Source organism: Muntiacus reevesi, chromosome 2 (assembly GCF_963930625.1).
Source record: "Muntiacus reevesi chromosome 2, mMunRee1.1, whole genome shotgun sequence".
Classification (NCBI taxonomy): domain Eukaryota; kingdom Metazoa; phylum Chordata; class Mammalia; order Artiodactyla; family Cervidae; genus Muntiacus; species Muntiacus reevesi.
Genome location: NC_089250.1, coordinates 59,701,516 through 59,841,958, shown reverse-complemented (window position 1 = coordinate 59,841,958; position 140,443 = coordinate 59,701,516). Strand labels below are relative to the sequence as shown.

The 140,443-nt window shown below is 49.0% G+C and overlaps 6 protein-coding genes and 1 pseudogene across 11 annotated transcripts; 4 read left to right on the top strand and 3 right to left on the bottom strand.

The window, feature by feature from the left end:
- Positions 1-7,758: 7,758 nt before the first annotated feature.
- On the bottom strand, positions 7,759-31,927 carry XKR7 (XK related 7). The gene is made up of 3 exons (XM_065919993.1): positions 31,344-31,927; positions 10,182-10,384; positions 7,759-8,714 (listed from the first exon to the last, which is right to left on the bottom strand). The coding sequence occupies exons 1-3, from the start codon at positions 31,925-31,927 to the stop codon at positions 7,759-7,761; spliced, it is 1,743 nt and encodes a 580-aa protein (XP_065776065.1).
- Positions 31,928-46,939: 15,012 nt separating this feature from the next.
- Positions 46,940-54,200, top strand: PDRG1 (p53 and DNA damage regulated 1). The gene is made up of 5 exons (XM_065921807.1): positions 46,940-47,111; positions 48,630-48,705; positions 49,776-49,850; positions 51,900-51,980; positions 52,572-54,200. Exons 1-5 carry the CDS (start codon positions 47,025-47,027, stop codon positions 52,652-52,654), a joined length of 402 nt encoding a protein of 133 aa, XP_065777879.1. The 5' UTR covers positions 46,940-47,024; the 3' UTR covers positions 52,655-54,200.
- A 1,259-nt stretch (positions 54,201-55,459) lies between these two features.
- TTLL9 (tubulin tyrosine ligase like 9) lies at positions 55,460-101,849 on the bottom strand. The gene is made up of 15 exons (XM_065919177.1): positions 101,835-101,849; positions 98,159-98,202; positions 88,397-88,489; positions 86,514-86,625; positions 84,236-84,421; positions 76,581-76,649; positions 75,851-75,925; positions 74,626-74,716; positions 73,542-73,582; positions 72,610-72,697; positions 63,816-63,874; positions 62,862-63,058; positions 60,880-60,993; positions 59,590-59,714; positions 55,460-55,536 (listed from the first exon to the last, which is right to left on the bottom strand). The coding sequence occupies exons 1-15, from the start codon at positions 101,847-101,849 to the stop codon at positions 55,460-55,462; spliced, it is 1,386 nt and encodes a 461-aa protein (XP_065775249.1).
- Positions 101,850-107,005: 5,156 nt separating this feature from the next.
- On the bottom strand, positions 107,006-107,368 carry LOC136157958 (cytochrome c oxidase subunit 7C, mitochondrial pseudogene; annotated as a pseudogene).
- Positions 107,369-109,600: 2,232 nt separating this feature from the next.
- Positions 109,601-118,887, top strand: DUSP15 (dual specificity phosphatase 15). 5 transcript variants are annotated; one of them, XM_065921805.1, is made up of 8 exons: positions 109,632-109,861; positions 110,579-110,612; positions 111,268-111,326; positions 112,199-112,281; positions 114,414-114,463; positions 115,435-115,509; positions 116,553-116,724; positions 117,751-118,885. In XM_065921805.1, exons 3-8 carry the CDS (start codon positions 111,320-111,322, stop codon positions 118,021-118,023), a joined length of 660 nt encoding a protein of 219 aa, XP_065777877.1. In that variant the 5' UTR covers positions 109,632-109,861; positions 110,579-110,612; positions 111,268-111,319; the 3' UTR covers positions 118,024-118,885. The 5 variants fall into 5 exon arrangements, with proteins under 5 accessions (XP_065777875.1, XP_065777874.1, XP_065777877.1 ...); XM_065921804.1 differs by having other exon boundaries at positions 109,632-109,872; XM_065921803.1 differs by lacking the exon at positions 111,268-111,326 and having other exon boundaries at positions 109,601-109,861; positions 117,751-118,887.
- Positions 118,888-121,602: 2,715 nt separating this feature from the next.
- LOC136159498 (interferon regulatory factor 4-like) lies at positions 121,603-131,375 on the top strand. Of its 2 annotated transcripts, none has more exons than XM_065921800.1 (8): positions 121,603-121,961; positions 127,607-127,796; positions 128,092-128,192; positions 129,006-129,102; positions 129,222-129,287; positions 130,057-130,428; positions 130,891-131,009; positions 131,240-131,375. In XM_065921800.1, the coding sequence occupies exons 1-8, from the start codon at positions 121,758-121,760 to the stop codon at positions 131,345-131,347; spliced, it is 1,257 nt and encodes a 418-aa protein (XP_065777872.1). In that variant the 5' UTR covers positions 121,603-121,757; the 3' UTR covers positions 131,348-131,375. The 2 variants fall into 2 exon arrangements, with proteins under 2 accessions (XP_065777872.1, XP_065777871.1); XM_065921799.1 differs by having other exon boundaries at positions 121,603-121,988.
- A 16-nt stretch (positions 131,376-131,391) lies between these two features.
- FOXS1 (forkhead box S1) lies at positions 131,392-135,367 on the top strand. Its single transcript, XM_065921801.1, has one exon. The coding sequence runs from the start codon at positions 134,113-134,115 to the stop codon at positions 135,103-135,105; it is 993 nt and encodes a 330-aa protein (XP_065777873.1). The 5' UTR covers positions 131,392-134,112; the 3' UTR covers positions 135,106-135,367.
- Positions 135,368-140,443: the final 5,076 nt, after the last annotated feature.

Below are 140,443 nucleotides of genomic sequence, written 5' to 3'. Positions count from 1 at the left end.
TTAAGATAGTTAGATATTTTCAGGCGAAATTTTTATGAACTTGGATTCTTGCATCTTCTCATACTTAGGAAACCACTAAGACCATTAACTAAGATATCTGTTCCTTAAGTCTAGCAGCAACATTCTACGGAGTTGTGTATTTGGTTGCATGTATCCTCCCTATGCCAAAATCACATATATACTAACAGTTTCTCAGAGCTAGCTAAGGGGCTGTCTCCTGGGCTATAGTCCTCAAAAAGATGCTGAATAAACTTGACTCACAGCTTTTGCCTTGTGCATTTTTTCAAAGTTGGCAATCTTTATCCTGAAGGCCCTGGGGAGTCACAGGAGATCCAAAAGTCAGGAAATGTCATGATCAGATTGGAGGGAGGAGGCATTAAAGCAGTGTCTTCAAAGAGAGGTTCTCAGATCCCCTTGCACCAGATCCGCTGGAGAGCCTTTAAAATTCATATTCCCAGGCATGCTCTATCCATCCTCCAATCATGGAGATGGAACTCTGCATTTTATTTATTTTTATAATAATTTTAATTGCAAACTTCCCCCCATGTTCATTTTTATTTATTTATTTTTGGCTGCACTGGGTCATCATTGCTCTGCCTGGGCTTTCTCTGGAAGCGGTTTGTGGGCTTCTCACTGAGGTGGATTCTCCTCTTGTGGAGCACAGGCTCTAGAGCTTGGATTCAGTAGTTGTGGTGTACTGGATTAGTTGCCCCGCAGCATGTGGGATCTTTCTGGACCAGGAATCAAACCTGTGTCCTGGAGCACCAGAGAAGTCCGGAAATCTGCATTTTAAATAATCCCCCTCTACCCCAAACATTTTAAGGTTTGAGAACCACTGGATTAGAGGGTGGAAACTCTGGAGGTAAGCAGATCATTTAAGGGCAATACCTTCTAGAATGTAAGCTCCTTGAGGGGAGCGATCATGACTGTTTTATATTTTTCTTATTCACTGTGTCCAGAAGAGTGTCTGGCACATAGAAGGTACACAACAAACATTTATTTTAGTGGCATCAGGAACTTCAGTCTAGGTCCTGACTTTGTCCATGGACTCATCCTGTTGCCTCTAGCAAGTCTGTCCCCAATCTCTTTTCCCCTTTATCTGTAAAATGAGGAATTTGGAGAAAATCCCTAAATTTTTGGTCCCACCCACCATTCTGGATGTATGGATGTGAGAGTTGGACTATAAAGAAAACTGAGTGCCAAAGAATTGATGCTTTTGAACTGTGGTGTTGGAGAAGACTCTTGAGAGTCCCTTGGACTACAAGGAGATCCAACCAGTCCATCTTAAAGGAAACCAGTCCTGAATATTCATTGGAGGGACTGATGCTGAAGCTGAAACTGCAGTACTTTGGCCACCTGATGCGAAGAACTGACTCATTTGAAAAGACCCTGATGTTGGGAAAGATTGAAGGCAGGAGAAGGGACGACAGAGGATGAGATGGTTGGGTGGTGTCACCGATTCAGTGGACATGAGTTTGAATAAACTCCGGGAGTTGGCGATGGACAGGGACGCCTGGTGTCCTGCAGTCCATGGGGTCACAAAGAGTCAAACTGAGCAACTGAACTAAACTGACCTGAGCCATTCTGGTTGAGTGATTGAGGCTTTGTCCGATCAACAGGGAACTTTGTGGACTGCCACCAAGTGCCTCTGTTTCTTAACAGAGCACCGGAGCCACAGGGGATATGGCAGAGGGTACCTTTCCTCCCCGCACCCTTCTTCCTCATCTCCTTTCTCTGGCCCAGAATAGCCAAAACAATAGGACACAAACAGCACGTACTGAAATGACTTTTAATATCTCATGTCGCAGCAAAATTAAAAATATACAAAAAGTTTGTGGTGTACAAAAGAGTCTCAGTACAGAAGTCCCAGCTTGGGGTCCCCTCCCCCTCCCGGGGGAAGGGCAGAGGGTGAGTGGGGTCCAGGACTGAGGATGGCACAGATGTAGTAAATACCAGGAGGTGGGACCGGAATGGGAAGCACAATGGGTAAGGTTTGGGGGCCGATTAGGAGGGGCAGAGAGAACTTGGAGGGGAGAATCACCCGGAATTGTGCTGAAGGAGGGAACTCAGCCCCTCAGGCATGGCTAGTGGTTCCTGGAGTTGGCGGAGAAATGGGAGGGGAGGCATCAGGGCTGGGGTGTTCGAATGGGACCTCGAAGAACCTGGGCTCTGGTCCTACCCTGCTACAAACTCACTGTCTGACCTTTCCTCTGGCGGTGTCTTCCGGGCCTTCTCCTTTGGTAAAACAGATGCTGCATGAACAAGCCACTAGTTCCTAACTTGGGGTCCCAGAGGCAGAAATGAGGGCCCACAAGTGCTCTTGAAAATTATGTATTAAGCATGCCAACAGAAGGCAGATATTCCTCCCACCTTTAAACCCTAAAAGCTAACTCAAGGCTGTGGAAGCATTTATCTGCATTCAGAAGCTCAGCTTGAGTTCATTTAACATGGGAAAATTATTCTTCAGGAAGTGAGGCTCAACTGGGGAGGAGGGGAATCTCCCAAACTATGGGATCCTCAGGGGTGAAAATAATGAGGTCTCTGGGAATCATTCGAGTCCCTTCCAGCTAGTTTATGACTGATTTTAAAAAAACCAGTGGATTTGGGGGGCTGTTCAGATAGGTTCCCTCCAAGTTTGATTGTTTAACCCAGTGGAGACAGGCCTGTTTTGGATTCTTGGATTGGGGGGAAAGGGAGATGGAAGAACATCCTTTGCCATTCTCACTCTTTGTCTCAAGCTACCCTCCACTCTGGAATTATTGCAGGTGCTCCAGGGCCCCCATCCCTTCAGCCTGGCCTCGGGGTTCCCTTACAATGTGCATAGAATAAAGGCCAGGATTGCTGGGAAGAAGGCAGCCCCCTTCTTGCTGGGAGAGGGGAAGGCTAAAGGAGGCAGGGCACAGTGGGACTCTGCCCCTCTCCTCTGCACTCCCTGCGGGGGGGTGGGGGGGGGGTGGGAGGAGGTTTCTACTTCCAGGAACTAGGCCATCCCTAGATTAGGACTTCCTTTCCCACTTCCACAACTTCCTGTCTTCCTCCCCTCCCCTCAATCTGTAGCAACTAAGAACTGGGAATGTCCTAGCCCCTCCCCAAACAGAAGGGCACATTAGCCCCGCCCCAGGGTCTCAGAAGTCCCTCCGTCTGGGAAGTGGTATCACCAGCCCCATCTCCACTGCTGCCCATGTGGCTTGGCACTCGCTTGTAATCTTTCATTGAAACATCACAAAGCACAGAAGTACAGAAACTGATAGCTCCTCCACCTGCAGGCCTTACCTGGGAGGGGGCTATCCTGAGGGTGCCTGCCGAAGAGTGGCATGGCCCAGCCCAGGATGGGGGCAGTTGGCTCCTGGCCTTCAGTCCTCTCTGGCTATACCCCAACTCTCTCTCATCCCAAAACAGTTTCTTCCTAACTGGGGGCCCCAAACTGGAGAAGACCCCGGGTTTTACACTGCCCCTCTCAGGCTCTGGAGGGTCCTGTAGCCCTTACTGGTGGATAGTTCCCAAACCAGGGACCTTACAGATGCCCAGACTTCCCTGGCCTTTTCAGCTGAGAGGGCACGGGGCCTGCTCTCACGTGGCTAAGCTGTGGGGGTTTAGGGTTGGACTAGAAAAGTCTCAAAGGAGTTTCCAGACTCTTCAGGGCTTCCCAGAACCATACCAACATTTTGAACCAGGTTTCTAACTGCTGGCCCATGGGTCAAATAAACGTGTTCAGTTTGGCCAGGATTGGATTTTTCAAAATTCTGAATTTTAGTTGCTATAGGCAGGGCCTGCACTCTGGTTTCCCAGAGTCCTCGGCATGCTTTACTGTCCAGCATCTCTAGTTCTCTTCTTTTCATTAATGGGAGGGACTTGAATTTGCATCCCATGCACTCCTGCCCCAGAAATCTCCCCACTGCCCGAGGTTCCTATGAATTCTCAGCCCAGATGATCTCCAAGGGAAGGGACTTGTGGAACTTTAGCCCTTAGGAGGGCACTGGGGCTGCCAGGCAAGACCTTCCCTGGATACTCCTAGTCCTGCTGGCCCTGAGCCTGAGACCTGGACCAGGGCTTGCCCTCCCTGCCCTCTGCTTTCTTTAACTCTCAAGGGTGATATGTCTCTGCAGGACACAGGTGTAGCAGGGAGCTAGCTGGGGGTAAAGGAGATTTGGGAGAGACAGGAGGATGAGACAGATGAAAGGAGAGGACCAAGGAAGACTTCCTTGTTGGGGAGCCCCCTGCAGGGGAGGGATGGAGGTCTCTGTGCTGTCCAACCAGGGTGATATTCACAAGGCACGTGGTACATCAGTGCGTGGGGGTGTGATGAGGGGGTGTGCTGCCTGGAGAGGTTTGGGGAGCACAGTCAGCAGCCTGGGACATCAATTCCAAACACCTGGGAGCCAGAAGTCTGCCCTGGGGACATGGTCTCCTAGGGGTTGAGATACTGATGGCAAGGCAGGGCCCAGCATATTTGATACCTAGAGCATCCTGTTCTCTTCTATCCCTGACAAAATTAAGATGGGCCCAACTTAGTTGGATAGCATCACTGACTCAATGGACATGAATTTTAGCAAACTCTGGGAGACAGTGAAGGACAAGGAAGCCTAGGGTGCTGCAGTCCACGGGGTCACAAGGAGTCAGACATGATGTAGCGACTAAATGACTACCTCTCATCCCCAGGAAAAACCTAACTCTACCATGGACTTCCTGTGTGGTCTTGGGCAAGTCCCTGGTGCTCTCTGGGCTTCCGTTTCTTCTTTCTAGTAGATGTGGAGGATAGGTGGCTTAGGGGACTCTGAAGTCCCCTCTGGGCTGTGGTTCTCACTGCAAGCACCCTCTAGAGATTCTGGGAAGGATTGAATCAGGCTAGGGTGGAGGACAGGGAATGGGGAGCGGGAGGCAAGGACCCAGGGTGTCCACTTCTGGCAAGGAAGAAAGACTGGCTGAGGTAGACTGTGTCACAGAAAGGAAAATAAAATAGCTCGAATGAGATGGTGACCCTTCTGCACCGACTCCTCCAACCCAATGAAACCAGCAGGGATGAGATGAAGGAGACAACAGGTCAGTAGAGAGGGACCCCAGGCCTGGGAGGGATGGAGTGCTGAGCTCCTAGGTATGGAGGGAGGGGGGAGTCCAAAAGAGGCCTTTCCAAGGATGAGAAGCAAAAGGTGCCTGCAACCCCCTCCTTGGGGCCCTTTGACCAAGACGGCTTCTGATGCTCAGACGTCCTTGCAAGCAAAGGCCTTTAAGGGCAGGTTTTGTAGGACTGAGATGATGTGGGCCTAGGGGTGGAGGAAGATCCAAAAATGAGAGCCCGCAGCCACATGTCGGCACTGCCTGCTTGTCTCTACTCTGGTTCTCTGGGCAGCCCCTGGAGCTGTGACCTCCCAGGGAGGGTCGTCTAAACTTTTCTTTCTAGGATGCTGGGTAATGGGGTAGCCAGATGGACCTCTCTGAGGGGACATGTTTCTTCCTCTGTAAGATTCATCACCTCTGTTGTCAGGATGTTGCCAGCAGGGGGGAGTCAAAGTGAAACAGTCCAGGGTGAAAACTCCTGGTGCAGACAACCCAAGAGAAGCAATAGATCAGATCTGGGTCCACACCCTCAATGTGCCCATCTCACAAAGGGCCATGGAATTTGATCTCTGAAAACAGATGGACAGAGGACAAGGAGGATGACGGAATCCATCAGAAAGAGTCTGGGTCAACCTTGGGCTTCCCCCAACCCCCGTCACCTTGAGGCCTGGCTCCTGAGGCATCTTAGGGATCAAGGAAGTAGAAGGAAGAGAGAAGGGACAATCTGTATGTAGATGGGAAGGAGGTATACCCCATCCTGGGCTGGAGGGGGACCACGGGGGGAAGCTGAGGTGATGTGTTACGGGGGTGCCATGTGCTTCTGTGTGTGTGTGTGTATGTGCGTGCAGTCCTGTCTTCTCGGCCTTTGGAGTTAGCCTGCACACCCTGAGTGTGGCCCTCTTCCAGCACCTTCAGCAAGTTCACTGTCACCCGTCACTATCTGATGGGACAGCCAGGAGTCTAGGACCTTGTGAGACTAGCTGCCACTCTGGTCCTCACTTCCCATCTTTAACCCAAGGGAGGCTGAACTCTGAAGGGCTAATTTGCCCCTCTAATTTGCATAGTCTAGGATTCTTAAATCCACCTCGTCCCAGCCCAGGTCTGTATGTGTCCTTAATATTGCCTGTTGAGCCCTTGCGGTGACCGTGCCTTAGTAGGCATGAGGGAGGAGGTTTTGAGAGGAGGGGTTCCAAGCTTCACCTAGAGGCTCTGGCCCTTCACCCCACAAAACCTCCTTTGTCTCAGCTCCTGTACCCCCGACACTATCCAGGACTGGCTGTCCCAGGTGGAGAGTGGTCACAAGGATGCCCAGGGGTGTTTGGGCCCTGGGTCCTGGAGGGTCGTCAGATCTGAGGCAAAACAAGTCAGTTTTACAGCTGCCGCTCCAGGGAGCCTCATCTGCAAGGTGGCTAAAAGCCAAGATTCATGTCATGTCCTCATAGCTAATTTTTCCCAGCTGGAAACCAGCTGGGAAATTGAAATGTCTCAGAGGTTCTGAGGACAGTTTCTTCTTGGGAAGATGGCTATGGACCAAGGCTCACAGGGGCATAGAACTCATATAAACCCTAGCAGTCTAGAACTGGGGTACCTATTCCTAGAATATTCCACTCACACAGGGGTCTGGAGCCCCCACTCCCCTAGAGTCCCTGCCACAGCGCGGGGGAAGGGTGCCAGTGTCTGCACCCTTTATAACAGAATACAGGTCAGAGTGACTCCCTAGGATATTATATCAGCTACGTGTCCTAGAACTTAGTCTAGAACAAAGAATGTCTCTCTAGATGTTCCTCTGCTGAATGTGCCAGCAGCTCATCTACAATCGAACCTGGACAGAGTATCTTCCCAGGCAGTTTATCTGTTGTGTTCAAAACCTTTATCTAGACGAAATGTTCCAGAGGCTCACCTAGAACAAAGAATGGTTCCTTGAAACATTTCACCTGAGGTGTCTGGAACCTCATCCATAACAGCGCCCACAACAAAGGGGGTCTCCTGAGGAACATTCTCTACTCTCCGGGTCAAGTTCCTCTCCCCCAAATCTGCCACCCCTTCATGCTTCTGCCAGTCTGGACCCCTCGGATGTCTTAGGGTGCTTCCTCCTGTCCACCTCCAGCACTGTCAGCCCAGCCCACCCCAACTTCCCAGCCCACCCCAACTCCCTCCTTCAATTCCCCTCTTGCCCAGGCTCCAGGCTTCGACCCCCAAGGGCTGTACCAACCTTGTTCACCAGACGCTCCCACCTCACCCCACATCTTCAGTGGCCTCTTCCATCCTTCTCAGAGGCAGCCCACCCCCACACCCCCTGAGGAGCACAGGGTCTAGGTCATGAACTCCCTCCTCTGGCGGATCTGCCAGGGCTGCCAGGTGGCCAACTCCAGGCAGGGAGAGGTGTGGGGCCCCTGGCACCAGCCTTGATACAGAGGCCTCCATGAACGTGGGGCAGCTCACGAGGAGTGTAGCACCAGTTGGTGCCCTGGGCCCTGGTTCCAAAGAGTTTAGGAAATGGGCCGCAGGGTTGAAAACAGGGCCAAGGGCTGGGGCTCCACAAGGCTGTCCCCTCCCAAGAAAGAACCCAACGATGGGGGCCACTCTACCCTTGGACCAACAGATCCACTCGCCCTCAGCCTGGTGGCCCTGCAATTCTGGGCTCAACACTGTGGTCGATGTGGGATCAGCCAAAGTTCATCCCTTTTCGCGGGGAACTCTGGCCTACACTGTGGTCTCGTACTCCAGCAGCTCCTGGGAGGTCCCGATGCTCCGGTACTGCAGGCGGGGTGTTGTGGGTGAGGAGTACTCCAGCGCCAGGATGGTCTTCCGGAGCCGGCGGTCAATAAAATGAGCATCCCAGGCGGGGTACTTCTTCCGAGGCAGGTCAATCCGAATGACAGGCCCCTCTGTCCGCAAGGTGCGGGCCACTGGTGTGGGAGGCAAGCCAGGCCGCACCTGGAAGACAGGTGGCGTGGGGGTCCCCGCACGCTCGCCTCCCACGGAGGCCCCATCCCGCTCAGGGCCTGTAGTCCTGGGCAGGGACCTTGGGGGACTTGTGACAGCGTCGGCTGGTGGGCCACAGGGCCCTGGGGCCTTAGGGAAGATGCAGCCGGGGGCCTGGGGACTCAGCATGGGCCCGTTGGGGTGCAGGAGGCAATAGTAGACACACATGAAGAATACGCCCAGCGCGAAGCTGGAGGCCACTACACAGACCAGAATGAGTGAGTGGAAGTCGGTGGAGAAGTTGCGGCTGGAGTACCAGAAGCCGGTGAGCGCGGCGTTCTCCAGCAGAACGATGCAGTAGTAGAGGGTCACGCGGCGGCGGCTGCGGCCCTCCTTGACATTGAACCAGCAGAAGATGTAGATGATGCCCACTACCATGTTGTAGATGATCTCTTCCCACTTGGACATGCAGAAGTCCGTCTCCCCCTGGATGACCCAGAAGGTCATGACGCACCAGTGGGCCACGATGAAAATGCCAAAGTAGAGCTTGTAGACACTGGCGAAAAGCGCAAAGGCCAGACTGCGGGCCGCGATGGCGAACAGGTGCCACAGCACCTGGGCCACGGCGCCCTTGTAGGACAGCGGCCGCTTGTCGTCCCGAGAGTCCCGCAGCACCTTCTGGTAGGAGGCCAGCGTCCAGGCCAGGGACACGAGCGAGGCGGAGATGGACAGGGCTGTGGAGACAGGGTGGGGGTGGGGGGGGCCGGGTTAGGGACGGGTCTGGGTCGGGGTCTGGGGAAAGGGGGAGGGGTCTGGGTCAGGAGCAGGGTTCTGAGGAGTGTGGGGGGCAGGGTCTCTAAATCAATAGGGGGGTGAGGAGGGTCTGGGTAGGTGGTCTTCCAGAACACAGATATAGGGCTGAGAGTGGCAGGGTTAGGTGCTTCCACAGGGGTGGGGACATCAAGGGAGAGGGGAGGAGGGTGATTTTGATCTCTGTAAGGGTCAGGTGCAGGGCTCTAGTTAGGGTTCAGGGGTCTTGGCGGGGGGGTGGGAAAATAGGGTCCAGGACTCTGGGAGTGAAAAGGAGGTGAAGAAGTAGGGTCATGATTAGGGAATGGAGAGCCAGAGGGGACTGTTAGAAGTCATAGGCCACCAAGATGAGGCTGGGGCATGGAAAGGAATATTCAAGCTGAGCACAGCTGAGGGCATGGGAAGAAAATGCCGGGTGGGAAGTTTCGATAGGGGCCCGGGACCCTGGGCAAGGGATGTCCGGGGCACCTGAGAGATGATGACAGAGTCTTTTGAAACACTGAGGGTGTGTCAGGCAAAGTCTGGGTGGGAGGAGAGTGGGAGCCCCAGGGAGATAGGGAATGTGGTTTTTTCCCTCTGACACAGGTGACGCGGTGGTAAAGAATCTGCCTGCTAATGCAGGAGACTTGGGAGATACCAGTTCAAGCCCTGGGTCGGGAAGATCCCCTGGCGAAGGAAATGGCAACCCACTCCAGTATTCTCGCCTGGAAAATTCCATGGACAGAGGAGCCTGACGGGCTACAGTCCATGAAGTTGCAAAGGGTCGGACATGACTGAGCATAGCACAGCACGGTGGCTGCGTGGGGAGACTGCATGGGGACCAGGACAAACCCTGGGCGGAGTCTCCAGGGGGCTGAAGAGCAGCCAGGGGCGGGATGGAAAGGCTCTCTGGAAACGGGTGGTGACTGAGAAGGTCTGATGCAGAGCGGTCCCCAGGAGAGGCAGGCTGGGATGGGGACAGTTTAGGGAAAGAAACGGACAGGGAACTTCCCTGAGAGCCTGCAGTGTGGTGATGGGGTCAGGGGCCTCTCTGGACTTGGGAGAAGTGGGGTCTCGTCTGCCCTGGCAATGGGGAAGGGAGGGTGGGAGAGGGCCTGAGAGGAGGCAAGGGGGTGGGGTGGAGGGGCGTAGGTGTCGCCTAACATTGAGAGTAAGTGAGCCATTGGCGGGGACGTGGGGGGTCTCCAGAGGCCTGGAAGATGGGGAGAGGAGAAGGGGAGGGGCCTCTAAAACCCGGACAGTGAGTGGCCCAAGGATGCGGGAGTGGACGGGGCCTCCCCAAGGGGCCTTAAGCCTGGGCAGCAGACCGGTGGCGCTGTCCTCTGAATCCTGGAGACAGGTGAGCCCCGGGGGCGGGGCTCGGGGGCGCGCAGGCGCGGGGCGGGGCTCACCGGGCAGCAGTTTGGGCGCGCCGCCTTCGTGCACCACCAGGCTGAGCTGCAGCACGAGCTGCGGCGCGCTGCGCAGGAAGGTCTCCAGCAGGCGCAGCATGCTCACGTCGGCGCTCTCGAACAGCATCCGCCAGTAGAAGTGGCGCCGCAGCCGCTCCCCGCGCCAGCGGCTCTGCAGCCCCAGGTACATGGTGCGCAGGTACCTGCGGGAGGACGCGGTGCTCAGGGCCTCGGGGTCGCGCGCGCTGGGCCCCCCCCGCCCTCTCCCAACCAGCCTCTCGCCCCCGCCAGCAAGTGCAAAGGGCCGGGGCGTAGTGTAGCCCCGAGCAAGGCACTTCCTGCTCTCCGCTTGTTTCCTAGGCGGTGAAACGGACATAGCAAAAGGATCACCTCACAGAGCTGTTCCCAATGGGTTCACCAGCTTGAAGCATGGCACACAACAAGCCTTTCATACGGCACTATCAACATCACATTATTGCTGTGACGAGTTAGGTCCTGCTTTCTTTGCAGGATTCCTGATACGCTACCCTGAGCTTACACTAGCCCTATTATTATCCCCATTTTATAGATGAGGAAACTGAGACCCAGAGAGTTATGTCCCTTGTCCGAGGTCACACAACTAGGATGTAGTGGAACCAGGATTCAAATCTAACCATTAGACAACACTGCCTCTCACTGTAAGCCATAAAGAGTTGCCCACATACAGGTTCAGGCACCATTCAGGTACCAGCCTTCAGTTCTGTTGCCAGCTTCCTGGCCTTTTCCCCAACCCCACCTCTGAGTGCCCAGTTCTCCCCATAGGAAAGCTGCTCAGAGATCCCCTGGCATTTGAAACTTGGCTGCTTCCTCTGGTACCAACTGCTCACAACAAACTTGACAGCTCCACCTGCTTTGCACTCATCACAGATGTTCACGATGCTCACGTTCATTTTCATGGAACACCTTGCCTTGCCCTTCAATCCCCATCCTAGCCCTAAACCTGGACAAGTCTTGCTTTTCATCCAAGGCTAAGCTATTAGACATGACTTCTTGCAGGCAGCCTCTGCTGACCACCCCCATCTGAGGTAAGGGGCTCTCTCTAGCATTCCTCCAACATTGCACTTGTCACAGTGAGTTGTAAGTGCCTGGTTAAGCATCCATCTCCCCCAGACTGAACTCCATAAGGATGACTGGTTGGCTTGCTAACTGCTACATCCTCAATTCTTTGCACATGGTAGGTGCCAATCCATGTTGGCTGCAGGACTGCAAACTTGTTTAACTGAATGGAACTCTGGTGACCCTGTAGAAGGTATGGAAGGGAGCCTGCAGACTTGACTTCAATTCCTAACTTTGTTTCTAATTTGCAGTGTGATTTTGAAGAAGACCTTCTCTGAATCCTAGCTGATCCCATCTAAAGTGGCTGTTAGGATTAAATGGATGAGATAGTTTGCAACTATAAAGTGCAATGCCCATTAGAGTGACAAAGGACCTGTCCACACAGATCCTGGCCCTGGTTCCTTGCCCAGCAGCTTCACTCCTGGCAAACTCAACTCCCAAATTCTGAAGCACAGGACAGGTGTGCCCTCTGCTGAAACCAGAGACGGCTCCCTTAGGAGTCATATTTCTCCAGATCAGGGGAGAAAGTCCCACCAGATTCAATGGCTATATCACCTGAATCTAGAATCAGGGAGCCAGGGATCTGGGGTCTGTTCCCACATGTGAAGTGCTGGCATTTCCAGGATGTTCTGTAGTCAACTGTGTCTCACCAGCCCAAGGGAGGAAGCACAGTGCTTCCTGGAATTTGTGCTCAGCTAAAACCCAGAGTCTCCCCAGATAAGTATCCCAGTCTGAGCAATGGCGTAGCCCTCTCTGGGCCTCAGCATTGCCAAGTGCCGACAAGAGGGATGGGGTTGATGACGCTGAAGATCCTTTCAGAACTCATATTCTGGGACCCAAAGTGTCCCCCCAAAACATGGCCAGAAACACCCATTTAGGGCACTCCTTCCCATCCCTGGGTCTTCCCAGGACCAGTGGATGGGGTAGATGCACCCTCAGTGTGACACACGATGGGATGGCGGTGAGGACAGGGAAGAGGACTGATCCCTCAGAAGCTGACTCAAGACATGCAAAGGCCCCACAGTCTAACTCTCCCATCCAGCGCTGGAGTCCCTCTGGCAGTTCCCGGCCTGTGCATCTACCCCTCTGCTCACACACTTCTCAGAACAGGGATACTCTACCTCCTGAGGCAGAGCCTTCAGTTCTGAGCAGCTCAAGAGCCAAATTGTGTTTCTTCTGATTGAGCAGAAATTTGCCTCCCTCTGGCTACTATTCTTTGGACCCCTGCCTACCATCACCCGTCCCCCACAAAGATCTCTGCAACTAGAACATTCACTTACATAGTGAGGGTATCTTCACCTCTTGCTATGTGCTAGGCCCTGTACCCTCAAGTATCTCATAGTCACATGGGAAAGAGAGATAAGCTAAGAGCTGAACTAGATGCTCTAAGATGCTGTGGAACTCAGAGAGGAGATGGATAACTTTAGCTGGGGAAGGGGATCAGGAAAGATGTCCTGGAGGAAGAAACATTTGATCTGTTTTAAAGCAAGCATGGAAACATATACAGGAAGCACAGAAGGGCATTCCATGTGGAAGATCCAACTGAAGTGAAGGTATAGAGGCACAAGAGAACATGGCTTTTTAGGGGAATGGCCAGTGTTTTGCCAGGCCTGGAAATGAGGGTTTTCCTGGGCCTTTGGAAGACTAGAATTGTGAAGGGCATTGAATTTTTGGAATGAAGAGTTCATACTTCATTCTAAATCTGAATTCGGTCCCAGAATCAGGGGTGATATGATCAGCTCGGTGGCTTAGAAAGCTCACTCTGGAAGGTTGGCTTGGAGGAAGGCCAGGTGAAGGCTGGGGTTTGGTCCAGGCATGAGATGACAGGGCTGAGTTAAGGCAGGGCACAGAGGAAGGGGCCGAGCACAGAGCTGGAGATGCCAGAAGTGGGGACAACTAAGAGAGAGACCAAGATGACCCCCAGAGCATCTGAGGGCCCCAAATGCACACCAGGCATCCCAGCCTGTCTCCCTGCTCCCCATTCCCTCTCCCGGTCCTGTGGCTCTGGCTTTGGACAGGAAGGAGATACCAGCTGGTCCAATGTGAAGGGGCCTGGGGAGTTGGGGGAGGGCAACACCCTGGAAGTTTCCCTCAGGCTGGAAGACCATCTGTTTCCTGGCCTAGGTCAGCATGAGGGAGGCCCCGGCCCGGCCAGCATCCATCACCAGCTGACAGGCTGCCTGCCCAATTCCCTGCCCACTCCTGCCCCCTCCCGTGCCAGCTCCCAACACCCATGCCCCAGCAAACTGCAGACAAAGGGCTCACCCAGCCCAGGCCTGCTGTGGGCTGGAGCAAGGAAGCGGGAGGGGAAGAGAAAGACTTCTGAGACTCAAGAACGCTGGGTCAGCGGGGAGCATGGAAAGATCATGCTACAGTCTGGGGATAAAAGGGTCTCCGTTTAGCCTCATTCTGCCCCTTTTGGCAACAGGACCAAAAATCGTGGCTGTCCCTTCCAGTCTGCACTAAACACTCATCGCCAAAGGCCTGCAAGGTTTTCATGGGCCTGGGAAAACATCTGAAGCCAGGGGGAAAAATTGGCTCTAAAACATGGGGAAAAATTGGCTCTAAATCATAGGGAAAAACTGTAGAATCAAAATTAATAAATGTTTAATTAAATGTCTGCAAAACAGAACATCATATCCGCCAGTCAACTGCAATTTGGCTTTCATCTGATTATATATAATTTACGCTCGACGTTTGATATGGCTGCATTTTAATATGCTTGATAGATAGATGTAGGGCCCATAAAGGTCTTAAAACAGCCCAGGACACATAACCTAATTTTCCTGGGCCTCAGTTTTACCTTCTCTAGAAAGGGGCCAGCACTTGCCCTTCTGTCTATATCACAGCCACTGGGGCGAGGATCAGGAGGCAAGGTGGATATGCTGGGTTTGTGGGTTTACCCTTGCCCTGGGTGCTGTGTGGCCTTGGATATTCTATCTCTCTAAGCCTCATTTCACCCCTTGTTGTGAGCATTTGTGAACTGTAGGGGGATGTGCACATAGAGAGGGGGAGCATATGCTAGGTGGAGGCCTCTGGCTCCTCCTGATCACCAAGCAGTCTCTCTTTTCATTGAAATGTGGTTGATGTACTAGCAGCCTCCCTTAACGCCTTCTCCAGGTAGCCCACCCAGTTCCATTCTATGTAGAAGAAATTGATTTTCACCACAAATGGGACTGATGCCATCCACACAGGACATCCTGTCTCAGGGAAAGGAATCCAGCCTTGGGGGCAGTGCCTCTGCTCTCCTGCAAAACATATCCTCAGTCTGTCCATTCGCTGCCACTACACTGATCCAGGCCATCATTATCCTCTGCTTTCTCAGACCTACATTCACTCCTGCCCCCTACCTCCACCTCCTGCCCCAACCCTATTGCTGTAATCCATTATCCACATGGCAACCAATGGAATATTTTAAAAACTAATCATGTCAGATCATGTTATTCCCCATCTCAAACCCTTCCAAGGGCCTCCCTCCCACTTGAAGTAAAATCCAAGCATCTCCCCTTGGCTTGCAGGCCCTAAACCATCTGGTCCTGCCTGTTTCTCTTACCTCATCTCAAACCACTGTTTCATTTGTGCCCTAGAGGTTCCTGGAACCCAGCCTAACTTGTTCCTGACTTCCGACCTTTGCACTTGCTGCCTCCTCTGCCTGGAGCCCCCTTTCCCCAGATCCTCCTGTGACTCCAGGGTCTCTTCCTCAGCTCCCAGGTCACCTTCTCAGAGAGGCGCCTCAGACCACCCATCCCATGTCAGCCCCTCCACTTTTGCTGAACCCTCTCGTCTCTCATATCACTCTGTCATTTTCTTCTTAATATACCTTATAAAGCAATCCTATTTAGTAATTTACACTACTGTGGTTCACTGAGGGTTGGGACCTCATCCATCTTGGTCCCCACTGTATCCTCAGCATCAGTAAGTGTAGTAGGCACTCGATAAATATTTGTTGAATGAATACATGTGCATGAGTGTTTGTAAGTGTCTCATTCCTGACCTTGGTGACCCTGGGGCTTCTTTGTCTGAGTCAGCATAGAGCTGGAATATCTGTCCTTCCTCTTCCAGGAAGCCTTCCCTGATGTTCCTCGCTAACTCTGACATCCCCCTTTCCCCGCAGCCTTAAACCGCCTGAGGCTGGTGTGCGCCAAACCTAACAGACAGTTTCTACCACCCCCATTTTACCGGTGAGGAAACAGGTGCTCAGAAGTCTTATTTTGGATCTAATTTGCTGACTCCCAGTCTTGGGCTCAGAGAAGAAGACTGTCTGGGAGGAAATTGGAACAGTAAGTGTTTATAGTTAAGGCTGGAGTTGGGAGCAAAACAAGCAAGCCTGGAGAAAAGAGAAACCAGGAATGGAGGTGTGACATCCTCCCACTCAAGGATCCAAAAGGCTGTCTCCTCAAGACCGTCCCCCGCCATGAGCAGGCAGCTGGGCAGGAGATGGACAGAGCTCGTTCCCTTCTCCCCAGGCCCAGCATCCCCCAGCACTGAGGGCTCCTCTCTAAGAGGCAGAAGGGAGAAAGATGAGGGATCCCACATCCCTGAGAAGCCCGGAAGCTTCTGGGCCCAGTGTCAGGGTCACCCTGTCTGTCTCCTGCGCTCCTGGGTTACCCTGAGTCTCTGGCACTAGTCAGGGTTGCTGGCCTTGGCCTCAGTCTCCGTGCAGATGGTCAGCCTGGACCCGTCTCTCTGTGGTCCTCAGTCCCACTTCTTTGTGGGTCATTATCTCCGTCTTTGGCTCAGATCAGCCTGTTGTTGTGTCTGTCCTGTGAATGCAGGGTCAACCTATTTATGTGTCTGTCCTTCCATTACTGTCAATCAACCTACTTGTCTGTCAGTCAGTGTTACCCTGGGACCTTGGGTCAGTCCTGTTGTCTGTCCTTGGACTATAGGTCATGTAGTCTTTCAGATACTATGTCCATCTATTAGTCAGCTTGACCCTGGGGTCCCAAGTCAACCTATCTGTCTCTCTGTCCCTTGGATGTCAGGATAGGCTGTCTGTCCCGTTGGATACCAGGTCTGCTCTTCTGTCTGTCTTTCTGTCTGTCTTGTGGATACTGCCTGTTGGTCTGTCTGTCTTTCGGTCTCTCCGTGGCTTGGTCCATCTGCTGATCTGCTGCTCAGCTCGTGGCTCGCGTGACTGCCAGTTTTCCGGCCGCCCTCCCTTGCCTGCTCCCCCTCTCCCGACTCCAGGGCTCTCTCTGTCTGTCTGCGTCTCTCACATCCTCGGCGCCTCCATCTGTCGATCTCCGCGTTTCCGAGTGTGTGTTCTCGTCCCTCTCCACGCCCCCTCACAGCTCTGGGCCAAAAAACACAGCAGCTTCCAGCGGCTCCCCCGCTCCTGCTCCATCCAGGAACAGCCCTGCACCACAGCCAGCTCTCTGGTCTCCAGTGTGGGCCCGGCTTGCAGGCTCTGGAGGGCGACCAGGCAAGGCTGATGGGAAGGAACAGGAACACGGGACCAAGTGAGCCCACTGCCGCTCTGGCAGTCTGTATGGGGATAGTGTGCAGACACTAATAACAATAACTGCTCGCACTTATTGAGCGCCAACTGTATGACAGGCTGTGCTTTTTATACATAGTGTCCATTCCTTACAGCAAATCTCTAGAGTGGACACTATTACTATCCTTATTTGATAGTATCCCTATTACTATCCTTATGAAGAAGCTGAGACCCAGAAAGGGGTGGCGACTTGTATAAAGTCACCCAGCAAGTTCGTGCCAGACCTAGGACTCAGACTTGGCTCTCCATGGGCCCCTGCTCCAGGGAAGGTGCTTCGGTTGCCCAGAGGGCGTGCAGAGTGCTGTCCATGAGGACCCATGTTGGATGGGGCTGGACCTTAAAGCTTTGTATGGAATTACATGGGTTTAGAGAAACCTGGGGACAGTGGGGTGGGGAGGAGAAACAATTTTGGATGGAGAGTCAGGAGACCCAGGCTTAAGGTTGAGTCTTTCTGGGAAAGTCCAGCCCTTCTGTGGGCTTTATAGTCTTCCTATAAAATAGGTCCCGGTAACCTGATTCTTGCTTGCCCCAAGGAGTTTTCATTAGGTTCATCTCCCCACCAATCTAGTTCTGATAACTTTAAAACCCTACTGCTGTGTCCTGAACCCAAGCATTTCTCTCCATTTCTGTGTTATTTCTCTGGTCCAAGCCACCCAATCCCAAGCAGCAGCAGCCTGTGTCCACCTTGATTTCCTTCCCTTCATCCTTCCCCTCTTAGACCATATATTTCACACAGCAGCCTGAGGAGTTCTGTAAAATCCTCCATCAGGTCATGTCACTCCCTATTCCCCTTAGAATAAAATCCTCACCATAACCTTTGGGGCCCAGTGTGATCCAGCCCCTGCCTACCTCTAGGACCTCATCTCCCTCCACCCTCCCCATCTCCCCCATCGCCAGCTACACTGGTCTCGCTTCTTCTTGAACACCCCAAGCTCTTTCCAGCCTCAGGGCCTCTACCTCAAAAGGGCTTTAACAACACCTGGCAAATTCTCATTCTTTCCATCTCAGCTCAGTGTCACCTCCTCAGAGAGCCCTTCCCAGATCCCCCTTGCCCCGCCTTCCAAAGCACTTCTGCCCCTCCAGCCACTTTCTATCAAGTTACCCTATTTTCTTAATAATATACATCACAACCAGAGATGATCTAATTTACTTGCTTACATATTTCTTGTCTGTCTCTCCATGAGTGTGGGGACCATGCTTGTCCTCTTCTCTGCTATGCCACTAGTGCCTGGCATATTGTTAATGTTCAGTATATATTTGTTGAATTCTTGAATAGGTGAATAAGGAGTGCTGCTGCTGCTGCTGCTAAGTCGCTTCAGTCGTGTCCAACTCTGTGCAACCCAATAGACGGCAGCCCACCAGGCTCCTCCATCCCTGGGATTCTCCAGGCAAGAACACTGAAGTGGGTTGCCATTTCCTTCTCCAATGCATGAAAGTGAAAAGTGAAAGTGAAGTTGCTCAGTCGTGTGGGACTGTTCGAGACTCCATGGACTGTAGCCTACCAGGCTCCTCCGTCCATGGGATTTTCCAGGCAAGAGTACTGGAGTGGGTGAATAAGGAGTATGAATATATTTTATAAGCCCCCAATTGAAGGCTGTCAAGTGCAGAGGGAAAGAGTCAATCTTGAGAGTCAGGGAGCCCTGGGTTCAGATCCTGATGCCGTCATTTATTGTCTGTGTAGTTTTCGGCAAGTTGTGTCCCTCTCTGAACCCCTCCGCTCAATGCTCAGCTTTTCTGGGTAGCTATGAAATCAGAAAGTGGTGGGACTTCCCTGGTGGCACAGTGGCTAGGAGTCTGCTTGCCAATGCAGGGGACATGGGTTCGGTCCCTGGTCCGGGAAGACCCCATATGCCTTGGAGAAATTAAGCCCATGTGCCACAACTACTGAAGCCTGTGTGGCCAGAGCCTGTGCTCTGCAACAAGAGAAGCCACCGCAATGAGAAGCCTGCACATCACAATGAAGGAGTAGCCCCTGCTTGCCACAACTAGAGAAAGCCTGCACATAGCAATGAAGACTCAGGGCAACCAAAAATAACATAAATGAAAAACATTTAAAAAAAAAAAGAAAGAAAGTGGTGATTTGTATAAAATGCCCAGCCCAGTACGGAGCACTCAACCAATAAGAAGTTTTAAGAAGCTGACAGACTCAGAGGCTCCAGCAAGAAGAGGAAGTCTTAAGTTTCTGGTGGGGCTGAGACCTATTCCTTGCTGACTTTCCTGGGTGCTGACTGAATCTGTCCTCAGAAGACAGAGGTCCAGGGAATTTTCTTCAGGACAAGATATTCTTCGGGGTGTTTGCCCACCTCCAGAAAATAACAACCACTCTCTGAAGACCTTCTGTAGGTACTTTGCTAACATTCTCAGTGCAGCTTATGGCATTTTGTGGGCATGATCCCCATTTTCCAGCTGAGGAAACTGAGTCTCAGAAAAGAGGAGGCTCACTGGCATTTATTCACCCACCATTTTTGAGTACCTACTGTATGCCAGGAGCTGTTCTAAGCACTCTCAGGAGCAAGACAGACCTGATCCATTGGGTGCTGTCTAGTGGGGGACCTGGACATTAATGAAATCGTCATGTAAACCTGAAACAACAGACATTCTGTGGCTTCTGCACATGCTCCAACCAGCTTCTGTGCTCCAGCGCAGAGGGAGGCAGTGCTATTGGAGAAGGGCCCAGCTGGGGAAGAGTGTGGCAGTCAGGGAAGGCTTTCTGAAGGAGGTGGCTACTGAGCCATGATCTGAAGCAGGCACAGAAGTTAACCAGGTAAAGGGAAGAAAGGGGGTTTCTGGCAGAAGAACAATATGGGCAGAGGTCCTGAGTTGGGAGGGAGAAGTAAGTAGTCAGAACGGCTATAGCTCCTGAAAAGGAGACGAGGAAACAAGGGATGAAGGGTCCATGGTGAAGCATTTAGTCTTTATCTGAAGTCAAAGAGAGGTTTTAAACAAGAGGATGAAGAACATGTGAGATAGGACTTCTGCATTTTAGAGGGAGTACCTTGGCTGTAGGGAACAGATTGGAGGAAGGCAAGGGTGGAAGGTGGGAGACCAGGTACCAGGTGAGAGGTGAGGATGGCCCAGACAGAAGGGATGAACCTCAGAGATGTTTAGCAGGCACTTGGAGAAGTGATTTGCCCAAGGTCAATAACCAGAAGCATCCAAACTGCACCTCAGGTTAGGGATGGATAACTCCCCATTTCACCGCAGGACACGGATCAAGCTGAGGACCTAGATGTGATCTGTATGTTCCCTGGGAAACACTGGGCCTCCAATTATACAGCTACCTCACCTGCACTGTGGCCAAGTATGCTCTTGGGGGAATGGCCTTGCGGCTCCCTCCCATCTGTCCACCCGTCAATGCTGTGTGCTCCTGCAAGGATGCAAAATGGGACCTTCCTGGAGTTGGCAGCCAAATGAGTCATAAATGTCAGTAAAGGATGCGATCTTACACGTTTGGCTCCCGTTTCGTATGGTGCTGGGAGCTAGGCTGTCTTCTTCCTCCTTAGCAGCCCCCTACAGAGACACAGCACTTTTTTTTGCTGGGCTAAGGCCAAACATCTCCCTGCCACTAATTTTAGGCTCTGGCTGAAAAGCTGAGACCCTCTCTTAACCCACCCACTGCAGTCAGCTCCTAACCAGTGCCTCTCTTTGCCTGGCAGAAAAGCAGGTGGCTCTTCTCCAGCAAAGTGTTTGGGACCAGGTTCCTGCCTCATGTCCTTCACTGTTTGAGCACAGCCAGATCTTTCTTCTCGGGCCTCACATTCCCCATCTGTGAAATGGGTGCACAGCAGAGACTAAAACCCAGAACTCCATATTCTAGCCCAAGGCTCTTTGTTCCCCTTTTCCTGAAATTCTTGTGTGACATTGGGATAATGTGAGCCTGTGAGGGAGAGGGAGTTAGATCATGGTCTCCTGGTGACATCTAAAGGTGCTTGAAGATCAAGGCAGGGGAAAAAGGACCACTTCATTTGTCTCTGGTCTGAGGGATCCTAGATGGTAGAGGGGCCTAGCTGATATTATTAGGGACTCTGGGGAATGATAGAGCGACGTCCTGTCTAAAAAGGCAGCTGTCCCTCAGCTCTAACTGGTTGCTGCCATGGGAGGGAGATTGTGAGCCCAGTATGGCTGGAATTTCAGTTTTTCAGGAAGAGCTGGAAATTAGGATACTTATGCAAAAAAACAAAAAATGAAACAAAATTCAATTTGGAAATGTTGGCAACTAATTTTAAAACTACCATATGAATTTAAAAGAAATTATTATTTCTTTTTTAGGTATGGTGACAGTATTACATACTTTAGTTAAATTTTTTAAAAGTCTATTTTTTAGATGTACTGAAATATTTATGGATGCAATGATAACACACACACACACACACACACACACACATGAAATTTATATCACTGCAGAAAGTTCTTTCAGATGGTGCTGGCCAGGAGTTGATCATTCTTGGAACAGGATGGTGGTACATGGAGGAATCATTATCCTGTTCCCTCTGCTTTTATATATTTAAATTATCTCCATAATGAAGTTTCATTAAACAGGAGGGGAAAAAATACCATGTGGGCCAAATGAACACACTCTTAGGCTGGACTTGCTGTTGGGCCACTGATTTGCAACCTGTGGTCTGGCAGGTAAGTGTCACAAAGCCCTCAAGTCAGATCCACAGACTCAGAACTGTGAGGGGCTTTACAGATGACTGGTTTATCCTCCAAACTGAAGGCAGGAGGCCTTGCTCAGCTCCCCTGCCAAAGGCAGCCGCTTTTGTCTGCATCCATGTCTGGTGACGTGGAGTTCAACCCTTGGGGCAACCCGCTTTCTTAGGGGCAGCTTGATTGTCAAGGTGATCTTCCTTCTTATCAAACAGCTTCTGCCTCCCTTTAACCTATTGTCACCTATCCTCACACTGTCTCTGAGTCACAGATAAGCCTCCTTTCTTGAAAGGGGGGTCCGGGGATGAGAGGTTGTGAGCATCAGTCCCTTGATGCCCTTCTCCCAACCCCTGTCTTGTTACTAAACAAGTAGGATGGGCTGCTACTTGGGCCAATAATAATTGGTGGTAAATATTTTCTGAGAATATAGTTTGTGAACTATATATAGTTCACAATTTCAGAAAAACTGAAATTCCATTTATATATATAAATGCCCATGCATTTATATTATTTCAAGACATCTTTTTTAAAAATAAGTGAATATGGTCATTTAAGGTAACGATGGTTCCTTAAAAAAAAAAAAATTATTTATTTATTTGGATGCACAGCATGTGAGATCTTAGTTCCCTGACCAGGCATCAAACCTATGTCTTCTGCTTTGGAAGCGTGGAGTTTTAACCACTGGACCACCAGGGAAGTCCCTCAAAACATCTTCACGAGAACCTTAAGGGGTGGGTTCTATCACCCCATTTCACAATGCAACTAAAGCTCCAGCTGGTGGGGCAACTTGCCCAAGGTTACCTAGCGAGGAAGCCATGGTGCCATGGGCTGTACCACTGCTCCAAGCTCTCAGCTACTTTGCTCTCTTGTCTGAGTCCTGGGAAAACTCATCCAGAATTCCCAAGGCCCCAGCTGAACTTTACAGATGGGTAGCTGAATCCCAGGCAGTGAAATGTCTTGCTCAAGATTCTGATTTTAGAAACAGACTCACAGACTTAGAGAGTGAACTTTTGGTTACCAGGGGGTAAAGATGAGGGGAGGGATAGATTGGGAGTGTGAAATTAACATGTACACACTGATATATTTAAACTAGATCATCAACAAGGACCTACTGTATAAGTCAGGTACCTCTCCTCAATATTCTGTAATACCCTAAATGGGAGAAGAACTTGAAAAAGAATAGATACACATATATGTATAACTGAATCACTTTGCTATACTCCTGAAACTAACACAACATTGTTAATCAGCTATACTCCAATGTAAAATAAATCTTTTTTAAAGTCACATTACTAATAGTAACTTTTAGTCAGAGAGGAAGAACCCAGAATATTAACAGTGGGGGAAAAGTTCTGATTTTAAAGATTCTATCCAGTTCATGTGAAAATTTATTGAGCGCTTACTGCATACAAGGAATTTTACTTCCTCTGTCTTCTAAGTCAGCCCCTCGTGCATCCTCCTGGGAACTCAGCCTACTCATCCTACTACATCTTGCACTAATACATATGTATTGCCCTGAGCCTGCATTTCTTCACTGACAGTTTGGAAGGCTGCAGCTGCAAACGAAGGCCTAGGCAGACCCCAGTGTCATGTCTACACAGTGAAGTGCTTCCACATTGCCTTAGCGCTCCCCACTTCAGCCACAGATGCAAACCCTGCTTCAACAGAGTTCATGTTCTGAGAATCTCCAATGCAGGCTCCGTTGTTTCAGTCGTGTCCGACTCTTTGTGGCCCCATGGACCATAGCCTGCCAGGCTCCTCTCTCCACGGGATTTTCCCAGTAAGAATACTGGAGTGGGATGCCACGCCCTCTTCCAGGGGATCTTCCTGACCCAGGGATTGAACTCGCTTCTCCTGCATTGCAGGAGGATTCTGTACCACTGAGCCACCAGGGAAGCCCCAAGAATCTCCTATGGACCTCATCAAAGCTGGCTGGGTAAAAGGCCAGCAAGAGCAACAGAGGGTCTGCTTGGAGTCATTCACCATGGGGGATAGAGAGAAGAATGAACGAGGCTTCAACTCCCCAGGGGCTTGTAATCTGGTAAGAAAACCAGGTGGGCAAGGATCACAACAGAATCTGATCAGGACAGTGGGGCTAAGAGGAATGAATAATTGTGCCTGGGGGGAAAGTCTAAGAGGGAGAACCCAGAATGTGTTAACAGTAGGTATTTTATACTAAAATTTAAAAAAATACCTTTCTGATTCTTTCCAAATCAACACATGATTATTTGTTTTCTAAGAATACACTTAGCTAGTAGAAGGCAGTATGTCTTGGTGGTTACACACGTGGGCTTGGGAGCCCGACTGCATGGCTTCCTTTGCACGGGCTTTGCTACTTATATATCGGGAGGCTGTTACCTCTGTGTCTCAGTTTCCACATCTGTAACAATAAGCCAATAACTCTAGCTAACACTAATCAAGAACGTATGATGTTTTGAGTACTGTGCAAAGGGAATTCCATATATTAATTCAATAGCCCTCACAAGGGCCATTTGTATAGACATGTTATTATTCCATTTCACAGATAAGGAAACAGGCCCAGAGAGGTTAAGTGACTTGCTCAAGGTCACACAGCTCATAAGTGGCAGAGTCAGAGTTTGGGCTCAACAGTCCTTATTCTACATTATCACACTCCCAACCTGACAGGATTGAAGAGGAACAATCTAAGTCTCTAAAATTATAGTTATAATTTTTAATACATCTGATTTTTTACAAACAGGTTTTTTTTTTTTACAGACATGTTTTTAAAATGTGTATGGGTAAAATGTATACATGTATTTCTTGGTTAATTAAAAACCAGAGTAAAATCTTCATGTGATATAAGAAATACCTAGTTAATAAGGGAAAAGTCTCTCCTAACCCTACCTCTCAGCCCCCAGAGATCATGAGCGAGGACAGTCTTCTTGGGACCTCTCATGTGCTGCCTGAGGTTTCAACGAGCGCATACAGTTCCTTTTTAAACAAACAAAACAAGCAAGTAATTTCCATTTTAGATGAAAGAACAAACAACAGTCTGTCTGATTGAGGGGGTGGGAGTTGGGGTCTGAGGGGTAGAAGGTGGCACGTGTTGGTTTGTTCAGGGAAAGTTACTCTGAAGAGGTGACTCTTTTTTTTTTTTTGGTTGCACCTTGGCAAATGCAGAATCTTCGTTCCCCAAATAGGGATGGAAACTCTGCCCTCTGCAGTAGAAGTATAGGGCCCTAACCACTGGGCTGCCAGGGAATTCCCAGAGGTAGCATTTGAGCTTGGCCTTGAAGGGAGTGCAGAGTTTCACTGGGTGGAAGATGCAGGCGAGGGAGGTGTTGCTGAAGGAAGGGCTGCAGGCAGCTGCTCAGAGGCATGAAGGAAAAGAGCGTGTGGCTTATGGGCAGGGTGGGGTGCGTCGGGGGTGGGCAGAGTGGTGAAGAGAAGAAAGGGCAGGAGGTAAAGGGCTTGACACCAGGCTACAGCTGTAAGACTCACTCGACGGACAGAGGGGAGCCAGGGCTGGCCCTCTGGCTACAGAATGGCAGGGTCAGCTCTGAGCTTTAGAACTGCAGGTGGAGGCAGGATGGGGAGGGGTAGGTTGGGGAGGGGAGGGACTGGAGGCTGATAGGATTTCCCAAGGGAAGAATTCCGAGGCCCTTACAAAGGCTGAGTGGTGAATGGAGAGGCCAGAGTAATCCCAGCCCATCTTCCTTCCTCTCCCTAGGGACCTTCGCCCCAGCTGCCGGGGGTTCAAAGCCATTTCCTGGCAGCCCTCCCTCCACCCCCAGGGCTTCTCCTGTGTGGTCTTTATGGATCAAACAGGGGACACTGGGCCCAACTGCCGCCGCTGTCTGTTAGGGGCTGCTCTAATGGCCTGTTGCTGCCAGCTGGGCAGAGAGGGGAGGACGGTGGGGTGGAGAGCATCCTGGAGAGGGGTCTCCCAGGAGGTGGGTGGTGAGGCTGGACTGCAACAACCCTGCAAGGTCAGAGCAGGGAGGGACCTTGCGGATAGTCACGGAGTTCAAGGGGTTGTAAAACATGTTTCAGTTGTAGGGCTGTCAAAACAAAATCTTAGAAATGCAGTCATCATATCAAGAAAAGAGAAACTTGAGATGCTCAGGCTGAAATGATGGTAAGAGGTGAAACGCAGTTTGAAAACCACTGTGGAATCCAACTCCTGACCTGTTTTATAAGTAATAATACAAATAGCAATGGTTACTGAGAATTGAGCACTTCCTGTGTTCCAGGTCCTGTGATACCTATACATTCTTTAATTCACTACTCCTCCAGATCACACATGACATATTGTTAGGAAGAATGCCCAGTTTGCAGATGAAGAAGTTAAGGCACAGACAAGTTATACCATTTGCCCAAAATCACAGAAAGCGACCGACGCAGGTAATAAGGCTGATTCCAGAGTATGAGTTCTCAACTGTTAACTGGCCTCAGTGGGGTAACTGACCAAAGAAGAAAAACTGCCCTGTCTGCCATGCTTGAAACAGGTCCCTCTCTGCTTTGCTACTGCCCTGGTCCAGCCCCCATCTTCTCTCACCTGAATCATTAAGCAGCCTCTCTGTGGGTCTCCAGACTTACCCTGGCCTCCCTCCAGTCCATTTTGCATCCAGCCACCAGAGTAATCGTTGTAAAACCTAAGTCCAGATCCTGTTCCTCCTCTGTTCAAATCCTCTTGGGCTCCCCACTTTGTGCAGAGTGAAAACCCCAAACTTCCCCTGGGCCCTGCATTGTCCAACCCCAGCCAACCTGTCCACAATCATTTCTTGTACTCTCCCCTCAGCTCTCTCCTCTGCCCCAGAGACTTCTTCTTGCTCTGCTCCTTTCCTGTGCCTGGAACACCCATCCCAAGATGTCCACACAGCTCCCCCTCACCCTGTTCAGCCCTCTGCCCATGTGCCCACCCCTCACAGAGGCTGCCCTGACTACCTTATCTTGAAGGACTGCACTCTAACCCATTTTACTTTTTCCCTAGGGCTTACCACTTTCTTGACCCATTATATTTTATATTCGACCCATTATATTTTATATTCTGTGTTATATTTTTTATTAAATATTATGTTTATGTTAGGTAATTTATATTCTATTATGTTTGTTTATTGGTTTCTCCCACTGGAGTTTTGAGCTCCAAGACTTTGTCTTGTTCACCACTCTATTTCCAGCGCTCAGAGCAGTGCCTGGTAAGACAGCTGGTGCTCCACGTATTTGTGGAATGAATGATTACAGATTAAATGCTCAGCTGCCATGTCCCTATGGCTTCAGGGGCCTTCTAGGCCCTCTTACCTTCCTGCCCACTCCCAGACCACTTATTCAGTGAACAAACCTCTTTCCACAGGGAATAAAGCTCAGGCTGATGGTATGAACCACTGCCAGCGGTTCTGAATACTTAATGATGGGCTGGTTCTTTGCTAAACCCTTGGTATATTATCTCGTGAGACCTTGAAACAACCTAAGAGGTGACACCATTATGGTCTCACTTATAAAGGATGAAACAGGCACAGAGAGATTATGTGTCTTGTCAGGATTAAATATATAATGTGGTACAGTCATGATTTGAATCGAGCACATTTGAATCCAGAGTTCATGCTCTTAGCCATTGAGTGAAGAATAGAGTTTCCCAGAGAGGAAACCCAGAGCCTGGTTTTTACACCAGGGAGGTTACTAATTCATTTCCAAACTTTTCTTGCGTGCAGAGCTTGTGAGGAGGCAGAGGGAGCAATACTGGGGCCTAAACATAGAGGGGGTGTTAGAGGGAGGGCCTTCAATGTCCAGTTTGCCTCCTTCCTTCTTCTCCCTCCTGTTTGGGGTCCCCAGATCCCGACGGCCTGGGAGGAATACCATGCCAGATAGTCTCCCACTAATTGGCTTAACAAACCATGCTTATCTGGGCAAAGCTGAGGCCCAGTGAGTTTAAGATTAGGGAAAGAAGGATTCATGGCTTACTGCTCTGCTGCCCATGGGGTCAGAGGGGACAGGGTTAGGACTTTAATTGGCTTAACAGCGCTGAGTGGCTTAACAACTCAGAGGGTTGTGTGGGGCGGGGAGGAGTGCTGGGCAGAAAGGGGTGAATACACAGGTTGGTGTCCAGCCCACAGCCAGCTTCGTGTCTGACCAGAGGATCTGTGTGTTCTCTTGGGGATCAATCTGTTTCTGTGCTGGGCCATTGCTCTGGAATCTTCTAATGTAGCCAGCATGATGGTACCAGGGATAGAGCTTGGGCTTGGGAACTGGACAAAAGTAGGTGGACATCTCACCTCTCCCCTACTACCTTGATGGGTAACCTTGGGCAAGTTACTTGACTTCTCCAAGTCTTACTTTCTTGGCTTATAAATGGGTAAATCAACTGCCACCAGAGGGAAAGTTTCAGGGCAAAAAAAAGATCATATTCCTCGAGCACCTCACATGGGGCCTGCTGAGGCATGGAGGGTAAACAGTGTCTGTGAATTCCTTACCTTCCTCTCCCACCTTAGAGCCCCATTTTGCATTTAAAATAATAATACCCATTGTTTGAGAACAGAAAAACAAAGGACTTCAATCAACTGTGAGGAACTGGCCAGAAGTTACAAGGGGGATAAGGCCCACATTTATTTCATGTAGTTGACATTATTTTTAAAACCTTAATTAGTAGTTAAATACTGGCAGAATTCACCCCCACCTCCCCCCCCCAAAAAAAAAATCCCAATTTCTGATTTCTCAAGAGAAATCAAGACAACACCTGGTCCATGATTTCACATGGCACCATCAGCTGGAGCTGGGTAGTAGCTTCAGCTTCTCTAGGCTTGCCTCATACTGTCCCCTTGACTGAAACCCATGTACTGACGCAGGTCTATGTTATCTAGCTCCTTAAAGTATTCAAATTTTGATTCAGCATTGTATCAGTACAAGCATGAGGAGTTGAAAAATGTCTTTAGGTTTCAAATTAATTTATTTGGATTAATTTATTCAAAATTTCAGGAAGTAAATGACTGGCCAATCCCCCAGCTTTGATTCTACAGGTCACACACACACATCTTCCTCATTACCCCAGGTTCCACCCATGAGAACATCTGCACCAAGTCCCACTGAACAATGAAGCTGTTCTTTGTGGGAACCTTTCACATGGTAAGCAAACACGTGCCCACATTGCCTAGTTTCTAGGAATACCAACCCTGGTGGCCTCTCGTCTGAATTTGCCTTCATTTAGCCATATCCTCAGTCATTTTAGAATCCAAAGCTTTGGGGACAGGAGCCCAGAGGCTTCAGCCCTGATAACTAGACCCAGAGTCAGAATTCCAGAAAAGGGAAGGCTCTTAAGGTCATTAAATCTATTATTCTCATTTTATGTAACAGAGAAACTGAGACCCAGAGGTGGGAAGAGCCCTTGCCCAAGGTCACCTAGCAAGCTAGTTACAAACCTGCATAAAGTCTCCTGATCCCCACACTACCCCCAATCCAGCACTTCTCTGACAATATGCACTGTCTCCCCATCCTTAGCCACATAGTTCAACTCCCTCCCCCTCCTTTCTCATTCTTATCTCAGTCTAGCAGAAACCCTGACTTTCTATCATCCTGGAATCTTGGGATCTCAGACTCATAATTCTTCGAGCTTGGGGGACACTTTAGTGGTAGAATTGCAGGGTAAATAAATTGAACTTGGGCTTTGAAGGCAAAGAGTCTTGAGTCCCAACGCTTCTACTCTCTAGTCGTGTGACCTTGGGCAAGGATGTCCCCTTTCTGAGCCTCCATTCCCTCATCTGTTAAGTAGGAATGATAATACAACCATGTTACAGGATTCCTAGGAGGGATACAGGAGATGAAGCAGGTAAAAAGGCAACCAATAGGCTGGTGCAAAGTGAGTGCTTAATAAAACAATTGTTACAGAACTGTAAATTAGGGGTCTCATGTCCAGATGTGATCAAAGAGAATGCAACTGGACAAACTGAAGCACGAATATCCTGTCTAAATTGTTCCAGGCCTGGAACTGCTAGATGCCTTTTTTTCCAAGGGAGAGTGAGGACTCTAAATTTTTGAAATATTATACAAGCTAGACAAAACACTACTGTAGGCCACGTTCAATCCAAGAGCTATTACTTTGTCATCTCTGCAAAATCACCTCATCCCAACCCCCTCACTTTACAAATAGGGTTGAGTAGAAATTGCTAGCCCTTTTATCTAAGAAACCATGGAGTTCAATGAACTCTCAGCCATCTGCGGCCACTCTCCTGAGACCCCACCCCCACCCCGTTGCCATTTTTTGCTCTGTTTGAGGGAAATTCAGTTTTATGTTTAAGAAAAAAAGTATTCATTCCTTGTAAGTAGATTCTGAGCATGGGGAGAAGGAGGTTTTGAGGTAGCCAGTGAGTCAAGGGGCAGTTGGCCCACTTTGGGCTGAAGGGAAAGGGGGATGAAGCTTTGGCTACCAAGAATAGGAAGTTACCATTTCAGAATCTAAAAATATCTTTCACCATCTGTCCACTCGGGCACAGAATGATAAATGCAGATTAGTTCCTGGATGTAGACATGAATATTTTTATGTGTCAAGCTAATAATAATAACACCACCTTTTGTGGCTAGAGTTCCACCCACCTCGTCCCCCAGGGCAAACTAAATGGAATACACAGAACATCTAATCTAGGCAAAGCATAGATGGGGAAACCAAGGCAGAGAGAGATTTGGCAACATAACAAGGGTGACACAGCAAGTGAGCAGCTGGGACAAACCCTGGGAGTCCTGTTTCCAACCCTCAGCCCAGAACTGAATCTACTGAGTTAAGCAGAACATGTTAACAAGTAGCAGAATAAACTTAACAACAGCAATAATCACCCTTTACTCTGCAGTAACATTGACGTTTTCCATATTTTCCCCACATCTGTGATAATCATGATAATCTATTGTATTCCTAAAATATGTTATAGTCTGCAGGGCTTTTACAAAGACCTTCCTTCACCTGACCAACCCACAAAGGTAACAAAATGTGGTGGTAAGTCAATGAGATGAAAAAAAGAGGGAATCTCCCTCATTTCACAGGTAAGGAAACTGAGGCTTGGAGGGAGGAGGGGTTTGCCTAAGTTCAAATAGTAGGCAAGTTCATTCTGTCAGTACACAGTAGAGCCCAACTTACTAGAGAAATACAGACTCAAGGGAAACCCTAGGTTCAGAATTGCCCCTGTCTCCAATTAATTCAGCTCCACTCAGCATGCACCCTCAGTCCTGGCAGAGGAAAAAGCCTAGAATTAGGCTGCTGTACAAAGCCTCAGTTTTGTCTTACTGTCCTGAGATGAAAGAACGGCTAGTGGCTATCTAACCTCAGATTCAAGATCCCATATCCCCATAGCCCTGTTTCTTTTGAGGGTAAGGGTAGAGACACTGAAGAAATCTTAGGAAGCAGAAAGAGCTAGACACCTCTCAGCTGGGTCCAGTACACCCTTTCCCAAAAGTCCAAAAAGTTTGGGGAGGATATTCATTTAGTTGCCTCAAATTCTGTTTCTCCTGGGAGGTTGGGAATGGACTGCAATTCCAAACTGAAAATCTTTGAGAGCAGGGAAGGACTTCTGATATCTTTCCTAAGCCCATGTTCAAACTCAGCACTCAGGCAAAGTGGAGTAGGACAGGGCTGGATGGAGCCCTGGGGCCCTGTTCCAAGCTTCATATTCATCTCCGTTGGCCCTGGGCCCTCCTCATTCACACACCCCTGATGATCTCTTTCTCTTTCTCTTTCTTCTTGCCCCATTCCCTATCTTCAGCAGCCAGATCAGAGAGAATGGAACTGAAGCTGGTCAGAGTTAGAGGGCAGAGGTCAGTAAAGAGCCGGCAGAGAAGGAATCAGAACTGTAATAGGGTGGGGCGGGGCGGAGGTCAGGACACAAGGGGGCGTGGAGGGTCATAGAAGGACTGGGGCGGTGGGCAGCCCCTTACCACCCCCACTCCTCCAACTCGGTTCTCTCCACCTGAGTTTCTCCTACCTCCAGACCTGGCCGAGCTGCAGGAGGTGGACGAGGGTCTGCAGCAGCCAGACGCAGAAGCGGCAGCAACGGCGGCGGTAGGTGCTGGCCGAGGAGGGCGCGGGTCGGGAGCCCAGCTCAGGACTGCCTTCTTTGGTCCGGAAGGCGACGGCGCTGTCCTTGGTGCTGATGACCGGCCCGCCGGCACCGCTGTCCTTGGTGCTGACGGCGGGTCCCGGGGCCCCCGCGGGCTCCGTATAGTCGTAGACGAACCAGCGGAAGCTGAGCAGTTGCACGACAAGCGAGGGCAGGAGCACAAACAGCAACGTGAGGCCGAAGTAGGTGTGCTGACCCTCCAGGTAATAGGAGGCCGCCAGCCACAGGTCCGTGGCGCCGTCGGAGAAGAACACGAGCAGCGCGCACAGCACCCAGCAGCAGTCCCGCAGCTCATAGCGCGGCCCCGGGCCCCCCGCCCCCGTCACCCCGGGCCCCCCGGCTGACTCTGTCGCCTCCCCGCGCCCTCCTGCACTGCCCCGGGGTCCTCCGGCCGCCCCCTCCGGCCCCGGGCCGGCCGCGGCCACCGCTCCATCCGACTTCGCGGCCATGTTGGCGGAGCAGGAGGCGGGGAGCGACTTCCGGGCGGCGGAGGGGGGTGGGGTGCGGAGTGGGGAGGACCCTGTGCAGGCGGCTCCCGCCTCCTCTTCTTCTTCCTCTTCTTCTTCCTCCTCCCTAATACTTCAATTATTCATTCCCCTCGGCGCCGCCCCTGCCCTTCCCCCACCCCGCCTGGGCTGTGGCTGGATGGGGGCAGACCTCCGGGGAATGAAGAGGGGGAGGGGTGGGGAGAGCATCCCAGGTCACCCTCTCCTTCCTTCCTCAGAGGCGTGGGGCTCCAGCCACATGCTTTCTGCCTCTCCGCCCCCCTCCCCACTCCACTTCCTTCTTTCCTCTTTTCTTCACCGGTCCTTTCTCCATCCTTTCCTCTTCATCTCCTCTGTTTACCTTTGGTGGTCTGGGTCTGAAGAGGGTAGGGGACCAGGGACTTTGAAAACAAGGGGCTTTTTAGGCGGGCACCCTAATAACCCATTAGTAATCACTCCGTGCTCACACATCACTTCCTAGTTTCCAAAGTGTTCACATATTGTTCCATCCCTTTCTTTGATCTTGAGACGTCTCTTTTCTTATTGTCTTTTTCTTACTGCTTTGAAGCTGAGTAAACTGCAGCTCTGAGAGTTGCTGTCTCTTCCCACTCTCCCCTGTCCCTCCCTCAGGGACTGCCTTCATCTGGCCACAGCCCTAGTTGAATAGAGGCTGGGAAGGGGGCAAAATCAGAGGGAAAGGGATGGGAGGAAACGCCAGGTGGAGAAAAGAGCAAATGCAAAGGCTTAGAGGCATGAGACTGGAGGGCATGTTTTCAAGGAAGTCTGGATCACAGATCCAAGGAGGTGGAAAGCTAAGAAAGATGGGACTCGAGAACTCCAAGGGATGCAATCCTAAAAGGCCAGAAGCAATGGGCGACCATTGCAGAATTTGAGCAGGGAAGTAATATGATCAAATCAGTATTTGGAAAAAAACATTTTGCAGCCAGAGGAGAGAACTGCTTAGAGGGAAGCAGCCTGGGGTTGGAGCGACCAGAGACAGAGAGAGAGAGAGAGGTATCAGAGAGGTAACAGTAATCCAGGAGAGAAGTAGGGTCCTCCATATGTCCTGGGTATCCCAAGCTCACCACCCCATCTCACCCTGCTTTGCTCAGATTGGATGTACCAGGGTATCTATGATACAAAGACTCATGTAGCAGTTTCTCTTTGCTCAGGACCATTCCAAACACTGTACATATACTAACTCTTTAACCTTACAATTTGTGAGGTAGTGCTTGTTTTCCTCCCACTTTACAGATGAAGAAACTGACTCACAGAGAAGGTTGTTTGTGTGTGTGGAACCACACAAAGTGCTTACAGTTAGTAAACACTAAGTCAAATTCAAAGCCATCATCCAGTTCCAGAATAAGAACCTTTCTACCTTCCAAGGGGAGGATAAGCATTAGGTGAGAAGGGGAGGAGAGAGGAGGGGAGGAAAGGAGGTTTGAGGATCGCCCTGCCTCAGAGTGGCAAGAAAAGGAAGATGAAAGGAGACAGCTGCCTTGGGCTGGAAGCAGCAGCCATCTGCAGCCCTTCAGCCCAGCATCCCTTTCTTGTCCAGGAACTGTTTTGGTCCCAGAGATGTTCAGGAGGTTGGAGTGGCAGCTGTTGTCCAGGGTTGAATGTGGAGGAGGAAGAGTTAGGGATTAAGGGAGTTTTCCAAACTGGATAGAAAGCTGACAATCTCCCCATGGGCCTGTGTAGACTGGTGGGAGTTTTGATGGGTTGGGCTGGAGGGGAGTCAGAATCCCAATGTGATTAAACAAGAGCAGTGTTCCTTCCTTTCTCCTCTACAGCCCTAGGTAGGGAGATTCATGGGGTGCACAGAACCAAGAGCAGAGGGAAGAGCTGACCCCAGACCCACCTGTGGCCCTGGGCCAGTTCTACATGTGTCTGATAGGGCCTGACAGAGTCAGGTTCTTGGCCCCACCCAATGAAGACAGCCCCTCTACCTCCCATGCTTCTCCACATCCCAGGATCAGCCTGTTAAAACAGGCAGTAGAAGACACACTTTTGCATCTGAGACTCTAGAGTCAGGAAACCTTGGTTCCAAACCTTCTCACTCCTTCCTGGTTCTGTGACCTTGGGCAAGTCACTCAATTTCTCTTAGCTTCAGGAAAGAAAGTAACATGATAGGCATGGGGATAACCAATGCCTTCCTCCTAGGGCTGTGGTGAAGATAATTAATGCTAATCATTAGCTGGGGTGTTGCCTCCCTCTGGAAGCCCTCCTGGATCTCCCACCCAGTTGTGCCCTGGTCCCTATCTCTCACAGAAATAGCCCTGATCCCTCTTGTTATGAGCTTCCATGACACTTTAGTCTTTTCCTTCTTAACATCAGTACACAGACATTTGTCTTTTTATGTCTGCCTGTTTGGAATTGCCTGGGAGTCCCACCAGAGTTGGAATAATTCATCTATTTTCTTCACTAACAAATCACTGTTCCTGGCATTCAACAGATATTCTGTAAAAATCATTGAATGAAAGAATGAATGATCAGCCCTATGAAATAGGTTCTGCTATTCTATTTTATAAACAAAGTAACTCAGGAAAGGGCAGTGACCTATGTGACTATAAACCCTTCTGTATGTCAGAAGCTGTGTTAAGAAATCTACCGAAATTACCACGTGTTATCTTCAGACCATCCATTTTGGAGGGGGTGAGGAAACTGGGACTCAGGGGGGTCCTGTCATTTACCCAAGACCATTAATTAGGAAGTCGCAGAGTTGGCATTCACGAACTCTAGTTCAGGCACCGGGTGGCATAGGGGAAGGAGCAGGTGGCGTGCCTAGAGCGTGGGTCAGATGGGAGAGGCTCACCTGTCGGTGGCACTATAGTGGGGACTCGGCCCTGAACGAGTTTGGACCGGTGTGTTCTGAGTGGCCTGAGGTCAGAGATCAGGGATTCAGACTGAGACCAATAAGGAAGTACAGGGGTGGTGTTCCACTGGGGGCTGAGGCAGAACAGCTTAGGCAAAGGCTCTGCAATGGGACTGAGCCAGGCTCATTCAAGGGCTACAGTGAGGCTGGGTCTGGCTGATGTGGAGGCAGAAGGTGGACCAGAGCTGGTCAGAAGTGGGTAGGTCCTTTGACATCGCGTCCAGTTCCCTAAGTTCTTTCATTTTACAGGGACACTGTAAACACAGACAAAAGTACATATAACAAGTGGCAGAAGCAAATTTGAGAACTTTTCCTTTGTGCCCAAGGACATGGATTCTGGGTTTTGTTGGGAATCACTCTTGGGAACAGCTTTTATCACATTTTCTCAATTAGCCAAGAGCTCAGTTTGTGCCAACCACACCCTCTGCTTGGACCAGTTTCTAATACCATTCCTTAGTTCCTGTGCAAATTATGCATGAGATAATTGACACAGCATTGTTTATAACAAGAAAAATTGGGAATGACCCACTTACCCATTAGTAGGTGACTGACTAAATAAATCGTGGACTTCCTGACAACAGAATGGCATATGGCAGTAAAGGGGCTTTTGAAGCACTCTGTCTCCTAATATAGAGAGGTGTTCATAAGGAAAAGCAATGGACAGAAGAGGTGAAAAGTGGGACTAATAATTTATATTTGTAATTGTTTGCATATGCATAAGGAAACCTTGGAAGTCTAGGTAAGGAAATGAGATTACTGGGGAGCGTTGGGCAGAAGGGAAACAAGGATGGGAGGGAGACTTTATTATATAACTATTTATAATTTCTTGAATCATGTGAATGTATTTACCTATTAATAAAATGAAATAATAATGGGGACAGCTGCTAATCAGCTACTGCTGAGTGCTGTCATATGGGAACAGGTGCTCAGTATGGTCACATTTTCCAATTATTCAAGAGAAGTCAGAAATCCAGATTTTATTGTGAAATCTCTTGATTTTTAAACCTTGGCTCCATTTTTTTCTCAAACACTTTTCAGGCCAAATAAATAGGTCAGTGGGTCAGACACGGCCTGAGAGCCACCAGTTTTCAGCCTCAGCTCTAATGGCTTCCAGCTCCCAGAGCTGGGAGTTCTCAGCACACGAGGTCCCTGCCCCCGCGTGGGTAACTACAGACGAAACAGAAAAGCGTCTTGTCCTTCCCCTTTTCTGGCACCCTCCAACCTTTGTCCCTTGGGGCTGTGACATTTGGGGCTTTTAACTCAAGATCTGGAAGGCACAGAGGGGTTATGAACGCTCAGATAAATCCCTCCCCTGGGGCCCTGCAGGCATCGAGGCCCAGCTGCCTCCTGCTGCCCACCCATCTGTCCCTGGGAGGTGGGGACAGGAGTGGGGCTGGCAGTGATGGGGGCGGGCAGAAGTCTCTGCTCTGAGCCTCAGATCACCGGGCTGTCTAGACTCAGCATCCAAGAGATTGCAAGAAAAGAAAAACAAGGGCTTTCCTGCACCTAGTCAGTGTGTGCTGAGGTAATTTGACCAAATTACAAAATGTCAGTGCTGGAAAGGCCCTAAGGGGACCATCTCATCCAACCCCGCTTGTGCAGCTGCAAAGACTGCAAAGACTGCTCCCCAACACCCCACCCCAGACCATAGCCTTGTCACCTCTCTCCTGGACACCTGGACCACACCAGCCTTCACTGGGTACCCCACAGCCCTTCTTCCTCCACCTATTGATCAATTTTCACCATTAGCCAGAGGGGCCTTTTTGTTTTAACAGATGTATACATACATATATATATTATTTTTATATATCATATAATATATATATATATTTAATTTATTTATTTGTGCCAGATCTTAGTTGTGGCAAGTAGGATCTAGTTCCCTGACCAGGGATCAAACTCTAGCCCCTTGCATTGAGAGGGTGGAATCCTAACCACTTGACCATCAGGAAAGTCTCCGGTGGGGGGGAAGGGGGCTTTAGAAAAAGGAAATTTCACCAGACCCCATTCTGCTTAGAACTTTCTGACTACTTCCTATCTCACTTTGAGTCTCAGTCCTCAGCCCTGCCTATAGTCTTTCTCAGGCTTTCCTCCCCGACCTTACCTCTTTCCATGTTTCCCTCTCACATTCCATTCCAGCCACACTCTGCTATTCCTTTAACATCCATCCTCTCGTTCCCATCCAGCTTTTGTTCCTGCTGTTCCCCTACGTGTTCACAAGTCTCTATCTCTCTCTTTTCTAAAATGCTGCCTCTTCAGAGGGGTTTTCCTCATCATTTCCCCCAACACTCTGTCCCCTCGCCTGCCTTATTTTTCACTCACAGCATTTATCACTACACAACACTATTTGTTTCTTGTCTAGAGTATAAGACCTGTGGAGGCAGCAGTCACACCCATATTGTTCACCTCTATATCCTCAGCACTTAGCAGAGTATGGCACATAGATGCTCTGTGATCCTGAACCAGCTGTGACATGAAAAGGCACAGTCTAACAATTCAGGTGATAGCCCATCCTGGTTCTGCCATTACCTGCTTCGTGACCTTAAGCAACTCACCGCGCTTCTCTGGGCCTCAGTTTCCTCATTCAGTCACTAAAAGACACCATCAATTCAACTATCTGTCCCAACATCACTTTCTCCTCCAAAGGAATCTGGAAGTCCTTTAAACAAATGTAATTTGTTTAAATTTATTTATCAACTAGTTAATACATTCACATGACTCAACATCCAAAGGTACAAAAGAACACATGTCTCTCTCCTATATTGTGCTCCAAGGTTCTTCTTGGATGTACACAAGTTTCCCCTTCCTTCCTTCCTTCCTTATTTCACCCCCACCTCCCACTTTGTTTATCTTTATATTGTCCTTCACCATTTTGAAGCAAATCATAGCTTAATTATACACAGTTCTGTATTGTGCCTTTTTCCCACATGACAGTAATTTGGGAGGCTGGTCTATTTCACTGCATAGAGAGCACTCCTGTTCTTTTTTGTGGCATCCCAGTGTTCCATTGCTTTGATGTACCGTAATCCACTTCACCAATCCCCTACGTGGTGGGCAATCAGGTTGTCACCAGCTTGTAGCAATATGTCAGTGAATGACTTTGTGGACACACCATTTTGGATATCTGTAGAATAAATGGCCTTGCTGACTGAGTGGTAGGTGTGTTTGTAGTTTTGATAGATGCCCCCTGTAGGGACTATACCAATTTATATCCCACACACATCAGCATTGAGTAAAAGTGCTCATAAAAGGCCTTTTAAAATGGACTTCAATAAGTTCTCAAGACTCCTTGTAGATGGATAAATTGTTCAGACTTGCTAAGCCTGATTCCTCATCGATAAAATGTGGTGGTGAAGATCAGTGAGGTAGGGCAGGGAAAGTCCTTAGCACAGTTCTTGGCACATAGTAGGGCCTCTCTGAAGATTAGCATTCCTCCTCTGCTGGATGCTGCCTGCCCCTAGTCTGTGAGCTCTGTGGGAACAAGGGCCTTGTCTGTTTCGTTTGCTGTTATGGCACAGCCCTGGAAAATGGAAGCTGTCCAAATAATTATTAAGTGAATAAGTCCAATTTCCAACTTTGCTTTGCCCACTAGGCCCTGTATTATGACCTAGCTCCTGCCTATCTATTCAGACTCATCCCCCATCCCTTTCTCCCCTTATCCTTGGGATCCATCCACTTGCCTCCTCCAGGTTCCCTCCTGCCACAGTGCCTTTGCACTTGCTGTTTCCCCTGCTTCAATTTATCAACTCCCCCCCAAGTCTCTCCATTTGCTTAGTTTATTTCTACTCATCCTTAGACCCAGGTCAAAGGTCACTTTCTTAAGAAACCTTCCTCTACCTCTATTCCCTGATTTAGGTTGAGAGACTCTCTCTATACAATCTCACTGGACTCTGAGCTATTCATTTGAGTCTCATCACAATTAGGAATGGTACCTGCATGAATGTCAATCTTATCCTTGTGACTGAAAGTCCATGAGACTCAGGACTAGGCCGGTCCTCTTAAGAGTCGGGTCCATATGGCCTTGCACAGTGTAGGCACTCAAAAACCAGGGACTTGAGGGAAAGAGTGCGTGCCAACACCCATTTTACAGAGGGGTTGAGCCACGCATCCCCATGCAAGATGAGGGAAGTCTGGATTCCAAGTTCCACTCTCTTTCCAGTGAAAAGAGCAACTTTCATAAGGTTCTGGTTGGTAAAGAAGAGAAAAACTAGACCCTTAATTAACCCCAAAGCATGATGAAATCATGGTCTCACACATTCAGCAGACCTCTCCTGAGGCATCCTCTGAGGATCCTGGGGAGGGAAAGCCCACAGAACCCCTAACCTCAGTGAGAAGAGGAGGACCAGAGTCCTTCTAGAAGACCTGAGGGAGAGCCACCCTCCTGAGGGATCAGGTCAGGGATGGGATGGGGTCTTCTAGAAAGAGGGGCCTCAACAAGCGGAGAAGGAAAGCAAAGGATATTCCAGGCAGAAAGCACAGCCTGAGCAAAGGCTGTGGGCAAGTCAGGGAGTATTTGGGAACTTGGGTTCAAGGAGAGTACAGGAAGATGAGACAGAAATTGAACTCACAGACAAGTACCAGGAGATGTGTCTCCGAAGGCTCATTGCAGCACTTTTCCTTTTTTTCATTTGAAAATGTCTTTAGTTTTTATGGTTTTTTCTAGTTTCTTTTTTTCAATTGAAGGTTAATTGCTCTACAGTATTGTGTTGGCTCCTGCCATACAACATGAATCAGCCTTAAGTACACATGTGTCCCCTGCCTCTTGAGCCTCCCTCCCACCTCCAACCCTCTCCCACCCCTCTAGGTTGTCAGAGAGTACCACGGTCAGCTTCCTGTGTTACACAGCAACTTCCCATTTTACATATGGTAATGTACATGTTTCAACGCTGCTCTCTCGGTTTGGCCCACCCTCTCCTTCACCCACTGTGTCCAAAGTCTGTTCTCTATGTCTGTGTCTCTATTCCTGCCCTGCAAATAGATTCATCAGTACCATTTTTCTAGATTCCACATATGTGTGTTAATATACGGTGTTTTGTTTTTCTCACTCTGTATAACAAGCTCTAGGTTCATCCACCCCACTAGAAGTGACTCAAATGTGTTCCTTTTTATGGCTAATGTTCTACTGTATATATGTACCACATTTCTTTATCCATTCATTTGTTGGTGAATGGTTCCATATCCTAGCTATTGTAAAATAGTGCTGCGGTGAATATTGGGGGTGCGTGCATGTGCTAAGTCACTTCAATCATGTCCAACTCTTTGTGACATGGACTATAGCCCACCAGATTCCTCTGTCCACGGGATTCTCCAGGCAAGAATACTGGAGTGGGTTGCCATGCCCTCCTCCAGAGGATCTTCCCAACCCAGGGATCGAACCAGTGTCTCCTGTGTCTCCTGCATTGCAGGCAGATTCTTTACTGCTGAGCCACCAGGGAAACCTGAATAGTGAGTTACATGTGTCTTTGCCAGTTACGGTTTCCTCAGGGTATATGCCCAGTAGTAGGATTGCTGGGCCGTGTGGTAGTTTTATTCCTAGTTTTTTTTTTTTTAAGGAGTCTCCATACTGTTCTCCACAGTGGCTGCATCAATTTACATTTCCACCAACAGTGCAGCACGTCTTCTAAAACCCAAAGATGGAAAACAACTAAGTGTTTATCCAGAAAGGAAAGGGTCAGTAAACGTGATACCTACAACCGCCACACTAGCAAGCCTTGGGAAGTTATTTAGTCCCTAATGTTGGGAAGGGTGTGCATCACTGGTAAGAGTGTAAATGGGCACAGCCATTCTGGAAGAGAATGTGGCATTGTTTAGGAAAAAGAAGTATGTGCACGCTCTCTGTCAAGGCAACAGCACACTAGGGTGTTTGTTGTGGCACTGTGTGGCTGGTGCAGAGAAAAAGGGAACTCAAGCACCCACAGCCAAGGGAGAGGAATATGAAATGTCATGGAAGAAGTCTGGTGTTCTTAGGAACAAGAGATACACAGAGGAGGTGGACAGATGGAAGGAACATTGAGATGAGAAAAAAAAAGTGGAAAATTAACACAACAGCACAATAATATCATGTGAATTATCTGTATCAACTATCTACTGAAACTAAATATACCTAGCAACCCAATCCTCAGTATTCATGCCACAGGAATGATACATATGTGTATGTACCCAAAGGCACACACACGACTGTTCATATCTGCACTCTTTGTAACAGCCCCACACTGCAAACCACCGCAGGTCCAAAAGCAGAATAGTTTAATTGCTATGTAGTCCTCTGATGGAATATGCTACAGAATTGCATGTACACCATACACAACTACACCCAGCGACAGAGATAAATCCATGAACAAAATGTCGAGTGAAAGAAGTCAGACACAAAAGAGCACACCCAGTGTGATTCCATTTGTATAAAGTCCACAACCCAGCAAAACCAATGTCCAGTGTTAAAGTCAAGGTGGCGGTTACCTTTGGTGGTGGATGGGAGGGTTTGGAGGATCTCCCTGGGAAGGGGCTGCTGATGTTCTGTGGTTTGATCTGAATGCTGGGTACAAGGGTGTGTTCAGTTTTTGAACATTCATAAACTATAAAATACTTAAGATTTGTGTGCTCTTGTATGTGTTATACCTTAATAAGAGTTTTTAAAACACATAAACATTTAACAAAACTACTGCGTATTTTTCAAGAAATCACAAATATTTTAGGCCATATATCAAACACAGTAGAGAGGGTGGGCTCAGAATTGAGTGGGGGCGGGGAGGAAAAGAGAAAATCATATAAACAAGAGAGGGTCTTTGAAGGCTAACTCATGACAGTGTGCTAAGAGCTGAGTGGTGAGATTAAGTCAACCATCTGTGCTTTAGTGCATGAAAAGTAAATGTAGAATGTAATTTAGACAACCAGATAAACAAATGAACTCTGGTGCTTATACACTGTAGAATAGTCTGCAGCTGTCAGGGAAGAGGAGAGAGATCTAAATATACCCATCAAAGATGTCCAAGAGCACACGGGCTGCAGAGTGATCATTTGTGTGCGACGCCCTCCTTCCCACCTTCCTACCCTGCCACGCATGTGATAGTCTTACATATGTTCTCCTAACCATGTCTTTAAATGAACATCATCACACACCCAAACTGGGACTCCAGAGGGAACTGAGATGGTGGGGCTGGGGGGGATGTCAAAATTAAACTTTAGTCTTCTCTGTCATGTTTTCATTTTCAATAAAAAGAATCTATTCATGGAATTTTATTTTATTTTTTTTTTATTAATGGAATTTTAAATGAATGGATTTCGTATTAAAGGTAGTAGTAAAGACCAGCTCAGGGAGGCCTGGAATGTTCCGGGCTTGTATTCTCTTTGAGGTCATTTAAGAATTTTCAAGTCAAGCCTTGGGACCATCTGTTGCCTGATGAAATCAGGGCGTGTGGATTTAGGACACAGGTCCCCACCTGGCGTCCCCATCTGGCTGCATGACCTTGGGAGGGTCCCATGCCCTTTTTGGGCCTCAGTGTCCTCAACTGCCCAATGGGAGTCAGATTTCTTCATTCCCTGGGGACATGGGAGGATGGAGTGAGGGCAGGAGGAGAATCACATGAATATAAGGGATTATTCTCTGGGTCAGAGGAGAGGGAGTGGGCCTCCCCTCCACCTGCCAAGCCCATAAGGCACAAAGGAAGTGGAGGGAGGAGCTGGGGACCACCCCGAAGAGCAAACAACGCATCTGTGGGACAGGGGTACGTTGTCAGCAGCTGGGAGGCTGGGCCTGGACAACTCACAGACCAGAGCCTGTGGGCCAGCCACCCAGGCTGCCTGAAAAATTGGGATATTGAGCCAGCTTCCTGCTGCTCCTAACACTAGTACAGTCACAGCCCTGTCACCTCTCCAAGCCCCATCATTATCCTCCCATCCCCAAGACACACACACAGGACTGCACCATACTCACCATTTTAATCCCATCCTATCACTACAGCCAGAGAGGTTTCACAAAGGAAACCCAATCATGTCCCATGCTTGGTCAAAATCTTCCAGTAGTTTCATATTGATCTGAGAACAAAAGCCAATCCCCTTGCCTTAGTGACAGGCCTGGCGTGACCTGCCTCTCCCATTCCACCACCTCCAGCATAGGGGTTAAGAGCCTGGCCTCAGTGAGAATCTGCCTTGCTTAGAATTCTGGCTCTTTTCTTCATTCATTCATTCAGAAATGTTTTTTGAGCACCTACTGTGGGCCAGGTGATATTCTAGATATTGGGGATCCACCAGTAGCAAATGAGACAAAGATTCCTGCCCTCACAGAACTTCCTTTCTAACAGAGAGAGATTAACAATAAATATAAGTACATTCAATAGCATGCTGGAAAGTGACAAGTGCCATGGAAAAAATAGAGCAGAGGAAGTTGATCGAGAGTACTGGGGGAGGGGGCATTTTTAAATAGAATGTTCAGGATAGGCCTTGTTGAGAAGGTGAAATTTAAGCAAAGACTTATAGGAGCTGAGGGAAAGAGACAAGAGGACTCGGAGGAAAAGTGCAGGCAAAGGGGGCAGCCAGTCCAAAGGCCCTGAGGTGGGACTGCACCTGGCTGGTTTCAGGAGCAGCAAGGAGGTGGGGAGAGAGATGGGAGATGCTCAGAGGGGTAAGGCAGGTCAGGGAGGGTCTGGCGGGCCTCAGGGAGAAGTTTAGCTTTTACTGGTGAGACAGGAGTGCTGAAGGGTTCTGACCATAAAGCAGTGGGGGCAGGGAAGGCAGGACAGAGAAGGGGAGGAAGCCTAGCAGGGCTTATGGACGTCCTGTGGGTGACTGCTTCAGCCTGATCCTAAGGGAGAACTCCGGAGCATTAAGCTATACCTCAGAGTTATCCACACCCACTCCTGTCAGCATTCCATGCAAGGAAGGTGGGTTTTCATATTCCTGAAATGATGAGCCACAGCTTAAAGGGAAGGTAAGACCCCACCTGGAGGCCCCAGCAGCCTGAGAGTGGTCCTCCCTTAGGAGTGAAGTGGGTGCTGGTCACTGAACTCTTAACCAAGAAGGGCGCACAGAAACAGTAACGGGTCTCCAAGGGGAAGGGGTGTAGCATCATATTATTGCCTCCAAACACCAAAGCCCCAGTTGTCTCAGTCCTTTTGGCCTGGAAGGGAGGGCTTGCTAAAGATGAAGCACACTCCAGTGTGACCAAGTAGACTTTTCTGGTTAGGAAAGCCTTAGGGATATCACCCCCACCTGAATTGCAGAGGGATTCGTGATCTGTAATATCCTGCCTATATGGCAGCCCAGCCTTCTGGCATGGGAAGCTAGTTACAGTTGGGTTGGTTCTGTTCACCTTTGGATACTTTGGGTTGGGTTTTAGAAAGTTCTGCCTCAAGTTGAGCCTAAGACTGCCTACTGTATGCCAGGAAATATCCTAGGTTCTGGGACCCAGCAGTAAACAAGAGAGACAAGATCCCTGCCACAAGGAGCTCTCAGCTGGAGAGGGAGATAATTAGAGAGAAAGAGAGTGTGGTAAGTAGAGAGAGGGGTACCCCAGGAAGCTCTGGGGGCTCAGGGAGGACTCTTGATCTCTGGGAGGAGTCGCCAAGCTGGTAAGTGGGGGTTGTGTAGTACTTATAGGTTTAGAGGCGTGGGAGAAAATGAATCCAGGTTGAGGGGAGGGTGTGTGCAAAGGCCCTGAGGATCCCACCAGTGCTATCACTGTGGCCACCCTCTGTCTAGGAACTATCCTTTCCTACATGGATGACTGTAATGGCCTCTTTATGGGCCTCCTACAGAAAGGCAAAGAAGCTGGGGTACGCAGCCACTAGCTCTTTCCTCTTCTTGGCTGAGGGCCACTCCTATGTGCATTAACTCACCCACATTCCACGCTCAATCTGTATCCATGAATAGAGAGAAGCTGGTAGCCACAGGCCCCTGCTGCAGTACCTGCCAGCTACCTCAAGGGAAGGCCTTGCCGTGTGAGCAGGGCACCTATAGCCCCTCCTATAGCTCCACAGTTTCAATACTTCCTTCCCCTTATCAACCTCACTTCCTGTTTTTCCCTCCTTGCTCATTCTGTTCCATCTACACTGGCCTTGCAACTTGCCAAAATGAAGGCTCATCTCTGGGCCTTTGTTCCCCCTGGGTAGAATGCTTCTCCCCTAGATAGCCACATGGCTCAGCCTTTCACCTCCTCCACATCTCTGCATAAATACCACCTCCTCAGAAAAGCTACCCCCTGCCCCCAGCCACCTTATCTCAGATAGCCCCTCAATTGTTCCCTCTCTACCTTGACAATGGACATGAGTATGAGCAAACTCCAGGAGATAGTGAAGGACAGGCAGTCTGTTGTACTGCCCGTGGCACGGGGTTGCAAAGAGTTAGACACAACTTAGCAACTATAAAACAACCTTGCCCTGTTCTTTTCTCCATAGGGCTTACCACCCGCCACCTGACATAAAATGTATTTTATTGTTCATGCATTTATTATCTGTCTCTCCCATCAGACTGAAAGCTTTGGGCAAGGACCAAATCTGGTTTTGCTCATGGTGGAATTCTTATAACAGGGTCAAGGCAGTCAACAAATATTTGTGAAATTGATGGTTTTGAAACATAAGTGATTCTAAAATAGCAGTCCTCCCAGGTATGACTCTCTCAAAGGCTTGTGTCCCTCCCCTACACTGCCAGTGGCCAGGGGTGCCCTCTGAGGGCCAGTCACAGCCAAGAAGCAGACAATTTGGGGGCCTCCTTCAACCTTTTCCCATCCAGGCCCATATGGCAGGGGTCAGGGGTCAGCCTGGCCCAGGCACCTTTAAGCCCCAAGGTGGAGGGGAGATAATCCGAGGGTCCAGGCCTCAGGGATGCCTGGTGAGCCCTGTTTCTCCTTTGGCAAATGTTCCCCCCTCCTTCACAGGGCCTGTGTCTGCGTTTCTGAACCAGAAGGTATTTACACAAAACATCCTGGGTTTGGCGACAAATTCACCCTTAATGAGGAATCCTTAATGAATCTCCTTCTTTCCCCATGCCAGGTGGCTGCAGGGAAAACTAACTGCCTCATCAGTTGAAAGAAACCAAAGGCCAGGCAAAGACAGGGTGCTTCGAGGACTTTTGGGGCCACAACTTGGTGGGGGGGGTCTTTTTTTTTCCGGATCCAGAAACAGCTGTGGTCTGGAAGCTTGAGCATCCTGGGCCATGTTTGCTCCTGGCTTGCGGTGGGACAAGGAGCAAGCCTCAGGGTGCAGCTGCGAGATGTGTGATAACCCACCCATACAAAGATGGCTGTGAAATTCAAGGAAGGCAAGGGGTGTGAAAGGGCTTGGTTACAGTGGCCAAAAGGAGAGAAATACAAGCTGGACTCAGGGAGACAAGAGGTCAGAGCTCTAGTACTGGGTCTGCTGTTGACTTTTTAAAACCCTCACCACCCTCTGAACCTTGGCTTTTCCAGCTGTACAATGAGGAGTTTGGGTGTGAAGATCTCTAGGGAATCTTCTGCTTCGGAAGGGCATCCACTTTCCACCTGCCTGCTTCTTCTTGGAGATCTTCCCAGCTCCTACAGCCCGCAATGATTCACTTTCCAGCACTCATACAACTCTCTTCTGAGCTGGCACTTCATCACTCACCGCCCTTCCTTGGGTCTAGGTCAGCTATTCCTGACTTTGGGTCCAACACAGGGGCTCAATGAAAGGTGAGGTCAAACTGAATTTTAAGATTCCTGCCTCCTTCCAATCCTGCGGAAACACAATGAGAAGGATTTTTATTCACTCTCATTTTATAAATCGGAAACTGCTACACTTGCTTCCTTGGTGCTCCTGAGGCAGAGGAAGAATGGTTTGATTTCTCCAAAGCCCTATCACTGCCTGCCATAGTATATAATTATTTGTTTTGTCATCAATTGTTTATGTTACCCACTAGATGAAGTAGCGCGAGGGGCAGGGACTTCGTTTTGTTCACTTCCGCATCCTCAGCGCCTAAGAACAATCTGAAGGGAGGGCGAGGTTAAGAGGTTTGGACCTGCAGGGGGCGCTCCAGCCCCGCCCCCAAGTTAGGCCCCGCCTCTCGCGTCCGCTTTCGCACGAGCTTTGGGGCCTGCGCGCCTCCGTTCCTCTTTCAACTGCGCATGCGTACCGGAAGCTCTGTGAGAGCGGCGCGTGCGCGGACGGAGTTGCAGCGACGCAGAGCCGGAGGTGAACTCGATAGGATCGTGTCGAGGCGGAGTTGCGGGTGGCAGGCATCATGCTGTCGCCCGAGGCGGAGCGGGTGCTGCAGTACCTGGTGGAGGTGGAGGAGCTCGCCGAGGAGGTGCTGGCGGACAAACGGCAGGTAGGAGGCCTGTCCGCGGGGCAGGGGCCCGGGTTTTGCGGTTGCGCTTGCGAGCTCCTAGGGCAGCGCGCAGGTTCCGGAATCTGGCTCCAGCTTCGGCTCGCTGTGAATTGACCTAGTCTTGTGGGCCAAGGGCTGTGACGACAGACCGGGCGGTTGTGAGATCATGTTGGCCAAATGTCGAATGCGTGGCACAGCGCCGCGCTTGACTCCTCTATTTGGCACATATTAAGCTCGTCTGTGCCAGGCCTTTCCTCTCTAGCCATCCTTCCTCTGCCCGTTGCCCAGCTTTCCGGATCCCGACCCATTACCTCTTTGGGCCTTTGGTTTACCTGAACCGCTTTTTCAAAATGCAGTGTCTGGGCCCCCACACCGACCTGGGCTGCACCGCTCCAGTCCAGGCCAGAAGAGGAACAGAAAAGAAGTGTGAGTGGCCTAGTAATCGCGCAGGAGTCGGGATGTGGAAGAAGTGTGGGGCCCAGGCCACTGGAGGGCCGTGGAGACCTGCACAGGGAGTTTAAGGGAGTTTGTGGTGGGAAGAGAGTTATGATATAATGGATTGAGACTTCGAAAGATCCCTCTGGCTGCTCTGTAGAGCAAAGGCTATAAGGGGGCAAGGGGTAAACGAGGGGCCAGGTAAGGGGTGGGTTTGGGCCTAGGTGGTGGTAATGGGTCATCTCCATTTGGAGATGGCCTCCATGATGCTGAAGTATAGGGGTGAGGGAGTAGGAGGGATCAAGAATGATTTCGATTGCTCATCTCCAGTTAGACTGATTGGATGCTTGGTCAGTTGGGTATTAAGGGAGAGCCTAGTAAACACTGCATCAAAGTGTGCTGGCTGACAAATAGCAGTTAAAGTTGACTGAGTACTTACTGTGTATCAGGTACTGTGCTGACTTAGTTCCTAGGTTAATAACCTTGGTGGTGGATCCTCTTCCTGTCCCTGTTTTTCAGAGAGGTGAAGTCACACAGGTCATAGCAAGCTGCAGGATTCAAACCTGAGTGTTCGCTCCAGAGCCTCCACCGCCAGGCAGTATACTGCACGGCCGCCTCACTTCCTTAGTAGCTGCTGTGCTGTGACCACCGTCTCAGGGCCAATACCCCTGCCTTTCTGATATAATATTGTTGGGTTTCTCAGGATACTCGGTCAGAATCAGCTGGAGGAGCTTGTTCAGGAAGTGGTTTCCACTCCCCTGGTGATTCTGAAATGCCTTGAAGCTTGAGAACTAATGCTGCCATGGATGATAATTAAAAATTACCCATTTAGTCATTAGACATTTCCCCAGCACCTCCTCTGGGGGGGGGAAGACATCTTGGGTGAAGCATCGTCTTTAAGGAACTGGAAGCTGAGTGGGGGAAGAAGTACCTTCACACATCTGTCCACTTTAGGCAGGACATTGGAATTAACCAAGGAATGAGGCCTTGTTGTCTTTGTTAGGTTTTAACAGCCCTGGTCTGTTGGGAGTACAGACCGGGGTAGGAGGTAACTGAGTTCCCTCCTGCCTCTGTGTTTTTCAGATTGTGGACCTGGATACCAAAAGGAATCGGAACCGGGAGGGCCTGAGAGCCCTGCAGAAGGATCTCAGCCTCACTGGTAAGCCTAGCTTCGTTGCTGCAGCCCAGGAGGCCTGTTCAGTTTACCTTCTCATGTCTTTGACTTATCCCTGTTAGAGACCAGGCAGGAGGCCACAGGTGTGTGGCACAGCCCGTGGAGATGGGAGAGACAGGATTGCAGGTCTGACATAGACTGTGGCTCAGGGTTTTAGTTGCTCGCCTCGGTGACAGGTTGTTAGCTGCCAGCTTATCAGTGATGACACTGAGAAAGTGCTGGGGGTATAAAAACAGTGGGGGTATAAAAACCTGCCCATGTGCTCTACAGGTGAGTCAGCAGCATAAATACAGAATTGAAAATTGTGAGAAAGTTGAAGAAGGAAGTGAACACAGGGTTGGTCTTGGAGAATGGGATGGCAGCTCTTTAGGTGAGGCTAAGTGGTAGTGATAGAGGAAGCAATAGGGGAGGGGCATGTGATCATGCTGGAGAGATGGGCAGAGGGCAGGCCATGATGAAGGGCCTCAGGAACCAAGCACTTAAAGTGCATGGAAAGCCTGAAACCTTCCAGTTTCTTGTCTCATCAGAGTAAAATCCAGAGTCCTGCAGAACCCCGTGTAAACCGATTTCCTTGACTCTCCCACCTTGTCTCCTCTGCTCTCGCGCTCACTCATCACCTGGACCCTCACTGCTCTCCTTGCTGTTCCTAACACCCTGGCACATTACTGATCTTTGCTGTTCCTGGTTCCTCTGCCTGGCCTGGTCTTTCCCTAGATGTGTGTCTGCAGGGCTTACACACTCCTCACTTTCTTCAGGTCTCTGTCCAAATGGCACGTAATCTGCAAGACCTTCCCAGACTGCCTGGTATAAATAACAAGCTCCTCCCTTTGGCATTCCCCATCTCTCTTTCCCCACTTTAGTTTTCTCTTAAGATACCTTTCAGGGTCTGACGAATCATTTCTTTATTATCTTGACTTTTTTGTTTATTCTCTCTTCTCCACTCTAACATAAGCTAGGAGGGCTGGAATTTCGTCCTGTTTTGCTGTGTTTTCAGCATCTAAAGCAATGCCTGGCATCAAGATATTTGTTGAAGGAATGACTGTTTGCCGTTTCAGAAGACGTGATGGTTTGCTTTGGGAACATGTTTATCAGGATGCCTCACCCTGAGACGAAGGAAATGATTGAGAAAGGTAAGCCTCCTGGGCAGGGGTCAGGAGCAACACACTGCCCCCCTCCTTGCCACACCCTCCCCACCCCTGCTCCAGCTTCTGGCAGCTTGATGAGAGGTGGCTGTGTGCATTTTAATCTTTGCTGTGCCACTGAGTTGTTGCTTCATCTCTAAAGGGGGAGACATCTACATAGCACAGTTGTTGTAAAGTTGAGATAAAATAATATATGTACCTAGCATAGTGTTTGTTTGCCATTGAGGAATGAGTTGGACTGCAAATAACAGAAATCTAGCAGTTAATAGGACTTAAGGAAATACATTTCTGTTCATCTCATGTAAGAAGTTGTCCAGAGATGGGCAGTCTAGGATTGGCACAGCTGCTCAACAGAGTCAACTTAATGTATTCTCTTGGTGATTATGTCATGATTGCAGGCCTCCTGTCTGAGAGCCAGGCTAGAGGAAAGGCAGGAGGGCTTTCTCCATGTATGGCCTTGCCGTCTGTTTTGGAAATAAGACCGTCCTCCCCAGGGACTTCTGTGATACCTCACTGGTCAGATCTAAGGCACGTGCTCGTGTTTTCACACCCCCTGTAGTAGCATCAGGGTTGAAGATGGAGGTTTGAGGAGGGTGAAGCCCTCGAGTTTGCCATACTCGGGTACACAACGGATCTCACAGCCATGATCTTGGAGGCTTTTTGGAGAAATGTCATGAAAGCAAAAAGTCAGGATGCAGATGATTCCTTGGCTAGGATAAGGGCAGGTTACACATGTTTTCTCTTCCTCACCCCTGAAAACATGTGGGCCAAGAGAACCAGCAGCACGGTTGCCTCTGTCTCTGAAAACAGGGTAACTCTATCCCTGTTGAAACTGAAATTCTATCAAAGGAAAGTAGGTCAGCTTTGAGGAGAAACTTCCCTTGAAAAACATCCACTAGAGACTTCCTTGGTGGTCCAGTGGTTGAGAGTCCACATTCCAGTGCAGGGGACTCGGGTTTGGTCCCTGGTGGGGACCTAAGATCCCACCTACCAAAGGACAACTAAGCTTATGCATTGCAGCTAAGACCCGACGCAGTTAAATAAATAGACATTTTTTTTTAAAAAAGAAAGAAAAACACTAATATCATGGTTATAAAATTGAATTGTCATTGCACTTGTGGGGGGACTGGAGGCTGCTCAGAGTAAGCTTCCAGAGGGCCTCGCCTGCCTGGGTTGAGGATCAGGTCTCCGGCTCTCTTGGCCCACGAGTGTGGTCTTGTCACTGACATAGAGGGGTTCCAGGACAGCATCTCTGGTTCTCAGGGATGGACACAGGCTAAACAAGGTCATGCGAGATGGTGGTTACTCGTTTACAGTGAGAACCAGAGCGACTGCCCAGGCCAGAGTGCTTAGCTGGTCAGGGCTTACCATCATCAGAAAGAATGAAGGTCTGTAGGAAAGACAAAAATGTCACTCATGAGTGGGTGAAAACAGCAGGTGGAGTTGGTTGGGTGTCATCAGTTGGGTGCACTTCTCACGATGCATCTGCCTTTGGGCACAGTCCATTCTGTAAGACAGCCTTGTCTTCCCTGCCATGAATTTGGTTACATGTGAGCATGAGACAGAACGTTGACTGTTCAGGTCACAGTTACCACAATCCTGCTGTTATGAAAACTCCTCACCTGGATGGATGTGGGTTTGTAAACTTCGTCAACTGCCTATTTTCCATCCATTTTAGGATAGGCTGGGTCTTTCATTCTTAAATTTGAATTTTCCATAATTTCATTGTGAGAGGGTGACCTAAAATCCTGGTATTGCCTTCCCCATCCACTACCCAGGGTACTTCGCATAATGAAAACAGGTTGATAAACTGTGAGTTGGGAAACTAGTGTGCTCAACCCTGTTCTGGACTCACTCAGTGATCGGGATAGGCCGTGTCCCTTCTTTAGCCTTTAGTTTCTTCCTCAACTGGTCTCCCAAGTCCCATTTTCATCCCTGCATGCTCAGACCCCTGCCTTCAGTGGGGCTGGGCAGAGGCTGGTATCCTTGGGTCCGTCTGTAGTGTAACCTCATCTTGTTTGCCTGTCTCTTTTTCAGATCAGGAACATCTGGATAAAGAAATAGAACGACTCCGGAAACAACTTAAAGTGAAGGTCAATCGCCTCTTTGAGGCCCAAGGTATTGGCCTGGGGGCTAAGCGTGGGGCTGGAAACCAGAAGGGGAGACAGTATCAGCATAGACTTTGCGGGCTGGGGTGGGCAGCTGGTGAGTGGCACTGAAGCTGTGGGAAGTGGGTAGGGTTGTCTCGAGTCAACCAGAGATGGAATGGACAGGACGTTTGTGGGACCTTATTCCTGTTACAAGTTCTTTTCAGGCACAGGAATGGCATGGAATGTCTCACATTTTATGCCAGGGTATGACTTTGGGGGCCAAGATACCTCTGACTGAGGGTCAGAAGGTCTCAGTCAGGTGGTTCAGGTTAGAGCTGAATTTCTAGGTAAACCTGACCACTCCAGATTGATCAGTCTGGCACAAATTAGGAGGCTTCTGCACAGCAGTCATGACTCTGCAGGTTCTTGGTGACTCAGGAGCAGGTGTGATGTTCCTTGTTCTGCTTTGCAGAATTTGCGGCCCTTCTCTGTCAGACCTCAAGGCCAAGTTTTTGGCAGCATGAATGCAGTGTAAGCCCCTTTCCCAGGCTAGACTCCAGGCCAGGGCCAGTAGGTTGGACAACAGGAGCCCTGACTTACTGATGAATTCTTCCCCTAGGCAAACCGGAGCTGAAGGGTTTTAACCTGACCCCCCTCAACCAGGATGAGCTTAAAGCTCTCAAGGTCATCTTGAAAGGATGAAACTTAAGAACCCAGATGGGGGAACCTAAGACCAGCATCCTCCCCTGGGGTCATGGAGGACCCAGAACTCTCCAGCCTTGAAACCTGCAAGGACAGGATCTACCCTGCAAGGGGACAGGTGTGAAATGCAGTCATAGCCATGTACGAAGCTTCTTTGTCTGTAGCACTTGGCTGCTTTTTGACAGCAAGAGGGAACCCGCAGCCTACACCGGTATCTGCCGGCCTGACCACTGGGGCTGGATGTACACAAGGCCCATTGACAGGCCCTGGCAGCCACCAGGAGGTGGGTGGGGGCAGCGCCAGTGGGGGTGTGAGAAGGACTGCAACAGGCACTTCTCAACAATGGCCTGCTGTTGAAATGGGCCTAGAGGGAGAAGAGTGGGAGCTTCATTCCAGCATTCCTCTCAGAAAGAGAGAGACGTATTTTCAAGCAGTGTGTGTAACGGAATTGGAATAAAGCAGGAGGCTCCTGCGCTGGATGAAGGACAGAATGTTAGTGCTTCGTGGTTCAGCACAGGCAGACACATAGTCCCCCCACCCTGCCATCGGGGCCCGTTTTCCTGCTCACCCCCGGGATGGAGTCCAGAGTGGGCGCTGCTTATCATCCCGCCTCGGCTGCTCTGGAGTCAGGAAGGCCTTGCAGAGTCCTGCCCCAGCGATGGATGAGGGCCTGCGTCCTCCTGTGCTGTGCTTAGGCAGGATGCGACTCCACGGGCTCTGAAAGCAGAACCCGGGCAGCGCTGCTTAGAGTTCCCGTCTGCCTTCAGGGTTTGTGATCCTAATGTGAATGTGCCATGTGGGATGTCTTCTGTGTGCCTCAAGGGCTCAATACATGTTACTTAAATGGATGAATAGGCGCTTCTAGTCTTTACCTCATTTGGTTCTTAATGAAAGGTATGCCACTCCCTTTGGAGTACCATCTATGAAGGGGCAGTGGTTCCTCTTTGAAATGACGTCAGGGCAGGGTGGAGAGGGCACTCCATTTGGTTCCGGGCGATAGTTAAATATGGGGACACAGGCTGCCATGGCCAGATCTTGTATTTTCTTCGAGAACCTAAAAATTTAGATTTTTTAAGTTGAATCCTCTGCTTTTTAAATACTGCTGATTAATTCAGAAAATTAAAAAAAGCTTGAATGTTGGCTAAACAAACCACTTTATATAAGCCACATTTGGCCCAAACCTCTGGTTTTGCATCCTTTTGATTTTTTTTTTCTTTAGTAGAAATTGCTGGGGTTTCTCCATGATGGCCCTAGGAAGTAGGGAGGTGGAATTGGAAACTAAATGTCCAGAGTAGATGAAAGAATTTGATAACTCCAAATAGTGGAATATTATACAGTTGTAATCAAGAATAAAGAAGCTGAACACTGATTTGGAACAAGCTTCAAGATACTTGCTTCTCAAGTGAGAAGCAAAGACAGGTGTCTGACAGGCTCGTAATTTGTGTGCAAACAGGTATGTGGTTCCCTCAGAATAGAAACTACATGGCGAGGGTGCAAGGGAAGGACATGTTGCCGTTGTATATTTTAAAATAAAAATGTAAGAAAATGGGGAGTTGTGGCATTCACTGGTAGATCCTGTCTGGATGACTGCTTGGCTCAAAGTTGTTCTCTCTGAACGTTGACCCTGCCTGTCTGGCCAGGTGGATGCTAGGCCAAAGAAGAGCCAATCAGATTCTTTCTCCTAGAGAGAGACATGGATTTTAGAGCCGATTCCTAGGGTTGTCTGGGCTTTACCCAGTCACAGGGATGAGGGAAGCCCCCACATTCTGGAGCAGGGGGCCCAGGATGGCCTGGCTTCTGGTGTTCCCAAGGCTGGCTGATTCACTTAGATTTGCTAGTATTTTTTTTTGAAAAGCCCTTCCCATCCCCCCACAGTCAGATTCTGCTGTTTGCATTTGAAAAAACTCCTGAAGCAGGCAGAGTGATCCGAGGAGCTGCCTGGGGTCCCTTGGAAGGTTGTCCTGAAGTAGTTAGCCACCAGCCCACTCTTAGTTCAACTCCTCTTCAACCAAGAGGCGTTGGAATGTGGAAAATGCAGACATTCTTACTTGAGCCCAGCTCTTCAAGCCATCTCTGCCTGACAGCCCAGGCCTTTCTAATCTAGAAAGCCCAGCTCCCAACCTCAAATAGGAAGGCCCAGAGAGGCACCTAGGTCACCTAGCTGACTTAATAATTGCACCTTCGTGGAGACCCTCACTGAGCAGCTCTGCCTTCTCTACTTGAGAAATAGGGATGCTCTGGCCCACTGGTTTTCATATGGTCAGGGAGCTCCATGGGTCCCCTGACATGCAGTCAGGGTATCATAAGGAGGGCAAGATATATTTAAGGCTCAGCCCTTACTCGGACCCCCAGTAAACACACAGTCTAACAACTGCTTGCTTTGCAAATACAACTTAAGAACTGAACCCTTGCTCTTGGAGGAGCCTACAACACATCCTCTGAGAGACATCAAAGGGTCAAAACCAGGAAGATGTGGTTGCGGCGACAGCATTCCCTGAGTGAAGCCTGGAGCCCAAAGACTCTCCAAATAAGGACTGTAATCCTTTATTAGATATGATATCTCTCGGGTATTACTTGCTGCATTTGTCCTCTTCACCGGGCTAACCAATCCATCGAGGTTAAAATCCATCCAGTCCCAGAGATTGGCTCTCTCCTGGTGCAAAGATGTCCAGGGTAAGTACGGTGGGGTGCTGGGCCAGCAAAGCAGCTGCCAGGCCGGAAAGAGGGAGGGAGGGTGAGTGCTGCTGTGCTGAAACGGGGAGCAGAGAGGACCAGTGTGGTACCAGTGGTTCTTCATGCTGGGGATTAGTTGGGAGTTTTCTTCTGGCCTTGAAGGGAGCGAAACAGCTGCCTCAGCTGTTTCTTCCGATCATTGACACAGCCTGGAAGGGAAGTAGAGTGTTGACTGGGATGGGCTGTCCTTGGTAGAGGGGTCTTAGGGGAGTAGAAGGGGCCAGTGCTCCTACTACCTACGGAAGGAGGGGCCAGCAGAAGCCATGCAACCACGGATGGCCTGTGGTTTGCATCTGGTGAGTTTCCCAAGTGGCGCTAGTGGTAAAGAACCCACCTGCCAGTGCAGGAGATGTAAGAGACATGGGTTTGATCCCTGGGTCAGGAAGATCCCTTGGAGGAGGTCTAGGCAACCCACTCCAATATTCATGCCTGAAGAATCCCATGGACAGAGGAGCCTGGTTGGTTATAGTCCATAAGGGTTGCAGAGTTGGGCACGACTGAAGCGACCTAGCATGCATCCCCTCCCAACTGCCATGACTCTTAGGTCCCTTACCTCTTTGAGCATCAGTTTTCTCATCTGTACATCAGGATACCTGCTTTATGGGGTGAATGCAAGGATCAGGTAATATTCACTGGGGGCTTACCCCAAATCAGGGACTACTTCAGGTGAGGATGTAGGTTTGAGCCTTCACAGGAATAATATGTGCAAGGGAAGAGGAGGCTCGGAGAGGTTAAGTAGTTTGCTCCATATCGCACAATTAGTAGCAGGACTGAGGCTTGAACCCAGGCTGCCTAGCTCCAGAAGCCAAGCTCTTAACCACTCGCCCATATTGCCCTGCCTTCTGGCTTTGCTCCGTGAAAATTCACTTAAAGCTGGCACAGTGCCTGGTACTTAAATCTCGTGTGTCAGGCACATTCAGCTAAGAGGTGGATCTCCTCCACAAGTGGCTCCTACTCTCATGGGAGGGTGTCCCAGGCAGTTCAGGCTGACTTCACATTCTCTCTCGGTGCATTCACAGTGTTTCCTTCCTTTTGTGCTCAGAGCTAATCCTTGAGGCAACTCCATGGTCATTTAATCCTGTGCTGGGTGCACTGATGGCGCCTCACGAACGGTGGTCGAATGACTGAATCCCCATGGGCACAACTACTGACCTGGAGGTGTCTGCCGTGTTTCTCAGCTCCCCAGGGCCCCACCCCTGCCGCCTAGGCACTCACCAGCAATCAAGGCTTCTCTGAGCTGAAAGTCCACTAAATGCCAATCCCTGGGGTTTTCCAAAGTGAGTTCTGTGGAACCTTAGCCTTAACTAAGGTTCATAATTCATTCATAATTCACAAACCTTCGTGTCCAGTGCAAATCTCTTGGAGTTCAAGGCTCTTCTCTGAGTTATCTGTTGATCTTTTAGCAGATCTCCAACACATCCCTAATTCATTTCATCAATACTCTTCCCACCCCGAGCCAGCTCCACTTATATTCAAAACCATCCACCCAGATACTCAACTGGAGAACCACTGTTCTGAGTCTTTGCTGCTTAAACATGGTGTGGGAACCATCAGCATTGACACCTGAGGGGGATTGTCAGCAAAGGTGGCCGCGACAGTCCTCTTGGTCCTCTATGGGCCTCTCTGCAAAGTAACTGTGCTGCTCCTCCCATCAAGAGGGGGAGTCTATTTCCTTGCCCCCTGAATCTGGGCTGGACAGGCTCTGGCTAACGGACTGTGGAAGACATGGGATTTCTGAGCCTAGGCCTCAAGAGGCTTCACTGTTTTCTCTCTCCTCTTTGAACCCTGAGACTACATGTGAACAAGTGGCTGCCCGTCTCAACCACCACACATGTGAATGAAGCTATCCTAGGCCACCATGTGTCAGCAAATCTGCTGGGTGCCTGCACCCCTGTGAGAGACCCTGAGCCACACCTAAAGAATCATAAGCAAATAAGATAGTCATTTCAAGCTGCAAAGCTTCAAGAGAATTTGTTACACAACAATAGTTAACTATTAGGGGGCTTTTAGGTGTGCAGACGCTTAGCCCTCTTCTTCCAGACCTACTGAATCAGAATAGCATTTTAACAAGATTCCCAGGTGATTGTCTATACAGCTTGAAAGCATTGTATAGTCATCCAACAACGCCATGCGGCAGGCACTAGGGGTCTGCCGTGGGACAACCATTCACAAACCGCCTCTCCTTTGCCTTCCTCAAAGCAAACTACTTAGTACTTGACTTCCCGGCCTTCCTTGCAGCTGAGGTGCCATGTGATCCAGCTCTAGTTGGTGAAATGTCAGCAGAGTTAACCTGCTTTCCTTTTGGAATAGTCAAAGCTTGAAGGAAAGGCTTTGGCCCTTGGGGCTGCCTGGGATAAGGACACAGTGTCTGGAGTTGGAGCAGCCGTGAGGCAACAAGCAAGAGCATCAAGGCTAACAGGCTGAGTGTGGTAAAGAAGAAAGAGGAAAGACCTGGGTCCTTGGTGGACTGTGCAACTGTCATTTATGGCCTGCCCCATGACGTCTGGTGACTCAAGACAAGTCAGTTCCTCTCTGGATAACTGTTTGTTAGTTGTTTGCAGCCAAACCCAATACTAAATCATACCAAACCCTAAAAGATACTCAAAACTTTTCACCAAAAAAGAAGGAAGAAAAAAAAAAGAAGAAAAATGCCACAAACAGAAAGGAAAATGACACTCATTTTGTTTGAATGGAAATATTCAAACAAAAGGAAAATAATTTACAGTAAGTTTGACAGAGGGAAAATATCCTCAATATATTAATATTCAAGGCCTTTACAAATTTAGAAAAATGGAAGCCCAATGGGGGGGGGGGTGGGGAAATAAGTATGAACAGCTTACAAAAGAACAACTGCAAATTTTAAATCTGGAGCCTCAGACATAATCAATGGAATGCATAGAAAATAAGTCAATATTTTTACCTATGAAGTTGGCAGGGTTTTTTTTTTTTTGTTGCTGCTGCTATTGTTTTAAATTCAGAGCTCACAAATTTGTGTAATCTTTCTAAGAAAGCAATTTGACTGTAATAAGTCCATTTTTAACCCAGTAGTTCTATTCCTAGGAATCTGTCCTAAAAAAAATAGCCAGTTTCGGTTGAACTTTATTTGAGAGGATGTCCTCACAGCATTATTTATAAAAGTGAAAAACTGGAGTCATGCCAAATGCTCAATTATGTGAAATTGGTTTCATAAATTTGGGGATGTTTTGCAGCTGTGTGGTAATTTTGTTTCTAATTTTGCCAAGGGACAAGTGCTAGCAGCCTAGCTTTCGGGTTTTGAAGTTGGACAGATTGGGTTCAAGGCCTCTCTCACCACTATGACCAAGACTGTTGGCGAGTGAGACATCTGGAGACCCTTTCCACATCTGTAAAATAATCAAGGCTGCCTAAAAGTGAAATGAGATAATGTATGTAAAATAGTCTGGTCCTGGCCATAGTGTGTTTCCAAAAGAGAGTGAGTGAAGGTTGCTCAGTCGTGTCTGACTTTAGTCCATGGAATCTTCAGGCCAGAATACTGGAGTGGATAGCCTTTCCCTTCTCCAGGAGATCTTCCCAACCCAGGGATTGATCCCAGGTCTCCTGCATTGCAGGTGGATTCTTTACCAGCTGAGCCACCAGGGAAGCCCGAAAGAGAGGCTCTTACTAATGTTTTTGAATGAGCTGGAAAATGCTATGTGGAAAAGTTAGACTCAAAGCTTCAGCCCAATGCCAATTTTGTAAGAAAAAAAATGAATATATGCATTTTTGTAAAACTGGAAGGAAATACACCAGATTGTTAAAGATGGTTATGTTTGGATGATTTTTTTCGTTTCTTTCTTTAGTTTTCAAATATTCTACAATGAGTGTGAATAATTTTTATAGTCAGGGAAATTTTTCACTTTTTAAAAGCCAAGTATAAGGTCAAGCCCTGAAGTCCTTAATTTCTCTTAGCAACATATCATGTTTTTTGTTTATGTGTCACCTAAGCTTTTTGAAATCTGCCTCATAACAGATTAATAATATCTTTCACCACGTGCCATGCAGTATTCTAGGCATATGTTGAGATAGAAACTATTGAATCTCTGTTTTACAGATGAGGAACAGAGAGGTTAAGTCCCTTGCCCAAGGTCACACAGCTGGTAAATTTTGGATCAAATTAAAACAGTCTAACCACCATGGCAAGTTGCCACCTCCCATGTGCCCACTCCCCACCTGGCCCCACATACCGAGATGTGTGTTGGTTACAAAGTTCCCCATCCCCGACGGGTCAGGACCCCCCTCTTCTCTGCTGACAGGGCCATCGTTCCACATGAGGTCAAAGCCTCCTACTCGCTTCTCCCTTCCTGTGAGCCTGGGCAAGCAAGAGATACAAAGGGTTAATGAAGGTGCACCTGGTGGGACCCTAAGACTCCAGCCAGGCCCTGAGCCCTCCGGGCACCCTACTGATGTCCACCCTGGCAGAGTACCTTTTGTCCATCCAAAGTGAGGGATGACCTCAGGGAGTCATCCCCCATTTGTCCCCAGGTTTCCACAGTTCGCCCCAGTAACGTGCTTTCCGGTTTAAAGTCTGCTGTCCTTCCCAGACCAGACTCCATGCAGGCAGGGACTAGGCCTGTCATGTCCTTTATTTACTGTGTCCCCAGTGTTTAGCACAAGGCCTGGCACATAGGAGGGCCTCAAATGATTGTTGAAAGAATAAGTGATGATGGATAGGGGCAGTGGACACCTGCGGTTCTTCCTGCTCAGCATCCATTTCACTTCTTTTAGCCTTTGGGTACCTGGGTTTTCCTTTTTGAAAACCAGGCCTCACCCTGTCACTCTCATGGTTCAAGTGGGGTTGACCCCAACCCCTGGGAGTGGGCACAAGCCCTAGGCTTGGTCAGTCAGAGTCCCAGTGATTGATTCAGGGATGGGCATGTGACTCAGCCCCCAAACTTTTGCTGGAATAACTGGGGAGAAACTAACACAGAGGAAAGAGATGAGAGAGAGGAAAGAGAACAGACAAACCAGCCAGCGCTGTCTGAGCCATTCCTGAGGTCAAACCCTGGATTTTTCTGTTATATATACATCGTTATATCAATAAATAGCCTCTTATTGAGTACTCACTGTGAGCTAGACATGTTACAATAAATAACCTTGGTAAATTAATCTAACAACCCTGAGAGTTAGATATGAAATCTCCCATTTTACAGATGAGGACACTGAGGTTCAGAGAGGAGAAGTGACTGGGCCAGGGTCTCACAGTCAGGAAAGGTTGAGGAAATCTGCGGGTCTGAGTCTCAGAAAGCTGTAGTTGACCTTGCTCTGCTGGGTCAGGGCCAAGTCCTTGGGCCGGGACCTGACCCTGTGTGAACACCGCAGTTTCCCCATCTGTGGAATGGTGGGGCGGGGGAGGGTGGAGGGGCTCGAGACATCTCTGAGGTCCTCTCAAGTTCCAGGGTTCCAAGTTCTCTCTCCTCGGTGGGAGCCCTGATGGTGAGGTACAGGGGTGCGTGAGCGAGGCTGCCGTCCCTCACCTGGCCTCCATGTCCACAACGTGCAGAGTGTCTTCCAGGAGGCAGGTCTTGAGCTCATAGTCCTCCTGGCTGCTGGCTGTCAGTGATGGGGACGCATTGACCTCCAGGAGCCACCTGGAGAGGGAAGGGAATAGGAAATTTTAAGGTTGCCTGGCCCCTGGAATTTCACAAGACTAGATGAGGTGCCTGGGCCCCACCCTCGATTCAACCCGGGCAGCTGTCTCTACATTTCCATCTGAAGAAAGTTTTCAGGGACTAAAACTTTTGAATAAACAACTGTCACATACTTGAAACCCCCACAGGGTCCAGGTGGTGACTTAAATGAAGCAAGCTGGTGGGGGTAAGAACAATTTTGTATCTCATGCTTATTACTCCTTTGGCTTCTTTCAGAAGAGCTGGAGTATGAGAGAAACTTTCCTAGTGAACATTTGTCTATAAATGGTAACCAGGGGTCTTCCCTCGTGGTCCAGTGGTTAAGAATCCACCTTCTAATGCAGGGGACATGGGTTCAATCCCTAGTGGGGGAATTAAGATCCCACATGCATTCTTAATACCTTTTTTCAAACACTGATATTTGGAATTTCCAAAGTTTGTAACTAGGTATTTTTGTCTAGTACTAAAAGTTTAAAAATGTGTATTATCTGTAAAAACTTGATGTTGAAAAATATGTTAAAACATTACTGGCCAATTAAAAAAGCAAGATCCCACATGCATGGGGGCAACTAGCCTGTATGCTGCAATGAAGCGCAGATGCAGCCAAGTAAGTCAATAAAAGTATTAAATAAAAGATGGTTTTTAAAACATGGTAACTAACCTGCCAGGTCAGGGGGCTGGGGAGTGGCAGGGAAGGGTAGGCCTGTGGTGGGCTGGGAAGAGCGCTCCACCTCTGAAGGGGTGGCTGTGGCAGCTCAAGCAGAGTGTTGCACTGTGAGCTAGTGAACCCAGAATTCTAAGACCCTCTGACTCTTCCAAAACATCCCGATGTTTGTGCAAACATCTTCCAGTTATGGGAGATGGTCGATGAAAATCAACCCAATGAAAAAAAACTCTCTGAAGGTCAAAGTGTCTGCAGGCCAAAAGCAGCCCAAGGGCTTCCAGCTTGTGACCTCTGGTTTTCTGCAACCCTGTTAGTTGACAGACAGGAATCTGGGGCACAGAGGGGAGCAGGCTCGCCCAGCAGGTCAGTGAGAGACTGGGACCCCCTTTCCCTATCTTCTGCCTCCTCCCAAGCTCATTTCCCCCATCGGTGTCCACATTAATGCCTGTAGCACAGCTTGCATCCCAGAGGGCAAAGGAGAGAGACCTGCTGGTGCCTGGCCCTGGTTTCTCTTGAACTTGGGGCTGACTTAGGTCTTGCTCTAGGGCTCCTACTCCTGGCTCAGAAAGGCCCCCAAGAGCGATACAGTGACCCTAGGGAGGGGGCTGGGTCCAGGAGCCATAGTGCTGGTGGAAGCTGCTCAGCCCAGGAACATGGACTCTGGGCCAAGCTCAGCCCTGGACTTACTGCATGATCTCAAGCTGCCTGGACAACCCCACTGGGCTTCTGTGCCCTGCTGTATCACCCGAGGGCCATCAGTCTGTTCCCTGACAGTTCGGGTGTTCAACCTCCTCGTGAGCACTGCAGGAAGGCAAAAAGTTCTGGGAATTGACATGGTAACAGTACGCCCTTGCCCGGCCCTTTGCATCTTCAAAGCACAGAGAGGAAGTTTCTTGCCTGATAGGAGGGGAGGATCGCTGACTCAGCAGATGCTTGGGAAAGCCCACAGTGTCGGGCCTGGGGCTCATTTCTTCCTCATAACATTCCTCTATGCACAGTGACCATTTTACAGACAGGCAAGCCAAGGCTCAGAGAAGGGAAGCATGCCCAGCTAGGAAGTGGCAGAGCTGAGCTCAAACCCAGGCAGCCTGGGTGCAGAGTGTGTAACACATCCCCTCTCCCCCGCAACCCCCACGCTCTCCAGGCCACCAGCCCATCCACTTACGGCTTGAGGTCCTGGTCTATGAGGATGTCATAGCCGTACAGCTCAAAGCAGTGCTTGTCGCTGATGATCACCTTCTGCACGCTCTGCAGGCTTCTGATGAAGATGTTGTCCATGTCGCTGAAAAGCGTCTCTACTGCCTCGGGCCCGTGCTTGGACGCCAGGTACTGCCGGAAGCGCTGCAGCATCCACTTGCAGCCCTGAGCCCACCACCAGGTTGGGAGAGGAAACTTCAATCAGTCCAGACCTGGCCAACCAGGACGGCCATTCGCCGTAAGCACAGACCCTAGTCTTGGACAAGGGGAGCCCAGCCCTGAGTCCTGTGATGAGCAGAACCCTTACAGGGCGGAGACTCTGCACTCCCAAGGAGGAATCGCCCACCTAGATCCTGGGCCTCTATTTCTAGAGCACCGCCTGCTATCTGCTACCCCAGAAGTCTCTGCCCAAACGCCCTGCACTGGCCTCTTCCCTGGGCCTGCCCTTTGAGGACAGATTGCACTGACCATGTGCGTACCCCAAGACCCAGGGGGTCACCCACAGCTTGCTGTTTTGGGTGTGTGTGTGTTTGCAGGAGGCCCCCACAGGGTGGTGGAGAGCTGGGGACCAGCTCTTCCTGTGCGCTTCTCTTCTGGCTCTTGACTCTGAGACATCTGAGTGTGCTAAATATGAGCCTGGTCTTCTGGCAGGTTATTAGGTAGGTAGGTAGTAGATAGATAGATAATATATCTGTCAAGGTAGGATGACACAACACATATTGTTACAGGGCATACTGGTTTGATTTGTAACTCTTAAACATTTAAACACGTGATCTGTGGGCCTCCATGTATATGCTTACCCTGGGCCCTGAAAACAGTCAGTGACCTGACCTCTCTGGAGAACTCTGCTGGGCTATCCCTCCTCACCACCCCAGCCCAGTCCCAGAGGCCATATCCAAGGGCAGAAGCCCAGCTTTCTCACCTTCTTCGGGTGGTAGTCGGGAGATGTCTTTTGCACAGCGACATTGGTGAGGTGAACGTCTGGCAGAGGTTAGTGGTCAAGGGCCAGTGTGGATAAGAAGGGTAGCCCCCAGGGACCAAACTAGACCCTTGCTTGGGAATCTCTGAGGGAAGGCTACCAAACAGCCCAGAGCTCAGGTGTGTGGGTTTTGGAGTCAGATGGACTCAGGTCCAAATCACGCCTGCATCTGTCTTTACTGGCTGTGGGCTCCTGAGCAAGTCACTTACCCTCTCTGAGCCTGTTTCCCCCTTATTAAATGCCAGTGCCTAGTAGTATGTTGACCTCCCAGGGTTATCTGAAAGATCAGATAAGATGCTGTGTAGAAGCACCTCTTACAGTGCTGGCGTGGCTGATATTATTAGATTAGGATTGTCCCACTCTAGAGGAGAGAACCCTTTCTAACGAGTAGAGACACCAAATACAGAACAACCTTCTCAGGATGTTCTGAGCTCTCTTCACTAGAGAGGTTCAGGCTGGGTGGCTGCTTTGTAGGAATATTGGAGAAATGACCCAACATTGGGATGGGGTCAAGATGGCCGCCTTTGAAGTCCCAAACCTGAGAGTCTGCCTTTTGGTATCGTCACCATCACCAGTATCGTCACCACCGGTAACATCAGCAACATTTCAAAGCTTATAGAGCATGTTCACACCTATCATCTCTTTTCCCCAAATCACTCCCATCTCACAGAAAGGCTAGAGAGACAGCCACTCAGCACACCCCATCCTCCCCCACATAGCTAAGTAGGATGGAATCCAAAACCTCACGAAGGGGCAAGACATAACCTTCTCCTGGACTTGTTGGTAAAACAGGCGGAGTCCTAGGACCAGGACCCTTTGCTGCAGTGCGTGCACCTGGACAAATATCTCCTCCTCAAGCAAAAATACAAAGAAACTATAAGGGACTAAAAAGAACTGCGTGCATGTGCAACTGGGGAAAATTATGGACAACAAGATACAAAGAGACCAAAGAGCCCTACTTCCACTTCTGAAGGGTGGGGAGCGAAAGCAGGAAAGCAGGAAGTCAGGAGCAAAAGCAGAGTACTGCACACAGCACCACCAAAGGGGTGGGCAAACCACCTAAGCCAAGCTTCCAGCTCGACCTCTGGACTCACCCCTACCCTCACCCCATATAAATAACCAATTCCTCACACCTCAGTGAGCCCAGCCAGCAAGGGAGCCTGTTATTTGTTCTTGTTCCCCTCTGCTGCAGCAGGGACCCCAATAAAACCTTCCTGTATTTCTTGCCTCTGATCAATTTCTATTGATTGAGGTGGCCGAGAACCCTGGTCAATAACATTGGACCGTTCACAGATGGGGAGGTAGAGCCTCCAGGTCACTGATCCAAGTCTGACTCCCTTAACACATATGTTTCTCCACATTTGTGGCACATCTGGCAGGACTGCAGCCTCTCCAGAGGAGGTGGGTATCCCCTCTAGCACCATTTTCCTAGAATGTCTTCTTTATAGTTTTTCAAAGACTTTTTGGTCATACTTGTCTGAGAGTTTTTCTGCCTTAGTTTCAAAAGAATAAGCATATAACAAACCACTAAATAAGAAGAGAACCCTTACATTTTTGGTCAATTGATTTTCGAAAAGGGCACTAAGGCAATAAAGTGAGGGCAAGAATCATCTTGGGCTTCCCTAGTAGCTCAGTTGGTAAAGAATCCACCTGCAATGCAGGAGACCCCAGTTCGATTCCTGGGTTGGTAAGATCCCCTGGAGAAAGGAAAGGCTACTCACTTCAGTATTCTGGCCTGGAAGATCCTATGGACTGTATAGTCCATGGGGTTGCAAAGAGTCAGACATGACTGAGCAACGTTCACTTCACTTCACTTCTCTTCAAGCATTATCTTTCCAACAAATGGGGTGAGGATGCCTGGATATCAGTGTGTTAAAGAATGAAGTTACCATACTACAGGCAAAAATTAACTCCAAACAGACCACACACCTAAATATAAGAGCCAAAATTATAAAACTCTTAGAATAAAATTTAAGAATTAAAAAAAAAAGAATAAATCACTGTGACTTTGGGTTAGGCAGAGCTTCTTAGATGGGACAGCAAGAAAACACAGATGACAAAAGAAAAAGTAGATAAATTGGACTTTATCAAAATTAGAAAATCTTATGTTTCAAAGGACACTATAAAGAAAATGAAGTGCACAGAGGATTTTTAGGGCAGTGAAAATACTCTGTATAATATAATAATGATGGACACACGCCATTGTACATTTGTCCAAACCCACAGAATGTACAACCTTCATATAAACTATGGACATGGGGTCATTGTGATGTATGAACACAGGGTCATCAATTCTAGCAAATGTAGCACTCTGGTGAGTGGCATTGATGATGGGGAGGCTATGAACATGTTGGGGCAGGCGGTCTATGGGGAATCTCTACCTTCCTCTCAATTTTGCTGTGAACCTAAAACTGCTCTAAAAAGTAGTCCTTAAAAGAAAGATGACAACCCACAGAATGGGGGGAAATATTTGTAAATCATGTATCTGATAAGGGAGCAGTACTGAAAATACATCTAGAAACTTACAGCTCAAAAATAAGAGAAAATCCAATGAGAAACTATGCAAAGACTCTGAGTAGAAGTTTTTGCAAAGATTTGCAAATGGCCCAGAAGCTAACGAATAACATTATTAGTCATCAAAGAGATGCACATCAAAGCCACTTCACATCCACTAGGGTGGTTATAATTAAAAAGGACAGATAATAACAAGTGTTGGCGAGGATGTGGAGCAATTGGAAGCCTCCTGCCATGCTGGTGGGAATGTAAAATTGTGCAATGCTTTGGAAAATAGTCTAATAGTTGTTCAAAAGGTTAAACACAGAATTACCATGTGACTAACAACTCAACACCTAGTATATGCCCAAGAGAAATAAAAACATATGTCCAAACAAAAACTTGTGCAGAAATGTTCACAGAAGTATTATTAATAATAGCCAAAATGTGGAGACAAAAAAGACAAAAAAAAAAAACTACTGATACATGGTACAACATGATGAACCTTGAAAACATTAGGCTTAATACAAGAAGTTAAGAGGACTTCCGTTGAAGTCCAGCAGTTAGGATTCCGTGCTTCCACTACCTGGGACTCAGTTCAGTCCCTAGTCAGGGAAGTAAGATCCCATAAGTTATGCAACACAGCCAAAAAAAAAAAAGTAAGATACAAAAGGCTACATATTTTATGAATCCGTTTACATGAAATGTCTGGAAAAGACAAATGCATAGAGACGAAAGCGGTTGCATAGGGCTGGGAAGGGAGGTTGTAGGGAAGTGGGAAATGACAGATAATGAGTACTGGGTTTCTTTTGGAGTGAGTGAAAGTCACTCAGTCGTGTCCGACTCTTTGCAGTCCATGGACTATGGAATTCTCCAGGCCAGAATAATGGAGTGGGTAGCCTTTCCCTTCTCCAGGGGATTATCCCAACCCAGGGATCAAACCCAGGCCTCCTACATTGCAGGCGGATTCTTTACCAGCTGAACCATAAGGGAAGCCCAAGAATACTGGAGTGGGTAGCCTATCCCTTCTCTAGGGGATCTTCCCGACCCAGGAATCAAACCAGGGTCTCCTTCATTGCAGGCAGATTCTTTATCAGCTGAGCTATCAGGGAAGCCCTAGAAAAGCTCATTTGGGGGATGGTGAAACTGTTCTAAAGTTGATGGTGGTGATGCTTGCGTGAAGATGTAAGAAGTACTGAGTAGTATGATTTAACTGGGTGGACTGTGTGGTATGTGAACATACCGCAATAAAGTTATTATTTAAAAAACAGAAAAGGAGGATGTTCAGGCAAAGTGAGTTACTGGTTTTAAGAGGGGGAAAATTGCTCCCTTTTGTTGGAAGAAGTGCTCACATTTCTCGGCACACTGTTCCTACCCTCAGGAAGGAGAAATCAGGGACTTTCCTAGTTTCTCGGAGCAGAGGCTACAAGAGGAGGGTGGGTCAGGTGACTTCCCAGCCTTCTTTCTCCACAATGGACCTGAAACCAGGTTCTAATGAATCAACGAGCTAAATGGTGAAGAGCAAGCAAACAGCTGAAGCAATCCATAAAGAAGCAGAGCTAAGTGAGTAGCTGTGAAATGTTTCAAGGGGAAAATCTTTTCTTAGCTTAGAAACAACAATAGAAATCACAGAGGAAATCAGTGAATATAGTCAACTATGTGAGAAGGAAATCAATCAAACTGAAAAGACAAAAATGACAAGCAAATACGACTAGAGAAAAGATTTGTGACAAAGATGACAAGCTAATGTTCTGTTGCGTGAAAATCACACATAAATTGTTAACAATAAACTTTTATGACCCTCATAGATAAACAGATAAAGGATATTAAAACCAAACCAAACCAAACAAAACAAAACTAGTAAAAGGCCATCTGGGAAAGTGCCCAAAGTTTCTAGTACTAAACAATACACAATTTTAAAGGAATGTAAATGGGGGGAAATGCAAATTGGAAGAGATGCAAATTCTAAGGCAAAAATCTGCTTCCCCAGCAAATCAGTTACATTTTTTAAAAACTTTTTTATTTGGAAAAGCTCAAAACCCACAGAATACTCGCAAGAATGATATAATGAATGACCATATACGCTTCACTTAGATGTGACAACTGTTTAGGAAATGTGTTTTGTAATCTGTTTAATTGTCCCTAGTGCTGGGGAGCTGGGGCTAAATGGACCCTGTCAATGGGAGGGTAAAAATATGAGGAAATCTGGAAAACAATCTGGCTGATTCGTTTGACCCAGTAGTTACACACCTCTGTGAGGCCATATAAAGGAAAAAAATTCAATATAGTAAAAGATTTATGGAAAAAAAAGTTTCTTTACAGGATTGTCTGTCATAATAGGAAGAAACTGACTACCTCCCAAATGTCTGCAGCAAGTACAATAGGATTAGTAAACCAGCGAGTCTACTCAGTGGAATACTTTGTAACTAATAACAAATGTCTGTAAGGAAAATACTTAAATAACGTTCAGTGAAAAAAAGGATATATTTATCTAGTGGGATTGTTGCAGGAAGGGGGACCCCTTCCAGGGCCCGAAACTGAGCTCTTGTCTAGCACTTGGAAATGAATTGTTCGAGGAGACACATGTGCTGACAAGGCAAGAGATTTTATTGGGAAAGGACACCCAGGTGCAGAGCAGGAGGGTGAGGGAACTCAGGAGAACTGCTCTGTGGCTCCCAGTCTCGGGTTTTATGGTGATGGGATTAGTTTCCGGGTTGTCTTTAGCCAGTCATTCTGACTCAGAGTCCTTCCTGGTGGTGCACGCCTTGTTCAACTAAGATGGATGCCAGTGAGGATTCAGGGAGGTGGTTGGACATGTGGTGTCTCCTTTTGACCTCTCCTGAACTCTTCAGGTTGGGGGTGGCTTACAACAAAGGCTATGGTTTTTCCAGTGGTCATGTATGGATGTGAGAGTTGGACTGTGAAGAAAGCTGAGCGCCGAAAAATTGAGGCTTTTGAACTATGGTGTTGGAGAGGACTCTTGAGAGTCCCTTGGACTGCAAGGAGATCCAACCAGTCCATCCTAAAGGAGATCAGTCCTGGGCGTTCATTGGAAGGACTGATGCTGAAGCTGAAACTCCAGTACTTTGGCCACTTCATGCGAAGAGTTGATTCATTGGAAAGGACCCTGATGCTGGGAGGGATTGGGGGCAGGAGGAGGAGGGGACGACAGAGGATGAGACGGCTGGATGGCATCACTGACTCGATGGGCATGAGTTTGAGTAAACTCCGGGAGTTGGTGATGGACAGGGAGGCCGGGCGTGCTGCAGTTCATGGGGTCGCAAAGAGTCGGACACGACTGAGCGACTGAACTGAACTGAACTGAACTATAAGTTCTGTGTTCCTTACCTCCTGTCCTAAAATGCAAATTGTTACTATGGTGCCTAGCCAGGGTGGGCGGTTTCAGTCAGTGTGCTTCCCCTAACAGGATCACTCATATATAAAAGGGTAAGCAACAACAAAAATTTCAGAGGAAATACATCAAAAAGGTTATTTCTAGTGTGACTAGAAAAGGTTTCTCTTCCTCCCTCCTCCTTTTTGTACATTTCTCCTGGATTTTCCGATTTGTCTTCAAAGAGCTATACTTTTATTATGAAAGCTATATCTTCTAAATGTTTTATTATCTTTATTATTAAAGTAATGCATATCAGTTGCAAGAATAGTTCATAATATAGAGAAATGTTAAAGTTAAAAATAAATGTTTCTTGACCTGATTTTAATCCTCTAAATTTTTTAAGTTTAGATTTGTGAACCTCCTTTCATACTTTCTTCTAAACAGAAACGTAAAAGCAAAAAATGGGATTGTAAACACATCACAGTTCTACACACACATGTTGTTTCCACCTCACATTCTATCGTAGACACCTTTTTCCCCCCTGGCCTCACTGCATGGCTTGTGGGATGCTTGTGGGATATTAGTTCCCTCACCAGGGATCAAACTCTGGTCATCAGAAGTGAAAGCACTGAGTCTTAAACACTGGACCACTACGGAATTCCTGTAGTTACCTTTCCATAACATTTCAGTCACCTCACTGTATTCAAGAGCTACACAAGATCATGGAAATACTTTATCATTCATTTTACCATCCCTCTATGGTGGATTAAGCTATTTCTGCTTGTTCACTATTAGAGTGTTGAGGTGAATATTTTTTCATTATGAGTATGTGTATCTGATTTATGTATTTGAATAATTGTGTGTAAGTTATATATATAATATGTACATTTATTTAAAGTCAGCTAAATAATTTTCTATATTAATATTATTATTTTCAATCCAAAGTTGCTTTATTATTTTAAAAGTTGGTGTGTAATATCTGAAGCAAATAAGGCAAAATATTAATAACTGCTAAATCTGGATGGTAGATGCATAGATTTCTGTTATAGCATTTCCGGAAGTTTTCTATATAATTTCAATATTTCAATATTTAAAAATTAAAAACAATTAAACGAAGGGATGAAAATTATGTGTATTCACTCACTGTGAAAATAGCAAAGCCTCGTTAAACAGAAACTAGCCATGGGAAAGGCCTCAATTTAATAAGGCTCTATAGTGCCTAGAGATAAACAAACATTTTAAAATGAGGGCAGGAGGACCAATAACGTGTACTGAGTAGTCACTCTGGGTTAGGCACTGTCTAAATGCTTTACATGTATCATTTAACTTTATTTATTTTTAGGTTTTTTTTTCCCTTGGCCACATGGCATGTGCGATCTTAGTTCCCTGGGATTGAACCTGCGCCCTCCACAGTGGAAGCATGGAGTCCTAACCCCTGGACTACCAGGAAGTCCCTCATCTGACCTTAATAAGAAATGAGGTGGCAAAAAATGAACCTAAAATAAATTCGATGAGTTCCATATGACGAATTCTTGTTAGCATCACAAAATAAGACATACTGGAAATGCTGAAGTTGGCTAAATAGAAAGAAACAAATTGTAGAAAATACTCAGGAAGGCCTAAGCCCTTCTGACATTCAGGGAATGCAAATATATTACCTTGGACAGACACTTAATTGAATGATGAGATTAAGGCAGAGCATGTGAAATGGCTAAAAGCATTAGCTGGATTGCTCAAGCCAGAAGCTTGGCAGCATCACTTGCTGCTTCCACCTCTCCCATATGAAGGTAATCTAGTCCTGCTGGTTTATCTCCTAAATATTTATTTCTAGATCATTTACCCCTTTTCCTCTGATGCTCATGTCTAAAAGTCTTAAAAATAATGTTAGCTCTTTTTATTTTGACCAGATAATACACTCACATAGTTCAAAAGTCAAAAGTATAAAAATGTATATAAGGAATATCTCCTCCCCCTAACCCCAACACTGTCCCCTCCCATTCATTTCTCCTCCAAGTCAAATTCTGTTTCTAGTTTCTTGTCTATCCTTCTAGAGATTTTATGCACAGATAAAAATATATACAGAGATATACGTTTTAACATGAATGGGAGCGTCCTTTCCACAGAGTTCTACACTTAGTTTTTTTTCCAGTTAACAATACCTCTTGGAGATTATTTCATCAGTACCTAAAGCACCTCCCCTGGTTCCTTTTTACCAGCTGGATAGTATTCTGTTGTATAAATGAGCCATTCATTCAGTTATTTCCTATTATTATTTTTTGCTCTCACAACAAAGTTATGCAGTGGATAACATTTAAACCTCTCTTTTCCTATCCTATATTGTGAGTGTACCTGTAGGATAAATTCCCAGAAGGGAATTGCTGGGTCTGTGCATTTGTTTTTTGATAGAGATTTGCCAGATTGCCGCCTAAGCAGTTGTACAGTTGACACTTCACCAGCAATGTATATACTCCCCTAGCCTTGCCAATACAGCATGTTATCAAAATTTTCATATCTGCCAATTTGGTGAAAAAGGCACTGTATTCGAGTGAATGAGTGAGTCAGTGACTAGGCACATAAAGGGATGTGAACATTTTCCAAAGGGGCTCAACAAGTCCAATCCTATGGATCAAATCAATGTGAAATGATGATCAAGCAGGGAAGCTTTGGGTGAGTTGCTCTGAGCATAGCAGGACTGGTTCCCTCAGGTCACTGGGGGATCCCCCATCCCCTCAAGACTGTAAGTTCCCTGAGGGAAGGGACCAGGGCTGTTTTGTTCACTGCTGTGTCTCCTATGCCCTGATCGGAGTTTGACATCTGTGGAATGAATGAGTTATCTCAGGACCAGCCAGAGTTCGGGAAGGGCAGGGTGCCTGGAGGATGCTGGGGGCAGGTGGGGGAATCCTAGGATACACTGGTCATCAATGCTGTTCAGTGTGAAGCGGGTGTTGGAGAATCGGGCGAAGCCATCCCGGTACAGCCAGGCCCGCAGCGGGATGTACTATGGGGGAGGTAGGAATGGAGAGAGAGAAAAGGGAAGGAGGATCAGTTCCAGCACTTTCACACCTCCTGGCTTTTGCACCTGCTGTTTCCTCCACCTGAAATGCTCTGCCTTCTTTCCCACATCATCTTGCAAGAACCTGCTCAAACATCAGCCTTCTCTGATTCGATCCCCTCCTTCCTGGGGGTAGGAGTGGGGATGGAGAGATGCAGAAGGGAACAAAATTAATGGGCCTTTCCTCTGCTCCACCATCACACGGGACACCCGCCAGACGATGAGCTGCAGGAGGGCAGGGGCCGAGCCTACCTTAGACACTCCGATATCCTATGCCCAGCATATTGTGCCATGAAGGTTTACGTGTTTGTTGAATGCATGGGTGGAGGGAGTATAGAATCCCTTTGGTTAAGAGAGTCGGTTGTCAGGATCCGAATCCCTGCTCTGCCACTCACAGCTGTGTGGCCTTGAGCAAGTCGCTCAACCTGTCTGATCTATCTCCTTATCTGTAAAATGAAGCAAACAAAAGAACCTACCTCCCTGGTTAATCAGAAGGACTGAAAGAAAGAAAATCTGCTAAATACTGGGCCTGGTACTTAGTAGGTGCTCAATAAATGTTGGCTGTGGTTACCACGGATGACTGAACGAACAGAGAAGGCAGGCAGAGACGATCCAGATACTGGGGCCTCTGAGATGGAGAAGCTTAGATCCATTGATCACCCCCTGGGCTCTCCCAGGCAGGAAAAACCACACAGCCCACACAGGTGCCCCCAGAATGGCTTCTGCCCGGTCCCCTGGGCCAGCTGCCCCTCCCCCGCCCCAGAGGAGAGCACCTGTCTTGGTCACTCACCGACATCACCAGCACGTAGACACGCAGGTCAAACTTGCGGCCTGTCAAGCAAGGGGAGAATGAATTGGCATAACGAATACCGATGGTGTGTCCAGCACCAAGCTAGGTTTGGGAGAGATGGCAGTGGACAGGCCGATGTGAATCCCAATAAAACCACAGGAGGTGCCAGGTGCCTGCTGAGCCCAGAGTGGGCGGGGCCTTCGGGCGGGAGGTGCTGCCTGAACAGAGGCCCAGAGGGGACAAAGGGGGCTTGTCCAAGGGCAGAGTGCAAGGAGACGAGGTCAGAGGTCAGCAGGGGCCAGGTCATGTGCGATTTTGGGGTCTTGTTCCAGCCACCATGGGAAGCCACTGAGCGGTGTCTGACCCCTCTGGGGACTGTGTGTGGAGTGGAGCAAAGGGGACCAGAGATGTGGGCATCAGTGAGGAGGGAGAGGGCAGTGGCCAGAACTGGGTATGGAGGTGGCCAGCTAGGAAATTCAAGAGCTGCGTGGAGGCTTGATGAAGAACTGGATGTCGGAGGAGAAGAGAGAAATGTTTCCAGAATGGTCTCCACCTTCTGGTTTGTGGGGAGACAGTTCTGTCCCCAGGTAGGGAGACTGAGGGGTGAGCCAGATGGTAAGGGGAGGACAAGGCTAGATTTTAGTCTTGTTGGGTTCGAGCTGCTGAGAGATGCTCTCAAGGGGATGTCACAGACTGTGGGACATCAGGGTCTGGGGTGTGGGGCAAGGTCTTAGCTGGAGAGAGAAATCTGGGGGTCACGGGATCTGGGTGGTGATTAAAGTCATGAGAGAGGATGGGGGTCACTGGGAGAGGGAGGGGCGGAGGAGAGACCCACAAACGTCCCCGAGGAAGGACAATGCCTGAGGAAGTGAGAGGAGGCAAGTGATATTAATGCTATTCCATGGGGCCCCTTCAGAGCACTGGCCCCTCTCGGTCAAGACCCTACAGGACAGGGCTCCATCTTTGCATCTCGTCATGCCTGGCGGCAGGCTGAGCCCATGACTGGCTGCTAATCCAGGCTTGTTGACTGACTAACCCACCGACGATCCTGTAGAAGAGCAGGGAGCAGAGACGGCCATCTCACCTCCTATCAAGTAGGGATTTTCGATGTAACGCTGAGCTACATAGTTCTCCACGGGAATTTCATCTTTCTGGTCATCAGAACTTCTTGTGTCCTAGTTGTAATAATAACTGTTATTAACATTTTGCGGGGGGAGCATTTCCTGTGTAAGAGGACTTGTGTTAGGCACTCTACTTTGGGTATATGATCTGATCCTTAAATCAACCCTGTCAGGAAAGTACTAATATTATCACCATTTTACAGATGAGAAACTGAAGCACAGACAGGGGGAGTGACTTGCTCAAGGTCACACAACTGATGGGTGGTACAGCTGGGAAGTGGTCCCACACAGGCTGGACCCAGAGCCTGGGCATTTAACATCCAGATCTGTGCTGTCCAATAGGGCAGCTACCAGTCACATGTGGCTATGTACATTTATATTTAAATTGATTAAAAGGAAATGATATTACATGTGACAGTACAGATGAAACTTGCAGGCATCATGCTAAGTGAAATAAGCCAGACCTAAAAGGACAAATCTTGTCTGATTCCACTTAAACGAGGTGAGAGTAGTGAAATTCTTAGAGATAGAAAGTAGGAAGGGGGCTGTCAGGGGTTGGGGGCGGCAGGGCAGAAGAGAGTTAGTGTTTAATGGGTACAAGTTTCAGCTGGGGAAGATGAAAAAGTTCTAGAAATGGAACAGTTTGCACAAAACTATGAATGTACTTAATGCCATTGAATTGCACACTTAAATAAGGTTAGACTGATAATTTTTATGTATATTTTACCATAGTCAAAGAGGAAATAAAAGTTCAGCCTTTCAAGTTGCCCTAGCCTCATTTCCAGTGTCCGGATATTAACATGTCACTAGTGGTCAGGACGTCAGAGGGCACACGCGTGCACCATTCCCCCGACTGGAGAAAGTCCCATTGGTGGTGTTGCTGCGGCACCACGCAGGCCTCCAAGGACATTCCTCTCCCTTCTCTTCCTGCTGATTCTTTGCAGCCAGCCCAACTCCGGCCTTTTCACCTCACCATCTGCAAAGCCCTTTCCCACCCATTGTCCCCTTCACGGTAACCCTGTGAGAAAACCGAGGCCCTGGGGCAAATGTTACATGCTTGGTGAGGTCATCTGGGCCCAAGGGCAGAATTGTCTACAGCTACCATCACCCCTTCCCTGAAGACATGCTTCTCCATCAAAGCAGCCAGTTCTCTTTCTGGGGTCCTGGGCCACCCCCACTTATACTCACATGGCTGCCAGAGGGGTTGACAGTGTTTCGGGCCGGCTGGGCCTCCAGGCTGGTGAGCTTCTTCCCAGCGGTGCCCTGACAGTTTCATGGGAGGAACAGGGACACACAGTGAGAAGGGGCAATTCATTTATTGTTCCCCTGCCGCGAGCCTGCTGGCGCAGTAGGTGCGGGTTGTAACAGCCTGCTCCCGTCATCCAGCCTGCACCATTACCATCTCTCAGGTTCAGAGGGGTTCAGCACTTTCCCCAAGACCACAGAGCTGCTGAACAGTGGGGACAGGGTTGGGACCAGCATTTCTATTACACCGATTCCTGGACCAAGACAGGATTGGGCTGGGGGCCAGGGAGAGGGCTGCCTCAGGCTTAGTCCAGGAGCCGGAGGAAGAATTAGCCAAACTCCCCCAGCCAGATGAGTCAGAGGCCCAGGAAAAGAGCGTACTGTTCTCTTAGACACACTAACTCATCGCATCTTCAGCAGGTACTATTACTATCCTGATTTATTGGGGGCATCAAAAAGTGAAATAACTTGCCCAAGCTCACAGCTAGGAAGTGGTAAGGTCAGGATTTGAACCTGGGCAATTTGACTCCAGAAACCCTGCACCAATGGGCAGGCCTGTGGGCAGAGCTCCTTTGCCAGCCCTCCCGAGCATTGAGGGTGAGGAGGAGGGGCCCCTGATCCCTGCAAGGGGGCAAAGGAGGGTGTGGGGAGGAAGGGGGAGAGGCAAGCTCACCTTCTTCCAGTCCATGATGTCCTTCAGCCTCCGGAAGAGGAAGATGCCCTTCCCCTGTGACCGGGCTACCTGAGGTGGGGGTGAGGATAGAAATATTGGCTCTTAGCTCCATGTGGTTCCCTGTGGGCCCTTGGACCTGGGGCCCTTCCCCAGCATTTCTCTGTCTCCAACTCCCTCGTGGGCCTCCCAGCTGTCCCTGAGAATTGGCCCAGCACAGCCTTGAAGGGGTTAGGACAGAGAAGGTGTTAAGCCAGGCGGGAGGGAGGGAGGGAAGTAGGGAGGAAAGTGAGAGACTTGGTTCACAAAGGCACACAATTGCATGAATAATACAAAGGAGCAGACAATTAAAAAGCCATTTCTAACAGTCCTGGGAACATATCATCCAATTCTTTTTTTGGAAATCAATTTGCCTTCCTAATTAGATTTTGCTTCAGCTAATACTGAAGTCAGTCTGCCTTTACTGAATCCCAGAATGGATAATTCAAAGCTTCAGAAACTCAGAGTTGGGAGCATCTTTTTTTTGGCGGGGAGGGGGGGTGGGGGAGCATCTTTAACATCATGCAGAGCAGGAGGCACCAAAGACATTGCCCCCTCTGTGATGTCCCTCTACAGGTCACCTGCCTGACCTTGCACATTCACAAAGCCAGGGAGCTCACTACCCTCCCCCACCCCTAGAGAGCCCATTCCATGACAGGATAGCTCTATTAAGCAGTCATCCAAAAGGTACACACTAGGTGTGCTTGGCTTTATGCTTTAGCAATAATCCAGACCTCATGGACTTTCACAGCTTAGTCTGTGTTGGGCTAAAATTCTGTCTGCCTGGTACTGGCCTCGAGGGCCTCCTAGAACAAAACTGACTCCTAGACCCCAGAAGAGCTCTTTTTAATTATTTGTAGCCATTGAGCAGGTGACCCAGAGTCGTTTTTCTCTAGCATAAATGCACCCAGCCTGTGCAAATTCTCATTTCGCTCTCATCTTCTTGGAGCATGGCCCAGCTGGTTAAAAGCTCTTTATACAATGTGAGATGGACAGAGCTGTCACTGACATGCCTATTCCAGAAGATGTCCTCCTAAGGGAAGAATCCTAAAGAGTGGAGAATAAACTTCCTGCATGGTGATTTATCAGGGTGGTTGAGACTGGAAATTATCTAATATCTAGCCTGCTGGACTGTCATTTCCAAAAGCAATCATGATATTCCCAGTCCCATGTGTCTTCCACAACCTTATTACCCTCCACCTTCCGTCAAGAGCAGAAAGAGCTGTCCCTTCTCCTTGAATCTGTGTGAGCCTATAGGACTGTCTCAGCTATTTTTGTGTGCAGCAGAAGTGATCCTGTGTGAGTTCCAATACTGGGTCATAAAACACAGCATAGCTTCCACACACCTTCTCTTGGAGGATGGTCACCCTGGGAACACAGCCACCATGCTGTAAGGAAGCTCAGGGCACATGGAGAGGCCCATGTGAAGGGCAACTGAGTCTTCCAGCCCTCAACCCTGGCTGAGCTCCCGGCCAGCAGCCAGTACCAACTTGCCAGCCGAGCTAGTGAGCCAGCTTGGCAGTGAATTCTCCAGCCCTCGGTAAAGCTGCCTTGATAAATGCTAGAGCAGCCATAAGCCCAGCTTGGAGACTCGTGAGCTACATCAGAGATGACTGTTGTTTCAATCCTCTGAGTTTTGCAATGAAGCAACGGAAACCGAAATTTAGGGGAACAGTTCCTAACAATCATAATGTTAACAGCTAATATTTCTCAGTGATGAACCAGGCACACAGATTTCACATTCATGACCTCATTAAAGCATTTCAAAAAACTTGTATGTAGGCATTAATATCCCCATTTTGCAGCCAAGGAAATCAAGGAACAGAGAGACCAAGCCCTCTGCTCAAAGTTACCTAGCTTGTAGGTGACAAATCCAGGCTGGTTAAATCTGTGTTTCACAAGCCTAGGGCTCACTCAGCTTCTGCAAAATGTGAGGGAGCATGCAGAATTAGGTGATAAACATGGTGTCACTTCTGGGAGCATCAGTGTTACTTGACAAATCGGGAGGAAAATATTTTTATAGTATTTTTATTTAAAGATATGTTATTGATTGGGCTTCCCTTGTGGCTCAGTTGGTAAAAAATCCACCTGCAATGCGGGAGACCTGGGTTCAATCTCTGGTTTGGGAAGATCCCCTGGAGAAGAGAAAGGCTACCCACTCTAGTATTCTGGCCTGGAGAATTCCATGAACTCTACAGTCCATGGGGGTCGCAAAGAGTTGGACACGACTGAATGACTTTCACTTTCACTTTCACTTTCATGTTATTCATTGGAAAACAATACAAGTGGATTATTAAAATGAACCCAGTTTGATTTTGCATCACCTGCAGCCACTCATAGCCCTTCACCCCCTCCCTCCCCTTGCCATGCCCTTGGGGGCCATTCATCACGGGTCATATTCACTGGGTGTTGCAGATGTGGTTGGTGGTCTCCCTAGCAACCATTCTCTTTCCTTGCCAAAGGAACCCCATTTGGGTCTCCTCTTCCCCATGGCCCCGCCCTCTGGGGAGGTCTGAGCTCTCACAGTGGTTCCACGCCCCTGCAACATGATTGGTTCAGGTGTGAGCTGGCAGGATGCCAGGGGAAGTCTGCTATTGTGACTTCTGGGAATTTGTGTCTTCCTCTAAAGGCCACAAAACCAGGGTATTCCCTTATTCCTGTGGCAGGTGGAGATGTGAGGGGGATGAGTTAGGGCTGCAGCAGCCTTGTTGTGACTGAGAGGAGCAGTCAGCCCACTGAACTGGGAGTAGATGATAATGTAGAACTGCCTAACGAACCACCCCTGGATTTGCACGCCCTTCCATCAAAGGAAATTCCCTGGGGTCTGTAAATTTGAATGAGGAAATTTTTTCATCTTTATTTTCATTAACCCATGACCAGATTTTCATGTTCCCTTTCGTTATAAATGCAGGCATGAAATCCTAACAGTGTTAGCCAGGCCTGTGACTTGGCTCTCAAAAGAAATCACAGTTATTTTCATATTGCATTACAACTGTCGCTGATATATTTGTCTCCAAATACTGTTTATACTCGTTACAACCTCGAAATTATGATAACGATTGGGCCTGCTGCTAAACTCTCTTTAATTGTTGATGAAAAGCACATATCCTCCTGCAGCAGAAGGAATGTGTTAATAGTTTGTGGCTGCCTGGTGAGAAGTGCCCACAGGACTCTGCAGTGCTGCGGTGAAGCCCTGCCCTGCTGGCCAGGCCAGAGATGAGGACGCAGGGACATGAAGGCTGGCCCACTCCTGGGACACAGGGGACTTCTGACAACAAATTGGGCTCGAGGCCTCACTGGGCCTCGCTGAGCTCCCCTTAGGCCACCCTTCCTTCACTCTCTCCCTCACTGGGGTCAGATGTGGTGGTGTTATCAGCACCCCTAGCCTCTCCCAGCTCCCTCCCCCTTGTCCCACAGGCCACACTCTGACCTGTTGAATCTTGTCTTGGCGTCTATTTCTCAGAGGACCTGGACTAACACAGTTGGTAACTGTTTTACAACATAGTTGCTATCTTTTACAGTCAGACACACTCTATGCTAGGCTTCTAAAAACCCTGTTCTGTGATGGGGTCCACACATTTCACCAGATGCCAGAGGCACAAGGCATGAGAATAGTTCAGAAGACTTGCCTTCTCGTCTGAGATGCTATGAGTTGGGATTTTCTGTTACCTGCCATCCCAAACATCCCAACTCTTGGGAGAGTTCAGTGAAAAAGTGTGAGAAGCACTGGTTGGGGTAAACCCACATGAGAAAATGTTAGAACTCGATTTTTACCATCCTGTAGTTTGGACAGAGGCCCCCAAAGCCAAGCACAGCCCAGTGGTCACCCCAGATGCTCACAGCCCTTAGTGAAGTGTCAGACCAGCTCTGTGGGCACAGTGAGAGACTGACAGACAGGGCCCTGAGTGCCTAGCACCTGCCCTCCCAGCCACACAAGGGAGGCTAGAGGAGCAAGCATGGTCCCCATGAGCTGGGTCCTGTTCATTTCCTTGTCAATCCAGAGGGCCTGGGCTAGTGTAAGAGAGAGAACGCTTAGGTGGAAAAAAGTCTGGATTGAGGTGATTTATACACTAGACTGATGGGATGGGAAGATGGGTCCCTGTATGTGTGCACTAAGTCGTGTCCAATTCTTTGCGACTCCATGGACTGTAGCCCGCCAGGCTCCTCTGTCCATGGGATTCTCCAGGTAAGAATACTGCAGTGGTTTGCCATTCCCTTCTCCAAGGGATCTTCCCAACCCAGGGATCGAAACCACATCTCTTGTGTCTCCTGCATTGGCAGGCGGATGTAGTAGGGTGACATGAAGGGGATGACACTGTCTGCTCCCTTTTGACTCAGCTCAACCCTCTCCTTCCAAGACTGCCCTGCCCCCACTGAAGAGGAAGATGAAGGCTCACAGGCCCCAGGGAACTGTGCACAGGAGACATTGGAGGGAAAGGCAGGCTGGTCGCTGCCCCAACTGGCCTGGCCACAGCAACGATGTGAAAAATCTGGTATATGAGTGGATGACAACTGGCTGGGTCACAAAGGCAGGCCTTGTGAAAATAGAGGGATTCAAAGTCTTTCTCCCTCTAATTTCCAAATTTAAGGCAATGTCCTATTTTTTAACATTTCTCCACACCCAAGGGATCCAAACAACAGGATCCCAGAACTAATGATCTGGCCCACTGGTTCTCAGAATGTGGCACCCACACCAGTGTGATGGTTAATTTCATGTGTCAACTTGGCTGGGCAATGCTGCCCAGTTGTTTCGTCAAACATTTGTCTAGATGCTGCTAAGAAGACATTTTTTAGATGTGATTAATATCTACAATAAATAGACTTTAAGTAAAGAATATCATTCTGGATGATGTGGGTGAGCTTCACTCATTCAGATGACAACTTAAGAGCAAAACCCAAGGGTTCTGGAAAGAGAACAATTTTGCTGCAAGAGAGTAACAGAGAAATCCTGTCTGAGCTTTCTGTCACCACAGTTTATAGACTTACCAGCCCCCACAATATCACACGAACTAATTCCTTACACACACACACACACACACACACACATCCCCTAAAGGTTCTATTTCCCTGGAGAGTCCTAACTGCCCTAATTCCCTAACTGGGAATTTGTGAGGCATGCAGATCCTCAGGCATCACACCAGGCCTAACTGAATCCAGTAGAGTGGGGTGCTTCAATCAACTCTCCAGAGGATCCTCGCGTGTGAGAATTACTTCTCTACAGTCTCATTACTCAAAGTGTTGTCTGTGAACCAGCCCCAGTGGCTCACCATGAGTGGTTAACAATGCAGATTCTGAAGTCTCATCCAGACCTGCTGAGAGGGGCTCTGCACTTTAACCAGATCCCCAAGGATTTGTGAGCACGTCCAAATTTGGGAAGCATGGACCCTGGGGGAAGCATCTTCCCCCAGGGGCAGGGGGAAGAAATGGTGTTGCCTGGACTCTGTGAAATAACAATAAAAATGGTCAATTATTAGGCACCTAAGTGCGAAGCACTTTATACAGTTTATACAATTCATGTATACAACCCATGTAACTTCAATAAATTATCTCATAACCCTGTAAGGCAGGTGTGTCCATTAAGGGCATTTTACAGACGAGGAAATGGACTGAGAGGGGCTGAGTAACCTGCTCAGGGCCACACAGCTCGTGAGTGGTGGCTCAGAATTAGAACCTAGGCTTCTGACTAGAAGCACAAACTCTCCACGCCCCACACCCTAGACAGGGAGCCTCAGCGATTCAGGAGACAGAAGACACACACACACACAAAGACATGCACGCACACACAAACGCGAAGCCAAGATTCCTCCTCTTAATTACAGCTGTCGTTGTGTCTGCTGCTAACAAAGGCCGGGGGCTGGGAAAGGAATCAGCTTAATGTGCAGTTGCTTGTTCCCAATTAGCACAAATTACCATGTGTCTGAGAAGATAACACTGGGAACTGGGATCCGCCCCAGTGGGTTGCATGTTCCTCTGCTTAACACCCATCCAAGCCCTTCTCACTGGCCTTCCCTTCTCCCAGGGAGGGGGATGAGCCTTCCAGCCACATATCAGAGGCCTGAGTAAATCCTGGCCCGTCCCCTTTGGGAGCATCCATTGTTTTTTGTCAGTTTCCCCCTCCATTCACGTGTGTGTACCTGTGAGTGCATGCTTGCTAAGTCGCTTCAGTCATGTCCGGCTCTTTGTGACCCTGTGGACTGTAGCCCTCCAGGCTCCTCTGTCCATGGGATTCTCCAGGCAAGAGTACTGGAGTGAGCTGCCATGCCCTCCTCCAGGGGATCTTCCCAACCCAGGGATTGAACCTGTGTCTCCTGCACTGGCAGGCGGGTTCTTTACCACTAGTGCCGTGTACCTGTGATATTAGCTAAATCTGTATTAGCCAACACTAGCCTGTCCTCAGCCTCAAGAAGGACTGCCCCCTCCCTACCCTACTCCCAGCTCCCTTCCTGGGGCTCAGCATGTTCCCAAATCCAGAAAATACTGGGGGGCTCTGATAATGCCATTCAAGGCTATGGTGGCATTGTTTTGAGAGTCCAGCCCTGGCATGAGGAAGGGCTGAGGGGCTGACAGGAGCTCTGGCATCCTTGCCCTCCTCTCAGTTTCTCGATCCCCCCAAGGACTCCCTCCAGGTGCAAGACCTTTATGCTTACAGTTCCCTTCTCCTGGACTGCTCCTACCTCTGCCCTTCTCTGGGCTGACTCCTCTGTATCCTTCAGATCAAAGCTCAATTCTTTTTCTTTTAAATTTGTTTCCTTTTGTTTTTGAATACTAATTCTTACAACAACAATAACTATCATTCAGTGAGGACCTAAGATATGCTATACTTTTGTTAACCCATTTAGTCACACAACAACATTATGCAATCGATAGGTGCTATAGTGATCCTCACTTTCCAGATGGGGAAACCAGGACACAGAGAAGTCATCTGCCTGAGGTCACACAGCTAGCAGGCAGCACAGCCAATAGTTGAACCAAAGGGTTTGGCCTCAGAGCCCAATCTCTCACTTCTTCAGAGAAGCCTGCTGAAGGACCGGAGAAAGTCCTCCTGCTGTTTCCTCTGCTGGCACCATTCTCCTGATCAACACTTGCCACAGCTGTGACCACACACGTATCCTCTACCTGAGAGCTATCCCCCACCATCCAGTTCTGTGCCTGGCACATGGCAGGTGCTCAAAGAGCATGTGTGGGATGCCTGAATAAATAGGTCTCAGGCTCCTCACCTTTAAAACAGGGCAGATAACACCTCCTCCCAAGGGCCATTACGAGAACGTGGGCAATGCAAGCAAAGCCCTTCTTACCACCTGGCCATTGTTTTCATTCACATCAGAAAGCGACTTCTCTGGGTTCCCTGCCTTGGGGGCCTAAGGCTCATTTGTTTATCTAGTGAACATTTGTTGAGCATCTACTATACATTTACAGAGCATATACTGTGTACCAGCAGTCACAGGTGCCGAGTCCACACACTGCAGAGAGGAGATGTAGTCAGCCCTTGGGGGAAAATCAGATGGTGCATCTAAGGCTGAATTCCCAGACAAAGTCCTGTCCAGACATGTGCCAATGAAGGAGCCCTGCTCTAGTGCCTAGGATGCCCCAACCCCCAGGCCTCAGCTCTGGGCACTCACAGGTTTCATGATCCAGGTGATGCCCGGGTTTTTACGAAACTCCTCCACAAATAGGTGGTACTCGCAGGGCATCTCAAAGGTTTTGGGGAAGAAGTCGCACTTGGCTGCCTCCAGCTTTCCTGCCTCACGCTCCATTTGTTTCCGGAATCGCTTCAGGTTCTTCACCATGTAGTTCTTGCGGGTGAGCTGGGCAGCAACATGGGCAGGCAGGTCACTGGTGCTCGTGCTCATTGCCCTGTCCACCTGCCAACCCCAACATCCCACCAACCGCGGCCCTCAGCAGACCCATTCTCTGCAAGGTAAAAGTAAGAATAAGAGCAACTTTGACTGAGAGTCTGCCAGTCTATAATGATCTCGACTAGGCAGTCAGGGAAACTGAGGCTCAGAAAGGTTGTCAGTTGCCCAGAGTTATCCAGATAACAGGCAGCACAGGCAGGGTTTGAGCTGGGCCTGTCTGACTCCAAAGTTCTTGTTCTAACTGCTAAGCTGCACTAAGCTTTTCAAATCTCCCACCTTTGTTCCCACGCTCCCACCTGTCCCATCATTGTGGTCTCAGTTCCATTCAGTCACTCAGTCATGTCCGACTCTTTGTGACCCCATGAAATCGCAGCACGCCAGGCCTCCCTGTCCATCACCTAACTCCCAGAGTTCACTCAAACTCATGCCCATCGAGTCGGTGATGCCATCCAGCCATCTCATCCTCTGCTCATCTCATCCTTTGCCTCCTGCCCTCAATCCCGCCAAACATCAGGGTCTTTACCAATGAGTCAACTCTTCGCATGAGGTGGCCAAAGTATTGGAGTTTCAGCTTCAGCATCAGTCCTTCCAATGAGCACTCAGGACCTATCTCCTTCAGGATGGACTGGTTGGATCTCCTTGCAGTCCAAGGGACTCTCAAGAATCTTCTCCAACACCACAGTTCAAAAACATCAATTTTTCAGCGCTCAGCTTTCTTCCCAATCCAACTCTCACATCCATACATGACCACTGGAAAAATCATAGCCTTGACCAGATGGACCTTTGTTGGCAAAATAATGTCTCTGCTTTTTAACATACTATCTAGGTTGGTCATAACTTTCCTTCCAAGGAGTAAGTGTCTTTTAATTTCATGGCTGCAGTCACCATCTGCAGTGAGTTTGGAGCCCCCCAAAAATAAAGTCTGACACTGTTTCCACTCTCTCTCCATTTATTTCCCATGAGGTGATGGGACCAGATGCTATGATCTTAGTTTTCTGAATGTTGAGCTTTAAGCCAACTTTTTCACTCTCCTCTTTCACTTTCATCAAGAGGCTCTTTAGTTCCTCTTCACTTTCTGCCATAAGGGTGGTGTCATCTGCATATCTGAGGTTATTGACATTTCTCCCGGCAATCTTCATTCCAGCTTGTGCTTTTTCCAGTCCAGCGTTTCTCATGATGTACTCTGCATATAAGTTAAAAAAGCAGGGTGACAATATACAGCCTTGATGTACTCCTTTTCCTATTTGGAACCAGTCTCTTGTTCCATGTCCAGTTCTAACTGTTGCTTCCTGACCTGCATACAGGTTTCTCAAGAGGCAGGTCAGGTGGTCTGGTATTCCCATTTTCTTCAGAATTTTCCACAGTTTATTGTAATCCACACAGTCGAAGGCTTTAGCGTAGTCAATAAAGCAGAAATAGATGTTTTTCTGGAACTCTCTTGCTTTTTCTATGATCCAGCGGATATTGGCAATTTGATCTCTGGTTCCTCTGCCTTTTCTAAAACCAGCTTGAACATCTGGAAGTTCTCGGTTCACATATTGCTGCAGCCTGACTTGGAGAATTTTGAGCATTACTTTACTAGCGTGTGAGATGAGTGCAATTGTGTGGTAGTTGGAGCATTCTTTGGGATTGCCTTTCTTAGGGATTGGAATGAAAATGGACCTTTTTCAGTCCTTGGTCACTGCTGAGTTTTCCAAATTTGTTGGCATATTGAGTGCAGCACATTCTTCCTTCTTATCTCTAGACTCCAAACAGCTCAACTTGCCTCATCCTGAAATCACACAATCTGTCAAGCATCCTGCTTGCTCCTCCTCTGCACCGGAGGCCAGCTAGCCCATGACCTCAAGCCCCTCCCCAAGGCAGTGTGTTCGTCAGGTCTGAGATCCCTGCTGCCTCACACTAGCTCATCATGGATCTAGTGCACCTACCCCACACCAGGCATGTACCTCCAAATCCCCTTATACTTCTCCATTCTCGTCCCTGTGTCCCCAGCCAGCCGCTGTTCACTGCCATGCCCAGTCCCCAAGCCCACCCGGCTTACCTCGTAGTGGTTTCGGAAGTGACTGATCCGCACGTGCTCGCCCATGTAGGTGTGGTCAAAGTTCTCCCGAAGCCAGCTGACATCACACCAGTAGAAATCCCACTCCCCTTCGCTGGAGGCAAGGGTAGGACAGAAGTCAGGACTGAGGACCTCAGCACTGCAGGGGGTCTGGGGTGGGGCAGCTGAGGGGTGAGCAGCTGTGTGCCCTTTGGGGGTCTCAGGGAGGTGGTTTTGGGCTGCTGCTGCCCACCATGTACTTGGTGAGGCCTGTGAAAACTACAGGCCTGTGAGAGTGAAGATTACAGAAACGTTCCTACAAAAGTCCAGGCTGCCGGCTTCCTTTGAACAATCAGCAGATCTCAGATCTGGCCATACTGAGCCCAGAAGCCCCTCTCCCCCAGCGCTCATCACCACAGACAGGGCACACCCTCTCCAGATCACAGTCCCCACTATGCTACATGGTCCACGGCAACCTGCCAACCTCACCTGCTCGTGTGAACTGCTGGGGTCCTAGAAGCATCCACATAGCCACCTCTGAATCCACATTACCAAGCAGTGGAATTAGGTCACATTTATAAGCCCTTCCCAGTTCAAAAAGTCTTCCTCTCACTGAGTCTTCAGAGCAGCCCCCAAAGGGTTGGGATCACGCCTGGAGCCCTAAGATGGGAACGGCCTTGCTCACTGAGGACACAGCAGCCTCAGGATTCACACCCAAGCCTGCCCTTCTCCAAATTCTGATCCATTCCTCACCACCATGCCAGAGAGGGGGACAGGAAACTACACGTAGCTACTAAATTCACAAAGCAGAGCGGGGTACACAGAGGAGATGCCTGAAAAGGGCATGAATGACAATAAATAAAACACCATGATTACTTTCAACTTTTTTAGTAAAAAATTAGATATAACCAAAGCCCCATGTATATCCCTGCCTGATTGTACCTCCTATTCTTTTGTCTCAAAGGAAGCCATTAGCCTGAACTTGGAATCATATCTATGAGTGTCTTTATAGTTTTACTATGGATATATGTGTGTATTCATACATGGGGCATGGCGTTGTTTGGCACATGCCATGTATGAATACACACATATATACACAGTAAATGTATATATACATATTAGGTTCTATTATTATGTCCATTTTAAAGATGAAGAAACTGAGGCACAGAGAGGTTAAGGAACTAAGCTATTAAGTGGCAAAGCAAGAAAGGCTCCAGGAGTGGCAGAGTGGAAAGATGGAACCACATTTCCACACCATCTCTGAACCTCCTACATCTGGACTTCAGTGGGAGGGGTAAACAAATTCTAGTTTGTCAAAGCCTCTTTTACATTATATCTCTGTTACATGCATCCAAATCTTAACCCTCACTAACATTAGCACCTACTATGTGCCAGGGGTTGTATGCTTGTTCATCTCAGTATCCAGAGGGCTCCGTATAGAAGAGGAAATGTAGGTTTAGGGGTCAAAACACTTGTTCAGGGTCACAGAATTAGTAAGATATCTGTACTTACTATCATGGGAGAATTCATCCCATGGGTCTGTGATGGATGCCTAGAGATCAATAGGACGCTGGCTGTGAAATAGTCAAATTGCACTGAGTTTGAACCTCACTCTGACATTTACTTTCTGTGTGACCTTAAACAATTGGCTTAATATCTCTGAACATAATAACACCTTTCTGGATGGTTATGAGGCTTAAATAAGACAGAGACAGCATCAGTAATGCACTTGACACATTGTGGATGCTAAATAAATATTGGCCCCATCATAGCCAAATTGGAACAAATCCCAGAGGCCACCCAGGGGAAGGGAGAAAAACAAAGGGAGACAAAGACCTGAGGGACAAAGGGAAGGAGAGGTGAGGCTGGTGGAGGGGGGATCTTACTCCTTTACTTCCACCCATCCCGGCCTGTGGCGAAGGACGTCCATGAGAGTATTCATAAGAGTAGTCTTGAACCGGATTGAGGCTCTCTGCTCTCTACAAGAAAAGGCAACAGAACATTTGCTCAGAACCAACTATTTCCCTAGGATGGTCCAAGGATAGGAAAAAAAGAAAAGGAAGAAATGTTCATTCCATACCTGGAAATGCCAAAACAGAATTACCAAATTTCAGAATTTAGCATCATAGCATGAAACACTTACAAAAATCAAATTGAGAATTACAGAATCTTTGAATCATTGAAAAATAATAGCATTCATTTTCTTCAGTGCTTTCTACGGTCTGGTAACTTCACATAAGCCACTGCTAATCCTTTTATTAAATGATGTGTGCTGTGTGTGTGCTCAGGCGCTCAGTCATGTCCAACTCTTCTCGACCCATAGACTGTAGCCTGCCAGGCTCCTCTGTCCATGGAATTCTCCAAGCGAGAATACTGGAGTGGGTTGCCATTTCCTTCTCCAAAGGATCCTCCCGACGCAGGGATTGAACCTCTGCCTCCTATGTCTTTTGCACTGGCAGGTGGATTCTTTGCCACTGTGCCACCTGGGAAGCATATTAAGTGATAAGTATTTGTAAATCCCCCTTTCTGTCACTCATCTGAGAAGATGGAATGGATATACTTTTCCCTCTTCCTCCTACCAGGAAAACTACAACCCCAGGACTTGAGATATAAAACAAACATAAGAAGACCCTGAAAGGTGGACAGAAGAAGGCAGACCGACTGGCTAAGGATCTCAGGATCCAAAGAATTGCATGTGGTAAATTCCCTGGGTTATCTTTTTGCCTCTTAGGTCCCAGACATGGAGAGGAAGAAGCTGGCAAGTCAGAAACACCAATGGACACAGACAAAAAGCTCCAATAAAAGCCCCTCTCTCCAACCAGGAAAGACAATAACTTCTGTACTCTGGCCAACTCTGTGACCTAGCAAAGGCTGAATGGGGAATCTAGACTTCCCACTGGGTTGGAACAAGGCATCCAACATCCCCCAAGATGCCTGGGTAGGTTGGTGTCAGAGAAGGTCAAAGATGGAGCCTGGACTTTCATCACTAGCAGGTAAGGTGCCCACATCTGCTGTGCCCACATCTGCTGTGATGTCCACATGTGCCTGGACTTCCATCCCCACCTGGCAGTAAGGAGGCACCCCTCTCCCTTGGGTTGATTGTCAGCAGAGGCCTGGTGAAGAGTCAGGACTTTCACTACTACCCGGTGGTAATGAGGCTGCACCTCCTGTGGTGTTCGAGGGGGTCAGGCGGGGAGCAGGAACAAGGCACTCCCAGCCAGGGTGAAATCAGCAGAGGCCTAGTGGAGCCAGAACTCCCACTCCACCCAGCAGTAAGAAGGAGCCCCCTCTACCCTCAAGTGTCAGGGGAGGCCAAGTGGGGAACCCAGACTACCCTATATGACAGTAATGAGGTGGTACCACACCCATTTCCCTGGCCAGAGCAGGGTCAGAAAATGTCACCTAAAATAGGTTTAAACAAGATCCAGAGTTCTTCAGCATAATACCCCAAATGTTCAAGATTCAATTGGAAATCACTTGTCACACCAAGAATCAGGAAAATATCAATGTGGCTAATACCCATGCCAAAATGGCAGATGTGTTAGGATTATATGACAAATTTTCTAAAGCAGCCATCATAAAAATGTTTCAATGAGTGACTAAGGACACATTTGAAGAACATATGAGGAACCCAGGAAAAAAGCAAAGATGTATACTTTCACTACTCTTATTCAACATAGCACCAGAAGTTCTAGACAGTTCAAGAAGGCAAGAAAAGTGATGTAGATCAGGAAAGAAGAAAGAAAATTGTCCCTTTTTGCAGATGACTATGCAAAACTTCCCAAGGAATTTAAGAAACAATTCATGAACCAATAGGTGAGATCAGTGAGATCACAGGATATAAAATGAATATTCAAAAATCAGTTATATTTCTATATATTATCGATGAGCACATGAACACTGAAATTAAAAATACAATTTACAAGTTCTTTTTAAAAAGGCATATTTAGGTGCGAATCTAACAAAACATGTGCAGAACTTATGTACTGAAAACTACAAAAGCAAAAATTCAAAGATCTAGATAAACAGAGAACCGTACCATGTACATGTATTGGAAGACTCAGTAGAGGTGTCAATTCTTCCCAAATCGGTGTGCAGATTTAATATGATTCCTGGGATCAAAATCCTAGTGAGTTTTTTTTTGTAGGATAATTCTAAAATATATGTGGAAAGGCAAAGATATTAGAAGGGCTTCCCTGGTGGTTCAATGGTAAGGAACTCGCCTGCCAATGCAGGAGACACAAGAGATGCAGGCTCGATTCCTAGGTTGGGAAGACCCTTGGAGAAAGAAATGGCAACCCACTCCAGTGTTCCTGTCTGAAAAATTCCATGGACAGAGGGGCCTGGCAGGCTACAGTCCATGGGGCTGCAGAGAATCAGACATGACTAAGCAACTGAGCACACACAAACACACAAAGATATTAGAACTAGAAGATCTAAAACAAATTTGAAAAGAATAAAGTGGGGTCACTTCAGTTCAGTCACTCAGTCGTGTCCAACTCTTTGTGATCCCATGGACTGCAGCATGCCAGGCTTCCCTGTCCATCACCAAGACTCCCGGAGCTTGCTCAAACTCATGTCCATCGAGTTGATGATGCCTTCCAACCGTCTCATCCTCTGTCGTCCCCTTCTCCTCATGCCTTCAATCTTTCCAGAATTAGGGTCTTTTCCAGTGAGTTAGTTCTTCATATCAGGTGCCCAAAGTATTGGAGCTTCAGCTCCAGCATCAGTCCTTCTAATGAATATTCAGGACTGATTTCCTTTAGGATTGACTGACTGGTTTGATCTCCTTGTAGTCCAAGGAACTCTCAAGAGCCTTCACCAACATCACAGTTCAAAAGCATCAATTTTTCGGCACTCAGCTTTCTTTAAAGTCCAACTCTCACATCCATACATGATTACTGGAAAAACCATGGTCTTGACTAGACGGACCTTTGTCAGCAAAGTAATGTCTCTGCTTTTTAGTATGCTGTCTAGGTTGGTCATAGCTTTTCTTCCAAGGATCAAGCATCTTTTAATTTCATGGCTGCAGTCACCATCTACAGTGATTTTGGAACCCAAGAAAATAAAATCTGTCACTTTTTCCATTGTTTCCCCATCTATTGCCATGAAGTGATGGAAGCGGATGCCATGATCTTAGTTTTTTGAGTGTTGAGTTTTAAGCCAGCTTTTTTAGTCTGCTCTTTCACTTTCATCAAGAGGCTTTTTTAGCTCTAATTCACTTTCCCCCATAAGGGTAGTATCATCTGTGTATCTGAGGTTATTGATATTTCTCCTGGCAATCTTCATTCCAGCTTGTGCTTCATCCAGCCCAGCATTTCACATGATGTACTCTGCATATAAGTTAAATAAGCAGGTATAATATATGCCCTTGACGAACTCCTTTCCTGGTTTGGAACCAGCCTGTTGTTCCATGTCCAGTTCTAACTGTTGCTTCTTGACCTGCTTACAGATTTCTCAGGAGGCAGGTAAGGTGGTCTGGTACTCCCATCACTTTAAGAATTTTTCACAGTTTGTTGTGATCCACATACTCAAAGGCTCTGGCGTAGTCAATAAAGCAGAAGTAGATGCTTTTCTGGAACTCACTTGCTTTCTCTATGATCCAACGGATATTGGCAATTTGATCTCTGGTTCCTCTACCTTTTCTAAATCCAGCTTGAACATCTGGACGTTCTCCATGCACATACTGTTGAAGCCCCGCTTGCAGAATTTTGAGCGTTGCTTTGATAGCATGTGAGATGAGTGCAATTGTGCGGTAGTTTGAACATTTTTTGGCATTGCCTTTCTTTGGGATGGGAATGAAAAACGACCTTTTCCAGTCCTGTGGCCACTGCTGAGATTTCCAAATTTGCTGGCATATTGAGTGCAGCACTTTAACAACATCATCTTTTAGGATTTGAAATAGCTCAGCTGGAATTCCATCACTTCCACTAGCTTTGTTTGTAGTGATGAAAGGCAACCATTTTGCCTTTTTGCAATTCTTTTTCTTGGGCATGGTCTTGATCGCTGCCTCCTGAACAATGTCACAAACCTCCATCCATAGTTCTTCAGGCACTCTGTCTATCAAATCTAAGGCCCACTTGACTTCGCACTCTAGGATGTCTGGCTCCAGGTGAGTGATCACACCATCATGGTTATCTGGGCAATGAAGATCTTTTTTTTATAGTTCTTCTGTGTATTCTTGCCACCTCTTCTTAATATCTTCTGCTTCTGTTAGGTCCATACCATTTCTGTCCTATATTGTGCCCATCTTTGCATGAAATGTTCCCTTGGTATGTATAATTCTTTTGAAGAGATCTCTAGGCTTTCCCATTCTACTGTTTTTCTCCATTTCTTTCTTTCTTTTTTTAGGAATAAATTTTTTAATTTTTTTAATTTTTTTTTTAATTTTTCTTTTTTTTTCTTTTTTTTAAATTTTTTATTTTTCAGTGGGTTTTGTCATACATTGACATGAATCAGCCATAGAGTTACATGTATTCCCCATCCCGATCCCCCCTCCCACCTCTCTCTCCACCCGATTCCTCTGGGTCTTCCCAGCCCACCAGGCCCGAGCACTTGACTCATGCATCCCACCTGGGCTGGTGATCTGTTTCACCATAGATAATATACATGCTGTTCTTTCGAAACATCCCACCCTCACCTTCTCCCACAGAGTTCAAAAGTCTGTTCTGTACTTCTGTGTCTCTTTTTCTGTTTTGCATATAGGGTTATCGTTACCATCTTTCTAAATTCCATATATATGTGTTAGTATGCTGTAATGTTCTTTATCTTTCTGGCTTACTTCACTCTGTATAATGGGCTCCAGTTTCATCCATCTCATTAGAACTGATTCAAATGAATTCTTTTTAATGGCTGAGTAATATTCCATGGTGTATATGTACCACAGCTTCCTTATCCATTCATCTGCTGATGGGCATCTAGGTTATAAAGGCTTTCTTATCTCTCCTTGATATTCTTTGGAACTCTGCATTCAGATGGGTATATCTTTCCTTTTTTCCTTTGCTTTTTGCTTCTCTTCTCTTCTTAGTTATTTGTAAGGCCTCCTCAGACAACCATTTTGCCTTTTTGCATTTATTTTTCTTGGGAATGGTCTTGATCACTGCCTCCTGTACAATGTCATGGACCTCCATCCATAGTTCTTCAGGCACTCTGTCTATCAAATCTAATCCCTTGAATCTATTTGTCACTTCCACTGTATAATCATAAGGGATTTAATTTAGGTCATACCTGAATGGTCTAGTGGTTTCCCTACTTTCTTCAATTTAAGTTCACAATTCTTAATTTTTGAGTTTTGCAATAAGGAGTTCATGATCTGACCCATAGTCAGCTCCCAATCTTGTTTTTGCTGACTGTATAGAGCGTCTCTATCTTCGGCTGCAAAGTATATAATCAATCTGTGGGGAAATCAGTCTAATCAATTTCAAAACATTATGTAGCTACAATAATCAAAACTGTGCGGTATTCACAGAAAAAGAGATACAGGGACCCAGAGAAGAGAAAAAAGAGCAAGGAAATAGCACACAAATCTGCCCAACTAAATTTTGACAAATGAACAAAATCAATTCAATGGAGGAAGAATAACCTTTTCAATAAATGGGGCTGGAGTGATTTGATAGGCACATGCAAAATATGAACCTAAACTTAAACCTCGTACTTTATTGTGTGAACTAGTTTTAAAAATTAATTTTATTTAATTTATTTATTTATTTATTTTTGGCTGCACTAGGTCTTTGTTGCTGTGCGCAGGCTGCTCTTCATTGTGGAGCACAGGTTTCTCCTTGCCGAGGCTTCTCTTGCTATAGAGCTCTGACTTAGTTGTTCCTTGGTATACAGGATCTTTCTAGACCAGGGATCGAACCTGTGTCCCCTGCATTGGCAGGCAAATTCTTAACCACTGAATCACCAGAGAAGTCCCTGAGACCTCATAGTTTATATGAAACTTAACTATAGTCCCCCTGGGCTCCTCTGTCCTTGGGATTTCCCAGGCAAAAATACAGAAGTGGGTTGCCATTTCCTTCTCCAAAGGATTTTCCTGACCCAGGGATAGCACCTGCATCTCCCACATTGCAGATGGATTCTTTACTGCTGAACCACCAGGGAAGCTCAAATTAATAGCACAGGAAACTTAAATGACCAACAAGCATGTTAAAATATACTCAACCTTATCAATAACCAAGAAATGCAAATTATGATAAAAAGGACTTCTGCTTTTAGTTATGATATAAAAGGATGCGAAAGAGTTTCAATCCTATAATTACAATGAGAAAATAATGCATAGAATAAATGTCCTTGTTCCTGGGGCTAGTGGAGAGCAACAGACAAAAGAAAACTTGACGAACTAATTCCAGAGAGAAACAAGGCCTTCATCAAGGAGCAGAGAAGATGCAGCAGTTTCCAGATCTGGGTCTGGGTTGGACAAGTAAGGGAACGACGCCAGCAGTGGAAGATAGAATTTGCGGTGCCAGGAAAAATTAGCCGAACTTAGACAACATGTGGGCTTCCCTGGTAGCTCAGCTGGTAAAGAATCTGCTTGCAATGCAGGAGACCCCCAATTCAATTCCTGGGTTGAGAAAGTCCCCTGGAGAAGAGATAGGCTACCCACTCCAGTATTCTTGGGTTTCCCTGGTGGCTCAGACAGCAAAGAACCCACCTGCAATGCAGCAGACCTGGGTTCGATCCCTGGGTCAGGAAGATCCCCTGGAGGAGGGCATGGCAACCCACTCCAGTATTCTTGCCTGGAGAATCCCATCGACAAAGGAACCTGGCAGGCTACAGTCCATGGGGGTCGCGTAGAGTCAGACTGAGTGCCTAAGCATAGCATAGCACAGACAACGTGTAGGGTGGATAAAAATCCGGAAGAGCCCTTTCCCAAACCAAATGAAATGAAGCTGGATTCTGGCAAATTTGCTTAAAAAAGAAGCACTATAGAAAACAGTAAAGCTGAGAGAAAACCCAGACTTCTGCACATGGTGCTTGCATTCCAGCAGCCCTGCCAGAGTTGAATCCCAAAGTAAACAAAAACAATCAAACAAATAAATTTTAAAAGAACACAAAACTGCAGTCCAATCTCCTCCCAGGTCAGATACTAACACGTTCAAAATGGCAGTACAGGAGGCTAGGCTTGGGATGAAGTCAGTGTATTAAAGCTTTGATCCAACCCATGCTCCCAGTGCATATAATAAGTTATGTTTATAGTGTAGTCTGTTAAGTGTGCAATAGCATTGTGTCTCTTGAAAAATGGACATATCTTAATTTAAAAACATTTTATTGCTGGGACTTCCCTGGTGGTCCAGTGGTTAAGAATCTGCCTACCAATGCAGGGTACACGATTTCGACCCCTGGTCTCAGAAGATCCCACATGCCTTGGAGTAACTAAGCCTTTGATCCACATCTACTGAAGCCCACGTGCCTAGAGCCTATGCTCAGCAGCAAGAGAAGCCCGTGCACCACAACGAAGAGCAGCCCCCACTGGCCACAACTAGAGAAAGCCCATGTGCAGCAATGCAGACCTAGCACAACAAAAAATAAAATGAATAAATAAATATGTAAATAAAAAACTTTAAAATACTTTATTTCTTTTAAAAAAAATGCTGTCATTTGAGTCTTCGGTGTGGTGTAGTAGTAACATCAAAGATCACAGATTCTCATAATAAACATAATAATAATGAAAAAATATGAAATGTGAGAATTACCCAATTGTGACACAGACAAAAAGGCAGAAAATTCTGCTGGAAAACGGCACAAATAGACTTGATCAATATAGGGTTGCCACAAACCCTCAATTTGTAAAAAAATACATAGTATCTGTAAAGTGCAACAAAGCAAAGTATAATAAAAGGATGTATGCCTATACACAAACACATGTACACAATTATATGTGGGTGTGGAAGTGGGTGTGTATAATTTTTTTGGTCTTCGCTATTTTTTACACACAATGTGCAGAATGGAATATAAAAAATATAAGGCATGCAATAATAAAGCAGAAAAATGTAATGCATAATCAAGAGGAAAAACAGCCAATTGAGATAAACTCATAAATGACCCAATTATTGGAGTTATTAGATTAAGACTTCACACAGATACTATAGATATGTTAAATAATTTATATGAAAAGATGGATATAATAAGTAAATATATGAGTTATTGCAGAAAAGATATTAAAAGTCTAAAAAGGAGCCAAGATGGAAAAATCTAAAACTGAAAATTACAGTATCTGAAATTAAAAATTCATAGGATAAATTTAACAGGGGATAGGACATTATCGAAGAAAGGACAGTAATGTTAGTCAAAGGGTAAAAATTTCTAGTTATAAGAGAAATGAGTTCCGAGGATCTAATGTATAGCATGGTAACTATACTCTATGATATGCTTGAAAGTTGTTAACAGTAGATCTTAAGTGTTCTCACCATAACAACAACAACAAAATGGTAATTATGTGAGGTGAAGGATGTGTTGACTAAGCTTATTGTGGTAAACATTTTACAATATATATGTGATGTGTATCAAATCATCACATTATACACTTTAAATTTACACGATACTATATGCGAATTGCATCTCAGTAAAGCTAGAAAATAATTGAAAGATAGTAAATTTGAAGACAAGACAATAGAAATTATTCAATCTGAATTAAAGAAAGAAAAAATTTAGAACAACAGATCTCAGCACCTTACGGGATAATATCAAACAATATAACATACATGAAATCCATGGCAACATACATATGCAGTCCATGGGGTCAGAAAGAGTCAGACATGACTGAGTGACTGAACTGAACTGAATAAAACTGATGGATGGTTTCTGCTATCAGAAGTGCTCTTTGTTTTGTTGAGATGGGAGCAGCCGTGTAAGTTTGGGGCCAGGATCTGGAACATAGTGGAATCACTCTGCGTGCAAGAGTGAAAGGTTTAAAATTGGTGGAAAGGAGTCAGTACATATAGACAGAAACCAAAGATGGTCGCTGCATGAGAGAAAGGTCAGAGACCATGCGTGCCCTCCCCAGTAGTGGTATAGTCAGGAAGGACTTTAGAAAAAATAAAAATATCTAAATGAAAAAAGAAAATTCTAAAAGAATTGCCATGGTGTGTGCAATGTAACGACCTCCTTAACTCCCCACAAAAATCTTCAGTTAAAAAAAAAAAATCTTCAGTAAAGTCTGCATTGCTCACTCCTGCTTTGTGCGGTGGATTCTGTTTAAGAAATCTAAAAAGATGCTGAGTTCTGCACCCAGGTTACTGTTGCAGAGTGGTACAGAAATTTAGAATGGATTTGTCATTTATCAAGTCCACTTCACATGGTTGTTGAACAAGGCATGGGAACACAGATACAACATGGTCTGTGGAGGCCAACAAGCTCTGCCACTAACGGATCCTACAGTCTTGAGCAAGTAACAGCTTCTCTGAGTTTCAGTCTCCCCATCTGTAAAATGGACAGAATAGTAGTATCTACTTCAAAGAATTGTGGTCAGGATTCATTGAGATAAGCAAGTGAAACAACAAGCCCAGGGCCTGGCAAGTGCTTGCTAATTGTTTGTTATCATTATCCTTATCATTATCAAAGTAAAGAAGGGGGAAGGGAGAGATGGACAAAGGGAAGGAAGGAGGGCTGCAATTAGTTCTGGGTTTATTGGACTGGGTGGGACCACTCACCGTTCTTTTCCTTTTGGCAATCCATGGCCCTTGTAATTTTGATTCTGCAATGAGAAAATGAAAGTGATATAATTTTATACATTTCCATTCTGTTTTTCCAGCTCAGCTTACTGCAGATATTAAAATTTTCAAACTATCAGACTCAGCACTGCACAGATGCTATGACAGGAAGGTTTAGCCTGGCAAAGTTCTCACTGGTTAGCAATGTACCCAGAAACTTGGTCCTTGGAATGAACCCCCAAGGATCCAAGGGTCCACGTCACTCTAGGCTTACTCCAGATATGGCCGTATAGTGAATACCCAGTTTTAAGTGTTTCAAATGTCCAACCATGAACCCCAGTATGAGGGCTGAACTCAGTAGGATCTGGACCTTTTATAACATTGAATGTTTGATTAGACCCATGATTCAGGAGGAGCTGGGTTAATGACTAAGAGCAATGTTAATTGCTTTGACTCAAAATGGACCTTCCAAATCCTCAAAGGGTATTTGGGATATTATTGCCTACAACTATGTCCAAAACAGTTTGATCCTCAGTCCTGGTATAACTGATCCCTAAGGCAGGTGTGAAAGGAGAATCAGAAATTGGTCTTATGCAAGATGACCTATGCACCTTGGACAGATGAACCATCTGTATTAGTTTTCTATTGCTGCATAACAAATTACCACAAACATAGTAGCTTAAAGCGGTGCAGATCTATATCTCACAGCTTCCTTGAACCAGGAGTCAGTCTGGGCACATCTTAGCTGGATCTTCTGCTCAGTTCTTGCAAGGCTACCATCAAGGTGATGGCTGTGGTTATGTTTCTCCTCTAGGGCTTGGGGTCCTCTTCCAAGATCACCCGGATTGTTGGCAAAATTGTTATTTGGGGTTGTACAATTGAGGTCCCTGTTTATTTGCTAGTCATTGATTGGGACTGCTCTCAGCTCCTAGAGGCTGCTTGCAGTTCCTTTTGAAGTGGCCCCCTTAGGCAGTTCAAAACATGGATGCTTACTTTCTTCCAGGCCAACAAAAGCAAATCCCTCTGATTCCAACCCTTCTCCCACTCCAAGTTGGCTATGATGGAGGCTCATACAACATGGTAATAACTATCCCATCAAAGCTACAGGCTCCATCAACACTCAAGGGGAGGGCATTATATAAGGTGTGTACACCCAAGGTGGGAATCTTGGGGCCATCTTAGAATTCTGCCTACCACACAACGCTGTGCTGTGCTTAGTCACTCAGTCGTGTCTGACGCTTTGTGACCCCATGGCCTGTAGCCCCCCAGGCTCCTCTGTCCATGGAGATTCTTCAGGAAAGAATACTGGAGTGAGTTGCCATGCCCTCCTCCAGGGGATCTTTCCAACTCAGGGATTGAACCCAGGTCTCCTGCATTGCAGGCAGATTGTTAACCCTATGAGCCACCAGGGAAACCCAAGAATATTAGAGTGGGTAGCTTATCCCTTCTCCAGGGCATCTTCCTGACTCAGGAACCGAACTGGGTCTCCTCCACTGCAGGTGAATTCTTTAACAGCTAAGCTATCAGGGAAGCCCCTACTACACAATGCTACCCCTCAAAAAGCCAGTAGAAAGGGCTAGAGGTTATTATTTTACAAAACCTGCAGAAGTAAGCTCCCCACAAAAGCAAGGGTAATTTTACCCTGTTTCAATCAAGCCTCTCCAGTTCCCCTAGTCAAGTGTTCTAATCTTTATTCATAATATCTTTTAAATCCTCACATGTTTATGTATGCTTACATAGTTGCTCCAGAGTCTTTGCTTGAAAAAATTTCCCATTTCTCACTGAATTGTCTTGCCTCTTCTGTCAAAATTCAATTGGCTATATATATGTGGGTCTATCTCTAGACTCTATTTTGTTCTATTGACTTATTTGTCTACTCTTATGTCCCCACCACACTGCCTTAATTACCATAGTTTTCTAGTAAATCTTGAAATCAAGTCGAGTAAGTCTGATTTTTTCAAGATTGTCTTTACAAGTTGAGGTCCTCTGGACTTCAGTATTAATTTTAGGATCCTCTTGCTAACTTCTATCAAAAGAGTATATTGGTATTTTTATTGGGATTATAATGAATGTACAGATCATTTTGGGAAGAAGTGACATCATAAACGATTGAGTGCATTATTCCATGAATATGGTCTATCTCTATTAATCTAAGTTTTCAATTTTATTTCCACTGTTTTCTAGTTTTCAGTATAGAAGTCTTGAACATGTTAAATTACATTTATTTTTAGACATTTGATTTTGTGATGCATTGTAAATTTTCACTTTCCAATTATTTGATGGTAAACAGAATAAGGAGTGATGCTGGAGCTGAAACTCCAATACTTTGGCCACCTCATGCAAAGAGGTGACTCATTGGAAAAGACCCTGATGCTGGGAGGGATTGGGGGCAGGAGAAGGGGATGACAGAGCATGAGATGGCTGGATGGCATCACTGACTCGATGGATATGAGTTTGAGTAAACTCCGGGAGTTGGTGATGGACAGGGAGGCCTGGCGTGCTGCGGTTCATGGGGTCGCAAAGAGTCGGACACGACTGAGCGACTGAACTGAACTGAAACAAAATAAAGCTCCCTCAAAATGTGTCCATGTCTTAATCCCCAGAACCTGTAAATATGTCAGGTGCGTGTGTGTTCACTGATGACCAATTCTTTGGGACCCTAGCCTAGGGACTGTAGTCAGCCAGGCTCCTCTGTCTACAGAGCTTTCCAGGCAAGAATACTGGAGTCGGTAGCCATTTCCTACTCCAGGGAATCTTCCTGACCCAGGGATGGAACCCATATCGCCAATGTCTCCTGCATTGCAGGTGGGATTCTTTACCACTGTGCCACTTGGGATTGTATGGCAAAGGGAAATTAAGGTTGTAGGTGGAATTAAGGTTTGGAATCAACTGACTTGAAAATAGAGACATTATCCTGGATCATTTGGGTGGGCCCAAGATAATCACTTATTTTTTTGCTCTGAAAGTGAAAGTCGCTCAGCCGTGTCCGACTCTTACAGTCCCTAGAATTCTCCAGTCCTTGGGTAGCCATTCCCTTCTCCAGGGCATCTTCCCAACTCAGGGATCGAAATAAAGAAATGGAAATGCCATTCTTCGGAGGTGGAACACGGGGTAAGAAGCAGGCCGGGTGAGACAACTGGATTCTAGAGTAATTCATTCTTTTCTCTGAGTCTAATCTTTCCCAGATTAGAAATCTCTACCACTTTTGAAATGGGGGCGTTGGTCTGGGCACTCCTAGAGGGCAGGGGCTTGTCCGTTTCACCTCTCCATTGGCCAGTACTGGGCTGGCCTCGGAAAAAACACTAATTAGCGTCTGGGGGATGGATGGATGAGAGAGTTGCAAAAGGCCGACGGGGTAAATAGATTTCTAAAGAGCTTTTCCAGGTCAGGAAATCCGTAATTCTGAGCTTTCCACGTAGTCACAGAAATCGCTGACTATAGTTTAGAATCCTAGAGTTTCATAAATTTCTGGCCGGCAAGCCAGGTTTCTTGAACTCGCACTGAAACTCCGGCGTTGCGCAGGATGCCGGGACTTGTAGTTTTTTTCTCTGAACGCGTCATTTTCTTCCTTGCTAACGGGAATCCCTCCACTAGGACTCCTCAACTTCTGAACCTCTCTGCGATTTCTCTCCCTCTCTAGGGACGATGAACCATCTGGATCGAGGGGCGCGCCTACCTTCGGTCGCGACATGATAGGATTCCCCAGCGCGCGATCCAAACCGCCACTTTCTCTGGCCAGAGCCTTAGCGTCCTGTTGCCAAGGCGACGGAGGGGCTCTGCTGTTCTGATTGGATGAGGTTGGGAAACTCCTTTCCGCGCAACTCACAGACCCCAGCTCAGAAGCCGTTGCGTGCCGAGGCGGCCCAGACCCCTCTAATCCCTAAAACTTTCTCCCCCAGACCTATGCCTCCGCGACCTAGCTGGAGACTGGCTGCCAGCCGAGGGCACTCACGCCTCGTGTCTCCTGCGGCTGCACTTCGGTTGACCTAATAGCCCTGCATCTGAAAAGTTGTCAGTTTTTGGTCAAAGCGACGGTTCTAAGTTTCATTACTCGGTCCCTCACAAAGTCACCTGGTCAGTTGCTCAAGTGGCCAATCAGTCACTCTTGATCTCTCTCAGTCATTCTAATTCTTAGGCACTAACTCAATGCCAGGACTCGCCTCAACGTCTGCAGTAGCCTCCTGAGCCTCTAGGAGTGCCCACTTTGCCCTATCCATTCCAGTTCAGTCTTTGCACTGCTGGCAAAGAGCTCTTTAAAACACAAACCTGATCTTGTCTCTCCCCTGCCTATAACCAGGCCATTTATTCCTCACTGCACCCTGTGATGGCTCCATGTCCTTCCCTGCCTTACTTCCCACTGCCCTGGGATCTATATACCTATATCTATATAGCTGATTAGAAACTATTAAACAATTTTTGTTGTTGTTATTTTATAGCAATAAAAACATGTAGGAGTATATCTAACAAAATATATGAAAGACATTTCATCAAATAACAAATTTTTATTAAGCATCTACTGTATGTCCTGGCCCATTCTTGACTCTGAGGATACAACAGTGAACAAAACTAACAAAGACTGTGGAGTTAATATTCTCATAGAGAAAATTACAAAACGTTATTGAAGGACATTAAAGAAGGCCTGAATACGCAGAGGGACATACCATGTACATGGATGGGAAAACTCAATATCATAAAGACATGTATTTTCCCAAATCTAATCAAGAATTTTTGAAAACAATTGTCAAACCCAAACAACAAAGCTTATGTGTTGGGGAAGGGAGATATTTCTTTGCTTATCAAGTCACATATGGTACAAAGAGGCAAATATTAATGGAATACAGTAGGGATCCTAGAAACAGACACGATTTTTTCTGTACTGATGTACAATAGAGGTGAAATCATAAATCCGTAGGGAAAGGGTGGAGAACTCAATAAACGGCACTGAGAAACTGGCTTTCCATAGGAGTAAAAAATTGATGCCTGATTCAAGTAGATTAAAGAATAAATATGGCAAGCAAATATTTCAGACTACAACTGACCCTTGAATGATGCAGAAGTTAGGTGCACCAACCCCTAAGCAGTTGAAAAACCGCCTATAACATGACACTTGGCCCTTCTTGTAGACGGTTCTACAGCCTTGGATTCAACCAATCTCTGATTGTATAGTACTGTATTATGCTTTTATTGAAAAATATCTGCAAATAAGTGGACATGCCAAGTTCAAATTCATGTTATTCAAAGATCAACTGTGGAGTATGACTTTTTTAATAAACCACAACTCATAAGGGAAAAGCTGATCTGTGACTTTCTCAAAATTTATACTGCCATATAACACTGCTGTTGCTGCTAAGTCACTTCAGTCGTGTCCGACTCTGTGCGACCCCATAGATGGCAGCCCACCAGGCTCCCTCGTCCCTGGGACTCTCCAGGCAAGAACACTGGAGTGGGTTGCCATTTCCTTCTCCAATGCAGGGAAGTGAAAAGTGAAAGTGGAGTCGCTCAGTCGCGTCCAACTCTTAGCGACCCCATGGACTGCAGACTACCAGGCCCCTCTGTCCCTGGGGTTTTCCAGGCAAGAGTACTGGAGTGGATTGCCATTGCCTTCTTCACCATATAACACAAGACATTATAAACCGGACTAAAAGACAAGCTACAGATTAGGAGTAAAAATCTTCAACCTGTATAACAAAGGGATAGTATTCAAAGAACTCTTGCAAACTATTAAGAAAAGGACTCTCTCCCACAACCTGCAAAAGAAAAGTGGATAAAATACACAACTGGGGACTTTCAGTAGAAGAAACTCAAATCACTAATAAGCAATTGAGATATATAATAAAAATAATTATAAGATATGGTTTTAACCAGAAAAATATTTAACCAGAAAAATATTAAAACATTTATCAATGCTAAGTGTTTGTGAGCATGTTGGGAAACAGGAATCTTTATATGCTGCTGGTACATTCACACTTTGGAAGGCAACTTGGTAATATCTTATAAATTGAAAAGGCACACACCTCACAACCCACTAATTCAACTACTGAACATATGCTCTTTGAATACAGCCACAAGACCTATGAACTACCTTTCATTTTGCAGCTAATGTGCAAGGTGACAACCTTCCCTAAAGAAGTTCTTACACTTGTGTAAGGGTTGTATGTATAACGATGTTCTTTGCATATAATATAAAACATTCTTTGTATTAGTGCAAAATATTAGAAATGATTTAAATGTCCACTAGTATGGTGATGGATGAGTAAAATATGATATATTTTAATAATAAGATACTACATAGTGATAAAAATTAATGACCCAGCTCTATATCAACATAAAAATATCCTCCAAACTTATTTTTGGGTCAATAAAAGAAAGTTGTAGAAGGATAAATATTTTTAAAGGTTGATTTGTGTTAAATATAAACACACATACAAAAGTATATTCTATATACTACAGGTATATAGGTATTACAAGTTTAAAAACACAGACTGGAAAGATGCACACCCAATTCATGACAGTATTGCCTGTGGGGAAAGAATTAAAGATGAGGAAAGAGAAGAAGAAACTTCAATTATGTCAAGTTTATTTGGAATTTTTTTTAATAACCCAGTTGAAGCAAATATGTCAAAATACTCTTACCTGAATTTGCTTTTCAGGTTTTTTTCTAAATGAAAACCAAGCCATAGCAATAACAGAAAATCAGTACTATGAGAGATGACATTTAGGATACTTTGGGAACTCACAATGGTGGGGTCTAACCGACTCTAACTGGAGTCAGCAGAGACTTTCAGGAGGAAATAGGAGTTCATCTGGTAATGGGAATGGGAAGGGCATTCCGGTAAGAGGGAACAGCATGTACAAAACTGGAAGACAGAGTGAAACACGTTTGAGGAAGTGAATGAAGATCAGTGGCCAGAAAAGAGCGAAGAGAGGAATGATGAGACAGCCAAACCTGGATGTTTTTGTTTGTTTCCTTTTTCACAGATGTGGAAACAGAGCCCTAGTGAAGGCAGTAGAAACCAGGCCTCCTAACACCCTGTCAATTTTTCTGTGATAATAATAATAATAATAACAACAATAATGATGATAATAATGGTGATGAGGTGCTGTGTGCAGTCTCTCTGGTAGATATTTTAAATATGTCCTTGCTTGTAATCTTGCTACAGACCTAGAGGGGCTTTTTCCCTCCTCGTTTTATAGATAGTAAATCTGAGGCCTGTAGAAGTTAAGAAATTTGCTCCAAGTCACAGTGGTAGAAGCCAGTCCCACAGGCTTTATGTGCCGTGCTAAGCAGGTTGGACTTTTTCCCAAGGACATTGAGTGTATTAGGTTCCTATTGCTGCTGTAATTACCATAAACTGAGTGACTTAAAACAATACAAATTTATTAGCACATAGTTCTTGAGGTCAGAAGTCTGAAATGGGTCTCACTAAGCTAAAATGAAGGTGTTGGCAGGCTTGAGTTTCTTCTGGAAACTCTAGGGGAGAATCTATTTCTTTGTTTCGTCTTCCTTGGCTCACGGCCCCCTTCCATATTTGAAGCCAGAAATCATACTACTGTGACCTCTGCTACTGTCGTCACATCCCCTCTGACTCTTATACTCCTGCCTCTCTTTTTCACTTACAAGAATTCTTCTTTGTGAATCCAAGTTGGCCTCATTGGACCCACCCAAACAATCCAGGCTAATCTCCCCATCTCACAGTCAATTCCATCTGCGGCCTTAATTCCCTCATAACATAACATGTTCCCAATTTTCAGGAATTAGAGAATGGACATTTTTGTCCATTAATTTGCCTACCATGGTGAACCACCGAATGGTGCTAAGCAAGGAAAGACAAGGTGAGAACTGCATTTTAGCATTTTCACATTATTATTGGTTTTAGAAAACTGTCACTTCGTGACTCATTTAAGGCAAATTAGGCTTTGTAACAACTAACACTTTCAAAGGCTGAACAGTACATAGATATTAAATGTGTTAAGTCTAATAACTACATTTTCCCAGGGTGTTTTAATGTGGTAGAGTTCTTTCCTACATGTGCTTTGAAAAAGTCAAGTAGAGGAACAGAGGGCTATGCGGTAACTAATCCCACATGAATGAGAAAACAGACCCTGGGGCTTTTGGTCACCTGCCCAGGTTCACACAGCTGTTAAGGCCAGGGTCATGAAGAGGAACTGGACTTCAGGCCCCCTTTTAGGCATTTCTTTAAGCTATCCATGGGGTGGAATATTCTGGGAAACTCAAATCATACATCTTTGGCGCAATATTTCATGTGTAACCTAGGGCCCAATAAATAATATTTATTGAATGGATAAATAGCCATGCTTTTACTTCTGAGGCACAGATAGTGATTTTCAAGGCAGGAAAACTGGGGGTCATCCTAGAATTCCTTCCTGTTCCCCATATCTAGTCTATTGCAAGTCAGCTACGCTGCCAAAATACCAATATGTGCTGCATCTGTCCCCTTCTTTCCGTTGAGTCCTGCCCCAAGGCCACAGAAACAGAGTCCAGAATCAAGATCCCCTCCGAAGCTGACTGAGCCCCTTTGTAACCTTGCCAAAAACCCTGATAGTCACTAACAAGCTTCCTGACTCCCAGTTAAGCAAAGATGCCCTTATTACACCCCAACCAATCACCTAACACCAACTGTCCAGCAGGAATTTTCTTTATCTTGAGACTATAAAAATTGGCTATTAACCCATGAAAACTGTTGACTTTCCCTGGTCTGTCAGGAGGTTGCCTCACTGAGCTCGCAGTGCCCACTTTATCTCTGCTGTTTGTTTGTTTGTTTTTTTTAAACAAGCTAAATCAAATACATATTTAATTAAGAAACTAATAATGCAATATTACCCAAATAAAATGTAAGCACGTGTTCAATTATCATGTTCCATATTTCAGAGAAGAGGCATTAAGGATTTATGCCATAAGTTTATTTACAAACATATCTAGGATGCTGAGTTCAAGGGTTTGATCCTTTTAATAGATTGCACCTCTTAATATGTTCCTCTTCCTATCTGTCTCATGGATTACTTTTTAAGCAGTTGGTGTCTTACTATAAAGAAAGGTGCAGCAAATCCAGACCCAAAGAGCAAAGTCATCATAGCTAGTAACCTCCACTTGTTTTCCACTGAAAATGGTATATTCTTCCCCAGACCCTCCTCGTAGTGGCTCCGACGAACCACAGAGGTTGTGAACCTCCGGATGCTCCGTCTCAACATAGCGCTGTTGGAAGCTCTACAAAAGATCCAGAGACTGAAGGCAGAAGAAATGGTGGTCGCAAACCCTGCTGTTTGTTCTTAATAAACTCACTCCATTCTGAAATGCCCTGTGTCTGAACATTCTTTTCCAACTGGTGCTTTGACTGCCTCAACACTTTCCAGCTTCTCAGCTCCCACTTATCCCAGGATACTGTATCTCTCACCATCTCTCCTGAAAACCTCCCTTCTTTGCCTCTCTAATCTACACTCCAGTTAGGGACCAGGGTGATCCATGTAAATCAGACGACATGGCCTCTCAGGTTAAAACTTTACTGTCAGGCTTTCCATCATGCCGAGAAGGAAACTATAAATACCCAATCATAGCCACACATGTTCTTTTTCTCTCTCCTCCTTAGCCTCAGACTTACCACTTCCCTTTGGACTCCTCCCCTCCAGTCCTACTGACTCTTCCCAAAGGCCAACCTTTCCCACCAAAGAGCCTTTGCTTGTGCAGTTCCTTCTGCTGGAAACCACTCTTTAAACACCCATGTCCTTCTTACACGTCAGGTCTTATCTCAAATGTCACCTGTTTAGAGTTCTTCCTGTCCCCCATTTTGTTTCTTCCATAGCACATTTCCATTGTTTGCAAATGCTTTTTGTCTATTTGCTTGTTTTGTTTGCCTTCCTTCTTAGCCCAGATATCCAATATGGAGCTACCAGCCACATATGGCATTAAGCACTTGACATGTGGCTAATCTGAACTGAGATGTGCTCCAAGTGTAAAATATGCACTGGATTTTGAAGACAGAATACAATTAAAAGAATGTAAAATATGTCATTAATAATGTTTAACTAGTGAGTACACATTGAAATGATTATATTTTTGCTATTCTGGGTCAAATAAAACCATTAGTAACAACCTGTTTCTTTCTACATTTTTAATGTGGCTACTAGAGAATTTATGATAACCCATGTGGCTTGCATTGTATTTCTACTGGGCAACGCCGCTCTAGGCCATCAGCCAAAAAGGTAGGAACCACCACCACCTTACCTACCTCTGTGTCAATACCATATAGAGGGTACTAAGTATCTGTTGGATAATTTAGTTTTTATGAGAACCCTGGACACACACCTGAGACAGGCAGTTCTATGTACACTGCGAATTTGAGGAAGAAAGAAACACTTTGATTTTCCTCCAGTCACTGTATTTCAAACAGGCTCCGTGGACTCTGTCCCCACCTTCCTTCTGCAGTCACCCACTACTGTAGATGGAGAGGGGCAGGTGACTGCTGGAGGAGCAGAGCTGGTTTGGGGGCTCCCATTTCAGTCCCCCAGGAGGTGTGTGTTCTCAATTATTTCGCATTCTCCAGCTTTGGTCCCAGCAGTAACACACTGAGACATACAGTCAGTAGCTGGGAGCCCAAGGGGATTTGCCCAGGGTCACTGCACCGGTCATAGGTGAATGAATAGGGCCTGGAACCTTGGTCTCCATACCCACCTTTCCAGACTCCTGCCTCTCACTACATCCTCTTGCAGTCTCCTTTACTGCAAAGGGCTCAGGTGACCATAACCCTCACTCATCTCCCTCTCCTCACGTGTACCTCTGATTTATGGGAGCTCCTAAGTAGAGGTATGCCTGGCCCCAGGAAAGCTGACCCAGATGATACCCTCCTCAGAGGCCAGAGTATGAGAGGAAGAGACGGGAGGATGACTGGATGAATGGACAGACGGACCAGTGAATGGATGGAGTGGAGGATGGGAGACAGACCAGCTGCAGGAGACTGGGAGGAGGCTGGATGGCGGGTAGGATGCCTGCATGGGGGCGGGGCAGGAGGGTGTACAAAGGGAAGGAATTACCCACTTTTCTCGCCTCACACAGAATCTGAAGATCAGAGGACCCCTAGCGATCCAAATCCAGCCCCCGTCACGTTTCTACCAGAAAACCGAGGAGGCCGAAGAAGCCCGGCGTTTTGCCCCAGGGCCCCATAGGGAGGGCCGGGCCGAGCCGGAACTGGGATCCGTGTCTCTGGGCCCCGCGGCTGGGGGGCTCTCTCCGCCCCCATCCGCCGCCCTCCCCTCCCCGAGCCTGACGGTGCCAGGGCGGGGGGAGCGCCCCCAGCCCCCACCTCCGGAGGCGGAGGCCCCACGCGGCCCCAACAAGCTGTCGTTGTCCCGCGGGCCCCGGGCCCGGCACACTGGGGCTTTGTCCAGCCCCCCGCCGCGACCCACGGGTCGGGGTGGGGGGGCGCCCCACATGACCGAAGGGGTAGGAGGAGCCTGTGGCGGCGGCGGCGGCAGCGGCTCCGGCATTTCCCTCCCTGGCCGGGGGGCGGCGGGCGGCGGCGGCGGCGGCGGCTGGGCAGAGCTGGGCCAAGCTGCGGACGCCGGGCCCCCCGATCGCCGCCAGGCTGCAGGCGCCGGGCCCGGGCCGTCAGGGCAGCTGTGACCCTTGCGTTCAGCGGGTGGCGAGCTGGGGGTGCTCCCGGAACCCCGTCCCCGGGATCATGGGGAATGGTATGACCAAGGTAGGGGGCCGAGATGGCGCAGCCCGCCGCTGGCCGCCCCCAGCCCCGGCCGGGCGCCGGCCTCTGAGCTTTTGGCTCTTGCTGTCTGTGTGTGTGTGTATTTCTCCGTCTCCCCGGGACTCTGAGAGCAGACTTCAATGTCTGTCTCTCTCGGGGTGTATCTCTGTCTCTGACTGTCTCTCCGTGTCTCTGTGACTCTGTATTTCTTGCTGTGTCTTTCTGTGGCTCTCTGTCAACCCTAGGCTCTATCTCACCCTGAGTCCCTTTCTCTGTCTCCTTGTGTCTCTGCCTTCCTTGGCTCTGTCCCCCTGGACTCTCTAGTGCTGTTTCTCCCTCCTTCCCCACCCGGACCCCCACACCCCCATGCCTCTGCACGACCCCCCCCCCACATGCCCATCCTTCCCACCGCCCCCCCGTCAGAATTCTCCACCACCTACCTGCTACCTGCCAAGCCCACCTCTCCATTCACCCCTCCCCTGTACTCCTCCACTCTCTTTCCCTAGGTCTTTGCGCGCCCCTCCTTTTTCCTCTCCCCCTACCCAAGCTGGCCTCCCTTGGTGGCCCACCTCGGCCGCCCTCCCTAGACCCCTCTCACAGAGAAAGAGGACTCTGCTCCTTGAGTCCTGAGGGTCAGACACTCTTCCGGAGTCTCAGGGGACCTGTCCTGCACCCCTGCTGGTTGACCCCCTGCCTGTCTCTCCTGTAGGTACTTCCTGGACTCTACCTCGGAAACTTCATTGGTGAGCACAGCCCACTCTGTCCCAAGGCCCTGGCACGCTCCCTGTCCCAGGCCTGTGTCCACCATTCACGCTCTGGCCCACGCACCCTGGACATGCTCAGGAATGGGGCTGGGGGCAGGGACGTGATGCCAGGCTGGGAGCAGGGAAGAACTCATGAGGTCTAAGGGGGACGAGGGTGGAGGAGCGGCCCCAGTGCAAAGCGCTCAGAGCACTGGACGCCGGGCAAGCCTGCACCTGCTGGGAGCCTCAGCGTCTGCCTCAGCACAAGGCCTACCCCCGCCTCTAAGGGTTTTTCTGGTCTTGAGGTTCTGGGCTGAGGTCTGTTTGGAGGTGTTGCTTCTAGCTGGGGAAGCTGGGAACATTTCCTGGCACAACCTCCTCAGAGGAGAGGTCTCTAGAGACTGGACTCTACCTCAGAAGCTTCACTGGTGAGCAGTGCCTGCTCTGTCCCAAGGCCACGGCACTCTGCCTGTCCCAGACCTGTGCTAAGGCACAGGCTGGTCTGGAGCTTGGGAGACCAGAGGCAGGAGAAGTCACTTCCATCGGTGGAGTCAGAAAAAGCTTCGGGGAGGGAGGGACATCTGCCTGGGGCAGAGCTTTCTCCCTCGATCCTGTCCTCCCTGGGCTTAGGGGCTCCCTCTCTCCTAAACCCTAGTCCCTTCCTCCCTGGGAGCTTCCTCAGCAGCTCACACCACATCGACTTCTGAATGTTTGGTAAGTAAGATCTGAATCCTTTTAAAGTGTGTAGGCCCATGAGGGCAGGGGTCATGAAGTTGACCCCACAGTGCCATGCCTAGCCAAGGGTGCACATAATAAACAGTCAATGTGGTGGATGATGAAGTGGGCATGGAGTGGAGATAGAGTGTTATTTACTTTACTGATAAAAGAGCTTCATACGCTGGGAATCCAGCCCCTATGATGGTCACTGAGAGCTGTGGTGGGCATCTCCCTGGGTCTTGTTTCATTTAACTTTACAGATACAGATACACTATTTAAAACAAAAAATGGAAGTCTATTCTGCATGCTATTCTGTAGCCTGTGTTTCACATTTAATAATATATTGTGGACTTCCTTGCACGTCAGCACGTAGAGATCCTTTTAGTGGCTGCAGAATATTCAAGTATGAATATGCCATTATTTATCCAGTCCCTTTTTGGGTTGTTCCCATTTTTAACTATTCCTGATGTGTTCACGGTCATAAGGAGAGAACGTGGTCTTCTCCCACACAGTTTTCCATGTGAGTTCATTCTTCTGTAGTCAAGATTCCTAAAAGTAGAATTGCCTGGTCAAGAATATGCCAGGAAAGAGTGTTTGCGATGGGAAGAACAGGGCGGGGCAAAGCTGAGGAGGTGCTGGACTGTTACCTGTGGGTACCCCAGTGGTAAGACTGAAGCCTAGGGGTATGGTGGGACCTGTCATGCTGGGGGCAAGAGGTGGCGAAGGAGCAGGGCGCTAGCGGAGGGTGGGCAAAGGTGGAGAGGGAGGGACCAGGAGGAGAGCAGGGCGGTGAGCTTCTGCCTCACTTGACTGTCGGGAACATGTAAATCACACCTGCCAGGTTGGCTCAGACATCCTGTTTCTTTCAGATGCCAAAGACACAGATCAGCTAGGCCGGAATAAGATCACACACATCATCTCCATCCACGAGTCACCCCAGCCTCTGTTGCAGGTATGCATTACCCCCACCCCAGGGCTGTGCATAGAGGGGGAGGGGTACTTTACATCCCCACAGCACCCATTTATCAAGTACCAACTAGGTGCCAGGTCCTATTCCGGCACATGGGCCTTCCTGAGCCATGCTAACTCATTTGGTTAAAAACTGATCTGTTTTCCATTAGCATCCCTACTTGCTCCCTCTTTGGCAACTGAGGACCAGAGAGGTAAAGTAACCTGCCTAAGGACACACATCTAGGAAGCTTAGCTCCTTAGCTAAGGAGCTAAGTCCTCACAGGGGCTTCCCATTGTCCCAACTGAATAGATGATTCTGGGCTCTGCATCTTACTTGTGACCTGAGGCTATGATTTTACCCATCTGGGCCTCTGATCCCTCAGCCCTGTCTGTCCCCAGGAAGCTGCGAGATGGTGAAGATGCTTTGCACACTGGCCTCCACTGGGAGGGGTTGGTGCTGGTATTATCAAGTCCTAGAAAAGACAGGGTGAGGGTTATGACCTAAAGTAGGAAAGGAGGAAAGTAGGAAAGGTAGAGTCCAGAGGTCTGAATTCATATCTTGACCACATTCTCTCTGGAACCTTGGGCCCAGGACTTCACCTCTCTAGACGTCAGTTGTCTGAAAAAGGGGAATTTTATAACAGTTCCTACCCCACTGGGCTGTTGAGAGCCACATAATAAGTATTCAATAAATTATAGCTGATATAATAACAAAGTTAATCATATTCTCAACCTATAAACAGAGCCCCTTCCTTCTTATCTGTTAGGGTCTGGGTCACCCACTGAAGGGAAGAAACAGTGGGTAGAAAGGGGCTCTGGAGATCTGAGATCCAGCCCCGCTTCTGTCACAGATTTGCTCTGTGACCTTGGGCAGGGTCCTCCCCCTCTCTGGGCCTAAGTTTCCCCTTGTGTCAGATTTGATGGTCTCTAAGAGCAACCTCTGATAATCTTTGGTTCTCAGTGTCATTTGAAGAAGAAATTTCCAGGTCAGTGGAGTCTGTTTTTGCTTTATAGGAGAGGCTTGTTTTGGAGTATTTGGAGAATGCAGTCACTAGAGTGCCTGGGGATGCTGTCTAGGCATGACTATATTTACTAATGAAATGATAGCTAGCAAAATGAGTCCTTGCTCCCACAGCCCTCCCCTCTCGTCATCAGCATCTCCCTCTCCATCCATCAGAGAATTTACCAGTCAGGGTTTGATAATGCCCAAGAAGTTCAAGGCCGATTGTGTTGCAAACTGAAATTGCAAACTTTGCAAAAGATGCAGGCTCAAGTGACCTTGGGGAGGGCGTGCGCGTTATAGAGAAGGGCTGGAATTTCACACAAGCCACTAACAGATGAGGGCCTGGCCAGGGGGTCCCTGAGTCACTGGCTGGAGGTGGGCCAGGCCCTTGAAAAGAGACATTTGAATATCAAAGGACGAAGTGAGGTCCTTGAGAAAAGTGCCTCTTGGAATGTGGGCAGAACTCATCTTTAAGATCTTGTGTGAAGGTTGGGCATGATGTCAGAGCACGTTTGTTGGAGAAATTACTGACAATTCATACCTTGATTATTTTAATAATTAGTACAGAGTTGGGAAGATGCCCTGGAGGAAGGCATGGCAAACCACTCCAATATTCTTGCCTGGAGAATCCCATGGACAGAGGAGCCTGGTGGGCTACAGTCTATGGGGTCACAAAGAGTTAGACACGACTGAAGCGCCTTAGCATACACAGATATTTATAACCACAGTTCATGAACTAAAAGCTTATCTTCATAGGTTTTGTTTCTTTTCAAGATAATAAAATCTACTCTGCCCTTCTTACTGTGTAATTTTGTAATCCTCACATGGAGGGGAGTCACTTTAAGTGACCCTTTCCCAGCTGTTAAATAAAAGGTCCCTGGGCCCTTTTTTGGCAGGTGCCCAAGCCACCCATGGGGTTAGGATACTATCTTCTCAGAAGGTTCTGGAACCATAGGTGGTCAGACCTGAGAGGCTCTCAGAGAAGGTGTCTATCCTCTGGGCAGAGACAACAGTGGCCCAGAGAGGGGCAGGAACTGGCCCAGAGTCGCGAGGTGCTTGGGAGGCCCAGGCTGGGGTCAGGGGGTGCAGGCAAGGGCTGCCCACTGCCCACGTGTGTTTTGTACTTGCAGGACATAACCTACCTTCGCATCTCAGTGGCCGACGCCCCTGAGGTACCCATGTAAGTTCCTCTGAACGGTCTGGACAGCTGCCTCCTGTGGTGGGAGGAGGGAGGGTGAGAGGTGGCCTGAGAGAAGACAGAGAAGACTCAGGCCCCAGAGCTGCCCTGGGGACCCCAGCACAGGCGGTCTCCCAGACTGCTCTGACTCTCAGCCACGTCCTTGCCTATGCCGCTGGCCAAGCCTTAACCTCCCAGAAGAGCCCAGTGTCCTCAGCTATGAATGGAGAAAGCACCCTGTCCCTCAGGCTCAGATGCCCCCGTGGGTTTGAAAGGGTCAGGCTCAGCCTGTTCCTGGCCTTGGACTTAGGAATCTGGGTCCTGGCCAGGCTTTGCCATTTACTTGCTATGTGACTTTGGACAAATCACTTCCCCTCTCTGAGAGAGAAAATGGGTGTGTGGGGGGTGGGGGTCTGTCATCATCAAGGAAGACTTTCAAGGATCAGATGGTACAGGCTGAGGCTCTAAGACAGGGCCTGGAATGTAATGGGGGCTCAGAAAGCAAGATTGTTTGTGTTATTAGTAGTAGGGGCCCCCAGCCTGTGGGGGACCCAGACAGACACTCCTGCCCCTTGGGAATCTTGCTCCCAACCCCACTGCTGACTGTTATTGTCCCCAGGTGCTCTGATTGTAGACCCCAGAGGGGTGGGACTCCTCCCGCCCATTTCCTTGAAAGATCAAGATGAATCCTCCGTGAAAACAGGATCCACAGGACCCGTTGAGGAGGTGCTCCTGCCTCTCTGGTGGGATTTCATCCAAGGCCTCTCTCCCCGCCTGAAATGCCACCATTATTGCACACACACTTCTCCACCTGCACTGCCACATCGGCCCCTAGTCACCTCACGTGCCAGCTGACTTGAGGACCCAGGGCTGTTTATCTGTCTCTTGCCATCCCAGAAGTGGGGGGTGGGGACAGCTTCTTGGAGACCTGTGCCCATCCCCAGCACTCAGTACCTTCTTGCTTTCTTCTCTAGCAAAAAGCACTTCAAGGAATGTATCAACTTCATCCACTGTTGCCGCCTCAATGGGGGAAACTGCCTTGTACACTGGTGAGTTAGGAGGGGTGTGGGGGGAGGGGAAGTGAGTGTCCTCCATCCTGAACACACCCTCATCCTGCAGGGAGTGCAGCCTGTGATGGGTCTTCTGCAGCCTGTCACCATGCCTGCCACTCCACCATTCATCTGACAGTCCCCAACTGTGGTCAGATAGCTGTTTCTCCCTGAGACTCAATTTTCTCATCTGTAAAATGGGGGACAGACTGTTGACCTGATGGGCTATTGGGAGGAATAGGAGAAGTCCTGCAGGTAGTTCAGCATCCTGCAGTAGTTCCGGCTCCTTCTCTTCCCCTCCAGCCTTGGAGGCTATAGTATAGGGCAGTGAGGAGCCCCAGGCTGGGAGATGGGACCTTTGAGTTTTCCCAGGACCCCCTGGCCCTGTTGATGTCATTCATCCCATGACTTCTCACCATGCTTGCTTCAGGGAAGCTCTGCCTGAGCCCCAGATGTAGGGACACCTTCTCTAGCCTGTCTCTCCCCCTCTCTCCTTGCCTTTCTTCAGCTTCACTGGTCATCTCTCCATTCTTCAAGTCCATTTGGATCCCACTCACATGGTCTTTGTACACTGCCGGGATATTCTTAACAATCCTTACCCATCTTTCAGGATTCAGCTTGTTGTCACTTCTTTAGGAACCCATTCCCTAATCCTCCACGTCCCTTCCACTAGATGAATACCTCTTCCTATACCATCTCCTAGCCTCTGGATCCATCTTTAAAGCAGTTATCACCACCTGAAATTGTCTCCCTGGTTAGTGTCTTGTCTCTCCCAACCATCTTATAAGCCCCAGGCTGGCAGAGACCATTTCTGTTTTATTCCTAACTATATCCCCAGTACCTGAAAAATCACAGATGGTCACGAAACATGCCAGGCAGAGGGTATAGCAAAGGCAAAACTTGGATGTGAGAAGACAGGTTTTGGTAGGTTCCTTGTAGTTGGAGCTCAGGAGGCAAAGTAGGAGAGCTGAGTGTGGATTGTGTCCCAGGGGACACAGAGGAGACTGGGCCTAACCTGAAGTCTTGGGGGTGTGGTGTCCCAGTTTTGCAGGCATCTCCCGAAGCACCACCATCGTGACGGCGTATGTGATGACTGTGACGGGGCTAAGCTGGAGGGACGTGCTTGAAGCCATCAAGGCCACTCGGCCCATTGCCAACCCCAACCCAGGCTTTAGGCAGCAGCTTGAGGAGTTTGGCTGGGGCAGTTCCCGGAAGGTAGGGGCTGCGGCTCAGTGGTAAAGAATCCGCCAATGCAGGGGACGCAGGTTCAATCCCTGGGGCTGGGAATAAATCCTGGAGGAGGATATGGCAACCCATTCCAGTATTCTTGACTGGGAAACCCCATGGACAGAGGAGCCTGGTGGGCTACACATGGGGTTGCAAAGAGTTGGACACGACTGAGCAACTAAGCAATAACAGGGGCAGGGGCTGGGGCAGGGGTGCGAGACTTCTTAGTTGAGCTGAGCACTGATTGGAAAGAATTTCACCTGTGCTTCAGACCTGGCAGATTTTTCTGAGGTCTTGAACTTGTGGCTCTTGAGCTAACTTAGCCCCTAGGTGTTTGGACAGCCAGAGGTTTTCTTTTTTTTAGCTTAGGATGTGTATACCCATGGGCCAGATTATGGACCCTTCAATTTGGCCAAGTGCCAGCAATGCCCACTCTGCCTGCCTGAAACCTGAAGGCATTTGAGCCTCTGGCTCCTTTGGGGAGAACTGTCCAGTCCCTACTCCACCCCTGGGTCAAAGCAATTCCTTCTCCTGTGCCCACTGGGCAGATGGCACGTGGAGATGTCAGGGACTGAGCCCACCCTCCCACCTCCCTGGAACAAGAGATGAGAAAGTGAGAGAGAGAAGCAGCCAGTGTAAGAAGCCAGGCTGGTTCCGAGAGACTTGTCTGCAAGGCTGTATTAGGAAAGAGGCAAGGAAGAGGGCCTGGCTGGTTGTTGTGCAGGCTGGGGAGGGCTTAGTGTGGTCCCACTGTGCAGGTGAGGTGGGGGGTCACTTCGGTAGGTCTGGAAGTTGGAGTGTCAAAGGGGAAGGAGGGGACTCAGGGAGAGGGAAGGGACTCGGAGGGAGAGGGGGCTCAATGAGGGGGATGGAGACCCCAAGGGAAGCTAAGAGGATGCTCAGGAAGGGGAGGGGCTTAGCGAGTTGTGGGGAGCTAGTAGAAGAGCAGAAGCCCTGAGGATGGAGAGGGGACCCCGGGGCCGGGCACCGACCCCGTCCCTCTTCCCGCCCCAGCTTCGCCGGCAGCTGGAGGAGCGCTTTGGCGAGAGCCCTTTCCGAGACGAGGAGGAGGTGCGCGCGCTGCTGCCGCTGTGCAAGCGCTGCCGGCAGGGCTCGGCGAGCGCGGCCGCTTCCCCGGCGCCCAACTCCACGGCCTCGGAGGGGACCCTGCAGCGCCTGGTGCCGCGCTCGCCCCGGGAGGCCCACCGGCCGCTGCCGCTGCTGGCGCGCGTCAAGCAGACTTTCTCCTGCCTCCCGCGGTGTCTGTCCCGCAAAGGCAGCAAGTGAGGATCCCGCCCCCGCCGTGGCGCCCCTCGTCCTCCCGACTGGTCCCCCTTCTGGGATCGTCCGGGCCTCTCACGGCCTTCAGGAGGGGCCCAGCGCCCGTGGGAGCGAGCGCCGCGGCGGCCTGACCCCTGCCCCTGCCCCTCTGCCCGCCTGGCTTGTCTGCGTCCGCAGTCCGTGTGTCCATCTGTGTGTGTGGCTCTGTGTCTGGGCCGGCCTGCTGCAGCCACCTGGTGCCTTAGTCCTTGGGCTGGGGGAGGGTGCACCCGCGCCTCCCCCCCGCCCCGCCCCATTGCAGGCGGCGGGAGTGGGAGTGGGGGAGGGGGAGGGTTGGATGGGCCTGGAGGATATTAAAGAGACACAGAAGCTGCCGGTCAGATCTCGTCTCCCAGTCATTCAGTCCTTGAGCTAAGGGGCGGGGGGCTGTTCCTGTCGCCTGCAGGAAACGAGAATGGGAGGAAGTTTGCATCCTCCTACGGCCTGCGGAGCCTGCCATCTTCCCGGCACTGCAGTGTGCTGCGCTGAAATTCCACTTCCTTTATCCTTACAGCTATCTCTCCCTGGAGCCCTGGTCTCCTGAAAAGGCCCCCAACTCCTCGTTCTCTTTGAACCCCCTGCCCCCTGGCTGAACCCCTTTCTGAACCTCACCTCTTCCTCCCCAGCTCCCTTCCTTTCCCTAGCCACAAATCCTAGCTAGTAAAGGTATAGAAGTAGTACCTCCCTCATGCCTGATTTTTTTACTTAAATGAGTTCACTTAATCCTCGGGGAGGAAACAAGTTCAGAGAAGTCGGGCAGCTTGTCCAAGGACACACAGCCAGAGTAGGGGAAGCTGGATGTGACCCTAGACAGTCTGTGTCGCATGACAGTTGTTAAAAAGCAGCTCCTTCTGGTCTTGAAGGTTACCGGCCAGGAGGACCCACCCCTGGCTAGTGGGAATGACCCTTCCCAGAGTTTAAAGGCCCGCGGAGCATTGAGAAGGGAGGGCCTCAGGGCAGCCCAAGAAAGCAGCAGACTGACTGAGGATGAACAATGGCCACCTGAGCTTATTTTTCCTAAACTAAAATTAACTTAGAGTTAAGAGGGATCTGAAATTTCTGTAGTCTAATAATCACCTATACAGGGGTTCTTATGATGCATCAAGACCTGGGGGTGATGGGGGAGGCCCAGATTCCAGGATTGGGGGTGGGAGATGGGTGAAATAACCTTCACCTGCTGCCGAACCTCCCCCTCAGCATTCATGCTATGGAAGTTCATTGAGTACCTACTGTGTGCCAGGCCATGAGCTGGGCACTGAAGACACAGCAGTGAGCAAGCCTCTGCACTCATGTTGCTGACATTCTGATGGGAAAGTCCCTGGATAAACAGATAAACCAAAGAAAAACTACGTTTGGTAGTGAGGGAGGGAACTGCTTTGCTGTGTGTGTGGAAGCATTTCAGGCAGAGGGTACAATACCTGAAGAGGCCTGAGGTAGGATGGTGTATGGAGAGCAGGGTGGTAGGACTCACCAGAGTGCAGGGAGCCTGCGGTCCTCCTAAGTGGTTAGTGGTGCCTCCACCCACCGGGTTTAAAACATCTTTGTGTTTCTGCTGGTGTCGCTCCCTATTTAAAAGCCCCCATTGCCCTCTGGGCTTCCCTGGCGGCTCAGTGGTGGAGATGCAGGTTGGACCTCTGGGTTGGGAACATCCCCTGGAGGATGGCATGGCAACCCACTCCAATATTCTTGCTAGGGAATTCTTGCTAGGAAGAACCTGGCGGACTGCAGTCCTTGGGGTCACAAGGAGTCGGACACGACTGAAACAACTGAGCACACACAATTATCTCTGTCATCTCTAGGAGAAAACAAAACCCCTTGATAGGATATTCCAGGTCCTTCATGATGCTCCCTGGCCCCCTCATCATTACCTTCACCACATTCTGGCTCAATAGCTGCAATAATATTATCACTCATTTATTGAGCACTCTGTGTGGGTCAGGCAATGTGCTGGACACTGGACCTGCATCGCATGGAATCTGCAAGCGGCCCTATGAAGTAGGCTTTGCTATTTAACAGATGAAGACTTGGTGCCCAAGATAGTCAGCTAGCAAGTGGGGGGGCTGGGATTGAAATCCAGGCAGTCAGGCTGTGGACCCCATCCTCCTCGTTACTATGACTCTGCCCCCTGCCCTGAAAAAAATGAAGAGATGGCCTGACACAATCAAGTCTCCTGTTTAGATGCAAGTATTACTCTTGTATTTAACCATCTGAAATTCTCTGTGCCCCTTTGGAGCCCTGCAGTTCTGAGTTTGAATCCTGGCTGTGACTGTAGAAGGGTCAGAACTGGGTGGCTGCTGCCATATGAGGAGAGAGTGGGGAGCATGAAGAAAGCTCCCTGACAGGTACCCACGAGGGACAGTGCCCAGCCTCTGGTCAATGCTGGCCCCCATCTAGTGCAGTGCTGGCTGCTGGGAGGGCTGGTTTCTCCCTCTCAGAGCCGCAGTTTCCCCAGGTACACAGCCAGCGTGGAGCAGTCTGAGCTCCTTGACCTTTTTCATATCATGATCCCCCTTTGACAGTTTAATGAAAGATACGTGCATGCTAAGTCACTTCAGTCGTGTCTGACTCTTTGCGACCCTGTGAGCTGTAGCCTGCCAAGCTGCACTGTCCATGGGATTCTCCAAGAAAGAATACTGGAGTGGATTGCCGTGCCCTTCTCCAGGGGATCTTCCCGACCCAGGGATTGAACCCTCGTCTCTTACGTCTCCCGAATTGGCAGGTGAATTCTTTACCACCAGCGCCACCCAGAAAAAATACGTAGAGATGAAAACATTGCATATACTTCTGATGGGGGGTGGCGGGGTAGTGGTATCACAGACCCCACCAGGAATCTATAAACTCCAGGTGCAGCTGTTGGGAGGCAGTGTGGGACACCGTTTAGGCTCCTGGACTCTGAGGGCAGAGAGTCCCGTTTTCAGATACTGGCTCCCCCGGGCACTAACTGGGTGACCTCAGTCTTCTAATGACAAAATCAGTAATTTTACTCATCTCATGCTGTTGAGACATGTAAGCAATTGAGACACTGCAGGAAAGCTGGACCAGGCACCTCGGGGAGTGGTCAGAAGAAGGGGACTCCCAGTATTTAAGGACATATTTCTCTAAGGGTGGCTCATGGATCACCTGGATCAGAATACCATGGGGGTCTTGTTTAAAATGCACGTTCCTGGACTTCTTGCCCAGGAAATCTGATTCTGCAGGTCTATGTTGGAGGCTGGAAGTGTGCATTTTTAAACCAGTCTCTGCCTCCTAGTTCTGCCCGGAATTAGTTTGGTATGCTTTTCCCACCTCTTCAGTCCTGGTCCTGGAAAGAGGCTAAGTTTCCCGGAGGCTGGGAAGAAAGAAAAACAGGTGCAGGGATGGCGCAAGGGACACCCTGGGTGCGCGTCCCCGCCCCCACTTCTCCCGGTCCAGGGACGGGTAGAACCCGGGGCTACTTCACCCTGTACCCTCCAGTGGATCTTGGCTTCCCACGGTATTCTAGGCTGCCCGCTGTGTGAGGACTGATGCCCTCCAGGCCAGGCGACACAGGGTGGGGCGAAAGGGCCTCCAGGGAGCAGAAAGGAAAGTGAAACTTCCTACCCAGACTTTCGCTTTCGCCGCCTCCGCGCTGTCCAGGTGGCCCCCGCGCGCGATCCCCTGTCGCCCTGGGGTTCGGCCACCCGCGCGCCCCAGACCTCTTCCCCGGAGCACTGCGTTCCCCTATGGCCGGCGACCCCTGGCGGAGGGACGAAGGGAAGGTCTCCGCCCGCAGACGATCCATGGAGGGGGCCGGGGGTCCCCTGCGCCTCCGAGAATGGCTGGTGGCGCAGATCGAGAGCGGGCGCTATGCGGGGCTGCGCTGGGAGGACGCAGGCAAGACCCTCTTCCGCATCCCCTGGAAGCACGCAGCCAAGCAGGGTTACCAGGTGCGGCAGGACGCTGCGCTCTTCAGGGTAAGGGAGTAGGGGCGGGGGTCCCAGGTTTGGGTCCTGGAGGGCTCTGTAGCACACCATCCCAGCGCCTGGAGCGACCTGATGCGCTGTCACCCCGGGCAACTCGCTCAGCCCTTAACCTCGGCAGGCTCTATGTTGATGATATGTTCTCTACATATGGGAGACCCTCCCGTGGGTGCCTGCTAAGTCGCTTCAGTTGTGTCCAACTCTTCCTCACCCCATGGACTGTAGCCCACCAGGCTCCTCTGTCCATGGGGATCTCCAGGCAAGAATACTGGAGTGGGTTATCATGCCCTCCTCCAGGGGGTCTTCCCAGACCCAGGGATCAATGCAGGAGTCTCTTATGTCTCCTGCATTGACAGGAGGGTTCTTTACCACTAGCACCACCTGGGAAGCCCACCCTCTTCAAAGAGAATTAGCCAAGGGATGAATGACTTGCACCATCCTCATCCCCTAGGGGACTTCTCCCTCTTCATGGGGAAATTAGATACCACTGCCATGGATGGAAATTCCCTCCACTTCCCACCCCTAAACTGTTAACCCCAGCAACTTCAGGACATTTTCTGTACTTCCCAAGCCCAGCCCTTCTCAGGGACCTCCTCCAGGAATGCCCTGTCTTTCTTCAGTCACCATTAACTTCCTCCAGACTGTATCTTTCCCATCAAGGTTTTAACTTGGATCTCTTCCATGAGCAATAAGCAACCAGCCACATCCCAGACCACTGCCACCATCCCAAACACCTCAGCTGCCTCCAACTCCTGCTTCTCTGGCCTCCCCTCTACTTTCACAGGGTATAAAGCACCTAGAAAGGACCTTCTGGTCATCAACTCCCTCACTCATAGCCCCTCAGCTCCTCCTCTCCCCACAATCTGTCTTCCCTTCCTCCGGCTGATGTCTCTAATTGTCTCTAAGAACGCCATTGCTATCATCTTCTTAGACACCCCTTGCGCGCCTCAGGGAGTCTACATCTAGTGGTCCCTCCTCCTCCTCGAAACAGTCTCACTTTGGTTCCCAGAATCTCTGTACCACTCCAACCCTGACCTGTTTTCCTCCTGCCTTCTGGGCCCCTGCTTCTCAGCCCCCATCCCCTCTCCTCTTTTGGTGCTCTCAGCACTCCCTCCTGGGCCTCCCTCCTCGCGTCCCACTCTCCCCTTACGCGGCCTCCATGTTTCCTACCCTCCCCTCCAAGCCCTAAGCCTGCTAGTCTAGCACTCCCAGACCTCTCAAATTCAGCACCTCCTCAGTACCACACTTGTCAGCTCCCCGCTGCAAAATTGTTTTTCAAATGGGAGATGGCATCACCCGCCACCCAGACCACAGAGCCAGGCACCTGAACCCTGGCTGCTCCCCTCTCTTCCAGTCTCATTCTAACCCATTACCAAGGTGTTTGGCTCTTCCTGCAGAACTGCTCTTTCAGCCATCTACTTGGATCCATTCCCACCATCTCTCACCAGGACAACTGAGTGCCCTGCTTTCCCGTCCCTTGGCTCTCCTTTCTGTCCTCCAGAAGGATCACTCTAAATGTAAATCTTGCCTCTGCACTCCCCGCCTCAGATTCCTTCCATGACTCCCTGTTGCTCCTGTAATTAAGTCCCAGCTTCTTACCAGGACCACAAAGCCCCGCACGAACTGCTCCTCTCTGGCCTCTGTCCATCTCTCCCCACTCCCTCCCCAACTTCAGACCCAGCCAGATAGTTCTTTCACTTTCCAAATGGTTCCTGTGTCTCTCACTGGGAGACCTTTGTACATTCCGTTCCCCCTGCCTGGAACACCCTCTCTACCTTTACCGGCCAACTCCCCATCATGCTCAGTGTAAACATCTCCTACTGAAGACAAGCTTCCCCTGATGCATTCATTTGTTTAAAGCATTGAGGAAGCTCTGAGTGCTTCTCCAAGTCGGCCCTGATTCCTTCTGCTTCCTCCATTGAACAACTTTCCCTATGAATTATAGGTGCCTTGTATGATGACTCTGCCTCCTCCAGCTGTCAATGGGTGGTGACCCCGAGCATACTGCCTGGCCACAGAAGGAACTCATTAAGTGTCCAACAGCTGGTTACCTGGCCTGCACCTTAAGGCTATGTGCTGTTCAGAAGTGGGAGATTCTGTGGACTGGCCCTCCCTGTCCCTCTTTGGGGATACTTTGACCCATCCTTCAACCCACTAGTGACACACACATGTGGCCCCCTGGCTTCATGCCCTCCCGGTACCTCAAAGCCCACAGGATAAAGCTTGGCCTTCATAATCCAGCTTCAGTCTGTCTTCTTCCTTAATCTCTCTTTCCCTTTCCCCCAACACATGCAGTAGATCCTCATTCTTCACAGATTGCATATTGACAAATTCTCTTCCTTGCTGAAATTATATATAATCCCCCAATTGATATTCAAGGCACTTTTGCAGTCATTCACAGAACGGGGGAAAAAAAACAACTGGGCCACCAATATGCACATTTCCAGCGGAGGCTGAAGAAGGTGACAACCCTAGTTTCAGCTCTTCTACTGTCCTTTCACAGACAATCTTTAGTGCCACATTTTTTTATACTTTTTGTGCTTTCTGTTGGTGATTTCACTGTTTAAAATGGCCCCCAAGCCCACACAGTGCTGAAGCTTTGTTAGGACTCCTGAGCGCAGGAAGGCTGGGATGTGCCTTTCGGAGAAAATACCTGTATAGGGTAAGTTCCTTTGAGATGTGAGTTATAGTGTTGTTGGCCATAAGTTCACTGTTAATGAATCAACAGTTTATATTCAATAAGGTGTCCTTCAACAGAAACACACATAAAACAAGGTTATGTATTGTTTGATAAACAATCCAGTTTGATAAAAAATCCAAATCCAGTTGATAAACAGGATGTATTGACCAGTTGATGTATCAGAGGCTGACAAGGACCTAGCCTTGTATTTCCTTTAGGAGTGATAGTTCCGTGTGCCCTTACTGAGTGTTTCTGTAAATTTTATGGTACACAACTACCACGAGTAATGAGAGTCAACTATATACATACCCTCACATACACATCAGCTCGTCCTACCAGGCTGCTCACTGTCCCCTGCGTGCTTCATGCCATGCTTTTGCTCAAGCGGTCACCCCACCAGGAATATCACTTCACCTGGCCATTTCCTACTCATCCTTTAAGGCCAAATTCAGTCCATCCCACAAATATTTACCGAGCATCTCTTGTGTGCTACGCACCACTCTATGTGCTTGGGGGGCACAGCAGTGTTCCCAAAGATCCCTCTCTCAGTTTGGTGATAGCAGCCTGAGCCTTGAGCCCCTGTTATATTTGAGTTAGAGCATCATGAATATAATGAACAAGTTCTGCAGTAAACAAGCACGGACTGTCTGCTACGTGCTGTGCTAAGCATCTTACACAGACCACTCATCTTACACCTGCCACAACCATGTGAGGTTCGGTATTATTAGCAGTTTACAGACAGCAAAATCAAGCCTTAAAGGTCTCACCACTGGCAAGAGACACCAACGTGGGAAATGCGACTTTTGTCTGGTGTCCCAGTAAGCCTGGGATCTCCAAGAGCAATGACTGAGTGCGATTTATCAGTTAAATCGCCCCCCCACCCCCGTCCACCACTGATTCCTAAAAGTGATCAGTTTGAGCAAGACATCTCTTGTCTTCCCCTTTGACTACTCTGCTCCACACTGGCCTTCCTTGAAATCTATCCCACCCCCATGACCTTTGCCCTCACTGTTCTTTCTACCTAGAACAGCCTTCCCCCAGCTCTTTGTCAGACTCCTTCCTTCTTTTCAATAAGGCTTCAGCCCAAATGCCACTTCCTCCAAGAGCCCTTTTCTGATAACCTTCTCTAAAGCAGTCCCTCATATTTTTTATTTATTTAGTCCCTCTACCCTAATAGTCTGGCTTCCTAAGTGCCAAGTAGGAGACAGAGGTTCGATCCCTGAGTCAGTAAGATCCTCCGGAGAAGGAAATGGCGACCCACTCCAGTATGCTTGCCTGGGGAGTCTCGTAGACAGAGGAGTCTGGCGGGCTACAGTGCATGGGGTCGCAAGAGTCAGACACGACTGAGCCACTGAACAGCAAACAACAACCGTAACAGTCATTCTAATGTGTTTAATGAGCATCTTTGGTTTATATGTGTTCTTGCAAAGTGGGCGTTGCTGTTTTGTGTGTTCTTATGTACATTATCTTGTGTTGTAGGTCTCATTCTGTATCTTACTTTTATTTCACTGAGGGTCATGCTCTGAAGATCTATTCTTGTTCTCTGTCCATCTAATTTGTTTCTAGATGCTGTACAGACTCTATAGTGGGTATCTATTACACACACACACACACACACACACACACCCATCTACTTTCCAGGGATGGACACAAATTTGCTTTCCGGACCACAAATAGCTCTGCAGTGAATCTGGTCCCTTCATGAGCTTCTGTGAGAATTCCTTGGGAACTGAAATTTCTGGTCACAGGGTATGCTTATACTTAACTGGACTAGGCATGCCTGAGTACCCTCCAGAAACTCTGCCCCCATTCCACTAACCATGTCCACATCCCAACCAACTCCTGGCTTAGCCAACTGGCTAGATTTTGTAAGCTTACAGATGATATCTCATACTTTTATCTGTACTTCTGTGGCACTAATGAGTCACAACATCTTCCCCTATGCTCGTGGGCTTCTGGTTTCCTCTTCGGTAAACTACCCATTGTTGTCCTTTGATAAGATTTTTTTTTCTTTCAGGGTTGTTCTCTGTTTTTTCTTGATTTGCAGGAGTTTCCATATGTTCCAGATCTTAGCCCCTTGCTGATTTCAGACTTTGCAAATTTTTTGCCTTATGGTTTATGCCCTCAAAATTTTGTTTAAGAAACATTATCTGCCCCCTAGAAGAATTATCTCCTATTAGGTTTATGGTTTCACCTTACTTTTTGTTTTTTTTTTTTTTTGGTCATCTGGAGTCCACTTTGTATGGTGCAGTAGGTGCAGATATCATTTATGGCTCTCCAGGTAGCAGGTCCAGAGAAGGCAATGGCACCCCTCTCCAGTCTTCTTGCCTGGAAAATGCCATGGACAGAGGAGCCTGGCAGGCTTCAGTCCATGGGGTCGCTAAGAGTCCGACACAACTGAGCAACTTCACTTTCACTTTTCACTTTCATGCATTGGAAACAGAAATGGCACCCCACTCCAATGTTCTTGCTTAGAGAATCCCAGAGACAGGGGAGCCTGGTGGGCTGCCGTCTATGGGGTCACACAGAGTCAGACACGACTGAAGCAACTTAGTAGCAGCAGCAGCAACAGGTAGCAGGTCACTGCCATCATTTTCTGTCCCATTGTATTTTTTATTTTTTTATTTCTCACAATCCATAATTTGGAATATAATTATTTCTTTTCAGCTGTTTGCAGCTGCCTTCTCCCATTGGACTTGCATTCCTTGAGAACAGGGGTGTCTGTCTTGCTTCCCCTTCAGTCTAGAACTTGAGCTTGCTCAAGGAGCAGGAGCTCAAGAAATAAGTATTCAATGGACGGAGGGAGGAACAGAGGAACCTAGGGGCAGAGAAAGAGAGAGAAGGGTGGGAGCCAAGGCAGTCCTCATCCCTTTGCATGGCACCAGCCCTGTCTCCCAGGTCATTCCTCCCCAATTCCCCTGCTTATCCCCAGGCCTGGGCCATATACAAGGGCAAGCACCTAGAGGGCATTGACAAGGAGGATCCCTCTACCTGGAAGACACGGCTTCGCTGTGCCCTCAACAAGAGTGCTGACTTCTGTGAAGTACGTGAGCGCAGCCAGCTGGACATCTCCAACCCCTACAAGGTCTACCGGCTCCTATCTGATGGTGCCCACGACCCAGGTACCATAATGCCTGCTGGAGGTAGAAGCTTAGAATGGCTCTCTAGGCAATAAGGACTCCACCTTGCCCACCTGTAAAATGGGAAAAAGTGAACTTACTGAGCTTAAAATCATGGGCTGGTAAACATAGAAGGATGCTTACAGTTTATCTCCCCATTCCAAAAAGAGGAAACTGAGGCCCAGAGAGAGGTGGACTTTGCCTGAGATCATTCAGTGGGCTGGGATCATCTCAGACAAGGTTGGAGGGATTCACCTTGGGGCCCAGGAAACCACAGACTATTACTTGCTCCATCCAGTTACCAGGGCTTGTGCCCCCGGTAAAAAGGAGGGCATTCTTCAGAGGCAGCAGAAGCCCCCTGGAGGAGTGACAGAGCCAGCCTGCAGGACAGAAGAGCAGGTCAGCATGTCCTTCTAGCCCCTGCAGCCTTGTCAACCCAGTCACCTCATACCCATACCACCCCCTCTATAATCTCCAGTGCATCATCTCATCCTCTCCATCAGGTCTTGGCCATCATTGTCCCCATTCCTCTATCAGCTCTACTTCCTACCTCTACTCCATCTCTGCCATCACTTTTAGCTCCTTCATTCTATTCTCCTTAACTCCACCATCTCTGTCCCATTGTCTCCATCACCTTCACCTCCATCCCTCATGTGCATCAGTCCTATTTTCTCCCATTTCATCCCCTCTCCCCTGTTATCACTGGGTCTATCGGTGTGTCTCCACTCATGCCACCAAATCCAGTTCCATCATTGTATTCCCTTCACCTTCATCACCTCTAGCTCTCTATCATCTTCCATCATTGTCTGTATCACTCTTACTCCACCCCGACACGTCTCCTCCTTCATCTACGGTCCATTGCTCCGTCCCCATCACCCTATTAACCTGGTTCATTCCACTGTCCCCTGTACCCCATTCCATCCATCACTCTGTCCCCCCATCTCTGTCACTCCATCTCCTCATTCACTCCTAGCACTTCTCTCCCTACCACAATGAATTTCATCTCTGACCCCATCATCTCCAAAAACCCCATCAACTCTCTCTTTACCTCTGTGGGGGAAAAAGTCTTGAGCTCTGAAACCTCAAAGTCTCTATTAACCCCAGTTGCCCTCCGTTCTGCCCAGACCTCCATCTGCCCCAGTGTAGACTGGGAATTCCTGTGGCCCACAGGTCTCACCTCCTACCCTCACCACCCTTCCTCCCAATGCTCAGGATGTATCCGGATTAGTCACAGAGGATAAAGACAAGGAGCAGCCCTCCAGGCTAGCCCAGCAGGACTCCCTGCTCCCAAGCCCTTTGGCTGACCACAGTAAGGACTGGGTCTCCTCACCCAACCCTGCCCCCTCCCTGGCCTCTTCTGTGACCTTGGTGTAGGGGTAAGGGCACCCAGGGTGAGACGATGCCTTATTGCTTCCTCTCCTTCCCCAGGCTACCAGGCACACAATCCCGCTCACCCCTGGGGCCCTTTGCCCTCTGAGAATTTCAGCAACCCTGGTAAGGAACTGGAAGGCCCTTTCCTCTGACCACTGTGCAGAACAGGGGAGGGCCCAGGATTGAGGCCAAATAGCCTCTGTCTCCCACCCAAAGCACCCATGCAGACTCCAGATAACAAGAGCGAACATTTGTTGAGGGCTTAGCTTATGCCAGGCATCCTTCTAAGTCTCCCCACAGCCCTGTGAGATAGATAGTGCCATTCCTGGCATTTTACAGATGCAGAAGCCAGACACAGAGATTAAGAACCCTGCCCAAGGCCACACAGTAACCTTGGGAAAGTTACTACGAGGCCACAGTTCCTAAGTGGCAGTGAGAGAGTAGAATCCAAGGGCCTGGTTACAGAGCCCACAGCCCTAACCACTGAGCATACTGCTAACTGGAGGCTGCTGTTTTGTTGTTGTTGCTATTATTATTATTTCTTCCAGCACTAAAATCCTTGCTGGGAAGAAGTTCCTAGAATTCCAGAAACTGGGCCTAGGAGGGCAGCAGTGTCACGCCCCCATTATACTGAAGGCGCCAAACTCTGATTTTGAAGCTCAACTACCAGTTCTATCCTGGTAGTTAGAAGTATGTATCCGTTGAAAGTAGTTATACTGGAAGCTGCTATTGTGTACTAGCACCACCACTACTGCTAGAATTATTATCACTTAGGGAGTGTCAAAAATTCCTGAGGTGGGGGCCGGGAGGACCTGGGTCCCCTGCCCAGTTGTGTGGATGGAGCGGGAGCCGGCGCCGCCAACGCCGGGCGCGGCCGCTCCCTTTCCCGCAGATTGCTGGCTGCACGTGCGACTCTTCTACCGCGCGGAGCTGGTGCGCGAAGCCACAGCGCTGGCGGCCGAGGGCTGCCGCCTGAGCCCGCGTGCGGCCGCCGCGGCCGCCGAGCGACTGCTGGGGCCGCCGCCGAGGGTGGCGCAGGTTCGTTTCCCGGAGCCGCCGGCCGGCGCCCACGTGCTGCGGCGCCTGCTGCCGCACCTGGAGCGCGGCGTGCTGCTGTGGGTGGCGCCCGAGGGCGTCTTCGCCAAGCGCCTGTGCCAGGGCCGCGTGTACTGGCGCGGCCCGCTTGCCCCGCACCGCGCGCGGCCCAACAAGCTGGAGCGCGAGCGCACCTGCCAGCTGCTCGACACGCGCCGCTTCCTCGCGGGTAAGAGCGCGACCGCGGGGCCCTGGGTTTGAGAATTCTGGGCCTGGGATGGGCCTGGAAACAAAGGACGTGACACAGAAGTCCCGAAAGTGGGGACGAATACGGACGTGGGCCTGTAGGAGCTGGAGGTGTAGGCAGGTGGCAGGCTTGGGGCGCTGGGTGTGGGACGGAAGCCTAGGACTTGGGCACGTGTTGTCTTAGGGCATTAAGCATAAGCTGGGCATTGGGGCGCTGGGCAGAAGATAGGCACAGGTGAGTGGCAGTGGGCATGCTAGTGAGCCCAGGGCACGAGGCACAGGGCCTGAGAATTAGAAGTGAAACATGAGACAGGCATGGGAATGTGGGAGTGGGCCTGGGCACACGGGGGACATGGATTTACAGGACATGGTCAGGGGATATGAGCACAAGGTGGGCATCAGATGGGATCCCCCACCCCAGACCCCACCATCTCGGTGCCCGTAGAACTGCGGGCCCATCTGCAGGATGGTCGCCCGGAGCCCGAGTACCAGATCCGGCTGTGCTTTGGCGAGGAGTACCCGGGGCCCCCAGACCAGCCCGAGGAGCGGCTCATTATGGCCCATGTGAGTCACTTTCCACTCCAGCGGAGAACCACCCCCTACCCAGCCCCTCTAAATAGCCTCTCACTGCTCCCTCCAGTCCCAGCTCTGCCCCTGACCTGCCATATGACCTCTGACCTGGAAGACCTCCTGTGTGAAAATGCACGTGGAGATGGGTTATCACTCCCCACCCAACAAAGTGGGTGGGTGAGGAAGGGGTCGGCTCATTCCTCCACCTCACTCCCACCCTGCAGGTGGAGCCGGTCTTCGCCAGGGAGCTCCTCCTGCACTCGAAGATCCACGGCCAGATGCCCACGTGGCAGGTCCCCAGCGGAGCATCCCCGACAGCATCACTCACCTGATGACACAGCTGAGTCAGCCCTAAGCGGCTTCTTCCTCCTACCGTACCCACTAAAGCAACTCCCCACAGGTTATAGATCCCACCCTAGTCCTGCCCCAACTGAGCCAGGGGATTTAAGATAGGTTGGGACAGTAGAAGCCAGTCATGGCCTTCAACCACTCAGCCACCAAGCTGGAGCCTGGGAACCAGGTGCAGAGATAGACAGCTGGACCTGAGGCATCAGGCTTGAAAATCAAACTCAACCTTGAGGCTCCAGAAATAACAATTAGGACAGAAACAAGGCTTCATCTTTTTGTTAAGAGTTGGACATGCTTACACTGGTTTACCTAAAGCAGACTCTAACGGCAGTTGATCCGTTATAAAATTTGCTTAAAGCTGAGTTTACTGGGAGTTCCCTGGTGCTCCAGTGGTTAGGACTCTGCACTTCCACTGCTGGGGGCCCAGGTTGGAGGGATCCCTTGTCAGGGAACTAAGATCCTGCAAGCCCCACAGCCTGGCCAAAAAAAAAAAAGGAGGGGGGTGACTGAGTTTACTAATAATTAGACCCTCGGCATGGTTTAGACTGAAGCCCAACCAGTAACAGAACTCTCCTACTTCTGAGGGGTTTGAGTTTCCAGACCCTCCTTCCACCTGCCACAATCTCTCTTCTTTGGAGGGGGTAAGAAGTAGTGGGGGTCCAGGCTCCCAAAACAGAGGATTTGACCTGAACCTGGGGCTTTGAATGCTAACCACTGAACCACCACCTGTAGATACTGTCTTTGGAGAAACTTAGTCAGGCCTAGGATAAGAACTTAAGTGGGAGCCAGGAGTCCATCCCATCCCCAAGCCCCACCAATTTTTTGCAAAATGTGAGTTATAGGGAGTCCGTGAGAATTGGAGGGAACCCCCTCCACCATGAAGGCAGTGACCCTGCCTTGTCAGTAAAGTCATTGTTTTCTACCCCAGATATCAGACCTTTTACCTCTTCTGATTTCTGACTATTTATGGGAGTTCTCTTTCAGATGGCAATGTAATAAATCTTTCAGTGATACATAAATAAGCCACTTTTACAGAAGAGAAACTCTATGACTCCATAAAGGATAGAAGTCAGTCAAATCACTATTTTTAAAATTGATTTAACAAATGTTTATTGAGCACCTACTCTGTTTCAGGCAAATGCTGGACACTGGGGACAGAGCAAACCATGGTCCCTATTCTCTTATGGGTCACAAACCTGTTTTCCAGTGGTGGCCTGGTAACTGTCCTCTACCCCCTGCCCCTCACAGGAGGAGTGGTATTAAGGAGTTCCATTCTTCTGAGTTGAAATCTCAGCTTTGGTCTCTCACTAGCTGTGCCACCTCAGGCAAGTCACTTAACTTCTCTGAGCCTCAGGTTCCTCATCTGCTCAGAAGAACCTCTCAGGGCCTCTGGAGCAGAGCTGGTCTGAGAAGTAACTGTCAAGAGGGGAGGGGAGCTGGCCTGGCATGCCAGTGACTCACAGGAAGTGCCGGCTGACTTGGTTGCTTGGAGCTGGGAGAGCACGGTGGCGGTTGCTTTACCTTCAGAAGACTTGACTGTCCTGGGCTTTGCTGTACCCCCAAGCCTAAGGCTGCAGCTATCGGAGAAACTCAGCTCAAGGTGACAGTCCTCATCATGCCCAAACCCTTACTCAGTGCCAGGCTCTAAAAGGGCACTGGATTCCGTGTAAGCTTTACCACAGCCTGGACAACTGCAGAGTCAGCAGCTCCATTTTAGAGATGGGAAACTGAGGCTCAGCCAGAGAATTGGTTGAGAGCCTCTTGGAAGGGGGATGTCTCTGGCCTGAGGTCTGTCCTCCCCATACTAGTCACTAGAGGGCGCCAGCGCCCAGCAAGCCGGGTTTGGGCTGGCTCTCATAAGCACCCTAGGTGCCCCACCTCTTGCAGACCCCAGTGCTAGGAGGGCAGGGAACACTGTGACCCCGAGTGCTCTGCGCTGCGGGGAGGAGAAAGAGAATCACCGGGCCTGGGAGGAGGAGGAGAGGAGAAAGAGGAAACCAGAGGTGGGGATTCAAGAGGTCCCTGAGGCTCTTCTCACAAAGCTCCCTGAGCTTGACCTCACTACCTCTCCTCTCTGGTGAGAGAGAGAGAGAGAGAGACAGACAGACAGACAGACAGACAGAGAGAGAGTGAGAGTGTGTGTGTGTGTGTGTCTCCCTGTCTTTGTGGATTTCTTTCTTTCTGTCGTTCAGTGATTCTTTTTCTGTACTCTATGTACGTGCGCACGTGCATGGGGCTGGCTCTGTGTCTCCCCTTTTTCTGCGTAATTGCTGTCTCTTGTCTCTGCCCGTCTCCTCTGTGTGTTCCTGTCGCCCTCTCGTTATGTCCCCACCTCTCTTTGTCTCTGTCCTGTCTTTCTTCATTCTCTGTCTGTATCTCTGCCTTGATCTCTTTTTGTTTCTGTTGCTGTCTCGCCCAGTTTCACATCCCGTCCGTCCTCAGCCACCGCCACCAGCCAGCACACGTGGGCTGAGGGTCTCAGGCCCTTCCCTCCCGTGTCTCCTCACCCTGGGCAGCTGCTCACAGCTTCCCAATCCTGGCCTCTCCTGCCCGCCCCTCTTGGGCCTGGGGGAAGGGGGGCGAGGGAGGAAGGGAGGGCAGCCTGGCGGGCCCACCCCTTTTTGCCTTTCCAGGCTGGGAGGCTGGGCCAGTGGGCCTTTTAACCAGCCTGGGCAGGCTGTGCCGGACACCAGCCCTGGACATCGTGCCTGGCCTCTGCGGTTCCGGCAGCCCGGCCAGCCTGGCCAGCATGCAGCAGCCGCCCCCACCCGGGCCCCTGGCCCCTGCGGCCGAGCCAACCAAGCCTCCTTACAGCTACATCGCCCTGATCGCCATGGCCATCCAGAACTCTCCGGGGCAGCGGGCCACACTCAGCGGCATCTACCGCTACATCATGGGCCGCTTCGCCTTCTACCGCCACAACCGGCCGGGATGGCAGAACAGTATCCGCCACAACCTGTCACTCAACGAGTGCTTTGTCAAGGTGCCCCGCGATGACCGCAAGCCGGGCAAGGGCAGCTACTGGACGCTGGACCCCGACTGCCATGACATGTTCGAGCATGGCAGCTTCCTGCGCCGCCGCCGGCGCTTCACCCGACGGGCCGGTGCCGAGGGCGCCAAGGGCCCCACCAAAGCGCGCCGTGGACCCCTCCGAGCCACCAGCCAGGATCCAGGAGCCCCCGACATCGCAGCTAGCAGACAGTGCCCGTTCCCGCCGGAGCCACTGGAACCCAAGGGCCTAAGCTATGGGGGTCTGGTGGGGGCCTTGCCAGCCAGCATGTGCCCGGCCACCACCGATACCAGGCCTCAGACACCCTCAGAGGCCAAGGAGATGCCCACGCCCAAGGCTGCAGGCCCCGGGGAGCTCCCTGTGGCCACCTCGTCTTCCTCGTGCCCTGCATTTGGCTTTCCCACCAGCTTCTCTGAGGCTGAGGGGTTTAGCAAGGCCTCTGCACCCATCTTGACCCCCGAGGCCACCATCGGGAGCAGCTACCAGTGCCGGCTGCAGGCGCTGAATTTCTGCATGGGGACTGACCCGGGACTCGAGCACCTCTTGGCCTCAGCAGCCCCCTCCCCTGCACCACCCACCCCGCCAGCCTCCCTCCGGGCCCCGCTGCCCCTGCCAGCTGACCCCAAGGAACCCTGGGTTGCAGGCAGCTTCCCTGTCCAGGGAAGCTCCAGCTACCCATTGGGGCTGACCTCCTGCCTGTACCGGACGCCAGGAATGTTCTTCTTTGAGTGAAGGCCAGCCGGCCTCAGGCCGTCCCTGCATAGCCCCTGCCAACTACGCCCTCCAGGTTGAGCCTGACTCTGGGATCTGGGGAGCTCTCAAAGACGCAGGCCTGGCAAGCCCACGACAGCTGGGACAGGAAGCCAAGATTGCAGCGGTGAACACTCAGCCAGCCCTAGGGCCTCTGGACAGACTTGGGGGTGAGGGGAAGCAGGGCCCCCTGGGGATTTACTCTGTGGCTCTCAGGGCCAATAAAACCAGTGTGATGATGAGGGTCAGTCTGCTGGATGGTTGGCAGCTGAATACCATGACACCTGGTTCCATGTGGAGTGGGTATGACTGTGGGGTAAAATGGCAGGGGCAGGGGACCCCAGACAGAAACATCCCACATGAGGCTCTCTACTGCTGGGGCTTTCTCAGGGGGTTTCCCAGGAAGGCAGAGGAAGGGGGAGCAGGGATTTGGAGAGAGAGAGAGGAGGGATGCAATCAGGAGAGACGCCCAGCAGGGTTGGGGCTGGGCAGCACTGAGGGGCTGATCCTCCAGCCCCAAAGTCTGACTTGGCTCCCTCATGATGAGCAGCCACAATACCTGTGACCATTTGTGGTATTTATCCTGTCCTGGGCTCATGTATATCTTTTCATATATATATATCTGTGTGGTACAGACTGTTATCCCCATTTTACAGTGGTGGAAACTGAGGCTCAAAGAATTCGGGGCTCACTAGCTCTGGCTCCAAATGGCAAATGAGTGGCAGAGAAGAAATCAAAACCAGGTCTGTGTGGCTCTACCCGCCCCCTGCCCCCAACCAATGCTACCTGCAGGCTGAGTGAGGCTGCAGGCTGGCACACAGGGTGACCCCCTCAGACGGAGGGGGGCATTGTTTGAAGCCTGGCGTGCCAGGGCTAAAAAGCCACCCCTCACTCCTAACACAGACAGGGAGCCCAAGGCTCAAAAGGCAGGCACACTTCCCTTGTCTGGATTTCCCACATGACTGGGAGACCTCTCTGAGCCAACAGCTCTCTGAAGTCTCCTGGTGTCTCTTTAAGAAAACATTTCCCTCTTGGTGGGAGGGGGTAGCTATCCAGGGTACAGCTCAGAAGAGACTGAGCCCTGACCTCTGAACTTCTTCAACTGCCCCCTTGGGTGGAAGCAGGAGAAGTGTCTCTATTCGTGGCCCCCATCAGAGGAACGGACTTAGGGACCTGAAACCTCACTGTTCCCACACCCTCCAACACCAGGCTTGCTGAAGCCGATGGCTTTCTTCCCGGACGTCAGTCCCCGGTCTGGATCATGGGTGTAGGGAGAGAAGACAGGAGCCAGGGATTCTTTGCTGTAGGCTCTTGGGTCCCACAAGATGATATCCAGGAGGCTGGAGACCCCTTCATCAGGCAGGCAGCCCAGTTCCCTCCAGAAACCCCCCTCTCGGGCAGGCGGCCACTCTGGCTTCAGTCTCTGTGGCTCCCTCCTCCCTCGGCCAGTCCCCTGAGGCCTGGGAGGAAGCGAGCCCGGCTGGACCGCCTCAGCTGTCTGGTTCCCACAGACTCCAGAGCTGGAGTGGAGGGGGGACCTGCAGAGTAGGGGGCTCAGTGCGGCCAGAAGGGGGTGGAAAAATGCCTGGCCAGTATGCGGACCCTCCCCACCGTGTGTGCCGGGCCCCAGCCTGGAACCCATGGAGCAGCGGGGGGACGTCCTGTCCCACTCGGGTGGCCTTGTGGCTGAAAGGGGACAGGATGGAGCCCCAGGAGTGCAGGACACACGCAGGGTGTGCTTGTGTGGGTCAGTACGACTCTGGGTGTGTGTGTGAGAGAGAGGAGAGGCTGAGATGCTCAGAGACAAACAGGGACAGATTCGGGGGGCGGGGGTCCTCTCTCAGCTGGATCAGAGAAAGAGGCCGCTGCCGGGCGCTGTTCCCTGTGGTGCATTCCTGTGGAGACCTGGTGACCCCAGTCCCTTCCCAGCCTGTGTCCTGGAGCTAGTAGGAGGATGGGGAGGCCGGCCCAATGGGAGGAGAGCCCAAGCCTCGGCATCCTGCTCCACCCACCCCTGGAGGAGGTTTAGCATCTAACTGGGGTGGGGGCTTGGGGAGAAGAAACTGCACCCCCTGTCTCCGATTTGTGGTAGGGGAATGGGCAAAGGGGTCAGTCGCACCCAGATCTGGGCAAGCCCCCTCCATGTCCCTCTCAGGTCCCCTCGAAGAGTCCAAAAGTGAAGATGGGCCTCTCAGCCCCAGTGCCTAAGCAGGACCCTGGGCTCAGAGCCTGCGTTGGACTTGCTGTGTGAGCCTGGACCGGCGCCCATCTCTCTGGGCCCTGATTTCATTCCTTTTGCCCGGTGAGGGGGTTGCAGTCAGGAAGGCACAGCCTGACTCTTTGAACCCAGATCCCAGGGTGGGGCTGACCTGGGGGACAGACTGGAAGGGATCCCCTCCCAGTGGCGCTGGACCAGGAAGACCAGACACCATGGTCTCACGTTGCCCTCTGCCTGCCTGCTGCCCAGCCCGGGGACCCCACCCACTGGGCCTCCTGCCCTCACATACTTTCCGTGACCAACAGACACCCTCCAGCTCCTGCCTGGCCACCCCCACCTGATGGGAAGGACCGTGCTCAGCAGAGACTTGGAATGCCTAAGCTGGGCCGACCCAGAGAAAGCACCTCGGCACAGATGGAGAGGCCAAGGCCAGAGAAGGTAAGTGATGTGCCCAAGGCCACACAGCAGAGCAGGAGTACCCCTCTGCTGCCTTGACTGTATAGGTCTTAGGGGGACAGGAGCCCCTCCTTCTCATGCTCCACACTGGAGGCTGGTCTGTCTCCAGGAGGGGCTCCCAACCTCCACTCCTTCTCCTCAGCAGGTCAGAGTGCAAAAGGGTGCTGAGTGGCCTTGTAGAGTCAGGCTAAATCAAATCTAAAACGGTAGAACCAGTGGTACTTCAGAATATTCCAGAGTCTTTAATCCCGGTGACTCAGATTCTTGGACTATCAGAGCCGAATGGGCGTCTCCCACCCCGTTTCTGAATCCCCTCCACACCAGGCAGTGCGTATCACGTGGGGTGCCTTCAGAGCTGGCCTCGTCCCACCCAGGTTTGGCAGCTCTGAAGGGCTGTCAGGAAGTTCTTCACCTGCTGGTCCTTTGGTCTCTGCTCTCTCTGCCTCCAGGGAGGTTGCCCCCACCCACAGGGCTGGGCCTTCCTCAGCTGCTTCTCCACCCTCCACATCTTATCTCCCCCTTGCCTCTCCGCCCACCCGCTTCCTTCCCTGGTTTACGGCATTCCACTGCCTGAGTTCCAGGCTCCTTCCCACACCCCAGACAGCGCCTGAGCCAGGGTGGGAAGACCCTCTCCCTTAGAGCGTGGGCCCTCTGGGGCCACAACACTGATGAGGAGGATGAGGGAGGCTGTGTCGGCTAGCCTGGCATATCTGCCTACTGGGAGTGTACAAACCCAGGATTCCAAGCCTCGACCAAAACATCCCCTCCCTAAGAGGCCAGGCTGCCAGAGGCAGTAGGTACGGCAGCTAAGAGCAAGGGCTCTGGACCCCAGATGTCTGGCTTCAGGTCCCAGTTGTCCCTTCCCAGCTGTAAGATCTTGAGCAAGTTGCTTCCCCTCTCTGGGTTTCCCTCATCTGAAAAGTGTGGATATACTAACAGTGCCTACATCCATGGGATTGTTGCTAGGATTACATGAATTAATATTCGCAAAGTGCTTTGAACAGGGTCTGGCCCATGGAAACAGCAGTGTATGTACTTAAGCAAAATGAGTACGTGGGTCCTGGGGGCTTGTCTTCTTAACCTGGTTTACCCCCCAGGGGAGGCTCTAGCTACTGTGGAGGTGGCGGGGTGTAGGGAGAGGAGAGATTGTTATGAGATGAAGTTTTGGATTCAATTCCTGGCGTCTTCATTTCCTTGCTGTGTGACCTTGAACAAGTAGATTCACCTCTCTGAGTACTAGTTTCTTCATCTGTTAAATGGAGCAAGATTTTAATTCTCAAGGACTGGCATATGGGAAAATCTCATCTTGCACAATATATGTACAATTCAGTCAACACGAATGAAACTGGACGCCTGAAACTAATATAACATGCTACTGGAACATGAAAGAGCCCCGCTGGAGGGCCTTGTACCCTCAGCCCAGTCCTCTCCACCCCTTTCATTGGCAAAGGTCCAGACCCCGAGGTGCCTAATCCCCTGTTCCCACCCTGCTGGTAACTGGGTGGTGACTCAGGGAGGTAGCTGGTGGGGCTAAAGGAAGTGGTTCCAGGCTAAAAACAGACCAGAGGCTCATTTAGTCCCACAGTCAGCCAGAACCCTGGCTTTGACCTCTGAAAAGGCTGCCTCCTCCAGACCGCAGTCCTCAGGGTGCCCTGATCTCTCTGGGAGACCAAGAGGAGGCTGATTCTCCCGAGTGAGTTAAGGCAGCTGACTCCTCTAAGCCTTTGCACTCGCTGTTCCCTCCGCCTGTAAAGCTCACTCCCCATGGCTGACTTCTTAGCATCCAAAGTCCATGTTGAATATCACCTCCTGGGAGAAGCCTCACCTCACGCATTGATTTGACTGGGTGTCTCTAGATTTTTTTTTTTCCATCTCTGCATCCCATGTGTTTCCTCCACCTGGCACCTGTTGCAATGTGGAATTATGCATCTCTGTGTGTATTCACTTTTTCTTGCATCTCTGCCTTAGGGTTATAAGCCTCTGGGGGCAGGGGTTGGGTCTGTCTTATCCACTTTATCCACTTCTCTAACCCACTGACTGGCATGTAACAGGCCCTCAATAAAGGTGTGCTGAAGGGATAAATGGATAATTCCACTTGCCATGGATTAAATCTCAGAGAATCCTCCAGGGGCTCCCGGTCAGAGCCAGAGGCCAAGTTCTCAAAGGCCTGTATGATCTGGCTTTGGCTCCTCTTGCACTCTCTCCCACCCTCACTCCAAACAGGCTTTGTTTGCACTTGCTCATCCTTCTTCCTGGAGCAGTCTCCCACGAATACCCACGGGACTCACTCCCTGACCACCACGTCCCCCATCCACCCCGCCAACACGTTCCAAGTTCATTATTGCCGTCCAGTGTCTGTCTCCCAAGAAGGAAGTTCCATGAGGCCAGGCGTTTTTGTCTATCAGTTGCTTGTCCTCTACACCCGGAGTAGTGTCTGGAACAGAGCAGGGACTGGAGAGAGTTGTGGCGCACACGTAAACTCAGCAGCCTGGCCAGGGGCTTGATCTGTACATCTCAGGTCACTTTTGCTTTGACCCTGGGAGGCAGGTACTATTATCCCATTTTACAGACAGGAAACTGAGGTTCAGAGAGGGTGCAAGGTCCATGTGAACCCCATTCTGCCTGACCTGCACCCAGTCTCTCTGT

What these genes read in the sequence shown, in the direction of transcription:
- FOXS1 (XM_065921801.1), top strand. Translation starts at nt 134,113, where the DNA reads ATGCAGCAGCCGCCCCCACCCGGGCCCCTGGCCCCTGCGGCCGAGCCA.
- LOC136159498 (XM_065921799.1), top strand. Translation starts at nt 121,758, where the DNA reads ATGGCCGGCGACCCCTGGCGGAGGGACGAAGGGAAGGTCTCCGCCCGC. An exon ending in AGGACGCTGCGCTCTTCAGG is followed by an intron (nt 121,989 to 127,606) that starts GTAAGGGAGTAG and finishes GCTTATCCCCAG; the next exon opens with GCCTGGGCCATATACAAGGG. An exon ending in TGATGGTGCCCACGACCCAG is followed by an intron (nt 127,797 to 128,091) that starts GTACCATAATGC and finishes TGCTCCATCCAG; the next exon opens with TTACCAGGGCTTGTGCCCCC.
- DUSP15 (XM_065921802.1), top strand. Translation starts at nt 109,852, where the DNA reads ATGGGGAATGGTATGACCAAG. An exon ending in CTACCTCGGAAACTTCATTG is followed by an intron (nt 110,613 to 112,198) that starts GTGAGCACAGCC and finishes TGTTTCTTTCAG; the next exon opens with ATGCCAAAGACACAGATCAG. An exon ending in GACGCCCCTGAGGTACCCAT is followed by an intron (nt 114,464 to 115,434) that starts GTAAGTTCCTCT and finishes TTTCTTCTCTAG; the next exon opens with CAAAAAGCACTTCAAGGAAT.
- XKR7 (XM_065919993.1), bottom strand. Translation starts at nt 31,927, where the DNA reads ATGGCCGCGAAGTCGGATGGAGCGGTGGCCGCGGCCGGCCCGGGGCCG. An exon ending in CAGCTCGGCCAGGTCTGGAG is followed by an intron (nt 10,385 to 31,343) that starts GTAGGAGAAACT and finishes GTCCTCCCGCAG; the next exon opens with GTACCTGCGCACCATGTACC. An exon ending in CGCGCCCAAACTGCTGCCCG is followed by an intron (nt 8,715 to 10,181) that starts GTGAGCCCCGCC and finishes CTGTCTCCACAG; the next exon opens with CCCTGTCCATCTCCGCCTCG.
- TTLL9 (XM_065919177.1), bottom strand. An exon ending in TTGCCAAAAGGAAAAGAACG is followed by an intron (nt 88,490 to 98,158) that starts GTGAGTGGTCCC and finishes CTTTTCTTGTAG; the next exon opens with AGAGCAGAGAGCCTCAATCC. An exon ending in CCGACTACCACCCGAAGAAG is followed by an intron (nt 63,059 to 63,815) that starts GTGAGAAAGCTG and finishes TGGTGGGCTCAG; the next exon opens with GGCTGCAAGTGGATGCTGCA.
- PDRG1 (XM_065921807.1), top strand. Translation starts at nt 47,025, where the DNA reads ATGCTGTCGCCCGAGGCGGAGCGGGTGCTGCAGTACCTGGTGGAGGTG. An exon ending in TGCTGGCGGACAAACGGCAG is followed by an intron (nt 47,112 to 48,629) that starts GTAGGAGGCCTG and finishes TGTGTTTTTCAG; the next exon opens with ATTGTGGACCTGGATACCAA. An exon ending in GAAGGAAATGATTGAGAAAG is followed by an intron (nt 49,851 to 51,899) that starts GTAAGCCTCCTG and finishes TCTCTTTTTCAG; the next exon opens with ATCAGGAACATCTGGATAAA.